The sequence below is a fragment of the Medicago truncatula genome, chromosome 1, assembly GCF_003473485.1.
Source record: "Medicago truncatula cultivar Jemalong A17 chromosome 1, MtrunA17r5.0-ANR, whole genome shotgun sequence".
NCBI classification, from domain to species: Eukaryota; Viridiplantae; Streptophyta; class Magnoliopsida; order Fabales; family Fabaceae; genus Medicago; species Medicago truncatula.
Genome location: NC_053042.1, coordinates 15,980,786 through 16,110,287, shown reverse-complemented (window position 1 = coordinate 16,110,287; position 129,502 = coordinate 15,980,786). Strand labels below are relative to the sequence as shown.

General features: G+C 31.8%; 10 protein-coding genes across 14 annotated transcripts; 5 read left to right on the top strand and 5 right to left on the bottom strand.

The window, feature by feature from the left end:
* Positions 1–3,503: 3,503 nt before the first annotated feature.
* Positions 3,504–6,902, bottom strand: LOC25482999 (protein NRT1/ PTR FAMILY 5.2). The gene is made up of 4 exons (XM_013611623.3): positions 6,747–6,902; positions 6,253–6,470; positions 5,052–5,617; positions 3,504–4,599 (listed from the first exon to the last, which is right to left on the bottom strand). The coding sequence occupies exons 1-4, from the start codon at positions 6,865–6,867 to the stop codon at positions 3,753–3,755; spliced, it is 1,752 nt and encodes a 583-aa protein (XP_013467077.1). The 5' UTR covers positions 6,868–6,902; the 3' UTR covers positions 3,504–3,752.
* A 15,020-nt stretch (positions 6,903–21,922) lies between these two features.
* On the bottom strand, positions 21,923–26,128 carry LOC25482998 (protein NRT1/ PTR FAMILY 5.2). The gene is made up of 4 exons (XM_013611622.3): positions 25,955–26,128; positions 24,337–24,554; positions 23,086–23,651; positions 21,923–22,763 (listed from the first exon to the last, which is right to left on the bottom strand). Exons 1-4 carry the CDS (start codon positions 26,067–26,069, stop codon positions 21,923–21,925), a joined length of 1,740 nt encoding a protein of 579 aa, XP_013467076.1. The 5' UTR covers positions 26,070–26,128.
* Positions 26,129–29,213: 3,085 nt separating this feature from the next.
* LOC25482996 (protein NRT1/ PTR FAMILY 5.2) lies at positions 29,214–34,203 on the bottom strand. Its single transcript, XM_013611620.3, has 4 exons — positions 34,005–34,203; positions 31,825–32,042; positions 30,772–31,337; positions 29,214–30,278 (listed from the first exon to the last, which is right to left on the bottom strand). Exons 1-4 carry the CDS (start codon positions 34,117–34,119, stop codon positions 29,396–29,398), a joined length of 1,782 nt encoding a protein of 593 aa, XP_013467074.1. The 5' UTR covers positions 34,120–34,203; the 3' UTR covers positions 29,214–29,395.
* A 4,852-nt stretch (positions 34,204–39,055) lies between these two features.
* On the bottom strand, positions 39,056–41,387 carry LOC25482995 (uncharacterized). 4 transcript variants are annotated; one of them, XR_003008106.2, is made up of 5 exons: positions 41,105–41,385; positions 40,506–40,644; positions 40,028–40,297; positions 39,481–39,571; positions 39,056–39,230 (listed from the first exon to the last, which is right to left on the bottom strand). XR_003008106.2 is itself a non-coding variant. In XM_013611619.3 (3 exons), exons 1-3 carry the CDS (start codon positions 41,358–41,360, stop codon positions 39,164–39,166), a joined length of 462 nt encoding a protein of 153 aa, XP_013467073.2. In that variant the 5' UTR covers positions 41,361–41,387; the 3' UTR covers positions 39,056–39,163. The 4 variants fall into 4 exon arrangements, 1 of the variants encoding a protein (XP_013467073.2); XR_005645748.1 differs by lacking the exon at positions 40,028–40,297 and having other exon boundaries at positions 40,506–40,589; positions 41,105–41,387; XR_003008105.2 differs by lacking the exon at positions 40,028–40,297 and having other exon boundaries at positions 41,105–41,376.
* Positions 41,388–49,537: 8,150 nt separating this feature from the next.
* Positions 49,538–53,661, top strand: LOC25482994 (cyanate hydratase-like). Its single transcript, XM_013611618.3, has 4 exons — positions 49,538–49,853; positions 50,496–50,567; positions 52,802–52,910; positions 53,310–53,661. The coding sequence occupies exons 1-4, from the start codon at positions 49,585–49,587 to the stop codon at positions 53,355–53,357; spliced, it is 498 nt and encodes a 165-aa protein (XP_013467072.1). The 5' UTR covers positions 49,538–49,584; the 3' UTR covers positions 53,358–53,661.
* Positions 53,662–59,480: 5,819 nt separating this feature from the next.
* LOC25482993 (telomere repeat-binding factor 2) lies at positions 59,481–60,435 on the top strand. The gene has a single exon (XM_013611617.3). It carries the CDS (start codon positions 59,839–59,841, stop codon positions 60,433–60,435), a length of 597 nt encoding a protein of 198 aa, XP_013467071.1. The 5' UTR covers positions 59,481–59,838.
* Positions 60,436–64,443: 4,008 nt separating this feature from the next.
* On the top strand, positions 64,444–67,988 carry LOC25482991 (multiple organellar RNA editing factor 2, chloroplastic). The gene is made up of 4 exons (XM_013611615.3): positions 64,444–64,895; positions 65,961–66,058; positions 66,154–66,219; positions 67,525–67,988. Exons 1-4 carry the CDS (start codon positions 64,549–64,551, stop codon positions 67,665–67,667), a joined length of 654 nt encoding a protein of 217 aa, XP_013467069.1. The 5' UTR covers positions 64,444–64,548; the 3' UTR covers positions 67,668–67,988.
* Positions 67,989–72,170: 4,182 nt separating this feature from the next.
* On the top strand, positions 72,171–83,816 carry LOC25482990 (uncharacterized). Of its 2 annotated transcripts, none has more exons than XM_013611613.3 (10): positions 72,171–72,352; positions 74,765–76,729; positions 76,818–76,955; positions 78,266–78,337; positions 80,003–80,044; positions 80,192–80,278; positions 81,541–81,648; positions 81,778–81,870; positions 82,397–82,476; positions 82,560–83,816. In XM_013611613.3, the coding sequence occupies exons 2-10, from the start codon at positions 74,765–74,767 to the stop codon at positions 83,302–83,304; spliced, it is 3,330 nt and encodes a 1,109-aa protein (XP_013467067.1). In that variant the 5' UTR covers positions 72,171–72,352; the 3' UTR covers positions 83,305–83,816. The 2 variants fall into 2 exon arrangements, with proteins under 2 accessions (XP_013467067.1, XP_013467066.1); XM_013611612.3 differs by having other exon boundaries at positions 72,172–72,352; positions 74,773–76,729.
* A 30,414-nt stretch (positions 83,817–114,230) lies between these two features.
* LOC25482987 (phosphate transporter PHO1) lies at positions 114,231–122,817 on the top strand. Its single transcript, XM_013611607.3, has 14 exons — positions 114,231–114,624; positions 115,993–116,305; positions 117,147–117,489; positions 118,464–118,512; positions 118,959–119,030; positions 119,360–119,489; positions 119,842–119,962; positions 120,342–120,591; positions 120,786–120,890; positions 121,032–121,076; positions 121,179–121,331; positions 121,422–121,700; positions 122,117–122,253; positions 122,377–122,817. The coding sequence occupies exons 1-14, from the start codon at positions 114,391–114,393 to the stop codon at positions 122,465–122,467; spliced, it is 2,322 nt and encodes a 773-aa protein (XP_013467061.1). The 5' UTR covers positions 114,231–114,390; the 3' UTR covers positions 122,468–122,817.
* Positions 122,818–123,132: 315 nt separating this feature from the next.
* LOC25482986 (KIN14B-interacting protein At4g14310) lies at positions 123,133–127,759 on the bottom strand. The gene is made up of 3 exons (XM_013611606.3): positions 126,395–127,759; positions 124,689–125,299; positions 123,133–123,889 (listed from the first exon to the last, which is right to left on the bottom strand). The coding sequence occupies exons 1-3, from the start codon at positions 127,661–127,663 to the stop codon at positions 123,328–123,330; spliced, it is 2,442 nt and encodes an 813-aa protein (XP_013467060.1). The 5' UTR covers positions 127,664–127,759; the 3' UTR covers positions 123,133–123,327.
* Positions 127,760–129,502: the final 1,743 nt, after the last annotated feature.

The window sequence follows — 129,502 nt, the reverse complement described above, 5'->3', positions numbered from 1 at the left end:
AACCATCACAAATGGTAGGAAAAAGCAAAGGTAGGACGGTTCGCTTTCAGCCACCAGTATGATTGAAGTTTAATTTTATCTAGTAATTGATTGAACGAGACCTCTTTTTGATGAAAGACCCGAGTGTTTCTTTCTATCCAAATCACCTACACACAAGAAAGCCATATGAGATTAAAAGTTGAGCGGTTGCTTTTGGAAAACCCGCCTAAGGTGCCAAATTGATACAAATGATCTAACACATGTTCAGGAAACACTATATGGAACCTAAGCCAGTGAGAAATACCATACCACAGTTTACCAAAAAAATCACAAGAGAAGAATAAGTGCTCTGCGTCTTCTAACATGCCACATCCGCCCACACAAACTTGAGCATTTGGTTGTATAATTTGTCTTTTAACTAAATTGTCTGTTGTTGGTAATCTATTAAGAAGCAGACGCCAAGCAAAGAGACTGACTTTTAAAGGCACTTCCTTATTGGTAAAATTGAAAAAATATTATTACAAAGTACGTTGTAATTGAGGTTCGAATGACGTCTCATTCACTTATATATGAGTTTTCAAATGATTGTTGCTATTTTGTGTATTAAAAAAAAAATAAAAAAAACAGAACCTCCTGCAGTGTACAAAATAAACTTTGTAGCTGAATACAAACGTTCCCTCCCCCCCCCAAGGCTAAAAGTAGATAAACGAGAATTAATTCCAATTCCCACATGATGAAAAAAAGTAAAATGTCTCGAGAAGAAAATGGTCTGATTTGACCGCTATACATTGCTAACATCAGGAAATAGAATAATTGGTATTCTCGAGTAACCGGCTGAGCCGCTAAAGTGGCTAAAGTAGTTATAAATCCCGTCAGTAAAATAGGTCCTATAGAGAGTCCATCTATTCCCAATCTCCAGTAAAAATCAAAAAAATTAATCCATTTATAATTCTCCGTCAGTTGAATCAGTGGATCATCCAATTGAAAATGATAACAAAATGCATAGGTTGTTAGAAGGAGATCGATTAAGCATATACAAATGCTATACCACTTAATTACCTTATTTCCCCTATGAGGGAATAAGAAAATTAAGGAACCTGCGGCTATTGGGAAAACTACAACTATTGTTAACCAAGGAAAATAATTCGTCATAAAAATAAGATACACTTGGGCCAAAAAAGCCCGTGCTAAAAAAAAATACAAAATATGTTTTTTAGCACGGGTTTTTGCCAGTAAAAAAACGTATCCGTGTGGTGTTTTTTGAAACGTATCAATAAGCTAGACTTATACTTCGAGTTGTTTCAGGCCCTAAATAAACCCGAACACTTATGAAATCCGTCGGACAAGCGGACTCACACCTCTTACAACCAACACAGTCCTCTGTTCTTGGGGCAGAAGCTATTTGCTTAGCTTTACATCCATCCCAAGGTATCATTTCTAATACATCTGTGGAACAAGCTCGGACACATTGAGTACATTCTATACTATAAATGAAGGAAAATAGCGACCAAATCCAATAGCTAAGGATGTATTTATTATGCAACTCTATCCACTCACAAATGACACCTCACCAAATCTATCGTCGGTTCTAAATTAAAATGCAATAAAGGAAAATAGCAAAACCAAATAAACCATAGGCTAGGAATAATATATGATTACAGTACGTAGTATGTAAATACTGAAACAGAACGTATCAACAGGAAATGGCGAGAAACGAAAACATATCGGAGGAAACATGAATTTGTTGGTGGTGGTGGATAAGTTCTTTGGGACTGTTTTTTCTTTTAATGAAATGTATATGGAGCTGGAGTTAAAATTATGACATTGATTAATGTGGTGTGTATACAGCGACGAAGCTCGCAAAAAATTTATGCAGGGGCCAACTATAAAGAAGATTTTTTTTAAAAACAAACATATTAAATTTAAGAATAAAATATATTTTTAGTCCTATAAATTATAATTTAGGGTTAAAAAAATTATTCAATTTTTGTCTTTGTTTTTAAATTTTTTTTTAAAAAAAAAAGTGTTTTTAGTCTTGAATTTAATCTCTAACAAAAAATTAAGGACTAAAATTAACAAATCTTAGTCTTTTCAAATGTAAATAAATAGGTTATTTGCAAGAAACTCATTGTACATTTAATTTGTCTATGACTATTGTCTTGATCATTTTTATTGTTGAAAAAGGTTTCTTTATTGTTGTTATTGAGACGGGAAGTATCAAACCAATACAAACATAGCTATAAAGTGTGTGGTGCTGGTGGGCTGAGAGCGTGTGGGCCTACAATTGTATTACTTTATTTGTTAAATAAACGAAATATTGTTATTATTTATTATTTATCTCTTTTGGGTGTTAATCTTTCGATTCTTATACAACATTATCAAATAATTTGAAGTTCGATCGGAAGTTAAATAAAGATAGAAAATATTATTTCATCTAAAATTAAACTTGGGGTAGTTAAATATATATTATTAGGGGTAGATAAATATAAAAATATACCTACTCGCTAAGAAAAATTTTTTTTTGGGGTAGAAGGGCTACCCCTCCCTTGTACTACCATCCACCCCTGTGTGTATATGTTGTTTGGGATTGAAAAGAATATGGACATATTAGCGCAGCTATGAATGCTTGTCACACAAGCAATAATAGAAGGCATTTTAAGGTTTTACAAGTTTTGTGATTTTGTAATTTAGAGAGAATGAGAAGAGAGAAAGATAATAGAATCGAGAAATGTAATTGTGTTATTGATTCTAATATGAATGTACAAGTGAATTGGCTTATATACAAGTCTATGATAAGTTGCTTGAAGTACAAGCAAAGTAATAAACCCTAACAACCATAAGCTAAATTCTAGGAAACATGTAACTAATCAAATAACAAACTAAAACTAATGTGATTAACCAACTAAACATGATTACATCAATAACAAACTTGAATTAACCACTAAAACTAACAAGACAAATTAATGTAAATATGAGTTTGATTAATTTTTATGAGTGATGAATTGTTGGCAAATTAGAAATTTGGTGTTGAAGATGAAGATTAAAGAAGGGAATACTTTTTAGGGTTTGATGTTTTAATTAAAATATTTTATGTCTATAAAATATGAGAAAAAGTTAAACAATTATATTTTGATATAATGCAATTTTTTTATTGTAAAAATGAGTCAAATGTTACTTAACCAATATATGTACGCCACATCATCAAAAATGTGCCCAAATCATCAAGAAAGTTTCTCCAAGGGTATTTTTCATTTTTTTTCAAGGACATCCAACCAAGCCATCAAATGTTACTTAACCAATATATGTACGCCACATCGTAAAAAATGTGCCAAATCATCAAAAAAGTAACTCCAATGGTATTTTTCATTTTTTTTTAAAGGACATCCGACCAAGCCATATTGGCACGGTCTATTTGCTTATTTCAACCTTTTTTTTTTTTATATTTAGTTAATAAATCTATTTGTTAAAAATATGTAGAAAAAGACAAAAAAAATATCACTTGATTGATAAATTTATTCTTTCTATTTTGATACTTTGAATATCTATAGTAACTACAAGATAATTTTGTCGACAACGAAAATTGTCAACCTTATTTTGATACTTTCAATATCTATAGTAACTACAAGATAATTTTGTCGACAACGAAAATTGTCAACCTAAGAGTCATAAAATTTTATTTTATTTTACATTTATATTTTGCCCCTTCGTAAAATTCCGTCTAACTCCGCCACTAATCAAAGATGTAGTATAATCTTCTCGTTTCTGATTTCCGATCAGTTGATACTACTTGCTTTCTTCTCTGTAAGTTTTGTTTCAAGAACTTTTAGAGAGTTAGAAACTTCAGCTCTTGACACATAGAACTTTGAAACAACCACAAAGAAGACAAAGTTCAAGACATTTAGTATGGCCAAAAATGCATAGTAGTAATCAAGATGAGAAGCATTCAAGTTATTCAAAATCCACCCTCGACCACCATGTTTCTCAGTGACATGTGAAACTGTTGAGAGAAGAAAAGTGCTGAGAAAACTACCAATTCCAGTAGTAGTTAAGGAATATGATGTTCCAAGACTCTTCATGCTTTCTGGTGCTTGATCATAGAAAAACTCCATTTTTGCACCCTCTAAAAGTGCTTCAGCCACTCCCATAAGTATAAATTGTGGTAGCAAAATGAATATGCTTAATGGAACTTCATGTTTTTTGGCCACACTAAGTCTATGTCTTTCAATCATGGATGCAACTGTCATTATCACTATGTGGATTATGAACCCTATGCTCATTCTTTGAAGAAGTGAAATACCTCTAGGATTCTTGGTCAACTTTTGCATAATCTTGACAATGAGTCTTTCATAGATTATGTAAGTGATAATCATGGTCAAAACTGTACATGCAGTTAAACTTGCTGGAGGAACTTTTAAGTTGCCAATGGATCTGTTAAGAGTAGTTCCTTGTTTTATGAAAAGGGTATTTATTTGAGCAATCATTGCACTTGGAATAAATGTGGCAACCCAAATAGGTATTAAGCTAAGGATTTGTTTGGTTTCCTCTACTTGTGTTATTGTGCATAACATCCATTCATTACTAGTACTTGAACCAGTGTCCACACATGCCTTGTTAAGGAACCTGCACATGTATACAAACAAGAATTAATATTTTAAAATAAGAGAAAAATAACAATACTTAGTCTAACACTCTCTTTCTATGAAGCACTAATACTAATACTAACACGAATACAGAGCACGACATTGACAGTAACACGTCGACACTGGTGGTAGTTTGCGAAAATGAATTAATTTAGTGTAATCAAGTATCAGGATATAAGACACGTCTTTGACCAAGCAAAATGGTACTTGTACTTTTTTGCTTATATTTATGTTTGTGTAGTAGTTTTTAACAGTCAGAATGAAATTCATGCAGGTCCCACTATTTTGAAAATGAACCCCATTTTAAAGTGATGTGACAAACATGAATTTCACTCGGTAAAAGAGATATATAGTGTTTGAAAGAGTGTTCGAGTGAGTGTTCCTTGTAAAATCAAATGATCAAAGTAAAAGTGAGTATGGTAGAATTTATACTTGAATGTTTGAGTGAGATCAATCCTGAATTTTCCTTTCTTTGTATACTCTTCCAAACTAAGCTCATATAATTCTTTAGGGTCATCAGGAACAACTGCATCAAATTTCCTTATAGCTGCCACAATGACCTTAGCCATGCTAATAAATGGACTCCCTTTAATCAATTTGTGTCTATAAAAAGGTGTGCCTGCCAAGAATGTGATGATTGATATTGCAAGTCCAAGAGTTGGAAGAGCATAACCAAGAGTCCAACCCACATTATCTTGAATGTACACTATAACTGTGAATGCAAATAGTGACCCAAAGACAATGCAAGACATCCACCAGTTGAAGAATGAGAGCTTAAGTGATTTTTCTTTAGGGTCAAAATCGTCAAACTGGTCAGCACCAATGGTTGAAATGTTGGGTTTGGTCCCACCTGTTCCCACTGCTATAATGTAGAGTGCAACATAGAACACAACTAGTGTTTGTGTGGAAGCTTCCTTGCATTTTGTAACATCCATTTCATGACATTTAGGTGGCTTTAGGCTTGGTAAGGAAACAGATAGTGTAAGTAGACACATACCCTGCCAATAATCAAAACAAATGAATTATTATAAGACCTTGATTACACTTAACTATGGATATTTTGGAAGTACAATATATTTTTAACAAGATATCTTTTAACAAATAAACACAAATCAAGAGTTGTGTCCTTGTACTCCCCATCCTCTCATTGTTATTTTTCAAAAGTGAAATTAGTTTATGATTTAGGTGATTCTCTAATTACAATTAGTTTTGTATTGAAATACCAGATATATCAAATATGCTTTATATTAAGAAAACTTGATATTTACCAAAAAGTCTTATATCCTAACAATAAAGGACTAACATGCACAAATATAGTGTAGATAGAATTTAGATGTGGATATATTTTTTTTACAAGATTATATACAGATATATAATAATAATAAAATAATAATTTCATAGTTTAACCTTTTTCTTTTAAAAATATAGTTATAACCTTTTTTTTCTTTATCACACCTTCTCCATTGGTTTAGGTGTTTCAATATATTTTGCTCATTGAAAAAACAAATTACATTCTTAGAAAGATTATATTTACCTCATCGTCGAACTATGGATTATAAAGATCATTTTCTTATAAAAACCGAAGGTTAACACAAAAAAAAAAAATTGAAATGTAATCAAGAGACATACATACCGATAAATAAATAAAGGCAGAAATGACAAAAGTCCAATAGCGACCAAGATGAGCATCAGCAATGTAAGCACCTAATATTGGAGTCATAAAAACAGTGCCAACCCAATTGTTGACATTGTTTGAAGAGATGACAGTGCCTTGGTGAAGCTTCTTTGTCAAATACACAAACAAATTTGATGATATTCCAAAATAAGCAATTCTTTCAAATATCCCATACACTGCAGTAGACATGAATTTATTCAAGCAAATTAACACTTCAGTTCAATGAGTAATGTGGTTTGAATAATAGTGTCAATTTATAAATGAATGCGACCAAGTTTGAATAATAATGTCTCTTATTTTTCATTGTAAAGATTATAAATAATCCACTTCAAATAATTCTATATAAAAATATTAGCTTAATATTTTATGCAGATAAGTGCATGCATGTGTGTCCGAATAACATTTTTCTAATGAAAATCATGACCATAAAGTGTGTGAGATAGAAATTTTACCAACAAGAAATGAGCAAGCTTTCCAACCACCTGTCTTGGATCTGAGAACAGAATTTCCTTTAAGATCAATAGTTCCATCTTTTGTGTACTCAATTCCAATCATGCCTTCTTCCATTGCCATAATATATTTTTTTAGGAGCCTCAACAAAGCAAATAAATTTTTGTGTTATCCATCAAATGAACTATACTAATTTATAGAGATGATTCCGTGTTCTAGGGGCCAAATAAATTTCATTCTATGGAATGTAGTCAACATCAATAATTTTTTCTAAAATATTGTTAAATAATCACTAAAAAATGTTTTCATCATAATAGAATAACTCTTTTTTACAAGGAATTAATATTTTTATTTCTTTTAAATAGACGAAACTCACATACACAAGTGGAGGAACTAAAGTTTGAAGCTCGATCACAACTTTCAGCCCAACATTTTCGACATTCTTGTCAAAGTATAGTAAAAATTAAAGAAGAAAGGAAGAGAAATGAAATTTGTAAAAAAAATTACTCATTTTGTTTCAAAATAAATGTTGGTTATGATTTTTACACATATATTAACAACTGTAATGGATAGAAGAAAGAGTTTGACAAAAAAAAAAAGTAATTTTACAATTTTAGTGAACTAAGAGTGAGAAGAACATCAATGAGAAGCGTAGACTTCCATCATTTACCACTCACTCATATAATTTATGGGAGCTTCTACGGTGCAGTCAGAAAATTGATTTTTTAAAAAAAATTAATTTTGATCTTAATGTTTAATTCATTTTTAAATTGTTGATTACTGATTAATGATCAATAGTAATTCATCTAGTAAAAATTGCAACTTCTTGGACTTACATGTATTATTTTGTCGTTGGAATTTTTAACATGCAAACAGAGTTAATGATATTATGTGATACTCTTAAGTGTTACACTTTATGGGGTGTTACGCTTAAAACAAGGTAGGATAAAATTAGATTAAGTGTAGTCTTGTTAATCTGATGAATTGATGATACTATGAGGACTGAACTTTTGATGCCATTGTACAAACAGTGAGGTGTTACTCACTATATTTTTTATGTTATAGTGTTAACTTCACCAAAAAAGTCATTCTCATGACTTCACCATAGAATTTTTCATAATTTGTACTTATTAGAAAAAGGGAAATATTGTACAAGTTATGTTATTGATTATTAGTATGTTTCTTATCTTACTATTATAAATGAAAGTGAAATATAATGTTGCTTTGAAAGTAAAGCATGTTGTATTAATTAAAGGATCTAATTGAAAAAAAAAATTGACGAAAAGAAAAATTGATATTATATTGAATACTGAAAATAAAATTCATTTTAATTTTTTTGATGAAAAAATATAAACAAGATCTACTTTAATTTATTTTTTTATTAAATTGACACCCATTGTAAAATAGAGAATTTGGATTTTATTTTTACAAAAAGTATAAATTATTTTCACAACACAAAAATATGGCTTAGGGGCATACTGGTAGTATTTTGAAATAAACTCCAAACTTGAGTCAACCTTGGAACACATTTTTGGCTTTGAGGAAAATTACAAATCAAGTCAAGTCTCTTTCTGTATTGCTAGTCATTCCCGGCATAGAAAAAATCGGAGCTGCCTAAAGATATATGAGGTGAGAACTGAGAGATACTTTAAGTCAATGGGGCAAATAGAAAAAAGCTTTACTAACTTCTAAGTGTACCTCTTAAATAATCCAAAATGTAGAAATTTTGTTTTCCCTCCTTTATTAATTATAAGATTCTTTTTAAACTTTCCTTTGTCTTTTAATATCAAACCATTTCTAAAACTTTTTGAAGTATTCATTTAAAAAAACGTATATTGTGTTTCTCTCATGCTATTCATAATTTTATGGATAAAATATGCAAAAGTAACATAATTTTTTATAACAATTATGTTTCCCAATACCATAGTTTTTGTTGAAGGTTTTTATATTAAGCGACGAACGAAATACTAAAGAAAACAATTTATAAATTTATAAAAAAAAATAAGTATTCGAATTTTTAGAGAAATATTTTTTAAGTTTTTTAACATGTGCCCTTAAAGTTCATGTTGATATTTCTCATTGAAATTTTTACGATGTGCAATATAGAATAAAACTTACTATAGGTGTAAATTTTAAAAGTTTCGGTTGTGTAGATGTGCAACCTAATTGATCATGTCGGACCTGGAATCTCTGGATGGTGGTCTTGAGTGGCCTTTAACTAATGGACCTTCGTCAACAACCTTCTTCTTGGACGAAGGAGGGTGGTACTTATAAAGACACTCAAAGGCTCAAGGCAGTAAGCGACGTGCATATATTAGTTAGTTTTAGGGTAAAATGTGTGTGTAAATGGACCAATGTTGCTAAGTTAATATTTATAGTGTAGGTTTTGAGTCTTGGCCCCATGAACCTTTACCGCAAGAACAACTGTAAGAAAATCACAAGAGATATCTCTCGATCTGTTTTGGATGACCCAAATTGTTCCAAGGGATCAATATATAGTGTGGTCAAAGGACATGTCCAATTCATGGTTCTTCTGGACTTATGATGACGGAAATGTGGAATTAACCTTGGTTTGGGCCTTTGCATAGACCAAAGACGTTGCCTCAAGCTATTAGTTGATGGAGTCAAGTAATAGCTTTCTTATAAAGCTTTCGATATATGAGGTGTGGCCTGTATAAGCGGACCAAGTATTGTTCTGGTCATCAAGCCTTTGACTTTGTGTTGTGATCTCGATATTGCTGGTCCGCGCGGTATGGGTCTATGAAATTGGCTTCCTTAAGAAGTCATGGCCTGTTTAAGAGACCGTACAAAATCAACTTACATATCCAAAGGAGATTTGGCTTGCATGATAGCTTGATTTTGTGCGCTATGTCCTGTGTATATTTCTCCAGATGTGATATATCATATTTACCCTTGTCGAAAAATCACTAAGTAAAATTGGGAACCCAGAGGAAATCCGAGCATATGATTTTGTTTTTGTATACTTAACATCCGCGTGGCAGAGCCTAATATGTATTCTTTTATTTTAAGATGTGAGATGGACGTTGAAGGATGGTGTGGTTTGATGATGATGTTTAGGTAGTGCTTGTTCCATGGTGACACAATATTTCACCAATCCATTATATGTGTGTCTCAAAAGGTCCGACCATTGATATCCTTTATTATAGCGTTGTGCTTCACGCAAGCAATGATACGATGTATTTTGAATTTTGAGGCACAAGCTAGTTAGGGAAAGGTTACGAATTGTTGGATGGTGATGGTTGATTTCCACTGTGAGATTTTGTCCTTTAATCTCCTGTATTTCCCCCTTCTCTTTCTATTTAAAGGGAGTCTCTCTCTTTCATTTTCTATTTCACTCAAACTCCTTTATGAGTTCCAATATTAATTTCTTCAAGAGTTTGTCTTCCTTTCCTCTCATTGACATTTTCTCACAAATATGTTTATCATGCAAGTTTGATCCTTTTAACTGTTCAAATGGTAAGTTTCTAGTCATGTGTTCCTTATGATTTTTCTGTTTTTCTTTTATGCATGGTTGTTTTTAGGATTAATGATATGGAATAGGTGTAACAGGATGATATTGGCTAGTTTATTATACGACATTTATGGGTTTTATGAGGGATAATGAATGTTCATCGTTCTAGGTAAAAGTGAGAACTAGTGACATGGAGAAAGAAAATAGGTAGGGTGTAACCTACGTCTCTCGTTTCACCAATCGTAGACATTATTTGATTCTTTCAAAGGGTCCGTCCACAAAGAACTTTAAATATCGTTACGTGGTAACCAAGTTGAGAACTTTGGCGGTCCACCAGAACATTTGTCGTCACATCCCGATCGGGGAGAAAATTCATGCATGGTGAAAGAGATATCCGAGATGTTCGATGTTAATTTAAGTTTCAGACATCTTGGTTCAACGATATTTTGTTGATACGAGGGGGATCCAGAAGGTTACGCAGAACTACCTCCTTTTCATCCAACTGGAATTTTAAAATGACCTAAAATATTTTTTGGAGACTTTTAAGCTGATTAATTCTGAGATCGGAAAGGAGGAACTCATGCAACTTTTATTAATTCTAAGGGTCTCTTAGGATGACGTAGTGTAGAGGAAGTAGGAGCTTTTCTAGGTACATCTTATCGTTTTACTTTTGTCTCTTTGGATGTCTCATCTTATGTCCTTTTTCCAGGAAGAAATTGGGCTTTAAGTTATATGAAGACCACGAAACATGAACCCCTTGTCTCGTCCTCTCGTCTTGTGGGAAGTAGTGGCAATCCAAACCTTATAGGGATGTCCTCTCTTATCCCTCATCCTTATCTTGTTAAAAAGTGAAAAGTTCCTCGTGAGGGGGCCTACTCAAGATGATTTAATCCATTTTTCTACTTAGTTTATGTCATTCTTAACGAATCCTCTTCCTTTCAGTCTGTCTAAGCTACGATTTCTGGTTAGCATGAATAATGTGAGTGTGATTACAGGGTTAGGGGTGCTCACCCGGATAATGAGATGGAAAAATGTGTCCCATATGCCGCTAAGTTGGTTGAATTCACTTTATTTTTAATCACAACGGCTTATCAGTTAAGCACTGATGAAGATAAGATGAACTCCAAGGACGCTAAACTTGAAACCCGATTTTGTATCATATATCTGCATACACTAGATAAGGGTAACTGATTGGACAATGTTATTGATGTGTTGATGATGAAAGGTCAATTTTCGTTATTCTTAGCATATTATTTAGTTATGATTCAAAATAGAGGAGTATTAGAACATTTATTTATGGTTTTCGGGATATTTTGCAATGTTTTCTATTTGTGAAAAGTCCTATGGGACTTTCAGCTCGATACTCTGCGAACTTGGTCCCCTTTTCCAAACTTTTTCTTAGCAAATATGTTTTCCTTTTTTTATATGCCCCCTTCACCTAGATTGCTTCTCTGTTTTCCCCTTCCCTAGCAGATAGTTCCAAGGTTATTGACAGACTTGGGTTGTTTCCAAGAAGTAGTCAAGTGGGATGTGAACCTCGTTCATGCAAATTTCTGTCCAAGAATCAATGGATATGAGCCTTAGGGCTTTGTATCACTTCATAACTTTTTTACGTAGTGTTAACACAAGCATCTTACACTTTAACAAACTGTGAACATCCCTAAAGGAGAGTAGGGCGTCGTCCGTTTCAGGGTAATCTTCGGGATCCAATGTTTTGTGAAATTTGGAAAGCTAACAACTTCTAGAGGGACCGAGGTATAAGCTAATTGTTTATCCTTATCAAGAAGGAGTTCCTTGGGATTACTTCCTCGTCATACATGCCATGTGACGAGGATGGTGAATGGTGACGGCTCTACACGAGGGATCCGTTGTTCCAACAAATTCCTATATGTGGTAAAGGAGAGGAAGGCATGCGGTTTTATCCTAAACCACGTCCCCCGTGGCCTCCCTTTCCCCCACAATATCCATTTCCCTGGTTTCCTATTCTCCCACCAGATATGAAAGGGGACCTTTGAAAGTATCAATCTTCTGAGGAATGTGAGGCATGGATCCCAGACTTAAGGGGGATTAGGATGGTTGAGTTTACCTCCTGAGGGATGCGTTCTGAAGGAGACCGTTGTTTTTGAGGCTCCCGAGTAATTAAACCTGGACTTGAACGGATTCGACATGGGCTAGGCGCTTGCCTTTGGTCACGATGAGTTCTGACTAATTTTTGAACACCGCGATCAAGTTACAAAGGCGATCATTCGTTGCTCTTCCCGCTTTCGGATTTGGGGTGGCGGGATTGGTCATGGAGTTCACCTGATTTGGTATTATGGACACAAGGATCGGACATAATGAAAAATTGGTGGGGGGTATCGCAGATGTTCTGGCGACTATTAGGAATGAGCGATGCGGTTGGAGCACCATCATGTTGTTAGGATTTCGCTGATCCGGAACATGTGGAAAGGGGGATGTTCTAGTTCCATCCCTCATATTGGTATTAGGGAAGGGGTGGTTGTGATTGGCTATTGAATGAAGGCATGTTTTATCCATGAATCTCGTTTGAAAAGGAATGGAAAGTTTAGTTTGAGTTTCAATTCCTAGTGATGTTGCCGTTAATCCCACCGGGCATGAGATCTCTTGATGGTGGTGTTGAATAGCCTTTGAGAGGAGAACCTTCATAAACAACCTTCTTCTTGGATGATGGGAGTGGTACATGTAACGACACTCTAACACTCAAGTCAGGCAGTTTTAGGTTAAAAGACATGCGTACCTAGACCAATGCTCCTAAGTTAGTATTTAGGCTTAATAGGTCATTTGGTCCCCTAATTAATTTCCAATTTTCATTTTGGTCCCATAAGTAATAAAACTCATGTTTTGGTCCCTTAATTGTATCTCCGTCAGTCAAATAAATCATCCACTGTTAAGTTTAACTTCAAATGTCTATGGTGGACCAATCTTAAGAGTGGTCCACCATAGATCCTATTAATCTTTTAATTTTAACCCTTTGATCTATTTTTACAAAAGAGGACGGTTGGATTTTGAAGGTCATAAAAAACTAATTGTTTTCCCTTTCTTCATCATCTTCATTTCTCTTCTTCATAATATTCATCATCACCTTCATCACCACTCATAAACAACCCAACAAAATATTCCAGAAACAAAAAATAAACATGAATATCATCATGATTTCATCACCAAAATTCATCAAATAGTTTTATTTTTCTTTTTCCATAAAAATTGCAGATCCATTCAAATGTAGCTTTCGCCATATGCAATGCACTGCTCCCCCTGTTTTGCAAACAGTAGACTCGAATTTGCAAAATTAAAAGAAAATAAATTAAACCATTTCAATAGATAAATTCGTAAATCCCAAACTATTGGTTTTATGTTTTTTATGTTAGTGTGATTTAGTTTTTTTTTATTAATTCTAACCATGCCTAATGTATAACATGCTTGAACATTCCCTGCTTTTGCACACAATTAGAGAAATCTCTGTGCAGATTCACACCAGTTTTTGGCTCTAATGGAGAAAGTTGTTGGAGAGGCTTTCGATAATACAAGAGAATTAAGTGCTAAACTTTTTAATCTCTTAGACATGTTCCACAAAAATCATCAAATTAATCAATGACTCTAACAGGAGAATCATCAAATTGAATGGGTCTGTAATTTCGATGGAGAAAGAAAAATAAAAGGAAGGTGATGATGAAGGTGAATCAATTTCTTGATTTTTTTTCTTCTGTAATTTCAAACTAGGTTTTGTGTTGTTTTTAGAATTGTAATTTCGATTTTGATTCTGCAATTTTGAATTGGGTATTGTGTTGTTGTTTCTCTATTGAATAAATGAGAACTGGATTTTGTGTTATTGTTTTGGGTTGATGTTATTAATCTGCAAGCGGGCTCTTTTTTTTTTTTTTTTTTGGGTTGTTATTGTAACGCCCACTTTCGTTTAATCGTTATTTAATTGAGTTTAGGCAATTATATTATAATTATATAGTATATGCATGATTTTGTTATGTTTTGGTGATTCACGATGAATTTAGTGATTTGATTGATGACGTGATAAGTTATGAGTTTTGGAGGATTTGATTATGATATGAGATTTATTTTATTGTTAAATGGAATAAAGATTTGAAAATAATATAAAATATTTAGTTGAGGGCTGTTTTGATATTTTAGATAGTTTTGGGGATGAAAGTGAAATAAGATAAGTAATTAGGAAGAGATATAAATAGGAGAAGACCTAATATTTTAGAAACTCATTGTACGTGAAAACTTTTGAAAAAGGGAGAAAAGCTTAGAAGGGAGAAGAGCATAGAGAGGGCTGCGATTTCTTCATAACCAGGTAAGGGTGAGACTAATAACTCAGTATTGTTAATTGAATGTGATTCTGATGATTAGTTAACAAGAATTAGGAGTGAATTGGAGAAAACGAAAACTAGGTCAAAACCTTAGAATTGATGATCAAACGGTGAGAATTGGTTTAATTGATGTAGAAAGTGTTCCTAGACCTTAGATAATGTTTAGGACAAACTTTGGAATCAAAAACAAGCTTAGAACCATGTGAAACGTCGAGTTTTTGTGAATTTAGGAAGTCTGGCCGTAGCGACATTCATCGCTCGCCACGGCGAGCTATGAATCTCGCCTCGCGAGTGATGAACATTCATCGCTCGCCTCGCGAACCCTGTTTCCTCGCCTCGCGAGTTGTGCAATGCAGCTCGCCATAGCGAGCGACCTTACTCGCCATAGCGAGCTAAGGCAGAGTGCATGTTAGATTTTGTGTTTCGACCTTTTTAGTTGGACCTTGAATGCCTTAGTGTGCCTGAACATACCTAGTAATGATTAGGAATGAATGTAGGGCAAGATTAGACCCAGAACAACTTTAGTTTGGGAATTGTTTAGTACTCGCCATGGCGAGCAAGAACCCTCGCCTCACGAGCACCTCCAGCCTTGAGTGTTATGAGTGTTTGTGCGATTTGTGTCGCACGTTTTGATCAAGAGCGAACCCCCTTATGATAATAAGACCTAATGATGACGTTAAATGCAGTCTGTAAGCTGTTTAAGATATGTTGATATTGATTGAGTATGATTAAGGTATTGTATATTTATGTAAGATTTGGAAGTTTAATTATGAAATAATTGATGTGCTATTGATATAATGATATCATCCTGTTATGTGACTTGATTATGCTGCTGCTGTTATTTAACTAAGTGCATTGTATGTATTTATATATGATGAAATGATGACGTTTAGCTCCAAATTGTTGGATGCATGTTGATATGTTGATTACGATGTTTTGTTCGTAAGAGTCCATGCATAGCATCTCATTGAGCTTAGTCCTCACCACGTTTATTAGGAGCTTTGTCCTCCGCACGATTATTAGGAGCTTTGTCCTCCGCACGATTAAAGTATATTAATACTTATGATGACGATTGGTACCACATGCATATAAGGAGTCTAAGAGCATTGTCACATTGTCATGTCCATAATGCTATGTTATTGATGACGATTGAATAAGTGAATACGTGATATTTGTTGAATATATGAATACGTGATACTTGTTATTTGAATATGCAAAGTTATCCAAGAATGATTATGATGTTAATGTTAATTATGATTCAAATTACTTTGATTAGCATTATTTTGTTATGAAATCTCACCCCTTCTGCTTGAAAATGTTGCCCTTCGTATGGGTAACTTGCAGGTGATCGTGCTTAGTGTGCAGTTGCTTATGTGAGTGGCCTTGCCTCACTGTGTCGTCTAGGTCGCTCTGATACGTAACGGGATGGGGTTTATGTTTATGCATGCTTCATTCTCTTACGTGACTAATATGTTATTTTTATAATGTTATGGATTATGATTATGAACTTTTGATGGGGCCTGCGTGCCAAAACGTTTTATGAATCATGATTATGATTTTCCGCTGCAATGTTTAAGATATTGGTTAAATTATTATTTAACTGTTTTGGATTATGTTTTATGTGATATCCCGTTGTTTATGATGCTTACTCTGATAAATGTTTTTAAGAATTTTTATGTTGGGAAAACGGGGTGTTACAGTTATGGATAGAAATCAATGGTGATGATGATGTTATTGTTGTTGATGATGGTTGATGTTTTTGAATTTTTCTGGAAAAATGATGAAGATGATGATGGTGTTGATGAATGTGATGTTGAATTTGATGAACAAGGGTGGTGAGAAGATGAAGAAAGAAAAAATTAATTAGTTGTTGTTGACTCACCATAAGATAAAATACATCCGCGTAATCCAACCGTTCTCTTTTGAAAAAATAGATCAAAGGGTTAAAATTAAAAATTAATAGACATTTGAAGTTAAACTTAACGGGGAAGGATTTATTTGACTGATGGAGATACAATCAAGGGACCAAAACATGAGTTTTATTACTTATGAGACCAAAATAAAAATTGGAAATTAATTAGAGGACCAAATAACCTATTAAGCCTAGTATTTATAATGTCGAGGACCATTGTAGGCTTGATCATTGTAAGTAGTCAACGAGAAAACATCAATCTAGCCTACACAACCTAGATGTTTCCTAGGGATCATTATTCCAGCGCAGTCAAGGGATGTGTCCATTTCACGTTCCTTATAGACCTAACTCCTATTGTCTTCTATATTTTATATCTCTCTCCTAGCTCTCTTATATTAACTTTAAGATTCATAAAAGCGGTTGTAAATTCACCTTATTTTGTTTGTGTTGTCCATTGTTAATAAACATTATATATGACAAATATATAAATTACTTTGCCCTTTTGCAGCTCAAATGGATGATATGTGTGTATGTTATTTAATCTTTGTTAATTTACCTGCTGCTATTATGTGTTTCTCCCTTTTGCATTTCCATGTATTTTTTTGTTGATTTTTATTGACCATAAGTCTTCTCTTTTTTCTTTTGTCGTGGCCTTAGTTTTCTTTTTTTTGTGACGTATTTTTTATGACGGCCTAAGTCTTCTACTTGTTTGGAAAGGGCCTAAGTCTTCTTCTGTTGACGATATTTTTATTATTTTTAAGGGGTATTTTTCATCTTTTAAAAATCAAAAAATTCCTTTCAAAAATAAAAAAACAAAAGAATTGTGGGAGTATTTCTTGAGGACCAAAATAAATACATTATCTTGTAAAAAAAAATAAAGAAATGTATTATGTATCAATGGTTATCGTTGTACGGCTAGATAGTTTGGCAAGTTTGTCTCCATTAATGCTAATAAAACAAATCAATTGACAAAATTCCACACAATAATACAGAAGAAGACTTTTTATGTATCTTAAGTTCCTTCCAAAAGTATTTCTCTTTCAATTGACAAATCTTCTTCTGTTCCGTGAACCAAAAGCATTTTCTACTAGTCTTGTGGAAAATTGACTTGGTTGACTGAGTTTTCTTGCGTAAGTAGCAATTTCCACTGTCTCACAAGTAGAAAATTCAAAAGCTTTCCGTGATATATTATAAACCAGACAAACACAATGCCCTTTGACAGAGGAGAACAATATCCCATACAAAGACCAATCTAGCTCCTATCTCTGCACAATATTGACTCACGAATTTGGTCCCTTTGTCAGGACAGTTTCTAAGATTTTGGTAGCCTAAGACGAACCTACAATTAATTTTAAATAAGGATTATATAAAAAATTTAAATTTTTAAAGTGTGAAAATAATTTGTTCGAAGAGGATAGTTTTTACTATGTTAATATATTATCCAACAAAAACATCAAAATTCATAACAAAAATTAAGTTTTCATTTAGTGGAATGTCGGAACACTCTCTTTTCAACACTCATTAACTTATTGGATAAAACCAATGTATGATCGATCACTTTAAGTGAAACTCATTTCCAAAGTGTGAGACCCGCTATGATTTAAGCAAATTAGAAAATGAGTGTTGAAAAGAGAGTGTTGCTATCATTACTCTTTTATTTAATATTCAAATGCTCATACAAAACAATTCTTACCAGCATTTCTAGATGCTAAGTCATTAATAATATGTCTACATCAATATGTTTTATCATATCAATACATAAAATGACTATATCATTCAATCTTTCTCGTGGCATTGACGACCTCAACTAGTTTTTCAATAACCGTAACTTTGAAAAACTTCTATAGAAAATGTGAGATTCAATTCCTAATACACACCTTTTGAATTAAAATGTCTTTGGTTTTAGCATCAAGAATATCCTAGTTTCTAAGATCATAGATATCTAAAGGAGGGATGAAGTAGTCATCGATGCCTAAATTGACATTTGAGGCATCAAGAATAATATCATGATCATTAATGAGATTGTCATCATTCAAATTTTCATTAGATTGTTCAAGATTATCTTCTTCTACTTCCATTATTACTTTAAGTCTCTTCTCCTTGTTTACTAACAAATTTAAGTTCTTCCTTTTGTGATTTTGTTAATTCTAACACTTTTTTCCCTTCCTTTTTTCATTATCATCACAATAAATTATAACTGGGTCAACAAAGAAATAAGTTCATCACTAACAACCACGTCTTCCTTTAGAATTTCAGTAATTTTTTTTAGCGTAATGAACCCTTAATTTTTTTTTTTTGTTGGGCCTAAATTTTGTACTTACTTTTTAGGGCCTAGGGCAGTCGTCCTCTTTGTCCTGTCTCAGATACGACCCTGCCCTTTGTTTGGCCACACTGGTAACTTTGTCCCCATATCTTTAGCTGTACAATATTAGTCTCATGTTTCAAAAAAAAAAATGCATAATTTTGATCAAATAATTTGATTACATAATGATATATTATTAGGCGCATGAAAGCGAATGACATAATTGATGAGAGTATTAAAAAATAAAATGTTAAATTGAGTAGTGGTCAAATATACATAGTTAAAAAAGTATCAATCAAAATGATAGGGGTTAAGAGTGAACAATTTATTATCACGTCATCAAAGTAGGGTTGTCAAAATCATGAATTAGTAAAAAAAAAAAAGAGATAATAGACCAATTTATTCTTCCAGTAGTATTATTTGTAGGCATAAATGTTGTTTTGATCCTCTTTGATAAAACCAAATTTTGATCGCGTTATTCTTCCAATTATTAATAAATGTAGTCAATTATTCTTCTAATTAAGAGTTGGCATTGAAAATGATGGAAATGGAAAAGAAACTTAGGAGGATGTTTCCGGTGACATAGTACTACTTGACTACTTTACCCAATCTTTTCAGTCATCGTCATATACTTGCTCACCGGAAACATCTTCCTAAATTTCTTTTCCATTTCCATCATTTTCAATGCCAACTCTTAATTAGAAGAATAATTGACTGCATTTATTAATATTTTCCACATATATATCCATCCATCCCTACCAGAGTCTACTGTCTAGTGAGTAAGTATATGACGATGACTGAAAAGACTGGATAAAGTAGTCAAGTAGTAGCTATAATTGAAAAATCAAAGTCCGATAAAGTCTTTTTGAGGAGGGTAAACTAGTCTCATCTCAATATATTATATCAACTCTAAATTAAATTTAATTAATGGACGCAGAGAGAATTTTTATGGTACATTAATGGACGTATTAAAATAAAACACAAAAGTTTAAGAAACATTTACAATTCAGAAGAGCAGATGGAAAAATAAAGCTTCTGGTCAATGCCTAAATATATGTAAGGACTAAGCCAACAACTATCATAACAAGTAAAATTAACATTTTTTTGCCTTCAATCGCCACTATGAGAGAAGATTAATTTTCTCCAATAGATGATACATCACGATATCCTTATTACTAAAGACGTTATTATTTCTCTCTTTTCAAATTACCTAAACACAAGAGAACCAAATCAAATGCATAATAGATCGTCGAGATTTTGAATTGCCCGATGATTGACCGGCTTGAACGAAGTGGTCTGAAACACAAAACGAGTAATTGATGATATACAAATCCAATTACAAACAAGTTTCCAAATAGAACCAAAAAAATTGCAGCCCAAGAAAAGATAATTAGCCGATTCAATATTGCTACAACCGCTTATATAAAGTTATGAATCAAGATGAATGATGACTCTTCTGACCAGACACGACCCATAGCAAGTGCAAGGCGAGCTACGACGCCGGACCTCATAATTATAGGAGCCTCAATTTTTTTTAATGTAGCATCCAAAGGTGTTAATATATACAATAAAATATGAAAATTCAATAGACACCCTGTAAATGCACTTGAGTTTTTGGTCTTTAGGTTCAATTCCGAGCATTTGTGTGAATTTGAACAAAATATAAAAGTCTCAATTATATAATCCATTAAATAATTAGTATTTTTTTCTATTGTTCTAGTTTAATCATGCATGCTAGTACTAATTTGCTACTATATTTTCTTGATATTAGTAACAGTTTATCACTATTTAGATAGCAAAAACACTTTTAAGCAACAATTAATGTACTTAAGATTCATTTTGCACTAAACAAAATGATGATTTTTTTTTAGTTTTTGGCGTTTCTTTTTACTATAAACTCAATTTTTAATATTAAAACAATTACTGGTTAGTAAAGTTCAAAGCAAGTTAGTTAGTTCCTCCAATACAAACTTTTACATAATATATAAGAATGACTATTTTAAGTGGCGGAGCTTTGTATGGGCCATGGTGGGACACGTCCCACCCGCCCAAAAACATTATTTTCTATAAGGAAATGACTAAAACACCACTTATTATTAAAGAAAAATACAAAGTTAAATGGCCCACCCTCTTCACTACTCAAGCATGGCCCTTCCCCTCAGGCTCTTCCAACGCACGCAATTTCCAACTTCAATTTACCTCTTCAACTCTTTTACAGTTGTTGTATGTCTATGACTTTGTTGATTTACTTTTTCACTGTCGTCATTGTTTCTTCGGACATCTTTCATTAACATTTTTAATTTGATTAATCTATTCTTGTTTACCTTAATTGCAAAGTGCAAACTAATTTCTTAACCTTTGGTAACGAGACAAAATAATAATATAATTAAGGATATAACGGAAGATAAATGCTTCAGCTAGCTCTTGATGTTTTCCCCTTTCTTTTTTGTTTTCCACTTATTTGAACATGATGAAGTATTATAAGAAAGTAAAAGCAAAGTGGCCAAATAATTTGGTATTTATAAAGTTTAAAAAATGACCTTTCATATATGCCGATAACTGATATTAAGGATAACATATGTTTTCAAAATGTTAGGACTAACTATATTACATTTCTTGTTGAAGACAGCTGATTAAAATAAAACTATAAAAGATAAAAAATAAAAAATAAAAGTTATATTGTACGTTATTGTTTATTTTAATGGCCCACCCGAGACTTTTTTTTACAGCTACGCCACCGACTTTTTTTGATGTTTTTTACAACTTAAATTTAAATAGATGATTACTATTGCTTAAAAAAATCTTGTTTTTTCATTGGAGGAGCCGTTTTTAATATTTAAACATGGCCTTCTAAGTAGTACTCTTAATCATGTAGTCTTTAATATTTGACTCCATTGAATATGAATAGCTAAGAATCTATGTAGTACTCTTAATCTGATTAGATATATATGATTTATGTTCTCAATATATATAATTTTAGTCTAAACCTGTTCTTAATGCTTTGTCAATGATGCAATTGTTCCACAATTAATCTTTTGATTTAGTCAAACCATAATATAGTTGGATGTTATACATTTAATTTAATGTTACAATACTTCACGAGAATCAATAAACTAATCTCTTGTAGTCACTTGTATGACACTAGTTTTCTACTTCAATTCTTCTGCAAGCACTTTTATGGAATCTGAAATTTCAGCTCTATATACATAATACTTTGTAACAATACAAAAGAAGATAAAGTTCAAGACATTTAGTATTGCCAAAAATGCATAGTAGTAATCAAGATGAGAAGCATTAAGATTATTCAAAATCCACCCTTTGTGACCATGTTCCTCAGTGATGTGTGAAACTGTTGATAGAAGAAAAGTACTTATAAAACTTCCAATACCTAAGCTAGTCAATGAATAAGAAGTGCCAAGACTCTTCATGCTTTCTGGAGCTTGATCATAGAAGAACTCAATTTTAGCAACCTCTATGAATGCTTCAGCTGTTCCCATAAGTATAAATTGTGGAAGCAAAATGAATATGCTCAATGGAACCAATCCTCCATTTTCAACTACTCCATGTTCTTTGGCTACACTAAGCCTATATCTTTCAGTGAAAGTTGCAACTACCATAATCATTATATGAATTATCATGCCTATGCCCATCCTTTGAAGTAGAGTAATTCCTCTAGGGTTTTTAGTCCATTTTTGCATAATCTTGACAAAGAAACGGTCATAAAGTATAACACTCATAAGCATTGATAGTGTCACAAATGTACCTAAACTTGCTGGTGGAATTTGGAAACTCCCAATGTCTCTATCAAGTGTTGTTCCTTGCTTCACAAAGAGTGTATTTATTTGAGCAACCATTGTACTAGGAATTAATGTTGTAGCTAAAATTGGGATCATTCTTAGCATTTGTTTGGTCTCCTCTACGTGTGTAACGGGACACAATTTCGCTGTACTAGTACTTGAATTAGTCTTGACACATGCCTTGTTGAGGAACCTGCATATATATATTTTTTTACACCAAAATTCAAATTATTAATTACAATGTGAATATAAGTCTGGCAAATTTGAGGCATTAGGATAAGAGGACTCTAGTAATCTGAAGTTTGGTCCTGAAGTATGTAAAGTCTAGTTAAGGATTGTTCCCGTCTAGATTCAAACTTGAGTTTTCATGAACGATTTCGTCCTTAACTAAAACTCCTTAAATATTTGAGTTCAATCAATTGGTTAATGACATATAAATATATTTATTTGCGAACAAAAAAATCCATATTTAAATCGAAATTAGGGTAGCGGAAAAATACTGAAGGAACTTATACCTCAATGTGGGAGTGGAATCAATTCTAACATTTCCTTTCTTTGCATACTCTTCCAAATCTAGCTCATAAAGTTCTTTAGGGTCACTAGGAATAGACACATTCCATTTCTTTATTGCAGCCACAATGACCTTAGCCATTTTAGTGAAGGGACTCCCTGCAGGTAATTTATGTCTATAGAATTGTGTGCCTGCCAAAAATGTTATGATAGATATTCCAAGTCCAAGAGTTGGAAGTGCATATCCAAGAGTCCAACCAACATTATCTTGTATGTAGACTAAGACAGAATTTGCAAGAAGAGTCCCAAAGACGATGCTGAACATCCACCAATTGAAGAATGAGAGTTTATGTTTCTTCTCTTTTGTGTCAAACTCATCAAATTGATCAGCACCAATAGTGGAAATGTTAGCCTTTGTTCCACCTGTTCCCACTGCTAGAGTGTAGAGTGCACCATAGAACACAACTAGCTGTAGTGTGGAAGCTTCCTTGCATTTTGTCACATCCATTTCATGACACTCAGGTGGTTTTAGGCTTGGAAGAGAAACTGATAGTGTAAGCATAGACATACCCTGCCAATTGCACATTTGAACCATTGCTCCAACATTAAAAATATTTCTATATTTAATTTATTTTTGGATAAGGCAAGAAGTAGATGAGACATCAAGGAGCCCAGAGACATCTCAATTAGGTTGGCACCCCATTGGGACTTATATCCTATGCTGTCTACTCCATATATATTATTAAAAAAGGAAAAATATATATACAAGAGGGAGGGACTAGGCCAAAACCCTCGAAACAATGCAAAGCGGAAAAAAACAACCGAAATCTTAGGGAAAGCGGTAATTAGACAAGCCAGATATATCCCTAGAGAAATCTAAAGACAACGATGGTGGTAATCTGTCAAACCAAACCGTACCACCAGTCAACTCATGCCCAAGAGAAGCCATCCGATCCGCACAACAGTTCCTTTCGCGATAAATATTTGATTTATTAAAATGAGCTTTTAATGTATAAGGTAACATTTCTCGTTTGATCTTTTATTGATATTTTTTATGTGTTAACCTTTCAGTTATTATGGGAAAGAGATTAAGTAATATGGAGTTTGACTAGAAGAGTAAAGTCTGACCAAGACTTATTATTCTAAAAATTGACTTTGAGTTTTAATATTTTAATATAACAATTAATTTGAGACAAAGAAAAATTATAAATTATACAATTATAATGATATAAAGCTGGTAATGAATTGAGATATACCAATAGATAGATGAAAGAGGCAGTGACAAAAGTCCAATAACGGCCAAGGTAGGTATCAGCAACATAAGCACCTAATATTGGAGTGATCCACATGGTGCCAGCCCAATTGGTGACATTGGTAGAAGAGGTCACAGTACCTTGATGAAGCTTATTTGTTAAATATAAGATCAAATTTGATGATATCCCATAATAAGCCATTCTCTCAAATACTTCATACACTACATCACAAATAAAGCAATATAATTCAATGTAATTTCATCAACAAAAACATATCATTCAATGTGTGGTCCAATGTTTTACATAAAATGAAAAAATGATTTAAGTTTGTACCTTGATGAAGTTAATACTCTCTTTATTTTAATTTTTTTGGGTCTATAAACAAAACGGCAAGCATCATTTGTAACCGAAACAGACAAATAAAGATGTTCAACTTAACCATATTAACGTTGTCCGTTGAGTTAGGTCTTACAAACCTCTCTTTATTCCTTTCTAATTGTCATGATTGCAATAAAAAAAATGTGTAACTATTTATTTGTTGCTTTTAAAAGTTGAATGTAACATTTATTATTTTATCAATATTACATTTAATTATTCACTGCATAGTGAGACACTGAGACGTTCTAAATGGCTAAACAAAGGAGATGTGAACTTAGGGTATTTTTCTAACTTTCTAGTGCAAGTGCTGTCCAAAAGCAATGGTTATAGACATGAGTTTATTTAAAAATATGGGTCAAAAGTGGTGATAAAAATATTTGGGTTAATAGTGTTTTTCACCCCTGTAATATATGTCATTTCTGGTTTTCGCCCCTATAAAATTTTCGGTTTGATTTGCACCCTCGTAAAATTTTTATTTTCCGGAAAACACCCCTAATAGGCCATTTTCAGAATTTTTTTTCAAGAAATTTTGGTTTTTGAATGGCCTATTAAGGGTGTTTTCCGGAAAATAAAATTTTTACGAGGGTGCAAATCAAACCGAAAATTTTATAGGGGCGAAAACCGAAAATGACATATATTACAGGGGTGAAAAACACTATTAACCCAAAATATTTAATGGACAAAAAGTTGATAATAGAATTTGGAGGACTATAAATCAAAATTTAAAAATTTTCAGGGACCAGAAACTTATTTGACTATTTTTTTTTTACCAAGAAAAACAGTAAACAAGCATTCTTGGTAGTGCATCTCTTTTTATACGCAAAGGTACTATATGGCCTACCTCTCCATCAAGAATTGACTCCTCCATTAATTTCGAAGCATTGTTGACTCCACCATTAATTTCGAAATATTGTAAACGAAATAATAAATTTTGACATATATTAATCATTTTCTTAAAAATTGTGCATGATTCAAGTGAAACACTTAAAAATGATACGAAAATGATACGCTGAGAGCAATAGAGTTCATAAAAATGTATCATGTCATATTTTAAGTTGAGGTGTTAAATTGAAGTGGTTTCTTTGCTTGGGGTGGTTTCTTTAATGGGAAGGATTAAATTCAGGGTACTATTTTACTTCATTGTTAACAAACCATTTTCAACAGCATTTATAATATTTGAACAAAATAAAAATTGAACAAACAAAAATGAGCATACATGAGAGAGCAAGAGAAAATGGCATACCAACAAAGAAGGAACAAGCTTTCCAACAACCAGTTTTAGATTTGAGAATAGGTTTCCCTTTAAGATCAACAGTTCCATCTTCTGTGAACTCACTCACTACCCTTCCCTCTTCCATGCTAACCTTTTTTGAGGGAGAACAAAATCAAGAGTAAGAACAAGTAATATTGCTTGTTTTTCTAGCTATAACTAACTAGTTCTCCCAAGCCAATTTGGACTCAGTTTTAAAGTGACCTGTCATGAGTGAAAGTAGGGCAAACATGGCTAATGATCCACAAATGGTGGAACCAAGTAGAAGAATACGTGTGAAATATCTCTACATAAATCATGTGGGATATGTGACATAAACAGAGTGGTTAGGGTTTTTTTTTTCAAAGAAAAAATTCGGTATCAAAGTCTATGAACCGACAATTTTTTTTTTTTTTTGAAGGAATGAACCGACTAATTTAAGAAGTTCAATTCTACCGTCCACTTATGGGGACCGTTTAAAACCAAAGCATAGCTCTCTATGGATTTAGCCCATTAAAATCAACACCTGCGAACATCGAACGTAAGATTTTAAGAGGAATACACTTCAAGGTATCAAGTCAACACCATCGAGCTATTTCAAATGTGTTAGACTATTCTTGAAGTAGAGGAATACGTGTGAAATATCCCAACAGAAATCTTGTTGGAAAATTACTGAAGATCCCCCATCTCTCTCTCGAGTTCATTCCCATTCTCCTTTCTGATATTCTCTTGTCAGTATTTGTTTATCTCTTTTTTAAGCAATTTATCATTATACTAAAATGGACTTGTTTCCATAACAAGCATGGTATTTTTCTGCACTTTGAAAGCTCTATAGTACTGTTTCATTTCATTTAATACAAAGAATTCCAATATATACTTGCATTACCATACATGACCATTAAAGAAATGCCATAGTCTTTATAAAATGTAGTATTGCTAACCAACTAGCTCTAACTGGTAACCGTCATGGACCACTTATCACTTATGCATAAAAAAAACTTAGAAAGCTATTTTATAACACGTTTTTAAAAAAATAAAAATATATAAAACACATGTTTTTTACTGGTTTTTTTATTTAAAAAAAGGTAACGATCTATCTCGTATGGTTTTCACTACTAAATTTATGCAAAACTCGTATAGTTATTTAAGCTCTGTTTGATCAAAATAGCGGATGACTGATAAACTGGCTGATAACTTGTAGCAAATGGTTGATAGCATATAGTTTATAGTTAATAGCTCATAGTTTATGGATGATGACTGATAACTACTTGAAATGTTTGGTAAAATTAACAGTTCAACTAACTGATAAATGTAAAATGATATTAAAAGACATTTTTAATTCATAATAAAGTTTATATGAGCTAATGTTTAAGTATTTTAAAATATAAATTTATTAATTTAATGTTTTTTTAGGGAGTTAATTTAATGTTATCATTAAATTAATTTTAATCCCTAAATATTAATTTATATATATTTTCATTTGTCTAAAAATATATATATAAACGGGATAGAGGATTGAGTTATACCTTTCACTTATAAAATTGTAATTACAATTTGTATTTTTTTATAATATTTTATAAATCTTTAATTAAAATAAAATTATTTAAATTCAATTAAACTATGCATAACTCAATTACAATAGTAACAATATTTGCTAAATTTTATTTGAATGTGATATAAAACAAACATTTTTCATTCCCATGTCATCATTTCACTTTCATGAAACTATAGCATCAAAAATAAAAATGATCAAGTTTTACTTTCAAAGATTTTGGGTTAAAATAGTTTGTTTGAAAGAATCAATAACATATAGCTTTATCCTTTCAAAAAAAAATATAGCTTTATAAATCTTAAGCGAAGAATATTATAACCTCGTCATGTCTAAATGGAAAAAAGAGGTTTAGCTCATGATGAGCTTAACCACCGAGATGAAGATGAAATAAAACATAAATGAAAAGTTAAATTGATAGATAATATAGAGTTAATAACAAATTACAATCAAACAAGGAATAAGGTGAGCTTGAAGCAACATCTAAGTAATCCTAACTCTAAATCACTAAGGGGGTGTTTGTTTCCTGGTTTAAAAAATTATTCCCAGGAACATGGAGGTTGGAATTATAGATTCCTATGTTTGTTACAAAGTTAAAAAATAATTCCCGGGAATAAAGAATTCCTAGGAAAAAAATAACTTCCACTTACCCATGATTTTATTCCCAAAGAAAGTGGACGGGAATAAAAGATTCCCATGTAAATGGTACTAAAATGGAAATAACTACCCATATACCCACTATCACAAACAATTCCCATGAATCTGACAATTATTTACCAAACACCATTTTCTAAAAATACTCAGGAATAAGATGCCCATTATTAATTCCCAGGAAAGATTAATCCCAGGAATGAAATTTTAAACCGTCAAACAAACGCCCCCTAAGAACTAGCACTCATGCTCATCTATGGAGAAGATGAGATGGAGTGAGAACTCCAGTGCTGCTAACCCTAGCTGCAACTTGACCACTCAATTCACAAGTGTAAAATTCTCTAGGCCTAAGTCATGAAAAGATAAAACCCAAAAAAGCTATAAATACCCACCTTGTGATAATTCTCGAGGCATGATCTAAACAGATACTAAACCCTAGTTTTCTATATTGTACTCACTACAAGTACACTACTAAGAATTGGCGCCAACTCATAAAAGTTACTCATAAAGCAATGATAATAAGGGTCCCATGAGTTCGTACTATTGTACGACCCTGGCTGGCGATCCGCTGCGCTACATATTCTTGTATATTGAGCGATGCATCTTCATACTCTACATTGTAGCTTCCTAGATCTCCGGTGCAATTTTTCACCTTATTCCATCAAACATGCAAAACAAGCACTACTAGGACTATGATTGGACCAAGATGTAGAACACCATTGTGTTGGTATGAGTCGGGAGAAAATTCTATGATTGGACCAAAAGTTGTTCAGCAGACTACCGAAAAGGTTAAGATGATTCAGGAAACTCCCAATGTAGGATGCTTGACATGACCGAAACAGTTTCATGATCGCATTGTCAAGCTTGGGATGCTAGACAGCTACCAACCTCCAGCATGCGAGGGGATATTAGCAATACATAGAGAAGAGGAAGATAAGACAAAGCGTGAAGCACAAGTTACATAGCTTGAAACTCAAGTCACATTTTAGTTAGTTGCATTTCACTTGTAATTTCATTTTCATTTAGCGCTCATTTAGTTAATTACAACAGTTATGATGGGTTGACACTGATCAAGTGTATATAAGCTTGTCACTTGTAAATTTTCTGTTACAATGAATTATAATTCGGTTTAGCACATTCAGTTCATCTTCTTCTTTCTCCATGTCATGAGTTTTGTTCAAATACATTTGGATGTTATACATTTAATGTTACAATACTACCCAAGAACCAATAAACTAATCTCTTGGAATCACTTGGTATGACACAACACTTGTCTTCTCCTTCAATTCTTCTGCAAGCACTTTTATGGAATCTGAAATTTCAGCTCTATATACATAATACTTCGTAACAATACAAAAGAAGATAAAGTTCAAGACATTTAGTATAGCCAAAAATGCATAGTAGTAATCAAGATGAGAAGCATTAAGATTATTCAAAATCCACCCTTTGTGACCATGTTCCTCAGTGATGTGTGAAACTGTTGATAGAAGAAAAGTACTAATAAAATTTCCAATGCCTAAGCTAGTCATTGAATAAGAAGTGCCCAAGCTCTTCATGCTTTCTGGAGCTTGATCATAGAAGAACTCAATTTTAGCAACCTCTAAAAATGCATCAGCTGTTCCCATAAGTAAAAATTGAGGGAGTAAAATGAATATGCTCAATGGAACTAATCCTCCATTTTCAACTACTCCATGTTCTTTGGCTACACTAAGCCTATATCTTTCAGTGAAAGTTGCAACTACCATAATCACTATATGAATTATGATTCCTATGCCCATCCTTTGAAGGAGAGTAATTCCTCTAGGGTTTTTAGTCCATCTTTGCATGATCTTTACAAAGAAACGATCATAGAGCACAACACTTATAAGCATTGATATTGTCACAAATGTACCTAAACTTGCTGGTGGAATTTTGAAACTCCCAATGCCTCTATCAAGTGTTGTTCCTTGTTTCACAAACAATGTATTTATTTGAGCAATCATTGTACTAGGAATTAATGTAGTAGCCATGATTGGGATCATTCTTATCATTTGTTTGGTCTCCTCTACATGTGTAACTGGGCACAATTTCGCTGTACTAGTACTTGAATTAGTCTTGACACATGCCTTGTTGAGGAATCTGCATACATATTTTTTTTTTTTATTTTATGATGAAAATTCAAATTATAACAATGTTAGTATAAGTTTAGGCAAATTTGCGACATTAACATTTACATACACATATATTATGCATTGTCTCTACCAACTGAGTTAAGCTCACGAGGACACACATCTCTCTAGTTGCAATTAACATGCCAAAACTCGACAAGAAAAGTCACAATTAAAAAATAAGTGATATTTATTTGCCATGTTGCATACAACACAAGACATACCGAATGACATGCATTTTCGTTTATTAAACCTCCAATTCCTAGGGAAAGGGGACTCGTTATGGACTGTTATAATCAAAATTCAAATTCGAGTTTTCCTGAATGATTTGTCCTTAATTTAAACTTAATAGTCAATGTTGTCCAATCACTTGGTTAATAACATATACATATATGTATTTGTGAAATAAAATAGTGTTTAAATCAAACATGAAGATAGCTAAGAAACTATGATGGAACTCATACCTCAATGTGGGAGTTGAATCAATTCTAACACTTCCTTTCTTTGCATACTCTTCCAAATCAAGTTCATATAGTTCTTTAGGGTCACTAGGAATAGGCACATTCCATTTCTTCATAGCAGCCACTATTACCTTAGCCATTTTAGTAAAGGGACTTCCTGTAGGTAATTTATGTCTATAGAATGGTGTGCCTGCCAAAAATATTATGATAGATATTGCAAGTCCAAGAGTTGGAAGTGCATACCCAAGAGTCCAACCAACATTATCTTGTATGTAGACTAAAACTGAATTTGCAAAAAGGGTTCCAATGAAGATGCTGAACATCCACCAGTTGAAGAATGAGAGTTTGTGTTTCTTCTCTTTTGTGTCAAACTCATCAAATTGATCAGCACCAATAGTGGAAATGTTAGGTTTTGTTCCACCTGTTCCCACTGCTAGAATGTAGAGTGCACCATAGAACACAACTAGCTGTAATGTAGAAGCTTCCTTGCATTTTGTCACATCCATTTCATGACACTCAGGTGGTTTTAGGCTTGGAAGAGAAACTGATAATGTAAGCATAGACATGCCCTGCCAATTTGAGGTCACATTTGAATCATTGGTCCAACATTAAAATAGGGTTATATTTAAAAAGGTTAATCGAGTAAATGGTCCTATAAATATTTAGAATTTTGTTTTTAGTCCTTACCAAATAAATTTCACTTTTTAGTCCTTGTGACATTTTCCTTTAGCATTTTAGGGACCAAAAATGTTGACAGAAAATTTTTACGGTGACTAAAAATGGTGAAGGAAAAGTTACTAAATAGGTCCTATTAATAACTCAATGTCATTGTATTTCAACAAAGTTTTTTTATTTGTGTACAATTTATTACGTATGGCCTAAGAAAATTAAAGAGAAAGAGGGTGCTTACATAGCCACCATTCTCTATAAGCACCAAACATTTTCTCTCCACAATAGATCAAATGCTTATTTATTCCGATGTTAATTAGGTGAAACATCCACCATTGTAGATGTTGAATAACCCTATTTAAAACTGGATAATAAATTAAGACATACCAATAGATAGATAAAGGAAGCAGTAACAAAGGTCCAATAACGGCCAAGGCAGGCGTCAGCAACATAAGCACCCAATATTGGAGTGATCCAAATGGTACCAACCCAATTGGTAACATTGGTAGAAGAAGTCACAGTACCTTGATGAAGCTTCTTTATTAAATATAAGATCAAATTTGATGATATTCCATAATAAGCCATTCTCTCAAATACCTCATACACTGCATCACAAATACATTTCACTGTCAACGATATGATTCAATGTGGTCCAGTAAAACATAATGGTTTTTGATTCCTTTTTCACAACTTATTAGATATTTTTAACAAATACCATAAAAATTGACTCCTCCTATTTTCTCAAAATTAACTTTTGGTCCTTCCATTTCTAAAGGGTTGTTGGTCCTTCCATTTCTATAAAAAAAATCTTAAACATTGTATAATTTATATTTTCCTTTATTTTTTTGGTACAATATATATCCGAACTTATAATTCTATATATACATATATGTAAAGGGGATACATATATACTTGTCATAAAATAAAATAAAGGGATACATAGTTTTGGGTGGCTTTTTTTCTTTTATTTCTATCATTTATTTAAACTATTTTATCTTATTTATAATATTATTTAAATTACTAATTAAAATATTGTTAAATCTAATTTAAATAAGAACAACTTCACCTCAATAGAAACAATATTGAATACTATAATAAAAGCTTGTTTTAATAGTATTCACCAAAAATATTTGATTATTGTATATGGCTATATGCCAAGAAGTGTGTATCTATACAATTAAGTGCAGTAGAAAAGTAGATAAACAGACACATTCCGCTAGTATTTATATATTCACGTATAAGGTAATTTTCAATTTATTAATAGCAAAAAGTGGACAAAGGTTTCACTCAAGTATTTCAATATAAAATGGGATTTATCTTTTTTTAATATTAGAATATTGAAATACAATGATATACAGTTATTGATAGATAATTAATGTATCTCGTTTAAAAAAATTGTGTGAAAAGTTGGACGGATTGAATAATATTTTTTAATAATAGATGGATTGAATTAGATACTACTATTAAAAAATTATAAATAAATTATGTGCACGCGTGAGATTCATTTAAGTATCAAGAAAATGAAAGTCTCTATTGTGAATATTCTTATGTAATAGTGTGTGTGATTCCTCGTGAGTTTATGTCAGTTGATAAGGACAATGTATAATATATGCGTCCCAGATTCAAACCTCAGCAAAAAAAAAAAAATTCATGTGTGAGAAAAGCCAGATAAACAAGAATTTATAAGGAATCATTATAGGGCCTCATTATAGTGGTATATTATGAATTCTTTCTTTCTTGGTTTGGTAGTACATCTCTTTATATGCCTAAGCAACTGCATGACCTACCTCTCCATCAAGAATTTACTCCTCTATTAATTTCGAACGAGGTCATAAAGTATAGCAACAAATCAAATCAAATCTCAACTGCATCATACAACTGTATGTATAATGAGATATCCAGGTCCTTTAATATAAACTGTGTAATCTAGCTATGAGATAGAGTCTCAAGTCGTGTTAACCTTGTTATTTTAGATAAAAATGAAGTTGAATTTTAGCATTGGATTTTATATACTTGATTATGCATTTTTCATACTTGAAGTTGAAAAGCTTTTCTTTTCTTCATCAAACATTAATATCTATTTTAATCAAACACCCAAACTTTTTTGAGTAGTATTCTCTCCCTCCATCTCATTATAAATGTTCTTTTTATGATATTTTTTTGCTCATATTATTTCTAAAATCCTCACTTTAGGGTATATACTTATAATTTTTAATACTGTTAACTTTTTCCAATAATATGCACACTTATTTAATTTATCTTAAGTCACCTAATTACTTCACTAGTTGTTTTTAATAAGAAAACTCTAGTAAATGAAATTCATTTATCATTAAAATCAACATAACTAATGACTTTCTTAAAATTGTACTAAATGATACAAATGGGTACATAAAAAAAGACGTTGGAAAACTCAAGTTCAATTTTGATGAATGATAAAAATACTAACATAACAACTAATTAATAACGACGGTTTAAAAAAACGTCGAATCGGAATCATTTTAACAACATTTATTATTTCAACAAACAAAAATGAGCATATATGAGAGAGCAAGAGGAAAATAGCATACCAACAAAGAATGAACAAGCTTTCCAACAACCAGTTTTGGATTTGAGAATAGGTTTCCCTTTAAGATCAACAGTTCCATCTTGTGTGAACTCACTCACTACCCTTCCCTCTTCCATGCTAACCTTGTTTAGGGAAAACAAAATCAAGAGCAAAAACAAGCAATATTGCTTGTTTTTCTAGCTAACTAACTAATTTTGAAGTGAGCATTAAAGAAATGCCACAATTTTATAGAATGTATTGCTAACTAAGTAGCTCTAACTGGTAACTGTCATGGGACCACTATTATTAATATTTATCACTTTTGGGGCACACCGCCAATTCTGGCAGATTTTTTTATTTTTTTAATTGGATCGTATCTATTTTAGTCATAAAAGTTTAGAAAACACTATATCAATATATTCTCTAAGGCATATTTTTAACACTTTTATTTTTTTTAAATCATGTAGCTCTTATGAAATTTATGTAGGACTAGTTAGTGGATTTTATTTAAATTGATCCATCAATCCTTTAAAAAGTAGTTTTGTTATGATAAACAGACAAAAATAATAACTTCTGTTTCAAAAAAAATTGTTAAATATCAAAATCAATGTTTATCAAAGTCCTTAACTATAGTAGGTCTTTAATTAAGATTTTAACCGACTTCGAGAATGTGTGAAAATTTTAATCGAATGCAAATCTTGTCCCTTTATACCATCAAAGCTAAAGCGAAACATAAGGGGTACTGTTTTTTTATTTAAACGGCTAAAATATATAATATATTGATACTCGCATCTACGTGCACAAGTTGTACATGAGAGCTAAAACCGAATTACACAAAGAAGTGGTACAAGCAATAACACCCTATTGCACATGGCCATATGGAATGGCAACTGAACCGAACTAAATAATAACCCTAACCCTGTCGGGACCAAATCAAACCCGCTTTCAAACCAACGAATCGGTGACCTCAGAGACCCCCAATCTTAAACTCGCAAACCCTCATGAACACCTTTCTCGCCTTACTATAATTATACACTAACAGCCCTAACCCAATTGAACCCTATCTCACTCTCAAATCGAACCTCTCAAGAATCCCCTTTTCATTCTTTCGTTTGTTGAAAGATGTTTACACTGAATGAGCTACCAATAATAGAAAAAAGATGAGAGAGAAAGGAGAGGAAAGGGAACCTAAACAAGTTATTCAACGAAGATGAATAAGGATGGAGGGAGGTAATGAGCAGACGGAGGCAGAAGGAGGAAAGAAGGATCCAGAGAACGAAAGGTCGATGTAACATTTCTAATGAAAGAGGTGGTGGAAAACAATTTACTACCGTGAGTAAGATTGCATCTTTCTTCTTCATTGAGTTTCCGGAATGTTGTGGTGCAAAATACATGTATGAAATCTTTAAAAAAAAAAATTGAGACATAGAGGAGATGGTGATACCAGCATAAAGGAATAAGAGGGGGGGAGCAAATACGGTTTCACAACATTGAAAATGAAAGATTGTTTGTGATGACTAAATTTGACAAGTGCATCAAACTATTTTCAAGTAATAAAGTAGTAAGTAAAATCGTCTCCGCAAGAATTGTCATTTCAACTAGCCAACAAGTTATAAATATTAAAACAGAAAATAAAAAGCAAATAAATTAAATAAAAAGAGTAAGTTGGGGGGAGTTTGCAAGTTTGATTTGATTGGAGAACTTAGTAAATGTTTTTTTATTGTAGAACTTAGTGTTGGTTAAGAATCCTCGAATTTCCTCTATTTCCTTGTTGGATTTAAGACAAGAGATTATCGATTACGATATAAGGGTTCTATTTAAGTGATAAGTTTGTGGGATTGATACGTCCCTTCAGCTGTCAAGTTTCACAAGTTGATCACAGTAAGGTTATACACACTCTGTATGTAGAGAGTCGTCAATCCTGCATGGTATATATGCTTACGTCAGGTTGTTAGAGTGGAATCTTACTCTTTCATAGGTAATTTTTTTTATTACATCTCTCGCAGGTAATTGAACATATTATGAAATTAAGATATGAAATTCATTTTTAAATAGTCACATGGCTTGATTGCAATTTTGCCTCCATAAGTTTCTCAATTTTGTGAATTTGGCCGCCTAATTTATTTTGTACAATTTTAGTCCATTTAGTCTCATATTCAACTTTTTTATGAGTTAGCGATTTTCCGTGATATGACATCATTGGCATTTGTCCAAGGTTGGAATTTAGCTAAACTAAAAAAAATGTCAACTCAACAAAAAAATAAATGCGGCTACAAAATCAAAAGTGGGCTCAATGTGGGGGCCAATATCACACCAAAAAAACTACGGCCTCAAAAAAAAAAAGTATAATTGAGAAATTAGAGGTGTTAAAAGTCCAATTTTGAGGCTATCAATTTTATATGTATAAGCCTACTCATATTTTATCCATTTTGGTAATTTTTTCAATATTTTAATTTTATTTTGTATTTTTCATTTTATAAAATTTGTGTGTTAGATTTCCGTTTTTATATTATATATACTAGCGTCCAGACGGGCACTCCCGTGCCCGTCTGTCCGCTCTTTCTACTGCGCTAACGCATGTAACTCATAAACAGTATGTTTTTGAACATCAATGTTGGTTTATTGTTTCTTGGTATATCCTGGAGAAAATTATTAGAATTAAAAGAATGATCAAACTTGATCAATAAAGAAGGATCAAATTTGATAAAAAATGTAAGATATGTAATTCATGCACTTCTATGAGATGAAGTTACTTAATATATACTTAGTTTTAAGATGCATACACATCTATCTATGGAGGATGTTTGATGAAGACATTAAATCTTTCCCATCGTTAAAACGATTTATAGAAATCATTACACATGTGCTCTATATTATTTCTCGAGCCATTTGAGTCTATCACACAATATAAAATTTAGAACATCTAAGCCAAACCAATAGAAGAAATAAAAACAAAACTTTGATAAGTATTGTAAAGGACGAAGACATTTTAAAAAGAGTGAAAGAATGTTTACACATTAGGCAAATCACCTTTTCATACTTTGCGATATATTTGATTGAAAAAGTCAATGTAACATAGCAAGGAGAACCTTAAGTAATATTTCATTCACGTAACCTCCTTTCCTATCCTAGGATTCCACTCTCTCTCTCTCTCTCTCTCTCTCTCTCTCTCTCTCTCTCTCTCTCTCTCTCTCTCTCTCTCTCTCTCTCTCTCTCTCTCTCTCTCTCTCTCTCCTCTCTCCTCTCTCTCTCTCTCTCTTCTCTCTCTCTCTCTCTCTCTCTCTCTCTCTCTCTCTCTCCCTCTCTCTCTCTCTCTCTCTCTCTCCTCTCTCTCTCTCTCTCTCTCTCTCTCTCTCTCTCTCTCTCTCTCTCTCTCTCTCTCTCTCTCTCTCTCTCTCTCTCTCTCTCTCTCTCTCTCTCTCTCTCTCTCTCTCTCTCTCTCTCTCTCTCTTCTCTCTCTCTCTCTCTCTCTCTCTCTCTCTCTCTCTCTCTCTCTCTCTCTCTCTCTCTCTCTCTCTCTCTCTCTCTCTCTCTCTCTCTCTCTCTCTCTCTCTCTCTCTCTCTCTCTCTCTCTCAGACACACACAAACGCGCAAACACACACGACACGACAATACAAAGGTTCTATTGACCTATCTCTCATATCATTGTTCGGTTTCTTAGCTACACAAACAACCAAGCATTTTCTCGATTCGTCAATTATTCAGTGAAATATTTAGAGGCATTTTTTTTTTTAAATAAAATCATTTGATTCTAATTAAGTTTGTCCAAGAATAATTCGGTTATTCAGTTCTATGATTAGTTTGGATTTTTTTTATTATATTGTTGTGCAAGACGGTAAAAAACATACATTTTGTAAGTAAACGTAGATAAAATTTTATGATCATCGCTTCAAGCGTAACAGTAATAATATAGTCTTATATGTATGATAACATGTCCAACCGTATAAACTTTGCAAGATACTAATTACTTCCATGTAATTGAATTTGAAGAAGTAGTTTTCTCAACTTATATCGTTAAATCAACTTAATCACCTAGCCTTTAATTCAAAATGATCAAAAAAATTTGAAAGAAAAATTTATTTAAATCAGCATCAGTCACTTAACTTCATAGAAGCAATTATGCGTAAATATTAAAAAAATTGAATTATGTGAGTCAGCCAATAGATTATGCACCTCTATCTACCAGTTTCGGTCCCTTTTCCATGTTCCTTGGTGACATCCATTTGCTGCCTTGACCCAATATGAGAATATCATCATGATACCATTTATAAGCAAAAAATAAATAAAATAACAAAAGATAAAATTACTAAATGTAGAAGGAAATAAAAAATTGGAATTTTTCAAATAGAAGAAAATTAAAAAATGTGTGAGAAAGACAAAAAAAAGAGTGAGAATAGGGGGGTTGCACCCTCAGCAAAGCCATCGTGAGTCTGGCAGTCCTTTTGCCGGCACCGTGTCGGTCACCTTACATTATGTATCCTTTCTTAGTGAAATGTATTTAATCTTTAGTTCCAATCTATAGGATAGATCTTTAATTTTGAGCCGGCTCATAGATGAAACACAAAATCAAAGAAAAGATGAGATATCAGGCAGAAAAGGTGAGATTATGAGGAATTTCTATGAAAAAGTGTAGATGAAAATTGTATTTCTGAATAAAGCCTTGTTTGTAATTGTTTTGGTAAAGTGTAGCGTAGCAGCGGTTGAGTTAGAAAGGCTTCAGTTTTTTTTTGTATCACTTGCAGGTTAAGTGTGATAGATAACTGTGTAAGGGCAATTTAGGATTTTTAAAAAAAGGCTACACCAAAGAAAAGTACTCCCTTTATTAATAGGTATAGATATGAGAGTAATTATTGATTTGTCTCAAAGATGAATTAGTGATATATAATTTATATAGCTTATATTTAGAATCTATAAGAACTATTGTGCCCGTCTGTCCGCTCTTTTTACTGAGCTAACGTGTGAGAGTATTATTCTCAAATTTTCATCCACAATTTTCTTCCCTTTTCGTATAGGACAAAAATAATAAATTGTGAAAGAGGGTGTAAGAGAGAGAGTAAAAACTCAATGTCGATATAAAAAAGAAAGATGAAGTTGTCACAATAATGCATATACAAATATCATTCCTCTAGCATAACGCATGGCTTACATAAAATAAAATGAATAAGAACATATTCACTCCTTCAACATTGTTCAACCTTTGCAATCACGTCACATTCATATCCTCCCATTTGAAAAACTCCATTGCACCTGTAAAAGGTAAGAAAAACAAAAATAAAAAGTAATGAGTGACCAAGAAGAAACTGAAAAGACATGACTTTTTAGTAGAGAGTACAACTTTTTTCCACCCTTCAAATATCCTTTTGTCCCCCTTCTTCTATCACTTTGGTGTTCCTCTTTTCCATTTGATTGTGTAAACTTTCATTATCATGTTTGTCTACTTATTATATTACAATAACATATGTTTACAAAAAAAAGGCATAGTTAAGTATAAACATACGTTAGCACAATAGAAAAAGGGGAGATTGTCCGTTTAAATGCTAGTGCATAGAATGAATGATCCAGTGGTGTCTTTTGCGCAACACAACATTCTGAAGAAGATAAATATATATTTTAAGTCCAAATAAAGAGTAAAATCAACAAAAAAAGTAAATTGTTCATCTCCTACTTTCAATTATAATCATGGATGATCATATTATAATCAAATGATAAATATAGTCTACTAAAATTGAAGTATCTTTTGCATGATCAACATATGATAATACAATTGTTTTTTTTTACCAAAGGAACTACTGCACATTTCTCAAATTATATATATTTTGTGAAGTACCCACTGGGCACACGTATTCTTGAGAAGCCAATATAGAATTAGAATCTATGTGATGAAGTGATTTAATTGTATAAGTCACATATATTGATTATTTTTTGTTAAAAAAAAAAAAACAAACAAAAAGTTGCAATGCAAATACTTGAACATAATATTCATTTTATAAATTCAAGTGATGAGAATTCAGAAATTGTATAAAGTCTAGGCATGAGAACTGTACTTTTTCCTCTAAACCATTAAATGCATACTTTTTCATCTGAACCATGAAATACTGAGAAAGAATCTTGTAACATCCACTACCTTCAACACCTTTCTCAAAAACTTGTTATAACCCAAATAACTTGTGTCACCATTAATACAAAACAAAAAATTACTCTTTCTCTACTAAACCTGTACACCCATCATCTCTCTATCTTTCTTGTCTTCTCATGTTTGTTCTATGTCTGTCTCTCTCTTTGCAATGGATGATTTCCCAATTTCTGTTGTCGCGCTATTGCACGAAGTGGTAGTCGCGATATTGTTGGAATTAATTAAAAAAAACAGAGAAATAAGTAAAAACCATATGGAGATAAAGAAACTGCTCAAATGAAACCATTGGACCAACAACACACAACATTATCCCCTTCACAAAAGTAATGGTAAAAAACTATATGCTAAAGGCATTCTCTAAAGTTATGAGTGGATTCCTATATAATTACCTTGTGTTTAGCAAAGTTAATGAATTCTCTGAAGTTAATCCTGCCACTTTTATCATCCCAATTTTTTTCAAGGAACATGCGATCCTGCCCATGGATGTAAATTCTCTTTCACTTTTCATACACAAATTTCTTACGAAGTCTACAAAAAGAAGAAATTAGTTTTGAAAGATTTGGAAGCAAAAGACGTTGAAAAATGACCGATATTGATACAATTATGATTATGTAACTGTAGTTGAATAAATTTTTTGTTGCTCTTCAACGAAAAGACGTGGTGATCAAACATCAAATAAGAGTGAGTGAATGATGAATCTATCATGTGTAAGAGGACGTTCACAGAAATAGAAAAATACAACCATAGAAGGATGAATTTCAACAATCTAGTAACTCACAATACAAAATGGTAAATATGTAATTATTTGGGCAAAACTAACAGTAGTGGTGATCAAACTATAAGACATTACCAAACTATAAGACATGTTCATAATTTCATTTTTTATCACACTCTCACTCTCCAAAAAAGGGGAAGAAGAAAATTAGATGTAGAAACATAATAACAAAGAGTTTAACCAAAAAAAAACAAACAAACTTCATTTTCTCACCATTGGCGCAACCTTCCCCTTTTTCTTTCATCATTTGTTGGTAGTGGTGAGAAGAAATATATGATATGACCTTAATTATCTCAGTGTCCCAGTGGTAACCGTAACCTCTACCGGTTCTTTCATCATCATGATTTCCATGCTTCAATTTCGCTTTATTCTTTGCTTCTCTGCGGTTAGTTTTGTATTTTTTGGGAAAGGATCGGTTAACATATTCTTCTAAGTAGTTATTGCAAACGTAAATTACTAAATTATGCATTCAGTTACTTTTTAAAATTGAAGAAATTGAAGGGTAATTTGGGAATAAAAAATATGCTACACCAAAATCATGTATTGCCTTTATTAATAGGTATAGAAGATATATAACATTAGGAGAAGAAGAAAGAACATCATGAATTTGTTTTAATTTATTTATTTTTATTATATTTTTATTTTTAAAATTAATTTTAATTTAAAAAAGGTCAAGAGGACATAAAAATTCCAACAATTTATTGAAATATCCTAGTAAGTGTGCCGCATCAACGTTATCAAAGGACACATCATTAGACTTAGGCCCCGTTTGGATAAACAGCTTATATAGATGCTTATAACATTATGGCTTATAACATTAGAGCTTACATCATAAGTTCTTATACTTGATAAGCTATTTATGTTTGGATATATACACAAAAAAGTACTTACATAAATTAAAGTGTTTTGATGTGACATTACATAAGCAATTATCGAAATTTTAAATATTTTTAATTTAACGAAAAAATCAAAAAATCGAACCACAATATCAAGATTTTTTTTGATAAAATTAATCAAGATGTAAAAAACAATATTATAATATATTAAGTATAATTATATATATAGTATTATCAATATTCGTCCTTAAAAAAAATATCAATATTCATAGAAGACAAAATTAACACTAGATAAGTATATAGTTACGTAACAAAAAAATATTCATATAAGAAAAAATATTAAAATTCAGTTTCATTTTGTTACGTAACAAAAAAATAATAAAAATCTTCCTTAAAAAAAACTTAGTTACGTGTGTTAATTTAGTAAGATAAGTATATAGCAATTTTGTTACTCATGCATTGTCAAAGATAACTAACATTATAATTAAAATATATGTTTTGAAAAAGTGGATCCAAAGAGAATTGAAGGAGGTTACATAAAATCATAAGCTCCTTGTTAAGCCGGAGGGTAAGCTGAAAATTTAGGCTTATTAAATTATGGCATAAGCAGCTTATGAAACTATGAAAGCTATTTTTATTTATTTACTCAAACACCTTTAAAAAGGCTTATGAAATTAGATAGGCCAACATAAACTCAAAATAAGTCAATCCAAACGAGACCTTAATAGTTAATTACTTCCACCATTTCTTATTATAGTTCCCGTCTGAAGTTTTTTTTCCTTTTAAATATAAGCCGCTATGTAATTTATTAGGTGTATGAATTAGGAGGACATGAAACCTAACCCTTTAAGTATTTAGCAAAATCTAAAGTTAGCTAAACTTAGCTTATTCTTGACAAAGTTCACCCTAATTGTAGGAGGCAAAGAAAAAAACCAAGATTGAGAGGGTAAAGTTAAGGCTATGTTTGCCAGATCAGCACATTAGTTGATTTCTCTATATACATGAGTAATACAAAATGTAAATGAATTTAACATTAAAGTTACACGTTAATACATAAAATGTATTTTTAAAACATCAACATACAAAATATACATATTAAAATAGATGTATGAAAAATCAGACGTGCTTGTAACAAGAGACTACTGTAATATGTTTTGGACCAAGTTGTCTAGTAGAATTAATAATTTTTTAAGGATCGTAGTGGAATTAATAATTGAAGAGTTTTTGATAATTTTCATTAAACCAAAGGGTTTTTGTGTCAAAAAAAATTAATTTAAGGGCTTTTATCTTTCTCTTGTTCAGAAATCAAAATAACTTTACTCTAATATGAATTCACTTATCTATAAACACCAGCTGAATAGACATACTCTCACGTGTCCGTCTTTCCGCTCTTTTTATGGCATTAATGCGTGTAGATTATCAATGATATTTTATAAAAAAAAAAAAAATTGCGTGTAAATTACAAACAATATTTTATATAAATTTTTTGATATAGATTAAAATTATAAGTACATATATTTGTGACTTTGAAATGTAACAAACTCAACAAACCATCTTTATCATTTTTAATGACAACAATAATATAACATCAACAAACCATATTTATCATGAGAACAATAATGTAACTGTTATGAAACTATTAGAATAAGAAAGAACAAGAACAAGATTAAAAGAACAAGATTAAAGAGAAGAAGAGAGAGTAGAGAGAGAAGAAAGAAGATTATATTATTCTCTTGTGATGTATAATTACGTTACATATGAGCTCTATTTATAGAGAAATACAATGACTTGGGGAGCAAGCACAATATGGCCCAATAAGCTAACAATATGATCCAATAACCCAATTGCTATATGGACATCCACTTGTAATATTCATAACACTCCCCCTTGGATGTTCATCTCGGATATGCCTCATTAAAACCTTACTAGAGAAAAACTCAGTGGGAAAAAATTCCAGTGAAGGAAAAAGAGTACAACATCCTTTTGTGTTATAATCTGCCTCGTTAAAAACCTTACCAGGAAAACCCAATGGGATAAAACCATGGTTAAGGGAAAAAGAGTGCAGAACACATCTTTGTCTCCCCCTCATAAAGACAATTATATATGAGACGAAGAAGTTTAAACAATCTTTTATGCTAGTTACTCAAAATCTTTACTTGACGGTGACTCTGTAGAAATATATGATATATCTCCATACTCTTCTCCAAATTAGCAGCTCTTGTGATATCTTCATATTGAGTTGTTGAAAGAACCTCCTTTTAAAATTAGAAAACCACAAGTTTCTTGTATGTGTGAAATCATAATCCTTAATAAAGAGCATTCTTCACTTCCTTGACGTAGTGCTAACATATTCAAATGATCGGATGATGTTGTTGTTTCTCTAAGATACAAATTGTATGTTTGACTTTGCTGCAATATCTGTATTTACTAATATTGACAAAAAAAAATACCACGATATATATATAATAAGCAAAATGTGTTCGTGTCCTCATCTGACCAATTCAAATTGTTCATGATTTTCTTGAGGACATGATCTTTACTCACATCAAGTGACATCACAGTCATTCTAGTACATAATCAATTAGATATGTCCATAAAAACATTTATATAACAAAATTTAGAATCTCTTCAGGAGTTCTAATATATATAATATTATAACAAATTCATTTCAAATCCTTAAAATGGACAAATGATGTCATATTTCCAATAGATTTGATAGTACGTTTCACTCAAATGAAATCATTCAAGTAGTTTCATATAATACAAATAAATTGTAGCACATTTTCATATAATTTGAGCCTTTCATGTGCTACTGAACTTAATCAAGTATGAAAAAGTTCTTGGATTCACTTCTGGTGAATATGTCTTTTAAAATAAATGGTAGACATTTACCAATTCACTTCAGGTGAACATATCAAACTCTGTATATATGTAATTTACCATACTAGTTCCTTTTTCGCGCAAAAAATCATATATAGTCATTTAACTTCACACCTTCAAGTGTGCGGACTACAAGTCCAAACAAAGTCTGCTTCATGAAGCGAGTTTGATTTCAGTAGAATTGTCTCTTTCCATTCTGTAGATATTTTCTTTATCTATAATCTTTAGTCGACTTTAACACATGATCCTCATTATTACTTATCACATAGCGCTATATTATATGCAAAAACACATCAACGTTGACTTCATTTCGGTTCCATCTCATTCCATTGAGATCTTGTATTCATGACATAATTTACCAATATTTTATAAGTTTCAGGTACCTGATTAGTTCTTCTGGAACTGAAAAATCAATTATGTCAGAAAACTCTTTTAGAGTTTCTATATCCTCGTTTTGGGTTATCTTTTCCTTTAAGCTCCTTTTCTTATTCAAAGCCTTTTATATTTGGAACCGATTGATCTATCATGCTTCAGGCATGATGAAGACTCATTTGCAATATTAGATTATCCGATATGGACATCTATTTCGATTGGAGCATACATTAGCAGCTAATAAGATTTGTTTACCTTTGCAAATGAGTTATATCTTGAGGATCAAGAAGAGACAATAATATTTCCTTTCAAATAATTTATTTGAACTTCAGGTTCACAATTTTTAGCTGCTTACCATCTCCCCCTAATATTGGGAAAATCAAACCATCAATTGATAATCAGCCTACTAGGCTGTAAACAAGTTGGCTCAATACAATTAAAGATATATATCAAATACATTTTCCTAATATTCTTTCAAGATTTATCAAAATGCATTATATTGGAGCAATTGTGACATACACAACACATCCAAAAATTCACTTGGATGAAAAATATCAGGTTGTTAACCTTAAATCAATGATAAATTAAGGGGAGAACTTACATATAGTAATGTTGTGGCTTGATGCATATCAATATCTCAATATACAAAATTATTGATTTCCAAAATTGAGTCTATAAGGCATGATCTCATAACCAAAACAGAGTATATAAGGTATGTTCTGATAAGTATCAATCATACAATTAACTTTAGACGTCTAAAGAATGGATCTTCCAGTCCATTTTATTAGCATATGCTTATTCAATATCAATTTCAATTGAAAAATGATACTTATCAAATTATTTCTGAATATTTCAGAAAATAAACTCTTAGTCAAATTTGTTGAGAAAATAATCTCACAAACTTCTGGTTGTGAATATACATGTGATCATTTAGTTGATGCATCAATTCAAATCAAATCATATAATATCCAAGTGATTCACATGATCAATGTATTAATTTAAATAACACCTTATATAGGTGAGAGACTCATTCTTTTAAATTGTCAACTCTATCTGGGAACTATTAACACACAATAGTTACTAGATTGAAGAATCTTCTGGCTCTTCAATATATATCCATTTTTTTTTTCAAATAATTTATGCATCATAATAGATCCGAGATAACCCAACCGGTCTTGCCATCGATTTGTAAACTTATGGTTTACAATAATATGTGCTTCCATTGCACTAATAATATAATATGTAAACTTCAGGTTTATAATAATATTTGATTCATTTGTTCTAATCCATTTGAAATTTGAAACATGATTTGTAAACTTATGGTTTACGATATTATGTGCTTCCATTGCACAAATAATATAATATGTAAACTTCATGTTTACAATAATATGTACTTCCATTGCACTAATATAAGTGTATTATAAATAAGAGACAAAATAAAATTTTCACTACACTTATTTTCTCCAAAGTATATCTCGTAATATAGAGATTTTTAACATTAAAATTTTATGAGAATGCAATCTCAATGTGTAATGTAACAATAAATTAGCTCTTTGGGAGCCTTCAATAATTTATTTATTTTGAAGTGCAATGCTAACATTGATTCCTTGCATCATAAATTATGAAATATACTTTTGGCTCCCCCAAAATGCATGATTGAAACCACATTATAGTAGAAAATTTAATAACAATAAATTCAACAATCATAATCATGCTATAAATCAAATATTCAATTTCAAATGAAATAAACTTGAATCTTATATATACGAGAGAAAAAATCATGTCAATATTGATTCACTACATGTGAATATAAATATTTACCCATATATTGTAGAATCAATATTTCTCAAAATTAAAGAATCAAACCTTTGTATAATGTACTACCAAATTGAATCACAAAAGTTGAGATTCATTATTAAAATACAACAAATCTTCCACAAATATATATCATAACCAATTATATAGCATTTCTTTATTTATTTATTTTATAACTAAATACAAAGTTTATACACAAAAATTATGTGAATCAATTTTAATTTCAAACTAGAAATTAAAAGGTAGGATATAAATGTTTTGCCAAATAAAAATATATTTTCACAACAAATAAATTCAATTAATCAAATTCAATTCGATGCTAACAACATATTTGCATTTGTTGTTACAATGATCAAATAACCATACTGAATAATTCAAAACAAATATTTGTATTCATGACATTTATGTGCATATCGATAATGGATCATAAATAAGTTTAAATCAAAATTCACAAAAAAATTTCCCAAATTACATGAAAGCACAACCATAAAAATAAAATATTTATTTGTCATCAAAAGAAAACATAAATATTGAATAGAACAAATAGATGTACATATCTCCTTATAAGAAACTTCAGTTTTTCAAAAGTATAGAAAATTTTCTACACCGAAAAAAAATATTTGGCCTTCTATAATTTAAAAAAGAGTCTATATGAGCCGAAATTCAAGAACTTAAAACATGATAATTTAGTTGCCAAACACAATTTTGGTGGTTGAGAAATTGAAATTGCCAAAATCGCATGGGATCAAAATTTTCTATCGTGAAGTCAATTTGCTTATAAAAATAATGATTTTATCCAATTTTTATTTCAAAACAAAAAAAATTGTGACAATCCACTAAAACAAAATACATGATTCTAATTGGTGTCTATCAATCAAATTGACAATTAATCCATAACAAACAAGAGTCATAAAGTCAGACAAAAAAAACAGAATTAGTTACATTATCTTTTTGAATTAGTTTCTTCTTATTTTGGAAAAGTAAAAATATATAGAATTTAGAAAATAATTTTTGGATCAAATTTACAAATAAAAGATAATTGATATAATTTGAATCCTTAATTTTTTAGTAAGAAAATAATTAGATCTTTAATTTAATATTATGTTTCAAATCAATAATAATAATAATATATATATATATATATATATATATTTGGAAATAATCTACAATTAAATGAAACAATCTCAATCAAATAGAGATTTTTAAAATTAAACCAAAAAGATAAATAATAATTTCAACTGAATCTTAAATCAATAAAACATGGAAATTTGGTGAAAAAATAAATAAAAAATACACACCAATTCACAAAAGAAAATGAGTTTTTTCAAGAACTTTTTCATGAACTACTCACAATCAAATCAATTATTTGTGCAATCCATGCATCACTATTGAATTCTTCAGGAATTCATGGAGAATAAAATTGGTTGATTTTTAAGTTTTTTGTACGATCCTTCATAGATGTATCACTACTGAATTCTTCAGGAATTCATGGAGGATAAAGATTTGATTTTTAAGTTCTTTAAGAACTATGCAATAAATTTAAACCATAAAATAATTATCCAAGCAATCCTTCCTTCATAGATTAACGTTTTTGAATTCTTCAGGAATTCAAAGAGAAAATATTAAGTTCTTTAGGAACTACGCTGTTGAATTCTTCAGGAATTCAAAGAGAATATATAATATTTAGTTCTTCAGGAACTACAGTTTTGAATTATTCATGAATTCACAAAGAATATTAGTGAGTTCTTCATGAACCACACTTTTGAATTCTTCCAAAATTCACATAGAATAATATTGACTTCTTCAGGAACCATATAATAGATCTCTTTGATTTTATAATACGAGATCAATCCTTATGCAATACTTCAGGAATGCATATGGAATAAATAAACACAATAATATAATACAATTCACATAATAGTGGTTCAATGTATCTCTAAGAAACTGATTCCAATTGATTGAATTATAATAGTATAGTCTATAATCATCGATATGAAAATTAAAACTTATTTTCATATAAATAGATTAAAAAGAATTACATACCTCAGTTGGTTAGAGTCTCGTGCTGATAACGTGTTATGAAACTATTAGAATAAGAAAGAACAAGAACAAGATTAAAAGAACAAGATTAAAGAGAAGAAGAGAGAGTAGAGAGAGAAGAAAGAAGATTATATTATTCTCTTGTGATGTATAATTACGTTACATATGAGCTCTATTTATAAAGAAATACAATGACTTGGGGAGCAAGCACAATATGGTCCAATAAACTAACAATATGATCCAATAACCCAATTGCTATATGGACATCCACTTGTAATATTCATAACAGTAACAAAAATTCTTTTTTTTTGAAGGACAAAATTCTTATTGTTATGTATTTTGAATTCCTATAATAATGTTATATAAAACCCCCTATTCTAAAACCCCCTATTCCTATAATAATGTCACTAAAAAATGCATTCTTTTGGAAATGTTAAATGAAATTTCAAATATTTTTATAGACTGTTTATTTAATTAAGGGTTAATGGTGCTTTACCCTTGTAATATAGGTCATTTTTTGTTTTTCCTCTGTAAAATATTTTTTTTGATTTAGCCCTGTAAAATATATTTTTTTGGAAATACCCCTCTAATAGGTCATAAAAAAACTCTTAGGAGGATATTCTAAAAAAAAATATATATATATTTTAGGAAAAACAAAAATGACATATATTATACATTAACCCTTTAATTAATCCTATATATGATATATGAATCAAGGAGACAAGGACCATATCAACAATCTAGACTAAGATGGCGCAGAACAAAGCAAACACAGTGTCACAGCTTCAATCTTTGAAGAACAAGAGTGGGAAGTCTTATAATCAGTTAGCTGAGGAAACAGGACTTACAAACGTTTATGTTGCTCAGCTTCTGAGAAGACAAGCTCATCTCAAACCTGAAACTGCCCCTAAATTAAAGGCAGCACTGCCCGAACTGCCCGAAGAACTTATCCATGAAATGATGAAACCACCTCTTAGGTCTTATGATCCTAATATCATTCAAGACCCCACTGTTTACAGGTTTACCCTCTTTTGTTTTTTAATTATTATTAGATTTAATTACCATATTTTGTTAATTGAAGACCTATGAAACACGGATACTGACACGAACACCGGACACATACATATAAATTGAAAATTAATTCTTCATGTGTAGCACCAAAACTTCATATTGAAGACGTGACTAGTGTCTGACACAGATACAAGTTAGTGTTGTGTCTAGTGTGCGTGTCTATGCCAATGCTTAGGAGCTTTCCTTTAGTTAATGTTAGGATCATTTTGGAAATTTTGTCAAAGACCAAATTTACTGAAATTACAATTAAAATGGTTTGTTTTTTATTTGCTTACTTGAGGTTATCTACTAGCATAAGCACTTTTGAGACTGTTTGGGAGAACTTACGGAAATAGCTTATGACATGTAGATAAGCTGTTTTTTTAGCCTATTTGCATAAGCTTTTTCTATGATAGCTCATGAAAACAGTTTGACTTAATTTTATCATTTGTTATAGAAATATTATTTACGTAAACACTTATATGATAAAACGTTTGATTAAGTTGTGGTGTAATGTGTTTTTGAGGATTTTATTGTTGGGAATATGTTATGCATAATGCATCATATGATATCAGCTACTGTTTTTTATGCTGATCCTGTATTTCATATAGGTTGAATGAAGCTGTTATGCATTTTGGGGAGAGCATCAAAGAAATAATCAACGAGGAGTTTGGTGATGGAATGTAAGTTTTTGTTTATATAATGCTGAATTTCTCCCACATGCTCAAATTAGATTTGTTTGGTTGTTTCTTTATATATACTTATGTTGAGAATGTCATGTGATTGTATCGTTTTCGCTTGATCATTCTGCTTTAAAGTTCATTCATTAGAAAAGGTATTAAGTATCAACTACGAAGATGTCTCCTTCTGAGTCGGTTGTTCCAGAGCTTATTCCACCACTTTGGACGGCATTTTCACATGCTGTTCCGCCTCTTCCTTGACTAGTCGCAACATGTTGTGACTGTTTTCTTCATCCACCACCTTTTCCCTCCATCTTTGGAGTTTGGACGATCTCCTTACCATCCAGGGTATCAAACAATCTGAAAGCAACTCCCTGCTTCATGCCCCGTTCGATTGCAATGCATGCAAGTCAAAATTAGGTCTCTAGAATCTATCCGTCCTGTAACTCCTTTACCCACTGTTTGAATCGTGAAACCCAACACTTCTCCACTTTCATTTTTTTTCTCTGGTGATCTTTCTCACTCAGAGTGGAGCAAACTCAATTCAATGAGGGCAACAATTCTGTTTATAACAGACTTGAACCTATTGCTTCATAGGTTCTGTCATCCAATTTTCTCATAAGAAATTGGTGGACTTTTTCTTCTTCCTTGTGTTTTTTCCATTTGAATGCAATATTACATTTGCAGCCAGGTATTTTTGCTCATAATTCTTCGCACACAGTTTTCAGCTTTCCATAATATGCGACCACCATCATCCGTCCGTGCATGTGTCCTGCCAAATCAGACTTCAGTTGTTGAATTCTAGGTCCATTCATGACCGAGAATCTATCTTTAATGTCCTCCCACAAATCTTGTACATTTTCCCTGTATGATATGGTGGATTGCAAGGTAGGCTCAACAGTGTTCAGCACCCACGACACCAACATAGACTGGACAGTCCATCATTCTTCAATTTCAGGGGAGTCTTCCTTCAGCATTGCGACCGTACCTTCCACAAACCCCCACTTTTTTCCTGTACGCAACGAAGTTCGCATGGCACGAGCCCATTCTCTGTTGTTTTCTCCTCAAAGCTGAACCTGTATGATCTAGTTCCCTAGGTTATCATTTGAGTTCAGATCGTAAGGAGATGGGGTTGTCCTTCCTTGATTTGGTTGCTCACCTTTAAGCAAGCCACATTTCTTTTCTCCTTTTTTTTTGGTCTTGCTGACTGTCTCCCATGTCTATGAACTTCTCCGCTTTCACTAGGATTTCTTTCTCAAACCCACGTATAGTCTGATACCATAAAGAAATCAGGCTGTGGAAGGGAACAAAGAGTCCCTAATTTTATCCTTATATCAGATTTGCAAAATTTAAGAGGAAAGATTATATACAATCATATCAAATTATTCCAGGCTAAACTATAGGAATCTCTCATTAGTTAGGCATAGAGAAATTGCATCTTCTATAGAATATATATGACTTGTTCATTTTTCATCATGTACTAAATATTCTTAATTCAAAAGTAAATCAAGTTTCATGTCATGTACTCTGATACCTTCAAAGGGAACCAACCATAGCTTGTTAATCCAAAGGAGGAAGACAATAGAGTTAGGGCTCAAGAGAGTTTTGACCTCAGTCAGAAAGAAAAAAATTAATTAGGAAGTAGACTGGTCAAATTGTGGGTTTGAAGGAGCCTTTTGTCATTTCCCTTCCTTGTGCTAAAATTTACTGAAGACATTCTGACTTTTCACTTTGGAAGATCCCAGAAACTTACCACTTGCATCAACTCTCTCTCTTACTGTCTTCACTTCCCAAACTGAATAATGATATTAGTGGATCATCATCACGTCTATCTACGATCATAGAATTTCTTAGGAAATGAATAGGTTATTTCAGGGTTGACATATAGTCGCTGTATAGTGCTAAATGAATTTTAACAAACCGCTATTGTTCCGAAATACGTGATTTTGTACAAAGTGCTATTAGACGATTTTAGCAGTCCCATAGCACTATAGCATAGCGGAATTTGAACAAACTGCTATTTTTTACAATCTGTGATTGACAACACTGGGTTATTTTATGCATACCAAATGAACATATTATGTTTCTAATCAACTGAAAGATACTTGTACTTTTGATGTTACAAGTAATAAAATAGAGCATGTTTAATAAGTAGCAAAATGTGTATATGTGTTTGGCTCTAAATATTAACTTCAAAGATTTTCCATCTGTTATTTATTTGTTGATTTTTTGTTTAGCATGTCAGCAATCGATTTCTACTGCTCAGTTGACAAAGTTCAAGGAGTCGATGGGAAAGATCGTGTGGTACTGACATTCGATGGGAAATATTTACCGCATTCAGAGCAGGTCAGTTGCTTATTTTTATTTTTCCATATGTCATTTTGTTGCACGGAACAATAATCAACAATCAGAATGAAAACAAAAAAAGTGATTGATAGAAAGGAAAACACTGTTAGGACTTGCTGCCAGTAGGTGGATGAAACATCAAATTGCTACTTTCATTCTACAAACATGTGGTTTATCTTATAAAAATAGTTGGATAGAAATATGGTGTTTGATTGAACATTATGACGCCGTTTGATCCACGCAGCCGTCCCCACTTAGTGGGATAAGGCTTTGTTGTTATTGTTGTTGATATGAGATTATGATCATATATTCATGCAACTATGATCTTAATCCTTGTAACTAGGAATTAGTCACCTAAATTTTATCTGATATGTCAAAAAAAATCTCCTATGTGAACAGAAAACGGAGCATATGGTTTCAAGAACAAGGCCACTGGAGAAACAGTGAGTATCACCAGGACCAACACCAAAATCCTTGTAACTATAATTACGGTGTTTTGTAATGCTGCAAGCTGTATTTGGTTACTGCTACTTTGGTATTGCCTATAGAAATAAAAATAAAACAATAAGGTTTAAAAAATTAGAAGTAGCCAACCATGCCATTTATAAACAATTGTTTATGGCTTTAGGATTTCATGGCACTTCTACTACCTTTGTGATTTTAATACAAGATACTTATGATGGTGAAAGCTTGTATTGTGCTTGGTTATGTTAAACCAAGATAATAAATATTCTTCAAGGTTTGAAGGTTTCATGGATTGAGGTCCACTCATACGTTCATGAGTACCTTCTATTTTTGTGAATTTACTAATGGATTTGTATGCAGTATTAAAAAAAATCATTGTTAATTGCTGATTTAGATGATATTTAAGAGGTGGCAAATTAGTTTTTTTTAAGAAACTAAGCAAAACTTTATTAAAGAAACAAACAACTCCTCAAGCACACCATAATGGATTACACTATTGCTTGAAGACAACATAATGGATTTAGCCTCCAATAGGGGTAATCAAAATCGAACAAGACATAGTGCGATTTCAACTATCAATATGTTTGAAGCTAAACCTTTTCTGCAAGTGTCTCGAGCTGATCTGACTTGTTTTGGAAAATCCTATTATTACGATCTTTCCAAACAACAAAAATCACCGAAATCCAGATAGTAGTAAACGCAATCCTTGAATTTTTGGAAAAACCTCCAAGACCGCGAAACTGATAAGAATGAGTGCAAATGTTGCCATTAAAACCCGAATCAATTCCTAACCATTTTGAAACCAAGAGCCAAATGCGACTGTATACATCACGCCGAAAGAACAAGTGATCTCTGTCTTCTAGTTCACCACACAGGGCCGCGCATGTAAGCTGTGTAGCATCAATAGCATCTCACCTATACAGATTATCCTTAGTAGGAAGTCTGTTCATGAAGAGGCGCCAAACAAAAAGATTCACCTTCAGAGGAACCGCTTTAAGCCACAAGACACTATCAAAACCTTCATTGAGGTTGGTATCACTTACTGTCAAAAAAGAGTATGATGATTTAACTGTGTAACACTGTGATGTATGGAGCTTCCACACCCACTTGTCGACCGTGCCAACCTGCAAAACACAAGAAGACACCCGCTCCACACACTCCAAGACCAGCCCCTCCTCCCACACAAGTAACCTCCTACGCCACTTCCACGCTTCACATGGACCCCCCACCCTAACTCAAACATCTCTGACATCGTAGCTAGTTATTGTCCGCAAGGTAGTAAAGTCTACCAAAAGATCTTGCTAGAGGACAATCATCCAGCCGCGGGTCCACCCAAAACAAAGTATCTCGACCATTCCCCACCCTCCGAATAATGTTATCTGTCAGCCAACCAGTATCGACAAGACCCTCTCATCCTGATAAGAGTTGTTTAAGGTTGTAGCCGGAAGAGATAGGGTTTAAATTCCAAATCATAGCTATAAATTGACAAAGATTTAATAATAATTTTTCTAGTAGAAATTGGTTCATCAAGATACAAAATCAAAATGATTGATTTTATTTATATATCAATTATGGATTAACAAAAATTAATTATTTTGAAATATTATTGATATAAATTATGATTAATTACTATTAAATATTAGTTAATTGATAAAGAGAAATGATATTTGAACATCCATTTTATGACAACTTTTGTGACAACTTTCTCTCTCATACTCACATTACTTTTTACTTTATCATTCTATTGTTTTGGTTTTCGTGCAAATACCAACTTTTTCTTTATAAATTATGGTTGTCCTAAAAGTTATCAACCAAATGGTTGTTCAAATAACACTCCTCATTGATAAATATGTATTTATCTTTTATTTTTTAATGGGTCGTGATGGGTTGGGCTATTTTGTTATATCCAATCAAAGATCCATGCCAAGAAATTTAGCTATTTAATCAGTGTCTCATTAAACGGTTAAGAATACGTCTCAAAACCTAGACAGGTGGTTGTATTGTCTTACTTTCTCACTACACTAGTAGTCTTTTTCAGTCAATTATATATCTCAGGTACACGTTTATCAATCGTTATTGCTAAATTTGATATAACTTCTATTTATATCTTTATTACTATGGTAATAATGGTAAATCCTTCAATCGATATAAGACTCGTGTGGATGCATATTTAGCTATTTGATCTTGATCTAGAGTTCTAGACATGGTAGGAATTGTTTTTCTTTTGTACAGAATTATAGGAATTGCTTGATATTGAACAATTCTTTTTTGTAGAATCGGAAAATCGTTACAAAAACTATACAATCTCGTACCATTTTTTTTAGGAACGTACCAAAATTATTTATAACGATTCTAAAGACTTTTCAAATTGTTATTGGTTGATTGTTTGTAAATGTTTTTCTTTAACGACAAACCCATATGGTTCTTGATTTATTCGAGTATGAAATTAGGTCTAGTTTTAGATAATTTCTCCATATATCTCTCAATTAAAAGTTCATGATTTATCGAATTGTAATGTCCGATCACACAAAACCTACATGATTGATTTTTGTTTTTCAATGGGATCGTAACTTTGGATCGGTTTATTTTAATGGTTGACCGATTTAATACACTCATGAAAATTGTTTTTTAGACATTTACCCATTGTTCACATGCATCTAAAATATCCCGCAGCAATTAATTATTCTTTTGTTTACAAAAGCAATTAATTATTCTTATTGAGCCATTAAGGAAATGTATTTATTTCATAATAAATTATTATTTTTTGGTACGATAATAAATTAATTTTCTGCTTTATTATTTTGAGATAAATTTGGGATTATTTTATACTCAAATTATTCTTATATTTGACTTGTCCAAGAATCCAGGAATATTTGATTTATTTTCATAATATATTCCTGATTTTTGGAATTTATATTTTTTTATTCGATAATTTAAAAAAACGTAATTATATGGTGTTAATTAGTCAGGGAATCATTTATTTTTAAATCATATATTTTCAAGATATGAGTCTAAAATATTCTTAGTAAAACCCTCATCATAACCGAAACACTATCTTAAGTTAAATTTTACTAGACTTTTGACCCGTGCATCGCACGGGTCCTATCAACCGTATAGAGACCAATAAATTATAAAAAAAATGTTAAGAACACTCTTTTTTTAACACTTTATCTAACATTCATTTTCCCATAAAATAAAATCATGTAAGTCTCACTACTTTGAGTGTGATCTATTTCTAAAGTGTGATACTATATGGATGAATTTCATTCAATAAAATAGTGGGTGTTAAAATGAGTGTTGTGTCAGAGTAAGTGTTAAATAGAGAGTTTCCATAACACTCTTCTATAATTTCATTGATGTTAAATAGGTGATAGAAACAAATTTATATTACCATTGAAAATAATACGATAACCACTAATAATTTGTGGGAATCAATTGTTGACAACATTAGTAGTCATTAATTATGAAAAATTTCTCTAAGACCTAGCTAAAATTACGTCTAAAAAACTGAATAGATATACAATATGAAGGCCTGCATTTGGTTCTTACCAAAACTTTCTCATTTGGGACGTGTACGTTAACGAATAAAAGTAATTGTTAAAAACACTACTCTTCAAATTATAGGCATATACTCCTTAAAAGTACAATTTTAAAGAAAAAGTTATATAACAAAGAAAGAGACAGCTATTTTATTAAAAGAACATAATCTCAATTATGTAAATCTAACTAATTTACCCATGAAAACTCTATTTAATCAATCATTTTAAAAAATAAAATCAGAACAAAGAACTGTCTGTCCAATGCACAGAACAATTATATTTTTGCAGTAATAATAATACTCAAAATATATAATGATGTTCAGATAAAAATGCATCATCCACTACCGTCACAATAGTTACATGAAGCTTGAATATATGACTATGATTATGAGACTATTTTCTTGCCATCAAATGATCAATCTTTTCTGACTTGCAGCATAATAAATAGCTTATTTATTGTCATTTTCTATTCATAGATGCTAAATTAAAGTATGTACCTATTAAAGCCAAAAAACTGAGTCAAGAAAAAACTAAACAGTATAAGTAATAATAATGAATTATTTGGTAAAAAAAAATAATGAATTATTTTTCTTAAAATTAATGTACAAAATATAGAAACAAATATTACACACAAATCAATAGCACGGAGAGACAGAAAATTGAATGAATAATCTCGATAACATAGGATCTTTCATAATCAAATATAAGATTTGTGTCAAACTCGATGACACAACTTCACATGTATTCTTATATCAAGGAACTCATCACCCTCAAGAAGCAAAATATGACTTAGAACATGTCATATGAAAACTTCCAACGAATTAAAAATTCAAAAAAGAATGACGTTGTTGTGTCAAATAACAAACTTAACAATTACAAAACATTTGAGTAAACAAAAAAAATATAAAAATTGTAGCAATAGAAGCATATTGATGAGCCAATTCCTTCACTTAAGTGGTTTTGAACTTGGTCGTCCAAATATTCCTTAATAGATAGATCTCTTTATGCTTTTGCTTTCATATGGAAAGCAAAGAAACTGTTGGGAGAATAGCCTTAACTGTCAATCATGCAATTAAAGCATGTCTGGTAGAATTGTTGTTGAAGCGCTCCAACAATACAAACCACCTTTAATACTTTTCAATAAACCTAACAATAATACTTCCTAAAGTTTTCCAAAACCAAGAATTAGACTTGATGATCTGCAATTTATAAGGCAATCAAATTTTCATGGTTGAGACAATAGGAATGACTTACCATCAACTTGATTAACAATTACAACTAAAGCTTGTGAGGTCGAAGTAGCTGCGTTCTGCACACCGCAACCAAGTATTTTCATTGTTTCCAGAAGCTAGTGATGATATAAACTCAGTTGCATTTGGCTCACAATGCATGCACGATTCACCAAAATATTAAAAAATATGAATCAAACATTGTAAAATCTGAAAGTGAGACCAATGAGTCAAATATATTTAAAATAAACCTCGAATACATGATAAAGTTTTCAACTTACTTTGCTACCAGCTTTAATATGCTAACTGGTTCCTTTACTCTCATCTGAAAGTGAAACCAATGAGTCAAATATATTTAATTTGATGAACAAATGAATCAAATACAAATAAAAAAAGGAAAACAAAGAGATGGTTTTACAACTATATATACAACCATACACATGGATTTGAGCTCAAACAAATTTTGATTCTCAAATTTCTCACTCTCAAAATCGACAACCAGAACAGCAAAAAAAAAAGAAAAAGAGTGAAAAGTGAAATACCTGAAGAGGGAAAAAACATGTCAAAGTATCACTTCTCATCAAAGTCTCACTCTCTACCATCTTCAATATATGATCTCAAATCTCGACATGCCACAATCCCTAAAATAAGAAAAAAACAATAACACATATTTCATAAATAAAAAATGAAACCCGTCAAAGTTAATAAAATTCATAAATCACAATAAAAAAACGAAAAAGATGAAAGAAATTGTGGAGGGACATTTTTGGGGAAATGAGTGGAAGGAGGAGGAAGAAGAAGATAATAGTAAAGGTAGAGTTGAAGTTGAAAGAGAGAATATTGATTTTAATGTGCTATCAGCCTTGGTAATACACAGTCGCACACTATATTCAGTTGAAGATGTAGAGAATAGGCTGCATGGGAATTTGATTAATGGAAAGTAGGTTTAACATTAATTCTATGGAAGATGGAAAAGTTTTTTTTTTTAAACGTGGGGCAATTAGTTGTAGTTTGAGAGAGAAATTTCAAATTCAAACACAGACATATATATATAGCACATGCAGATATGGGCATGGGAAAGAGCTGACGGTGGAAGCTATTAAATGCCATAATAAGATAACCATATTTACATGCATCGGCTGACTTCAAGATCTGTGGGAGGCAAATTTTGAATTTAAAATTAGAGTGATGATTAGGATAAGCACTTGGAAGAATTTAATGCTTGTAGGATGGAGGGAAAATACTAGGTTAAAATTAGGGTTACTAATAGCTTGACCAAACAAACTTTAGTAAGAAAGATTAGAGTGTCCCGATTGCCAATGATTATATGCTAAATTTTATCTATTCTTATGCCAAGTATAATAGAAACATTCTATCAATTTCTTCTTTAATTTTCGACCCTTTTCGTCCAATTCAGCTCAATTTTATGTCATCAGATAAATAACATGACCAATTGTGTGGTAGCTGCATATTTATGAGTTGATCTCTAGTAATATCCAATTGAAGTTAATTTAGCTATTCAGATTGCGGACTTGTTTTAATGGGTGCTCTAAAGCTTTTGTGTTGTTTATTATTGTAAAAATTAATTAACTAAAAAAGGTCTCTAATTTTGTTATTTTTAGTTTTCAAATAGCCTCGTTTCAAGTTTCACTTTAAGCCTCGAAATTTGTTGGACCGACGACCTTGCCTTTTTCAATGGGTGCTCCTAAGCAAAAATGGACCGGAGAAGAAGAGGCAGCTCTAAAAGCCGGAGTACTCAAACACGGAGCTGGAAAATGGCGCATCATACTTAAAGACCCAGAATTCAACATCATTTTGTGTAATCGCTCAAATGTAGACCTCAAGGACAAATGGAGGAACTTAACTATGACGACAACATCGAGATCAAGGAAGAAGACAGAAAACATTTTGTTTCTACCTCCACCTAAAGTTGAAAATAATAACCAAGATTCGAGTGGAATATCAAGACTGGATCATGGGATTGCGTCAACTTCAACAAAAATACGCGAGGAAACAAGAAATGATTCTCCAAAAGCAACCGAGAGAAATGATGATGTCAACTTCCTTTCAAAATACGAAGAAATCAATGAAGAGATTTTTAAAATGATGAAGGGTCTCACACCTGAACAGGCGGTAGAAGTAACTGCAAAAGCAATGGAGGAGGCAGAAGCTGCCCTGACTAAGGCTGATGAAGCAACTAAGGAGGCAGAGGTTGCTGAAGATGAAGCAGAGGCTGCACGATTGTTTGCAAAAGCAGAAATGAAGAAAGCACTAAAAATGCTCAAGATTTAATATTGATTTGTATAATTTAGGCCTCTGCATGGTTCACATGAGCAAAGCATTTATATTTGCTGTTTTTATAGGTTATTATATATATATATTTTTTTTTTATAGCAATATTATAGTCCCTTCCCTCCCGTCCTTATTATATGAAACAATTGAATTTTTAGGTTTATTGTATAAGTGATGTATCTAGTCTATATTTACAACAAGATACATTAATTACTCAATGAATCTAAAAAATCAAAAGTTTCTTATAATAAGGACCGGAGGGAGTATTAACATTTGGATGATAATTTAGGTTGTTATGTACTCCTAGAGCTGTCAATACGGGCCGGTCCGAAAAAAAAGGTAGGGCTTGGGCCTAAAAATGGCAGCCCGAATTTAAACAGGGCTTTTTGGCCCGGCCCGATAAAGTCCGAAGCCCGTTAGGGCCGGCCCTAAACGGGCCGGGCCGCCCGTTTCGTCTCTAAATAATAGTCGTTTAAGGTTGATGCACAGTTATTAAGAAAAATGATTAATTGTGTTGATTTTGATGGTAAAATTAATATCATTTACTAAAACACCCTTATTAATTGTAGTTAGTGGAGTAGTTAAGTTGGATGAAGTTCAATAAATAAGGGTATTAAATGCTGCATTGATATTCTAAAGTGACAATTATTTTGAGAGAAAAAAATAGATAAAAAGACAATTATTGTGAGACAGAGGGAGTATTTAATTACCGTGCATAATTTTGTCTTAGAAATTTGATCCAAGAAACATTTTTGTCACTAGTCATAAATAGTTTATTACTCCATCCGTTTCAAAATGAGTGTCACTTTAGCAAAAAAAAAAATTGTTTTAAAATGAATGTCACTTTATATTTCCAATACAACTTTAATTTTCTTCTTCCAACTTTACTCTCAATAAATACTCAAACTTTTCTCTCACATAATTTTCAATAGAACTTTAAGTTTATCTTTTTCTTATAAAGTACATGGTAGTTTATTTAAAGTGTTATGTCTAATGATTATTTAATTTTATTCCTTAATTTGTGTGCAATTGGCTAAAACAACACTTATTTTGAAATAGAGTGAGTACTATCTTTTTTTTTTGACAAAATAAAAGATATTCATTCATTCAAATTGAAAGAGTACATCGATATAATGCAAATTCGCTAAAAACAAGAAGGATGAATATGTGAGCCTGCTCACAACATCAATGTTAATAGCATAAAACGGCAACATACAATTGCCTACACATATGACTATTTTTAAATCTTCGGAATAACCATGTTTTTGGATCTGCAACGTGGATGACGCCAAAGTCATTGATTGAATCTGCACCGGATCGAAGCTGATCTGACAATCTGAACCAATCAAATACCTGAGAGAAACAACAAAACAAACAACGTCGCCCAAAGACGATGAACAACCAACGTCACACAAAGACGACGAAATCACAAAATAAAAAACGAAATAGATGTGAAAATCACTTATTTCAATAAAAGGGAAAGAGAAAAACGAGTTAGAAAGGGTACTATCTATTAACATTTTGTTACAATATTTTTAATGAAAGACATAGACAATCTGGCGAGGGTACATAATCAGCAGGGCTATCCCTTTGGCCTCGTCTCATGGTATGCTTGTTCCCATGAGTTATTGCAGTGGGGTTCGGGTTCCAACGCATGTTAGTGAAGAAAAGGCGAATGGTAGATAATGTTTTTTTTAGGGTTCTTGGAAAAAAATGCGATGAAAATCTTGATTTCTCGCAGAATTTACAACTCCTTGCGGTAATTTCATATGGGTTTTGATTTCAGCATTCAATAACAAGGAATTTGGACTAGGTTTAAAGGTCAAGTCAGTCAAAGGACAAATCAGTTTAGAAATTTCATGGATTAAGGTCCACTAATAAGTTTGTGAGTATCTTCTATTTTTGTGAATTTACTAATAGATTTGTGTAAGCAGAATAAAAAAAGTTCATTGTTGATAGTTGATTTGGATAATATTTAAGAGATGGCAACTTAGTGATAAATGTTGTTTGACATTGTAACAGTAAAAAATAGAGTTTAAAATTCAAAATTATAGCGTTATATAGGTTCTAAGCACGTCTCTTTTTATATAGGTTTCAAAAAATGAATCAAATGTTTTAGCATGATATCCGTGCATACGGATGGGTTAGCGTATTGCGCTCTTTTTTGGAAGCAAGTCGCAATTGCATAGAAATTATAAAAAATAGATCTCCGTAGGTATATGATTAAAAATATAGACCTATGTACAAAAAATTATTTATGCATTAAATATGAGTAAAAATATAGACATGTATATAAATTTTAAAAAAACCGGTCCCCGTATTTATTTTGGTGACCAAACTGAATTCTATAATACTTTGGGGATAGGCCAAACCCAATTAGAAAACAAACCTATAATTCTACCACTTTAGACCAATCTTTTTTGAAAGACTTTTAACCAATTTTGTTAAAGTTACTTTTAACTAAAATCAATATGACCCGCAAAATCAAACATATATCTTTAAGGACACTTCACGCTTGTTAAGACTTCCAATGTAGTGACGTCTACATTTCTTCAAAGGTATTAGCGGACCTTAAAGTTTAAGATGTGTCTTTTTAGCATCTTGCAATAGCAAATCACATAGTTTGTTGCAAGAATGAATCTAGAATGTCAATTTACAATCCAACAGCTACGAATGCATAATACAGATCTAAACCATTTCACACAATGTTGATTTCGACCCTTCAATTAAAATTGATGGTCAAAATCAATTATTATTGTATAAATGCAATAGTTTGAATATCCAACTTAACTAACATCCTAATTTAAAGATGTTATCTGACTCGAGAGATTAACCGTATCCACGATGTCTTTTTATCTCGAGAATTGTTGTTGACACATATGCATTGGCTGTGTCACACTAGTAATTTACTAAAATGCCCTTCGACAGTTAACTGCCGAATTATGGAACCGGCTGCAGTTAACTACCGAGGAAAACTGAAAACTTTGGTAGTCAACTGTTGAGGAAACCTCAAACCTGATTTTATTATTATTATTTTTTTTGATAAAAACCATAAATTATCAACGTTTTATGCATACGTGTGTGTGAAACTTAACCATTGACTTTTCTGCCTAATTAAACATTTCTTAATATATAAACAAAAACGTTTTGCTTATCAATGTTTTTTATTCGCAATTAAACATTTTCTTATATCACCACAAAAAAAAAAAAACACTTTCTTATATAGCAAATAAACATGTTAGGTGTACTTTAAATTTTAAAGAGGATATTTTTATTATATAAAGATGACACATGTGATATTATAATTGGTTTAAATAATAAAAGGTGACGATGTAACCAAAAAAAAATTGGTTAACATAGTATGTAAAATTATTGAGGAACGAAAGAATAGTTATGCTAAATTGAAAATATAAACGTGCTATCACATATTTTTTTATGTAAATCGAAACAAAAAAAATCAAATTGCCGTTCTATATGGACATTATTCACTTGCACGATCACCCAAATCTACAAACAACAATTAAAGAAATAAATAAATAAGGATTGCCTTGCATAATATTTGTGTACATTTTTATGGCATGGTGAAACAATTAATGTTCTTAGAATTAGAAGGTGACACATGTACTTTTGAAAAAAAATAAGGCATTTGTTTATAATAGAGATAGAGATATATTGTTCAAGATTAAGAATATTTTTTTATTACCTTTCAAAAAAAAGAATATTTTTTATTACCTTAAATAATGATAGACATCAATGAAATTAATTACAAATAAATACAAATATTCTCTTTTTAAAGAATTAAATTTAATTAAGGAAAAACTTAGATGTATTTCCTTATTTAATTTCAGACTCGAAATTTCTCGGCAGTTAACTGCCGAAGTTTTCCTCGACAGTTAATTACAGCTGATTTTCTAAAACTTCAGCGGTTAACTGCAGAAGAGAATTTGGGTAAATTACTCGGAACCAGCAGTTATCTTTTATCTCGGACAAACCTTATGTTTCGTTTAAAATAAATTTATCATCGCCACATTTTTTCACAATTCCAAAACCAAAACCCTGAAATCTCGTAAACCTCATCTTCTTCCTCCTCCGTACACGACGGTTACCATCACCATGGCAAAACTACTTTCTCTCTCTACCCTCCCTTCCTCTCTCCTCCTCCCTCCCAACCGCCTCCTCTCATCCTCCACCCGCCGCCCCTCTCAAGTAACTCCGTCCTCTTCCTTCCGCTTCACCACCGTCCAATGCCGAGTCAACCGTGCCGGAAACTCCACCTACTCCCCACTGAACTCAGGAAACTCGAACTTCAGCGAGCGTCCGCCTACGGATATGGCTCCGCTGTTTCCAGGGTGTGATTATGAACATTGGCTTATTGTTATGGATAAACCTGGTGGTGAAGGTGCTTCGAAACAGCAAATGATTGATTGCTATGTTCAAACTCTCGCTAAGGTTCTTGGAAGGTACTCTTTCACAAATATGTTTAAGTTATTTGATTTTGTTCTTAATGTTTTTGTCTTAATTTCATTTAGTTTGAAGAATTGAAAAAATTAATCTTTTTTATTTTGTGTTGTAATTAGTTTTGGTTAATTAGTTTTTTCCCTTCAATTTTGTTTGGATGGTTTAATTAGATTTATGTAAATGGGTGTGTTAGTTTAAGATAGAAAAAATGGAGGTTTTATTTTTGGAGTCAAGACTAGTTTTACTTACCAACATGCGGTTCTTCGAGTGACGAGTATTAAGGGATTCGAGCAACTTCAGCAAGTGATCGGGGGTTCAATCATTGACTTTTATGTATGGAGAAAACTTTGTTCAGATAGCGTCGCCAAGCTCTGGCGCGGTGGTCGTCTGCCTTCTGACACAGTGGAGTGCTCCGGACTGGAGTAGCGGTGATAACGGCTGCAATAGCTGGAGCTCACTGTGGAAGCGGAGCGGCTACTACATGTCTACATCCATGATTGGCCAAATGTGACTGCACCCTTATTTTTAGACTGTTACAAGATTAATTTGGGGTTTCGATGATGAATAAATAGATTTTCATGATGCTTAAACTTTGATTTGAGTTTTGATGTTTTGTTACTATAAGCTTTAGAAAGTGTTTGTTTCCTTGACTTTTGTTGGTATTTACCAGTATGTTTTGCTTAAGACTTGTGCTTTTACTTTTGATTATGAACTTCATGAATTAGATTTTCATGATGCTTACACTTTTATTAGTAGTGTATAATAATTCCTAAATATATCAAATAGCGTCCACTCCGCTATTTGGGATTGACAACTATGATTTGAAGTATGTTATGTGAAGTTTTTTTCTCCTTTTTCTGTGAAGTACTAAGATGAGTCTTGCATTTTTTTTCTGAGACTAGAATAGATGCGTACTCTAATTTTAAATTTTATAGGTTCTTTCCAGATGGTTTTAGCTTGTTGGGTTTTGTTATGTTTTTTTCCTGGAACCATGAAAGCGGTTTTTGATAATGGGGTTGTTGTTACTTGTTAGTTGTCTGAGTTGAATTTTTCTTATTGGTTTTCAGTGAGGAAGAAGCTAAGAAGAAGATTTACAATGTTTCCTGTGAGAGGTACTTTGGATTTGGATGTGAGATTGATGAGGAGACATCTAATAAGCTGGAAGGTCCGTAATGGAAGTGTTTGTGTTAGTTATTGTTTGTGGCTTTGTGCTTCTTTTTGTTGCATTTGTGTTTAATATATTTGTTTCTCTTTAAATAGGGTTGCCTGGAGTTCTGTTTGTTCTCCCAGATTCATATGTTGATCCTGAAAACAAAGACTATGGTGGTGAGAATCTTATGATGCCTTGGTTTAATTCTTGACCATTTGATTTGCTGTCCTTTTGACATTTATTTCATGCATAGCAACTGTTTTTCTTGCAGTACTAGGATAACGAGTTTGGTGATATATTTTTACCTGCCTAAGTTTTCTTGCTAGAATTGAAGTAAAAAACTATTAGGCAGACAATTCTCTATTGTTCCGCGATTCGTTATTTAGTGCAAAATATTGTCAAATAGTTGCTATATTAGCAGCCCTATATCAATGTTGCATAGCAGAACTTGAACAAGCCGCTATTTTCTGCAATTCGCTATTTGAGACACTGGTATAGTCTTTGTATTCTTAACTATATGTATGTGCATTGTCATTTGGTATGATCACAACAATTTCTGTCTACCAAGTAGATTTCAGCTTGTAATGTTGTTCACATCATTATCCGTTGAAAGCTACCCCATAACCATCAAATTGTAATGAGAAAGTTTTCCTTTTCTCTCCAGTCCATTTTGGCAAAGCTAATAGCTCATTCCGGGTAATGTCCAGCTTTGAATGTTAATGGACTGATAAATATTTTCCCTCCTATCTTGTTCTGTTGCCTCATCAAACCAGATAACATTCCTCTGCAATAAATCCGTAATTAGGCATATTCTTTTTTCTGTTTACGTGATTTCTTTCTACAAATGTAAAATTTCCCGGTTCAACATTATGTTCATGTTCGATGATGTTATTTGGGTTGTTCTGCTCTTCAATTCATACCTACTTGATTTTTCAGGTTTTCTTCATTTTCATTATCATTTAATAATACCCATGGCTTGCATTTTGTTGTAGATAAATAGATCTTGCATGATTATTACTCTTCCTATCTTTCTTCTATCGTCAGTAGCCGATATTAGCCAAGTTAATAACTCTTGCTGAGTAATGTTTACTTGTCTAGCTTTGAATGTTAACGGACTTTGCCTAAATTTTCTTTCTCTCCGCCCCTGATCTATTGCTTCATAAGTGGAATTGCTGCAGAATCATTGGATGTGATACACCTGTGACATGTACTCATAATCACTCCTTCATCAGGCCAATAGTGTTTGTTTGGTTTGATTAGTCAGAAGTCCGACACAATTATGTATCTGTAAACAGTCCAAACCTCATAATAGGTTATATATACTCTTCGCTGCTGATGTTATTTATATTTTGTTTCATTGCAACCGTACCATAGTTGAGTTCTGAATATATAAAGATTGATTCTTCTATTAGAAATGGTTTTGTTTTCCTGTTGCATGACTAAGGTTTTGATGATATCTCTATCCCTTTGTATTGGTGCAGCTGAATTATTTGTAAATGGAGAGATTGTCCAGAGGTCACCTGAAAGACAGAAAAGGGTGGAACCACAGCCACAGAGGCATCAGGACAGACCAAGATACAACGATAGAACAAGGTATGTCCGACGCAAAGAAAACACACGATGAAGTAGATTTTGATAACAAGAAAGGGACAAAGAGAAAGAGGGCCAGAGGGGGAGAGAGAGAGATATGCTTTGAAAGAGTGAAGGCTGCACTATTATAGTCCATCAGTCTCTGCATGCCTATAACGTAGTTGTTCAATGTTCTATTGGTAAATAGATATGTTTGTGGTTAAACCAATGAATGTAGACTTTATTATGCTATCCAATGTCTTGTTCTTTATCATTTTTCTTACAAAAAGTGAATAGCATAAAATATGTGTGTATGACTTGTTGTTTTTGTTGAGATATTAGTTATTGATTTATAGGATCGCAGTCCTATTTACAATTTGCATGATACCTCTCATTTATATAATACTTAACAGTCCTTGTTATCGGTAAGAGAGAATATTCAGATTCAAGTTGGACGGGTTGCAAATTGCCAGGAAAATTGATCTTCTTCCATTCAAAAAAATTTCATTCTCTTATCTTAACGGGAGTTAACTCATGCTTGGCATTTTTTTCAGCGAGTTAACTCACGTTGAAAAATGTCGAGCGTGAGTTAACTCCTCTTGAGGTAAGAGAATGATCAATTTTGAAGGGGAGAAGAGTAATTTTCATCAATAGGGACCCATTTGGGTCTTTAGTAAAAAAACCTACAAATCAACAAATAAAATATACAATACTAGACCATTGACCCATGCTAACGCACGGGTCATTTTAAGAAGTAAATATTCATGTAAAAATAAAACAATGTAGTTCGCTTGAATGTTAAAATTTTCGTGAATCAAAGCATAATGTCAATTACGATAGACTTTGTTATTGTTCCATAATTCTAAGACGCAGTTTATGTTACTTTAACATAACATATAATTTTAAAAGGGAAACTGAAGTTCGTTGACATGCAAATAGTTTCAATAAGTAAGAAAATGAATAGTACACAAAAAAGTCATACACATTACGGAAAACTTCTTTGTACACCACATTTGATGCAACATTGGTATAATCGCCGTCCTCGTCATTAATCAATATTTTTAAACCACCCCTCGAACAATACGTGTGAGTAAGATATGATGGTTGAACAATAAAGAGTATTACTTATCACGATAAGCACAAAATAGTGGAACAAAATTAGGAAATGCACAACATTTTAGGATAAAGATTAATATGAATAAAATGAAATTAATATTTTTGATGAGGCATTTTTTTTACTTCAGAATTGGCATGTAAATAGGGAGGGCGCATAACAAATGGATGCACTTGAAGTGGAATAAATTTAGGAAATGCCCAACATTTTAGGATAAAGATAAATACAAATAATATGAAAGTAATATTCTTGATGGGGCAGTATGTTTGACTTAATAATTGACTTGTAAATAGGGTTTAGGGGCGCAGAACAAATGATTAAGATAGTTGACTCGGGTGAAATGTAGTAGTTACTTGAATGAGAAGAATTAGGATTTTTAGTTTGTTTCCACCCAAAACATATTTTAGAGATGTGGATGAAATCTCTTATTTATTTGAATGAGAGAAATTAGGATTTTAGTTTGTTTCCACCAAAAAGTTACTTTAGAGATGTGGATGAAATCTCTTAGTTACTTGAATGAGAGAAATTAAGATTAGGATTTTAGTTTGTTTCCAGCTAAAAAATATTTTAGAGATGTGGATGACATCTTTAGTAGTTACTTGAATGAGAGAAATTAAGATTTTTAGTTTGTATCCACCCAAAACATATTTTAGAGATGTGGATGAAATCCCGTAATTATTTGAATGAGATAAATAAGGATTTTAGTTTGTTTCCACCAAAAAGTTACTTTAGAGATGTGGATGAAATTTCTTAGTTACTTGAATGAGAGAAATTAGGATTAGGATTTTAGTTTGATTCCACCCAAAACATATTTTAGAGATTAGGATTAGTAATTGCTAGTAATAATGTTACTAAAAGTGTCACCAAAAGGTAGTAATTGTTACTAATAATGTTACCAAAAGCTATGCTAATAAAATGCTTCAATAAGACAACAATGCTATTAAATATAGTTTGAGGAGCACAAACACAAATATATAAATCAAAAACCAAAGCAAGCAAGGCTAAATTATTTATGAAATTCAAGGGACATTTGCTAAATTCAAAGACAAAAAAAATAGATGCTTCCAAAACTCTAAGAAACTAAAACTTAAAATTCAAAGTGGAAAGGTGTTGCACAATTTATCTAAACATGGACTAATTGTAAATAACATCAAGGTATATGGTATCACGTGACCCAACCATCAGAGCACCCCCTTTGATCTTCACACCTACACGAAAGTTGCTTGCAAATTCATCTTGTCCAGAAGGAAATGCATAGGAGGATCAAAAACCGGGTAGGGGATACTCTTGTGAAACCTATCAGTCAACTGTATATCAAACTATCCGTCACCAACAAAAACCAAGGTAATCCAGGCACCAAGATCGATTCCGTAAAAGTCAAGAATCGCTTTCCGTCCCTTTGTGAGAAAAAATGCTCTGTTTACTTTGTCGACCAATACTTCAAACTTGTTGGACTTAGGATCAGTCAATATTGCATAGCGCCCAATTTGATCTCCAAAATCACCGCCAAACATGTTTGGCAAGCATACTGCACCCTAAAAAAATAACAAACAAAAACATCACAAACGTTGATAAAATAGAATGCAAATAATTAAGAATAGGTATATTTCGCAAAAAACACATACATCATCAATGTCATATTCAACGATATATGATATGTATTTCAGTCTCAGCTTGTTGATTGCTTTGTCAAGATCGGAAAGAGTGTTTTTCACCAACGGACCTACAAAATATTAAAAGGGATTGAAAGATTGATTTATACTATACAACAGCGAGGAATAAGAACAAAAGTCTATATATTTAGTATAAACCAGAGTGGAATGAAGATATGGTTACCAGTGAGGCAGTGGTATGACAGCAAAGTCTGAATGTTTATGGAAGCCATGTTGATTAAGAAATTTCGGTTTAAGAGAAAAGTATGGTTTTAGAAAGAGATTTCGGTTTAGGAGAAAGGATTAAAATATATTGGTGAGGGTTTGGAGGAGGGGAGTTAGGAGATATGGTTTATGGAAATCAATTAGATAGGTTTTAGGAGGAGTGAAGTTAGGAAATCATGGTTAGGGTTTGGAGGAGGGGAATTAGGAAATATGGTTAGGTTTTGAAGGAGAGAAAAGTTTCTAAAATATTAGGTTAAAATTAGGGAGGAGGGGAGTTATGAGATATGGTTTATGGAAATCAATTAGATAGGTTTTAGGAGGAGTGAAGTTAGGAAATCATAGTTAGGGTTTGGAGGAGGAGAATTAGGAAATATGGTTAGGTTTTGAAGGAGGGAAAATTTGCTAAAATATTAGGTTAAAATATTAGGTTAAAATTAGGGCAACAAAACTTTGTTTAGGAATAAGAAGATATCTTGCAATACTCAAATGGGTAACAAATTTTTTAATCTGGCAACAAATATAAAACAAGATTAAAAATATAAAAAAAAGTATTTGGTTTTTTTTGTTTTGTTTTTTGAGAAGGCTAAAAGATGATTTTCTTTTGATATGATAACCAATCACAAAAGAGACAAATTGATCTTTCACAAAAATGAAAAATTAATCCATTTGTGTTTAGATTAAAGGTGTTATCTCATATGTTTGCCTTCATGGGTTCTTATGGATAAGAATGACAATTATTGTACAGGTTGTTCATTTGTAAATTATAAATAATGTTGAGGAAGACGACCCTACATAGAAATTTAAATAAGTTACAAGATTAAAAATTTTATGAAATTATTATTAGGGTCATACACTTATATTGTCTCTTAATTTGGTAACATGAAGCATATGCAATATCATCATGATAGTGAAATGATGAACTGAATTAAAACATTGTACATCAACCTAAAAATTCTTAAAAAACATTTTTTTTACACTAGAAATCCAGTTTTTAAATGGAGGTTAAAGTTGGACTAAATTATTTTTCTAAGAGATTAAAAGTTATTTTTTAAAAATACATTTAGTTCCGACAAAATTTTTGAAACTCAGTTTGGTTACAATAAAAATATGCAACTTTTATTCCTTCACAAAATTAAATAGGGACATTTTTATTCAACCTCAATTTGATTTCTTTGTTAGCATCTAATCTACTCACTGTATTGACTTTATGTGATCAAATTAAAAGACAATATAATTTCTCGCAATAATTAAGAGTTCGATTACACAACTTTCAAAACAGTTTTGCTATATTTAATTTTTTAATTAAATGTTCATAATAAAAAATAGACAATTTAGTCGCTATTCAAAATTTATTCTTAGAAAATGTATGAACAATCATTGAAACATGTTTAACATAGTTGTTATGTGATTTCTAATTCTATACCGTCTCAAATTAATAGCTTTTGACTCTTTTTTTTTTTTGAGGGAACTCTTTTGTAATGGACTAAATTGTTCATTTTTATTTATTTATTTATTAATAACTTTTTTACATTCAAAGTGTAAATAAATTTTATTTTTTCAGAAATTTGAAAATTGTTTCTATTTTTTACACTGGCGGTGATAAAAATGTGTCTTTCACACCATTTTCTTTTCTACAAGTCTCTCCATTGAAACGAAGAGGTGAACTATTCTGCTCGCTCTACGCCGAAGCTCTTCTCATCTTCTTCGCCGCTGCTACCACCGTCACCATACTCCTCATTCTCTCTCCAGGTTCTCTCTCTCTCTCTCTCTCTGCAATGTTAGGTTTTTCTATTTCATCGATAAACTCAAGCACCTTAGGTTTAGGGTTTATAATTCGAAAGTATCACGCATTTTACATGAAAAACGAAAACCCTAGTTTAACAGTTTGAGGATTCAATTTAGCATATGAGTATAATAGTTTAGGTAATTCAATACAGAATTGTAAACAAATGATTCTGTAACTTCGATTTCTAAATGAAAACTACTAGCAGTTTGTCTGTGGTTGAAGAACATTGCAGATTGATTAAAAAAAGGATGAAATGATACTGAAGAAATTAGTGTTATACGTGATTTTTTTATGTTTTATTGTGAAGATGATGACGATAATAATTGTTTGGATATTAAGCTTATTTAGAGCTTATAGCACAAGAGCTTATCATACTATTTCTATAGCAAATGATAAAGTTAAGTTAAATTGTTTTCGTGTATAAGATATAAGCTGTTTTAGTTAACTATCTTGGAGAACTTATAAAAATGAGCTGAAAATAACTTATAAGCAATGTCATATGCTGATTTTATAAGTTCTCTCAAACAGTGTCGCAAAGATAAGATTAAACAAGCCATTACAAACATTCCCCAAGTCTATCCAGCAAGGGTCCTCTCTATTTTTTTGGCCCGATTTGGATTAACAACTTAATTAGGTGCTTAAGTACAAGCTATTTCTATAACAAAATATAAAATAAAGTTAAATTGTTTTCGTATAAGCTACAAGCTCTGCCAGAGAGCTTATGACAATAAGCTGAAAACAATTTATGGACATGTCATAAGGTGATTCCATAAGCTCAAAGAAATGCTCTCCCAAACACTCTTGTAAATGCTTAAGTAGATAATCTCAAATAAGCTAAGCAAATTCAGGCCCTTAGTATGCTAAACACTTCCCTCTCTTATGGTTCAACCTTGACAACTATATTTTTACCTATGTCTTCAACATCCTTACTCAACATAGACAATACCTAAGTGTGTTTCCGGCTTGAATTGGCAACATATGGACATTTGGTGAGAAACAACAATTTCCTGCCTCTCACTAAATATAGTAGTAAAATGTGTGCCAGGGTGGATGAACGTGGAAACAGGCCAAGAAAGAAAATAAATATTAAACTAGTTAAAGAAAAAAGCCTTGGAATAGCGTGGCATAATGTTTATTTGGAAGTAAAACAAAGTATATTAAATGTAAGTTCAACAGTAAATGCACTAGCACGATTAGAAGGTTTTAATAAAGGAGATCATACTATGCCACATGTCACAAATGTTAGATCTCTACTCTCTTGGGTCTAGCATACAAAGTGACGGAGAAAATTGGGGCAGTGTAAATCATAGGATTTAATTGGAGGAAATGGAGGAATGTTTCGCTTGTTATTTTAATGTACAACATAAGGCTTGCAATGCTGCTGCAAGTAGGAGTGCTTGACAGATAAAGATAGAGGAAGACTGATAATCTAAGTGAAACCATTAAAAGGATCTAAATTTAAATCATGTCGCTTGATCCATGTAACTTGTCTCCTCAGGTTGAAAAATCCTTGGCGGTTGTTGCATCGTTATTTATGCAAAGTACTAAATGAAGTGTTTTTCCCCTGAAGTTGAAAAATTTACACTTGTGCAATGTAAGTTTCTACTGTATGATTTCATTCATGCTGAGAAGCTCCACATTGGATGAGATATGTCATGAAAAATCAATTTATAAGTGGTGGACAGTCCTACAAGTCGGTTTTGTAGGGTTGAGTTGGGCCTAACCCATATTCTAAGACGGCTTCACAGCCTATCCATGATTGGATGTGCCACTCACTATCAGGCCACTCAGGTGACGGGTCACACTCCAGATGTTGAGTCCTAGGCATTAGGGATGTGTGTTGAGAAGACCCACGCCGGATGAGATATGACCTGGAAATGTGTTAAAAAGTGGTGGACCGTTCTCATCTTACAACCCGGTTTTGTAGGATTGAGTTAGACCAAACACAAATTTAAGAATTCACATGAAATTAACTTAAGTTAATTAATTGTCTATGTCTATTATGTTTTTTTACATCACTATTGACAAAGTTGTAATCTGGAATTTAGGTTTTCTAATCTCTTAGTTGCTAATTTGTATAACTTCCCTGAGAATGTAGCCATATGACGAACAAATGTTATCTATTGGATTCCTTTTGCTGTTAACCTTTTCTAAATGACATTTTCAGAAGTTGATGAACATATTCTTGAATGGGAACTTCTGTTTTGCATTTAGTTATATAAATTGCTGCATATCAAAACATATTTTGATCAATATCATTTTATTTGCACTGTCTCTTAGTTTCAAAAACTCAACATATATGTTCACCTATGTACACTTTAATCTCTTAGTATGTAAGTGATTAATTTCTGTTGTAATTTGTTACATCATACAAGATGAGCAGACCTGACTGTTTGAAGGAGAAGGACGAAAAAAGTAATTGGCGTTCTGTGGATAATCACGATGAAGATAGTGCAGCCCGCACAAGACCATTTAGTTTTGAAGATATTATGCTTAGAAGAAAAAACAAAGAGTTGCTTGAAAATGTAAAAGGTCCTGCTAAGGAAGTGTGGAATAAATTACCTGAAGGTTCTTTGGAGAAAATTGCTGATCGTATTGAGTCTCCAAGAATCTATAAACATCATAAGATTCCATCCTTTAAAATGGAGAAACATGCTTCAGAGGAATTAGTGAATGCAAGTTCTAGAAAGAAGGTTAAGAGCACCATCGTGACGAAAGATGATTTAATTGAAGGGAGAGATAGAACAAACAATATTTTAGAAACCAAATCAAGTGCTGGATTAAATAATAAAGGCTGGATAACTGAAGAAAAGACAAGAGAAGAGGGGCGTGGTCAGAATAAAGCTGAGAATAAGCATTCAAGAGATTCAGATAACAAGCATAGTTATGCAGTAAAAGATACATCAAAATCTGAAAGGAAAATAAATAAAAAGAACCACAATGAAGAGGAAGAGAATCATAATGAGCATTACACAGAAAGGAAGCACGGCAAAGATAGACATGATGGGGGGAAAATAAAAAGGTTGATGAGCAATGATTTTGAAGAAGTTCCTGAAAAGAAGCATCATAGAGACTCAGATAAGCATATCCATGCAGAGGGTAGAGAAAAATATGGAAGAGAAATCAATAAGGAACCAAGAGCAAAATATGAAAGAGAAATCAAGAGAAAATATCGAAATGATGATGAAACTCAGGACAGGAATGCAATGAGGAAACAAGATATTGCAAAGCATCATAACCCACACATTTATGAGAGGAAGAACAGGCAGGAAAAGGTGAAGCCACATTATGAAGAACCAACCATGAAGAGGAGACGGTCAAGAAGTCGGGAGCGTGAGGATAGAAGAAAGCCCCGTTCTCTTTCACCAAGGGCACACAGAAATACTTATCAAGATGGAGAGCGTAAAGACTTGTCCGTGCCTTCTCTGACTGATAGTTCTAGAAAAAAGCACTCTGATGATAAAAATAGAGTATCAACTAATGGTTCAAGTAGAAGATCAAGAAGTCATGAGCGGGAGGATAGAAGAAGGTCTACTTCTATTTCACCAAGGGCACACAGAAAAGCTTATCAAGATGGAGAACGTAAAGACTTGTCCATGCTTTCTCTGACAGATAGTTCTAGAAAAAAACACTCTGATGATAAAAATAGATTATCAACTAATGGTTCAAGTAGAAGGTCAAGAAGTCGGGAGCGTGAGGATAGAAGGAGGTCCCCCTCTTTTTCACCAAGGGCACATAGAAAGACTTATCAGGATGGAGAGCGCAAAAACTTGTCTATGCTTTCTCTGTCAGATAGTTCTAGAAAAAAGCATTCTGATGATAAAACTAGAGTATCAACTAATGATTCAAGTAGCCACCATCGACGATATCGACATAGTAGCCCTGCTAGTGGACTTGGTGGCTATTCACCAAGGAAGAGGAAAAGCGAAATTGATAAAAAGACACCTTCACCATCTAAGCATTCTCCAGAGAAGAAACGTCCTGGATGGGATCTTCCTCCTGTAGGGACAGATCCTACTCTAGCTCCTGTTTCTTCTGGTTTTGAATTATCAAATCATAGTGTGTTGTCCAGCATGCATGATTTGGCTGCTGCTACTTCTCTGAATCCATCCATCGTGAAGCCTCTACCAGTGTCATTTTTTAATGCAGTATCAACAGGGAAGAATGCCAATATTGATTCTGTCCAACTGACACAAGCTACCCGCCCTATGAGAAGGGTTTATCTTGAGAATTTACCAGCTTCTGCCTCTGAGAAAGTTGTGATGGATTGTTTCAATAACCTCTTGCTTTCTTCCGGTGTAAATCATATCCAACAAACTCGGCCATGTATCAGCTGCATTGTAAGTTTGTAGCACAAAATATGAAATTTAGTTTTTCCCCCAATGAACCAACGAGTTTGAATTGTTTGTTGCATATTTTCGCTTGCAGGTGCATAAAGATAGGGGCCAAGCGCTTGTGGAATTCCTTACAGCTGAGGATGCATCAGCTGCTCTTTCTTTTGATGGCAGTAAACTATTTGGCTCTACAGTGAAAATTAAACGTCCCAAAGACTATGTTGAATTTGCAGTAAGAATGAGAATCTAATATATCCCTTTATTCTTTTATCTATGTCTTATCTTATTGACACAATAACTATTAAAAGTATTTCATATTTTTCCCTTAAAATTCATTTTTATTTTTTTATAAATACTACATACTATTATTTTCACTACTAAAATTTAATTTTCTCAAAAAAACTTAGCAGGCATTCATAAGGAATTTTTGAATAAAATTGTCTGACGACTTACTTTTCTTATTTATTGGTGCAATAGTTTGGCAAATCGTTTATGATCTTAACTGGAAATCAGTTTGTATGTTGATGTAATGATGGTGGTGATGTTTCTATATGAAATTGCTGATTTTCACTTATCATTCTCATGGATTCCATTCTTCCGTGTTTTCTTGTTTATATATGTAGTTTCTTTAATTTATGATATGATCAATCTGCGATGTTGTTTTAAAATAGATAATTAATCATTTAATATGTACTTGTGGATTCTCCCGAATGATATTTTTATTATTGATGCGAAAAGAATTTGCCCCTATTAAAGGGAAATGAAATATATAAAGTTCTATCTGTTTGACTTAATTTCTATGTTTATGTAACATTAGTATGACTTCTTCTATCACAATTTAAACTACTCTATCATTGAACAATACCGACACAAACTTGTGAAGGGAAGGCTTAAAAATCTGGTTCATGAAGGCTTAAAAGGTTGCTGGAGCAATTATTAAGCCAAGACATAAAAGGAGGAGCTTTTGATGTATCATGGTTCATGAGTTGCAGAGACAATCTTGAAAATGTCCTCCATTATAACTTGGTGATACCTAAATTTTAAATCTAAGAAAGATACCGCGATCCATATATTTCATGAAGGAACTCATCAACAATAGGAGTATGGAACTTATCATGTTTAGTAAATTAGTAACAAATTAAGTCATTTTTATGATGGATAGGATATTGATTGTATGTACATGCGGAGCAGCTTCTGGAACGAATTAAAATTTCATAAATTTATAATACAGTGTTTACTGTCGTGGGGTGTGTGTGTGTGTGTTGGGGGGGGGGGGGGGGGGGGGTTGGAGGTCCTGGGTTCAAACCCGGATGAAGGAGTAAATATTAATCTAACAACTAATTGCTACATTCTTGTTTCACATGTTACTTTGTTGCTTACATTCTTTATCTTACAGTAAGGTTAATGTTAACTGGTCTCTCTTTTTATTCGATTACTTGAACTTATTTCAGGCTAATGCTATTTTGTAAGCTTTACAATTCTAAGGTATATTGTGGTTATCATCCATGAACAGGTTTTCAGACAATTGCTATTTTCATGCAGACTGATGAACCAGAGAGATCAGTGGAAGTTGCTGCCACAATAAGTGATGTTGTAGTTGATTCCCCATACAAGGTATGCCTGCAAAACTATCTTGAGTTGATAATTTTATATTTATAGGTGCAAGTGTTAAGCAACCGAATGTTGGGCATGTACCTTTCTCTTCTGTGACAGTCTTTCATTAATGGTTGAATTGCCGAACTCTTCATACTACACGGCTTAATCTTTTTGATATGCAGTGGAATGCAAAGTTTCACCACACTAAATGTGTGTTTGTGTATGAATACTGTAAAAGCTATATGCAAATAACATATTTGATTCAGTATATAGTGCCCAAACATCTTTTATATGTGATTCTATATAATTCTAAAATCGTTAAAAAGAGAAACACATAGATATATGAGAAAACCAGAGTCTGCAACTGGACAGGTATATTGCTTTTATATAGCATATACCAAGATTGACATAAAAGTTGTAAGATGCAAGGCATAAGAGCACCATTGTTCTAGTAACCATGAACACTACTCCCCGAGCCAGTTAGTCTGTGTGCACCTTCAGCTTGTTACAAATGTCATAAATCCACATACCTTCATCCCTTCTCATTATTCACCTCCTCTGCTGGCCCAGAGGCCCATTCCAACATATTACTGTGAGAAGGCAGTCTTTGGAGAATATTTTACCTCCATATTCGTCTCCCCTGTCGAATATCAATTTCTTTGTTCCTTGACCTTGCTCTTGTTTTTTCCAGTTGCTTCTATCCTCTTCTTGATCTTGCAGGTGACACATCCAAGAATGCCAAAAAAGTTCTTCATTTATTTTTCGATGCGACACTGGCTTTCCCTCGAAAAGCAGCAGGTCTGACCAATTGTTAGGAACCCGGGAATAGAACTGGAAAGTTGATAGAGAACAATATTTTGTTGAAAGAATGAGAATAGGAGAGAAGACTCTCCTGCAAGGATTTCCACTTCCACAATAGAGTCACCACTCTATTCATTCAATTGCTTACAACTGAGTTTTGTACCTCTCCTCTGTTGTCCACCCATTTATATTTGTAATCTTGTTTAACCAACCTAGAACCAACCATCCTTTTTAATCCTAACTACTTGTAACTACCCTTCATTCATAATCCTAACATGATTCGTCATTTATAAGTAACTAACAGACACGTAGTTATAATAACAGGAAAGGTAGTCGAAATCGAGATTTTCTCAAATCAGAGAGGGGAAATAAAATTGTAAATCATACTAAATCATACTAATCACCCGTCTTTAAAATGAATGTAACATTTTCTGATTTTTCATTGAGAATTAATCCTCATAAATTAGGGGACCATCTTGGTCAACAAGTTTTATTTCCTTTGTTGTGGTTATTTGCCAATGGGCTTACTGCAAACACTCTGTTCCTTCATTAACTACCTTCTTAGCTGTAATTAGGACTAGCATCAAAGTTTTAATTGTGGACTGTTTTGTTTAACTAAAGCAGTTTTTCTCGATAAACATGTTTTTAGGTTAAAATATCTCATTAGCCTGTTATGTTGACTTTTTCGGTTATTGTTTCCTTACTTCATAGCTTCAGCCTTCAACTGTATTCCGTGTTTTTACTTTTAACAAGGACACCCATTCATATTGTTTAATTTTTCTGATCTGGGTAGTCTTGCTAATTATAATCATGTGTCTTTTTCTCTATTTTTTTGGTTAATTAATTGTTTATCTGCTGATTGTGTCTTATTTGTTGTGGCAGATTTTCATTGGTGGAATTTCAAATCACATTTCTTCGGAGATGGTAATTATTAAGACATAAAAATTCCGTCATTTAAAAATTTAACCTTGAATATCCTTTAAGATTTATTTATTGTTCTTATAACTTCTCGTAAACAACTCAACTACCTTACCTTTTGTGTGACTAAGGCTTATTTTATCTCTTCTTTAGCTTATGGAGATTGCTGGTGTGTTTGGATTTTTGAAGGCTTACCACTTTGAGGCAAGGGTCAGCAATGGATCATGCGCTTTTGTTGAGGTAAGGTTGCGTTTCTTTCTTCCTTTTCTTCCAGTAATTTTGTATTATTTTCTACACCGCATGTACTGTTTAATACTGTCATCTTATTTTTATTTCAATAGTTTCTACACTGGGAGTACTATGATAGAATAGTTGTGTGTTATTTTCTTATTTTCTTTCTGCCTTTCAATTACTCGTCTTCTGTAAGTAACAGTCGTTAAGATGATATTTCATACATCTGTAGCCTAAGCCAACAGAACGGTCATAGAAAACTCAAATAAAAAACTAGACCATTCCTTTTTATTCAAGAAGACAAACTAGATAGTCAAGAATAACCAACATAAACTTCCGACTTTTGGTTGATTTATCATCTGTGCTGCCAACTTATTGTATGCTTACTTCTGTGTTACACATTTGAACCCACTGTTGAAATTATTTGGTGTTGTCCTTTCAGTTATACAGAGAGGAACGACAGATAATAGCACAATAAAATTATATTGATTTTTGTTTCCGAGTAATGTTCTGAAAATTAAAATACTAGTCCCTGTTTATTCTAATACTAGACTACTAATCTTAATTAAACAAGAGAAAATCGTGATATTGAAGCAAATATATTCTAATACTAGAATAATGATGTGATGAGATATGTTTAATATATTCTAACAATAGTAATTGAGAGGTTCTATGTAGAACTTTTCATAGGAATAACCCATTAGGTGCAAAGGAATTGACCCTTATAAAATGAGGAGTGCACCTTGGAGAAAAGTGTTAAAAATATTGATTGGGAAATCAAGTGAGTAGATTGTAAAAACTTTATTATTTGTTATTCGTGTGTGTATTTCATCACAATCTTGGTCATCAATTTTTCAAAATGAGGGGTGCACCTTGGATAGAGGTGTTATAACTTATAATCATTGATTGGAAAATCGAGTGTGTAAATTTTAACAACTTAATTATTGTTATTCATGTCTATGTATCACAATCTCTGTCGTCAATTTTTCTATCAACTATTATAACTATGTAATTTTCATTTAACATGCATTCTCACTTTAGAGCAGACAAATTCACTTGCAAGTTGCAAAAGTAAAACAACTTAATAAGATTGTGTTTAAAATTTTTGAATTTTGAATTTTCTTCAATTAGTTATCTAGTTTGAGCATTTCCGATGGCTATTTTTTATCTGTTTTGAGGTCTTCATAAAGCTATTATACTTTCTTTTCAACATTTTTCCAATTTGAAAAGCTATTATTCATTCTCTTCTTTTATTTCCCCCCTTTTGCTAGTATGTGGATCACTCTGTTACTATCAAAGCTTGTGCGGGTTTGAATGGTATGAACCTGGGAGGGGAAGTATTAACAGTTGTTCAGGCTATGCCTGATGCATCACCTGTGGTAAGTTCCCCACATGTTCATTTTTATTGTCTCTTTCCAATTCATGGTTGTGATTTCGTACCTTGATATGGCACTTGCTTTGGTGCATTAACTGAATATAGGCACTTTCTAAAATAAAAATATTTCCAGGAAAATGATAGTAAACCACCATCTTATGGCATTCCAGAGCATGCAGAGCCACTGCTCAGAGAGCCAACACAAGTACTGGAGATTAAAAATGTGGTATGAAGTTTTTTATTATTTATGAGGTTATGTTATGTTCTTGTTCAGTCTCAGTAGCATTCTTTCTAATCCCTTTCTACTATTTAAGTCTCTGTTAGCTTATTTTGCATGATACAAATCCAATCATGACTGTAGTGTTAAAGTTATAATTACAACAGAGAAATGTTAGCAAGACTCTATCTTTCGTCTTTCAATACACTATTGAAGAGTGATATTCATTTGAGTCCCACCACATTGAGAATGGGACACACGACTTCAGTGATGTTCACATGAATTTCTCTTTAACAATAGTATACTGAAATTGTGTTAATGGCATTCCTCAGTGTTCTTTAGTTTCAAGCAGAAATAATTGTAGCTGGATTCTGGTTGGATTTAGTATGAAAAAGGGCATTAGACTTGTACAAATTTTTATGAGCCTTTGCTTAATAGTTTCTGGTCAAGCATATGTTTCTTTTTTATATTGTCGTTAGTTAAATTGGATGTTTCAGTGATTACCTTTTGAGTTCTATTTGTTTGATATGAATAGTTCACAGTGGAGTCTCTATCATCTTTATCTGACACGGTAATCGAAGAAATTTTGGAGGATGTACGATTGGAATGTGCAAGGTAATTAAGAATTATACTATTTTTCTCCACAGTTTTCAAAATTTGTGAAGTTGTAAATATCATAAGTCTTTATTTTCTTGCAGATTTGGGACCGTTAAATCAATTCATGTGGCCAGGCATTGCAAGGACAATAATTTAGCAACCAAATCGGAAGAAGTTATAAAGAAAGTGGGTTCCGAAGAACCTACTCCAGACACACACACTGTTACTAATGATGCCGAATCTAGTTTCTCTGAAGAGGCTACTTACTCCAATTCTAAAGGAACAGGTGGAATGGAGTCCCATGGTGACAAAGTGCTAGAAGAAGACAAAGATAATGATGGTACTAGTGTTAATGTTGATAAAAATGCTGAAGTTTTTGATAATACCACATGTCAAGAGCATCTTGTGAGTGATTCAACAGTAATAGATGCTGGCAATGAAGATTTGCCTAGTAGTACCATTCAAGGATGTCCTGATCAGGGGAATACACCTAATGATGATCCAGAGTTACATGATAGCATGATTGCTAACGATATTGATGTTGAAAAGACAGTGATTGGCAATACGGACTCAGAAAACATGGTTTATCCACTTCAGGAAGGCTTTTCTGAATGTGATGCCAGTTTAGAATTAGTTGGTAACAGAAAGGACATTAAGGAAGAAGATGAGGAGGAAGATGATACTTATAATCATGTATTTGAAGAAGGTTCCGTTCTTGTTGAGTACGCAAGATCTGAAGCATGTCGATCTGCAGCTCATTGTATGCATAGACGTCTCTTTGACGGCAGATTGGTGTCAGTTCAGTATGTTGCTCTGAGTCTATACAGAGAAAGGTTTACAAAATGAGCAATTCAAATTGAGTGGCTACTCTTGGTTATACGAAGAACATAAAAAGTGTTATGTGATTGTGCAAGAACAGGTTAATTGGTCTGATTGGCTATATCAGCATGCTTCTTTCATGTAAGATCTGCGAGGAATGTTTTTTTTTTTAAAAATTGAATATTTAGAGAGGGAAAAAGCATGATTGATCAATGCCAATGTGATAAAAATGTAGTAGCATAATCAAGTTTGGAGCTGCAGATGACTTGTGAAGACTTGCACCTAATGTTTTGACTTCAGTTTCACTTTGGCTGGGTAGTCTCATCAGTTATACTAGTTGGAGATATTTGTTATGCAAGGTTTTGTTGCATTATGAACTAGTTGTATCATCAGGTAGTTTTAGATGTTACTTAAAAGGGCCATGTATTTTTTTTATAATATTTAGCCAAACGTATAGTCTTTAATTACTAACTTTTTATAATCGTTGATGTGACTTGATTTCTAATATTTTACCTCTCAATATATATTAGGAACGACTATGAGTGAGTTTTTGTTAAATTTACACCACTTTACATCAATTCAAACCGTAGACTTGAGTTCTGTATATTAAATGTACAAATTAGACATCATTTTAATGACCAATACCTTATAAAATATAAGTGAACGTTTCTTTTTCTTTTTTTGACATAAAAATATAAGTGAACGTTAAACTTTTGAGAAGTGAAAATTAATTATATATGATGATTGTTTACATGCGAATGTTTATTGAAACTTTAGTATACATATTCTTTTTTGTGGAAATTTAAAATTTAGTATACATAATTATCGTGTTAATAATATAGTACTATTTTAATGATTACATTTATTAATTTTTATTCTATAAATTTATTAAAAAATAACAAGTATTCAAGGTTTACTTTTTTTATTGTGAAAATTAAGATTTACTCTCAGAATAAATGATTCCCTGTCTTTGTTTGGATGTAAATTTGATATCCTCCGCATGTAATTGCGGATGCAGAGACTAATCTCTCGAGTATTGTAGAAATTAAATGGGCGGCAAATTCTTCCCAAGCGTTTTAACGTTGCTGAATGTCTAAGATTGAATTATAGTCCATAATTTTGTTTAAGTCAGAAGAGATCCGTGTCATCTCATCTAAACATTTTGAGTAATGAAGATAAAGATTCTTAAAGTGGTTAATGCTCAATTTCTTTGACCAGTGCTTTGTTTTATAAACATGAGTGGATGAGTAAGTTATTTACAACACTTTAGATATTTTCCACTGCAAAGCGGTGCTCCTCTTTCACCAAAATCAGTTCTTGAGGTTGAGGCTAGGAAATCTAGTATCAGGCACATAAATACTCCTTTTGCTTCGATTTGTGAGAATGTATTTTTCAATGTTGTCAATTTATGAAACATTATTGTTTCAGTCTCAGCATAAAATAGAATGGGGCATGTTGCAGATTATGGTGGTCTCATATTTTGCTCAGTCCACTCTTTCATATGTTGCAGTCAACCGCATGTCAATTTAGTGAATTAAGATATTAAATAAATCAGACTATTATTGAAAAGGGATAAATTTAGTGATTGATTTGGTTTGTAAAAAATGTCAAAAAGTGACAATTAAAAAGGAATGGAGTGAATAAAATTTGATATTTTAAAAAAAATTATATATTAGTAAAAAAAATATGGTGAAAGTAAATAAGATGAACGGTGCACATTATAAAAATACGACGTGTATTTAAGAATGAACGTTTGTATTAGTTACAATGTTTTATTTTTTCTAATTGATTTTCATCGTTTCCTATTTCTAACACACTAGAAATAAATGAATAAATAAATCAAAAGAACTCCTAGTTAATAAATAACAAAAATAAGATTTTGTTTTTATAATATTTTTTTTAAAATAAAAATCTAACCAAACACCACCTTTGCCCAAGACTGAACAACATTTTGATAACTTTGTGAATCTTAATTTGGTGATGGAAAATCATCAATATATATATATATATATATATATATATATATATATATATATATATATATATCATGATGAAAATCATAATGGTGTCAATTTCCAGTTAATGGTGACTTGGTAGCTCAGATTCATAATGAACCACTAAATCAAGTAGGAAAACTAAATTCTAGTTTCATATACAATTTGAGTAAAGGAAGAAGAACTGTATATTTTTATTCTTTCAAAGCTCTTCATAATGTGATACAGTGTCCCATTATATAAATATCGTTGACCTTTCCGTACAAATTATTTAATTATTATTTTTTTTTGAGAATTTTTTTATTATTGATCGGTGCAAATAAAATGTTTATAATTTTATATGATGTCATAATTTCAATGTTCACTATGAGCTTTATAGTGGAGCTTTAAATCAGTGTATTGACAGATTATAAGTTAGTTGATAATTTTCATGACATCACCCAATTTCACATCAAATTATTGGAGGAACTTTCCAAATCTTGAATATTTTAAATCACATATTTTATAGCCAAGAAATATTCATTTTTTTTCTTGGTTAATGCCTTAAGGGAGCAATGCATGTATTGGAATTTGGAGTTAGGTTAAGAGGTTTGATTATAATAATTCATTCATCAAATAAGAGTAAAATAGACCAAATATCTCTAGTACATTTTTCTCCTTTTATTTTTATTATTTTATATTTTATTACTTTCTTTAATTGGCCACTTTGGTTTGGCCTTAATGGTAATGTCCTTATCACTATTATATACAAACTCCACTCAAAAGATTGAATAACTTTGGCCTTTGCTCATTAGTCAAAAACATTAAATTAAATTCAATGTTTCCCACCCAAATGAGAGCCCTTCAATAATAAATTATGCATTATTCAACTTGGTTGATTCCACCTTGAATCCAGAAATTAAAACCTATATATCAATGATGAAACCTTTAGTAACAAATATATACATGGTCCTGTAACAAACATAAAAAACATATGGTCCTCATCCATGGATCCTATGAAGCATATTTTACAATTTTTATCCAATAATAAATGAGTACCGTGTGTGAAGTATAAAATTCCACTATAGTTTGTTTTGGAAGTATATTTGTTCACCCCTGTCCACATAAACATATTAGATAGGCCAAAAGATATCCAAAAATGTAGTTCATTGGTATGAGTTGAGACGTTAAATGAGTATAACGAAAGAGTTCTAGGGTTCAATCTCTATTCCTAAAAAAATCTCTCCTAAGAAATTCTCTCTACAACCTAACAATTTAACAACTAACATTTATAAAAAAGAAAAAAGATAAGCCTAAGATTATCTAGTTCTTATTTTATGTAACTCATCTTTATACTTTACAAAGTATATGGCCATTTATAAAATAAATAAAAAAACACTAGGAATGGTCCGGTGGTGTTTGCTTGGAATCTGAGAGTGTACTCATCCTAGATGGCAATTTAGAGAGAAAAGTAACAGGCAAAATCTTCATCTTAATAGGATTAAAAGGAATCAAAGAGGTACATCCCATTGATATTGATTCTAATTGTGTGCTTTTGCTCCCATGTTGCTTGGACAAGTAGACTAAAAAGTGTGAAACTGATTATTTCTCTCAAGTTGGCTTACTAAAACTGCCTATGAGGAATGTAATGGTGGAATATAAAATGTCATTTTCATTTGAAAAGTAGATAATTTTATGTGATGATAGTTATGAACACCTTAAGGACTTTAAGGGAAAGATATGGTTTTGTACTTATTGTAGTCATATATTCAGTCTTCAAACTATGCTCTTCAAGTATCAGCAGCCTCAATGTAGATGTACTTGGTCTTAGGGTAAAAAGTGACATATCTCTTGTTTGATTTTGAGTAAAGAGTCATTGTTTTATTACGATGATATTGTTACGAAATTTCCACAGCCGTTTAGCTATGATTAATATCCATCGGGGAATCTATGAGACGCACAAGATAAGTTCACCCCTCCTAACATGATTTTTTTTCCCATAAACATTAGTCAGGGATCGAACCCTTGACCATATGTTTAAGGGGTCCAAGCCCCTTACAACTTGAATCGATCCATGTTGGTAATAAAGAGTCATTTTAATCCCATCAAATTATATTAAAATTTATATATTAAAATTATAGTATCTGAATATTTGAAAATTTGCAAAAACATCCCTAAGTTTCTTTATTGGTAATTATATATATAGACCAAATTGATTAATGAAGACATGTTTTAAGACAAAACTAATCAATGAAAGACACATTTAAGGATTAAATTTACTATTGAAAACCACATTTTTGTAGTTTTGACACATTAAAAAGACTATTGTGGCACACATTTAATAATCAAAATGAATATTTACTAGCTAATTTTGGGTGGGGTTGGCAAGCTCAAAATATCATTTTCTAGTGGTCTCATAAATAATTACTTGCTCAAGTTCTTTCTATCCACGTAAGTATTATAAGAAAAAGACAAATAATTCAATCAAAGTAATAAATCTATTTATTTTCTTTTATATGTAAACAACTTTTTTGGTGTGAACCAAATATCTACGTGCATAACTTTAAAGATTAATTTTTTTAGTCGAATAAAATCGTATTGACTCTCCTTTAAATGGGGTATCCGAGGTTCGAACCTCGACCCTTGCATATAAAAAATATATATCCTTGTCAACTGAGCAATGCTCACGATGATTAATTTTAATTTAAAATAACAACAAAAGAAAAGAGAAGAGGTTGACACAATTTATTTGATTAAAGGGACTTGTTATATGACTAGCAAACTAATTGGTCGTCTAACTGCACATGCGAAGATAATGAAATTAATTAAGCAGTGCTTTGTTTAACAATTTGCATACATATGGATAGTAAGAACTTAGAGGTCAAAGAAATAAAATAGGAACTATTACCCATTCTTTTACAGCCAAGTTTTTGGGATAGCCTTGCTGTCTCCACTCTCCAAACTTAATACAAGGCTGTAGGCTAAAGGACTTTTGGGTGGGTGGGTGTGTAACAAAGAAGATATGAATCAAAATTCGATTGGAATCACTTAACTTTACCTATTATTTTCCTTGCCTTTTAGTGAAAACATAACATCTTTAATAAAAAAGATAGTAATAATTAACTATGAGGAATAGGAATTTTAAATGTAACATCCCTCTCTTCGTGATTCCACTATAGTTTAAGCATCTGTTAGAGAATTGTCTTATAACACCTAGAAATAAGTACTTATTTTTTTTTACAAACCTAGAAATAAGTATTAGTAATCTTGTATTGCACATTTGAATGTTTTTGCCGCGCTTTTGGATTTCGTTAATGACCTATGTGTGGCGGTAGTCATATCATTTCTTGAGTTGTACTCATCCAATCAATTTGATTGTTGAAAATTTAGAAATCTAATTCAATTAATTACAACTTTTATGCACATCCCAAATTATAATTCATCCATCATCCATGCTTAAATTAGTGATCAATCAAAACATTCCGTGCTGAATTTCCAGCTTAAAGTAGAGAAGACGATTGTTGGGTTTGGAACTTTATTTCAAGCAGACGTTTCTTTATTTGAGAGGAAGAAATCTATAAGGATTTTATGTATTTGATTAGTTTGGTTCAATTGACGCTCATGGATCCTTTTTTTGGTAAACTCAATTTACCTATATCTTTGCAAATCAAAATTTTCCCCCTCCTTTGATGATTCAAGGGGTAAGCTTCTTGTTAAGAATTAGGGGAGTTAAGATCCTTCAAAAGTTTTGGTTTTTTCTCGGCAATTGCTTCTTAACTGCCTTCCTACAAAAAAAAAAGATCATTTGAAGAGGCATGTGATTCAAGATGTTTTGGAGTTGCGTTGTTAAATGGATTGGTGTGGTTATCGTACTCCCAATGAAAGTTTCAACATTGCTTGAGATTTTCTCTTTCTTGGTCCGAAAAGAAAAAGGGGAGAAAGGGGCTTTGTTGGATTGTTGTATGACTCTTTGGTTAATTTGGAAGGCGCAAAATGAGAATTTTTTTTACCGGTAAGGCTATAAATCCTTTGGATGTGGTTGATGATATAAAAAGTGTATCGTGGAATTAATTTTTGGATAGAAGTTTTTATACTCGGTGTATGTTTTATGAATGGTTTTCTTTTCCTCTAGATTGTATGTTTTGGCGATTTCTTTGTTATTTTTTATTCCTTGTTTTTCGGTTATTTTAGGATGAGGGAGTACTACTTGTATTTTTTGTCGGTATTTGAATTTAGTGCGGCTTGTAGCCTTGTATTTATAATTTTCTTCAATAAGTCATCATGAACTTAACTCGGTTGATAGTGATAATACATAATATATGTAAGGTTTGGGGTTCAAACCCCGACTACCAAAAAAAATATGTATATTTTCCTTCAATAATTTTTTTTTTTTCTGTTAAAATAAATACATAGTTGCATGCACTAAACAATCTTGACAATTGAATTAAAATTGGACAACTAAAAGTTGTGTCACATGGTAAATGTAAAGAATCTATTTCCCACTATAAACATGATGTGGTTAAGAAATTTGATTTGAAGAAGTGAAAAGTGTATCCTTCAAGAAAGAAAGAGATACATTGTCCAAAATCTTCAATTTCAAAAAGTAAAGATTGCTCTCAAAATTTAGCAAAAGATTAACTCCCATATGAAATCATAACATCTTGTGATTTAGTATTTCCGTATTAATAATGAACACCATTTGTTTTCCCAAATCTAGCTAACACTATTGTTTCTTCACACACTTTTCCACCTCATCTTGAGCTATAGTTCTTGTTACCTCATGTAAATTATAAATTTAGTAGCGTGCAATTGTTATTAGATAATATTTTTGAGGCGTTGTTAATGTAAAATGTTTTAGATTGTCATTCAAATCATTATTTATATAACTTTTAAAGTTAGACATGATAAAAAAAAATTATATTTTTTTTGGTACAGCTGATATTTAAATTTTATAATGATCAAACATTGTGATTGATTGATTGACTGTAAAAATTATCTATATGAAGTAAATCTTTTTTTTACCTATACTAAATCACTTTTATTATTTATAAATGTTGTGAAAGTAACTTAAAATTGAAGAAATTGGAGTTCTGACGCTGTCTAATTCGGTGGCCGATTTTTGCCTGGTTTTGGAGCATTTTGGTACGTGAATTTTCGGCGCCCGAAGGTTCAAATTCGGCGACCGATGTGTCGTAACAGCATATTTTTTAAACGTATTTTTATGGGCCAGATTTGTTCCAGTTTTTTGAGGGGATACTTTTACTATAAATACAGACCTTGTAGCAGATGTAAACATTGGGATAGAGGGGGCTGAAAACTAGGGTTTGGGAGGCAGCACAAAAGTAGGGTTTGTATAAAGTTTGCTCTTGGCAACAAACACTAGGGTTGGGGTTGATTCACCTTGGGAAACACTATTAGGATTGAGTCTCTTGGTCACGGGAAGAGATTGAGACTTTGGGTAGAATTAGGCGGGAGACTTATTCTTGTAACCCATTGATATCTCTCTCGTAAAGCTACTCATCATTATAGTGGAACGGATGGCTGCTCTCTCCCCGAGACTAGGTCAGTTTTAGACTGAACTGTGTAAACAAATTTTGTTGTGTTCTCTCTTTCTTTTCTCTCGCTGTGTTATACTTTTGTTTGTGTTTATAACTTCGATACACTTTGTTTTGATTGCTTGATTATTATTTGCTTCACACATCAAATATTTTAGGTGTGATTTTCATCGAATTCAAAACAATAAATAAACAATGTAAGTTTTTCTTTTTTTTTACGTAGACAAAATGACAAACACTAGTATATCCACACATACAAAATGGAAGATTTTATGTTCGAATCCAAAACACCACATAAGATATCTGTTTAACAATGTTGGTATTACCGTTTATCTAGGCCCTACGGATATATACAATGTAAAGTTATTGTTATACGAAGTCTTCCACCATATAATTGTGTATTTAAAGATTAACATGCACGTTGACAACTTCAACTACGAGAAGAAGAAGAATTAAACTTTAAGCCACCACCGTATAGAAATAAATAAGATTTGTACTCAGATAGCACGCTTAAAAACATATTATTGAGACGTCAATTGTTAGATATCTCTTCTTTAGATAAAAAGGAATCATACTAGGAATACACTATAAAGTATGCGATAATCTATCATTAAATAATATATACTCTAAATCTAATGTAGGTATTTGGTGAGAATAAGCAGTCGCCCAATTTTGAACCTTAAGTCACTTTTACGGCTACATTTTACACATGTAGATTATGACAGTCTTGACTAATTTAGGGGCCAATATTATTGAGTAAGATCCTCTCCATTTTTACGGGGTTAAAATGCTCTCCATTTCTTAGATAAAATGGAAATATTCACTTTTATAGTTTTGAAATAAAAAAAAAAAAAATTGGGTAGTGGCTGGGGTTTGAACCCCGGACCTTGCATATTTTATGCATTGTTCCAACCAACTGAGTTAAGATCACGAGGACTTTGAAATAAATAAATAATATAAATGCACACATTTCTAGAATAAAAATAAAATTGAATATTTATACACCAAAACATTGGTAATGGAACAAATGGAGAGAATAAAAATTGAAGATCTTAACTCGTCTATGTACACCATTTTTATGAGTCCATCTTTGCTCCATTTAAGAAGGCTCCATTTACTCCTTTTCACTGTTTGGATGTGTGACATGTGGCAAAAATGAAAATCAAGTGATGGGATTAAAAGGGTTGGAAAAATCACTTGTTGAATCAAAAAAGGCAACGCGCTTTTCTTGTCTATCTCACACACGCACCTTCTTCTTCCTTCACTGTTTCTTCCTCAATCGCCGGCACCGCCACCCTTTCCGAATTCCGACCATAAATCAGCGGCTCCTTCCCCCTTCTGTTCCACGTTAACTCGGCCACTCACACTCAGACCCACATGTCGCGATTTTCACCGCCGTTGCCGCCGTTCTAATGCTCCAAAGTTCTTGTTTATTCCTCATCTTAATTGATTTCAATCCATGTTGTTTGTATTGATTTGAACTGACATAGATATTATATGATTATTAAATCCATGTTGTATCAACAGTTGTTATAAGAATATTATATTGTACCAGTCCCTGTTGTAATGATTCACAGTTAGTGAAAGAGTCAATACCTGTGAAAAAGAAGGGAGAGTGCGTCGCTGTTGTATAGACGGAAAGGGCGGCGGGGGCAGCGCCGACGAGATGGTGAGGGAGAAAGCAGGGAAATGGTGATGGTGAGAGGAAGAAGAAAGGTCGTGAGTGAAGAAACGCGCGTTGCCTTTTTTTTATTCAACAAGTGATTTTTCCAACCCTTTTAATCCCAGCACTTGATTTTCATTTTTGCCACATGTCACACATCCAAACAGTGAGCTATATTTGTTGGAAGATTATCCATATCTAAATCACATTGTAACTATGAAGTTTTGATGTTCTAGCCTTATGAAAAAATATATGGATCTTATCCATATATAGTAACTATTGTAAGTTCCATTAAAAATCACATTAAACTTTTATGTGTGGAGTAAAATTAGCAGCAACCAAAATCAAAAGAAACACGACAATATTTGTTCATCCCGTTTGGCCTAAATTTCTACCCTTTTTTTTTGAATTTCTTCTCATGGTCAACAGACTTGATGATTTATACCAACCCTAGTTTTTATCCTAAAATAAACCAACTTTTAATCTTTGATTTCCTAAGGATCCCCTCTTTTGGTAAACCCTAATCTGTCTCACTCTTAGCTCTTACTTAAAAATAAAAGAAGCACTATATATATGAATGAGCCTCCCTATACTTATTTTAAATTCTAAACAATGTGGGATTTCTTAAATATGTTTATTTTCAACCAACAGTAATATTAGTTAATTTAGTTAAATTTTCCTTCAACTTTGCACAATTTTGACATGTTTGGGAAGCCCGATAGATAATTATCGCATTGAACTTGGAACAAACACAAACCGACTTGAAGCTCTCTCAAGTATATGATATTCAATATTAATTGTTTATAATTCAACGAAGACTTGTAATCATACTTGACACACCAACAATCTTCACGTTAAGTGCAAGTTCATTCATTCATTCAAGATTGCTTCACATTGAACAAAAGCTTTCTCATCCATATTGACTTACACCATCGTTGACACTCAACATAACGAGACACATACTGAAGAAAAAAAAATAAAAAAAAACTTTTAGTACAAGAAGTCAATAACATTTGGTCAAATCTTCACATTAGATATATTGATCCTTCCACTTATATGGTGTTCAATCTGCTGATTCATTCAACCACGGGTATCACACATATATGATGTAATCAAGCTTTAGTTTATACATATAGGGCTCATGATTAGCTAGCTGCTATAATTTACGTGTCTAATTTTACAAAAATTGCACGTAGGGATCTACATCAAATGCATGAATATATTACGTGTACATTTAGAACAAAACACGTATTTGATTTATCATCTTTAATAATAAATAAACAAGTATCAAAGAAGATATGAGAAAAAGGAGATGGTTATATAAGTAAAAAAATCAAATGCCATCTCATCTAACCCACTTCCTTAATTGTCCAATTTTAGTTGTATAGGATAATACCATGCGATATGTTAGCCAATAACCATGCATATAGAAGAAATTAAATGAAACATGTGCTAATGACAAAGGAATATACATGATGGTATATATATTAAATTGAGAGAAAAGGGGAACGAAATGAGTTGCTAAGTGGGAAATGCAATGTATTGTTTTGATTAATAATAAAGTATATATACTTGATTTAAAATGTGGCTTATAGAAAGAGAACTTCTTTCTTATATTGCAATACAGATTGACAATGATCTGCTCCAATGTTGAAAGTGAGCACTAATTATATACTTAGGATAATTTAAAGTAAACTTCTTATCTTATAAAATTAATTAAGTGAGACAATATTTGCTAACATGACTCTGATGAAAGGATAGAGCCATCTTGTCATGGATGTATAGAGGGGGAAGAAAACAAGCCCAAGGGGTCAATTTTGTTGAAAAATATATAGACTTAGCTTTATTTGGTATGCTCCATATCAGCTCTAGGTTTAAGATTTCTTTGCACTAGAAATTAAATAATGTTTTGAAGTGGAAAAGGAAAAGAAAGGAATGAAAAATCTCTTTAAAATGTGTTTTTTAATTAAAAACAAAGAGAGTTAAAAATCATGAAAACTTTATTATTTTTTTAATTCCTTAAACAATATCCTTAAAACATTTGTTAATTAAACAATATCCTTAAAACAATACATATGTGATATGTTATTTGCATTTGTGTTTTGGGGCGGTGGATGTGGGGATGGTATAAGTGTCACATGGCCCGGTCCGTCCCTATACTAAAAAAACCAGGTTTTCCTGCACCCGCGTCTTATTGAATCGATTTTTCTCTGTTAAATTTGAGGCGGGTTTGTTTATTTGTGTCCCAAAATTGTGTTTCAAATACCATATCTGAAAAGAAAATAAAAGACAAAGATGTAGTTTTACTACAAGATGTTGAATATGATAGGGATTCAAATATATATATTATATAACATACTGATTTCCATAGAATGTTGTAGCCACTACTAGCCATCTATATTCTATAATATATGGTTGGCCAAAACCGTACAAATATAAAGGGAATATTAAGAGAAATGGAAACCCTAATCATTTTTTTAGAGGATTAAACCCTATTCATGAACCTTATCTATGTGAGCATAGGTCTTATCAATGATCATTATTCCAAAACAGAAGGACAATTTATATTGAAATTAAAATACAAAGAAGATTCTCCAATTACTCTATGGTTTGTATCCATAAATACACTGACATTTCCACAAGGACATTGACCTTACTTAAGTTAATGTTCTTAAACACACTGACATTTCCACAGTGCCCCCACCCACTAAGCAATTTTTCAGTCCCTAAGTAATGGGCAATTTTTGTCCTTAAACTTCACCTTCACCAAAGGCCATTTCTACACAATCCCATTAACACAAAGAAATGTATTTTTTTGGGGAAGATATGATATTGTCTTAGTGGAAACAAACATAATTTCAATCCAACGTCATCCACACTAAAAATAAGAAGTGTTAAATAAATTGTATCCACAATTACAGTCCCACTAAAACATCCTTTGTCTCTTGCACTGTACACAACAACTCTTCAATATTCCAAGACTCTCTTAAGTCTACTCTAAATTCTTATTTGTTGTTGGAAAATTTGGTGTATGAATGGTGAAGAATATGTACACGTTCATGGTTTCTATACATTGAGAGCTTGGTACCACTACTTGTTAAATGGGTTGGGTGGATTGATCCTCCAAAAAAAAAAAGTTACATGATATTTTCAATCCATTCCATTCTATTTTAGAATGGATTAGAAAGAAGAAGAAGAAGAAAAAACTAGTTGGAAGAGATCGATTAAGTAGGGAAAATCCACCAAAAAAATTAATTTTTAAAAAAACAATAATTAAATTTAACTTATTTTTGCAACATCATGCTAAATGAATCGATTCTTTGAGAAACCCTAACTCAAACACAATAAATGCAATCCGTTTTACCATCCCAATTTTGTGCCTTGCCATTTGAAGTTGTAAATTTTCAAAACGATTTAATCGATCATCACTTATAATTAATTTTTAGGTTGATGGTAGACTCCTACTGCTGGTGGATATCTTTTATGTTGCAAGGTAGCTTGTCATAGATTTATTTTTTAGCCTTTGAGTTTGGTCTTTTAAAACTCATATGATATGTTAGCCGGTTTAAAAGTGTACTTCGTAGGAACATATTTAAATAAGTAATCTGATATTTTCTTAAATAAATTGACGATTTAATAGACCAATGATATTTCTTTTACAACAACAAATTGATATTTATTCATTCAAATATCAAATACAACCACATATTCAACACTATTAAAAACATAAATGATGAATTTGTGAACAAACTCAGAATACCCAAATTAATAGTATCCAACGATAAAATGATCAAAACACCCAAGTTACCCCAATCCACACACCAACATACTCCAATGAGTCACAATATAGTAAAAATTATAATTCACTATAAATTTTATTATTAAATATAATATTATTTAAAAATAATAATTTTTGAGTAGTTTATATTAAAAAACAAATAGTATTTTTTATAGCTGTTTTTAAAACGATTAATTTTATGAAAAACAAGACAAATCAACTTTGTTACTTTTTTATAAATAAATAGATAAATCCCTAAAAAGTAATGTCTAAATTATTGAATATCAAAACCCAATTTTTAATAATCCCTTTGTTTCATAGAAATAAAGTAAAGGTTGTATCTAAATTATTGGAAAGCTGTATGTAAATAAATTGATTAGGAATATAATCATCATGATTTCCATTGTGCAACCATTTTTTTCAATTCAAAACTAGATGGAGTAACATCACAATAAAAAAAAAAGCCTATGTTAACTCAATAAAGTTAACTGCATTATACAAGTTTTGTCAAAAAAAGCAATAAAAAAATACCACTCAATATAATATCAAGCAAATCATAAGTTGTGGCTCTTGTGCTTGGTGAAAGATGAGCTAAGATGCAGAAGCAATAATTTGGGGTCCTTGGTTTTCTCGTATAACAAACTTAATTCAGAATATTCTTAGTACATACTTCCCAAACTATAAAGGTATTAACCCTTTTATGTTATATATCCACTAAGGACATAAATAAAAGTAATAACCAAGTTGTATTGGACTTGAACTAGAAAACTTGTAATGTACATTTGGGACATGGCAAAAAGTTATAAAGCTTCCACATTTGGATCTTGACACAAAGTGTTATAAATCTTTCAGATATAGATCTTGTTGAAGTTTTTGAGTTCATTTATTTAGTTTTAATTAAGGCTGACAATGAACCGAACCAACTCAATTAGAGTTTGTAATTCAATTCAATAATTGATTCGTCGAACTTGGTTCATGTACCAAATGAGCCGAACTTGAGCTGAAAATTAAGTTCGTCAACTAATTGAACCGAACTTAAGCTATATGTAGTTCGACTCTTTTGGTTCATGAGATGACTCGATTATATATATATATATATATATATAACACTTAAAAAATATTTTAAAATTTATATATAATTGATGTTACACCATTAGATAATGGATTATATATATAGTACTTTAAAAACTAAGACAAACACTTATCAATAATAGGATATAAATGAGCTACATTAAAATTGATAGACAAAGCTATGCACAATGTTGTTGTAGTTTTTAAGGTTTTCAAAACTAAAATAGTTCTGCATCGAAACATGCATGGAAAATGGAGGATACGATTATCTATAATAAGAGAAACACATGGTCAAAAATTACTAAGTGTAATAATAACTTCATCGAGTCCATTAAAAATTAGTATAAATTCCAATATATTTATGTGTCAAAAATTTAAATTCTTTGACTTTTGAGATACGTGGTTCAAGTGGCTTTACTCCTTTCCATGCCTAAAGTTATGCGCTTTGAACAAACGAATTGAACCTAATGAGTCGAACCAAACTGTTCGTGAACTTTAAACGAGCCGAACATGAGCTGAAAAAAAAGTTCGTGTCAAATTCGAACCGAGACTCGAATCGAGCCAATTCTTAACGAGTTGAGTCGAGCTCAAACAGATTTAATTCGACTCGAGTCATTTCTAGCCTAGTTTTAATGAATCATTGGAATCTTGGACATTGCAGAGGCACCATTTACATGCTTTTCGATTAGAGAACTTTTTTCTTTTTTACTCAACACAAAATACTACGATTGGATTATTGCAGATAATTTGTAGAATTTGATATTAGTAACTAGGTTGAATTTCCATTATCAAAACATCTTCAATTTGATTGATAATAATTTGATAATTTTAATCAATATGCTGTTTTCAATGGCAGAGTAGTAGTATTTTTTATTTTTATTTTTGTATTTTTATATATGAAATTTACGGTGAGGAGATCTTGTCTCGATTTGTCATCCTTGTTCGGTGTGGGTAGGGTAACAAGTAGAGGTGGGCAAAAAACCAAAAATTTGAACCAAACCAAAAAACTAAAATGCTAATCCGAACCAAACCAAAAAGAAAAAAAAATTGAACCATTGAACTAAAACGGTTCGGTTCAGTACAGTTCATGATTTATCAATTTGGTTTGGAACAGTTTTGTTTGGTTTTTTATATTTTTTTCGACAATATTAATAATAATAATTCAATTAAAAATAATTATTCGATTTGGAATAATAAATTTTGATTTTTTAAAAAATTAGTTATGTTTCAGTTTTGAACTATATAATCGAACCATTATAACAGTTCGGTCCGGTTTAGTTATTTTAAATTTAGCAAATAGTTTAGTTCGGTTCAGATTTCATTCTGAACCGAACCATACCCACCACTAGTAAAAAGGTAAGTATACGAGAGTATGGTATGAGCGAAAAGGTAAAACTCGTCCCCACCCTACCCCATTGCAATGCCTATACTACAAGAATGCATGGAAAACGTGTGGGGTAAATTCATACGCAAAACGCAAAAAAGCCTATGCAAAGTGAATTTTGCTGTGGAATTAGGCCCACGCAAAAAAAAAAAAAACAATAAAAAACCTTGCAAATGTTTGGTGCGGAATTATCCGCACCAAACTCCGATGTGCTTTTGCAAGGGACAAACATCCGCTGCAAAAGTCATTCTTCTTGTTGACTTTAACTGCCACTTGCTCCAATATATATATATATAGATTTTGCTAGAAGACACTTTCATAGAAGGTGTTTTTTAGCAAGTTATTTTATAAGCATTTGTTAAAAGACACCAACTAATTTTTATGAAGGTGTCTTTTAGCAAAGTTATAACTAAATCAATGTAAAAGAGTCAGTGTTGCTAGCATTCCTCAAGTGAAAATCACACTTTTGACACTCTCTTTTGGACACTCTCTCTAACACTCACTCTATTATTGGGTTAAATCAATGTGTCATACATTTTGGAAATAAAACCCGCATAAAGTGGTGGGACATGCATTGATTTTATCCAATAAAAGAGTGAGTGTTGCTAGCATTCCTCAAGTGAAAATCACACTTTGAGGTGTGGGTTGCTAAAAGACACCTTCATGGGTGGCTTCTAGCAAGATCATATACTATCTACGTACCTTTTTAACTATCACTTTTTGATATTTTACACAAACCAAGACACTCAATAAATGTTATTTTTTCTTATACAATAATTTATACTTTTACTATAATAGTCTTAGTCATTTAATATTTTATTTCATATATTTCTCTCTCCGTAATAAATAACTAAGGGTAATGTTGGTAAAACAACATTTATTGTTGCATTGAACTTTGAAAGTGACAGTTAAATAGGAACAAAATATTTCTCCAAAAATGACACTTAAAAAGGAACGGAGAGAGTATATATATATATATAGGGATTTGCTAGAACACACCCACTATTTTTTTATGTGGGAGTGTTTTAACAAGTTATAACTAAAAAGTTAATAAATGACGCTAGAACACACCTTTAAGATGTATGTTGCTATAATACACCTTCTAAAATAATAAGTGGGTGTACTGTAGCAAATCCTATATTATAATTACCTCACACAAAATTGTAGGAGAATTGCTGTTGACACATATGATAGGGCTGAAAAACACATATAAATGACGAAAATGCTCATGCGGCAGTTAACTACCGATGTTTGGAACCGGCTGCAGTTAACTCTCGTTCCTTCGGCAGTTAACTGCCAACGAAAAAATAAAAATAAAAATCTCCGTACTTAAGTGTCGAGCAACTCATCAATTTTTTATTCAAGTGTCAGAGGTTCTTTGAAGAAGTCATAAAGGTGGCATATGTTATTACTCCTGTACCCGTGGGGTTGGACCTATGACAGTTACTATGCTTCTAGTTAATACATTAGATTCTGCTAAACGTTTGCTTAATTTTACTTGATCTCTTCCTGTTGTTATTATAGAACTTTTTGTTGAAAAAAAAATTATGAGTTCTTCGACACTTAAGTGCCGAGATTTTTTTTTTTGTTTTTTCGTCGACAGTTAACTGTTGAAGGAACTTCAATAGTTAACTGTAGCCGGTTCCAAACTTCGATAGTTAAAAAGCATTTTCGTCTTTTACATATATTTTTCAGCTCAAAATTGCAGCATGATTATTTAATTAACTATTGAAGAATTTGAGTTATAGCCACAAATTGTTATAGGTTACAAAATCTGAACCATGAATTGTTTAAAACAGAGGGCAAATTGAAAGACAACTAGCGACTGTTGAAGAATAAATCGGAAAGAAACGAAACAAAGGAAAGGGTCTTTTTTTGTTATCAGGTGTGATCCTTCAATATTTTTGTTTTGTTCGGATAATATGAACCTTTGAATTAAAAAGATTTGACGGTTCAGATTTGATGTAAGTCAATTCACTTACACCTGATGTCAACGGATCCTATATATATATATATATATATATATATATATATATATGCATGAATATGTATGCATGTGTGCGCACGCGCATTTGCGTTGGTTTTTTTCCGCCGCAAATGCATAAGAAAAATTCAAGAAATATGTTTTTATAATAAAAATCAGACATATATATTTAATTTTATATTAATAAGAAACAAATGTAAAAAGGAAAATTTAATTATAAATGCCAACATAAAATATATAGGTTTAATAGCAGTTTTAAGCCCCTAACTTTTCCAAAGTTGTGATTTTGGTCCCCTAAGAAGAAAAAAAACTACAAAATCGCCCCCAAAGTTTTGCATATGTGGCGATTTTGGCCCTCAAGACCAATTTTGACTCGATCTACGTTAACGAGACACCCTAAGTGAGGTTCCACGTGTTATTTTTTTATTGTTTTTTTTTACCAAAAATTGGCTTTGGGGGCCAAAACTGCTCCAGTTGCAAAACTTAGGGGGCGGTTGTGTAGTTTTTTTTCTTAGCGAGGCGAAATCTGTTATTAAGTCAAATATATATAATAATTTCAAATTAATGTCATCAAATAAAATATTACAAAAAGATTTCGAAAAGTACAATTACAAATTAAAATGTCATTAATAATTAATGCTATAAAATAATATGTTAAAGTTGATAAAACAATTTTATAGTAAAGTAAATATTAAATAAATAAATATATTAACTTCTATTTTATAGTATAAGTATAGAAGTTGCATAGAGAAGAAGTATGGTAAGAATGAATGAAAGATGAAGACGTGAAAGAATATATATTTGGGGAAAAAATATGAATGTTGCATATTTGAGGCGGCCTAAGGTCCGATACAAAAACTAACCCAGAAATTAAAAAAAAAAAATTATATGCCATTTGTCGCGATCTTTGGACCGACGCAAAATCCAACGTAAAAAAAACATGATGTTGGGTCTTAGCAGCTGTCTCTCTACCGCAAAATACAAATTTTAAAATTGGCACCCATAATTTGTGTGGGCCAGAATTCGTTGTAAATACCGTTTTCCCGCCGCAAAATTCATATTTCAAAAAAAAATTTCCCCTTTAGATTAGCGTCGTCTTTTCTTTCCGTTGCAAAAGCTAAAATTCCACTGCAACTGTTTTTTATTTATTTTAAATAGAAAAACATTTGTGTGGGACTCAAATTAGCAGTAGATGGTTGCTGCTAAAACAATGAATTCTTGTAGTGCTAGTTAACATCATCAAAATACCAAAATAATATTTTGGGTTAAATAGTGTTAGTTAACATCATCAAAATAATATTTTGGGTTAAATAGTATTTGCTCTCTGCCATATGAGCAAGTTTGTTATATCCTCTATGAAAAAATGTTTGATACCAATCTTGTGAATTTGAAGATTTTTGGTTTTACACCTTCGGGAATTTTGATTGTACAAAATAGATGATGTGTCAGGAGGTAAACCAAATTTGCTCAAATTATAGAAGCCAGAAAGCAAGAGTACCTTAAGTTTTGAAATTTAATGTCACGGAGGTTCAAAACCAAAGAATCTTCAGATTACAAACTTGAAATCAAAAATTTTTTTTACATGGGGTAAACCAAAATCTATTCAAATGGTGGGGGTATAAACACCATTTAACATAATATTTTATTTGTTGATGCAAAACATTTTTTTTATGTTAGATCAATTATCTTTAAATCATTTAACATATTTTCACCAAGTGTTAGATGGTTTACAACTTCGCACATTCTTTCTGAGATTTTTTTGATCTTACTCCCATAAGTCTTTCATAACTTAGTTAAATTGGGAGCAGGGACGGACCTGCTTGAGGTTGGGCGTGGCAATATTAATACCTAACTTTCCCTTACCAATTCCAAAACACACTACACGTTTTCTTTCTTTTTCCCCCTTCTTTTTTCCATTTTTCCCTCACTTTCCTCACAACATCTCCTTCATGTTGGTTGTTTCTTGTTTCCCCAGTCCAGTACCACCACCAACCACCTCCAATTGGTAATTTAATTGAAATATTGATTTGTGATTTTAGGTTTTGGTACACTACTATTGAAATATTGATTTGTGATTTTAGGTTTTGGTACATTACTATTGAAACATTGATTTGTGGTTTTAGGTTTTGGTAAATTATTTTTGAAACTTATTAAAATTTATGTGGCTTTAGATTTTGAAATATTGAATCAAGATACTTTGAAATTGAAACATTGATTTTGTGGTTTTATGTTCATCCATTATCATTAGGCCTTAGTTTCATTTCACCGGGCATTAGGCTATGAGACGTAACTTTACCGTCTTATGAAAGCTACAAACTAGCACGCATAGTCAACTTAAACTAAGACAATAAAATAGAGGACAACAAATTATCGATAAAAAGGAAAAAATGTGTGAAATATATTGGGTTTTGTTCAGATAGGTTGATTTCATTTTTCAAAAATTCAGTATATACCCAAGCATTCAGTACAATTTCTTTTGGTTTATATTTCTTACTTACTCTTCAAAATAAATTTGACTGATATATAGTTTGTTGTTTAACCGAATCAGAATGAAGAAATTTTTTCCAGTAATGGTAATGAGTGTTACAAAGCCATTGACTTTGAAATATTGGAAACGGATCATTCCCGCAAAAAATAATTTGTTATTGAACAAATTAAAATTAGCCTCACATATAGTTTATGTTTGAGTCTGCCCCAGACTATGAGCAAGTATATTCGCTCATATATTTATTTATTTTTTTGGTTAAGTTTCCATAGGGTCATTCATACTTATTCCTTGTGATTGTTTAAGAAAAGGTGACCGGGTAATTTCTACTTCAATCTCCTCGTTATTGTTTTGTTCTTCCCATTCTTTATCTATCTCTTCAACGCTATCAGCAAGTGAACAACTCTTTTACCAGTTGCACAATCATTTTCAAAAGAATTAGCAAGATAATCAACAAATGAAATTGGACCATACCTAAAATCTTATGTTTGGAAGACTCTACACACACATGCACACAATCAACAAATCAAACTAAAAGAATAAGCAAAAATAGAAAGCATAAACAACTATAATTGAACACTAAATAAACTATCAAGAAAATAAATTTATTGAACACTAACCTTTACATAATCTTTCCACACTTCATAATTTTCAATCTAAATCATTTTTCTCTCTTCATCCCAACCAAATCCACTTCGATCAACCATATCATAAATTATTGCATAAATTAACCTTATGATCTTAGTTTCAAATTCAATTTATGAATTCGCCTTAGTTCCAAATCTAGGAAACTTTTTCACCAAATTTGTCTTGGTCATTTTTAAAGTGTCTGTCTTGAATTATCCATTGTCACATTTTTTTTACCTTTGTTCAAACCTTCAACCAGTATATCATATCATCTTCATTATCATATCAGTCTAGGATCTTTTTTTCTTTTATTACTTCTTGCATGTTAATATCATATTCCATTCCAATTGTATAACCAAACTTACAATTAATTTCAACAAAAACAACAAACATTCAAAAGTTCCAAAACATAAAGCAACAACAACAAATAATAGATTATATAAAATGAGCAAAGATTCCGTAAAATTAGTCTAACTCTTAGTGAAAATCACTAAGCACAGATGTTTCAATTTCCAAAGAAAACCAAAAAACATAATGCAACACCGAAAAATAAATAGTGTAATTCCTTTTGAAGTTACATCAAGTGCGAAAATGTTCCAATAAAAAATAAAAGTAACTCAATTAATAATAAAACAATCAATTCATATGTCTATCAAGACATTCATTCATTGTTCCGGTTTCTAAGCTTTTCCTTTAAACAACAAGCACACCATGAGTCACTTCCCCTCAATCATATGATGTGATATCTTTGCTATGTAGTAGGGCTTTCATATCTACATTTAATTGTATAAAAAATAGATAAAATAATATATTATTAAATTAATTAATAAATATTATGGTCTACCGATAGGTTGAGTTCATATTAGACAATCCTTAAAAACAAAGTCTAAGTTATAAAAATATTAACAAAATATTTTTCAAAATAGGCACTTTTTAGATAAAACCATATTTAAATTTCAAAATGTTGTTGTGAGGAAATTTTGAGAAGAGAAATAACATTTGCATAACAATAACAATTTTATGACAACATTCTTTTCCATGCTAACATTTTACTTTTACTCTCTTTCTTCATTTTTCCTCTTTATAGTTTTGACCAATAAAAAGAGAGAAAATATGTTGTCTTAAAAATTGTCACAAATATTATTTACAACTATCATTACTATTTTGAGAAGAGCGCCAACAAAGTATTGGAGTCCAATTTTTTGGTGAGATATTTTGGTTAGAAAAGATTACAAGCTGCAGACAAAAAGGACTTGATCTTAATTATAGGATAAGAAAAGATACACATATAACGTCAAAAAGATTGTTGTGAAGATTACCGTACAATATGTCTATCACACATTCGGCACTTGACAGAACATCACATGTATAATCTATAGAGTAGGATAAACAGATTGATTGAGTGTATGTATGTTATGTTCGACGGTGTCATGGTGACATAATTTTATTTGTTTTTTTTACCAATTTTTTTTTTTGTTAAAAAACATATTGTTTACATATAGTAGGATGTGCTACACTAACATTTTTATTTATGCAAAAGAAAGTTATGTATTAGCATTGCCTTAGCAATAATATAGAAGTTGTACAAGGATCATTCTTTAAAAAAAAAAAGTTGTACAAGGATCAAAACTTTAAAATATGTTCGGTCTTAGCAGCGGCCTCTCTACCGTAAAATTCAAATTTCAAAATTGGCGTCAAGAATTTGCGTAGGCCTGATTCCGACACAAAAGCCTTTTCTGATCAAATTTGCGGCAGTTTTTGTCCGCCACAAAATTTAGAATGTAAAATTGGTGCCCAAATTTGGTGTGGGCCTAAATCCACCCTTTTTTTTTGTCAGGTTTGAGGCCAATTTTCTGCCACAAAATTCAAATTTCAAATATTTTTCCTTGGAGTAGCGTTGGCTTTTCTTTATGCTGCAAAAGCTAAAATTCCGCCGCAGCTATTTTTCATTTATTTTAAATTGAAAAACATTTGTATGGGGTTATTTTCGCCGCAAATGCATAAATTGCCGCAACATATTTGTGTGGGACTCAAATCAGCAGTAAATAGTTGTTGCTAAAACAATGAATTCTTGTAGTGCTAGTTAACATCATCAAAACACCAAAATAAATATTTTGGGTTAAATAGTGTTTGATCCCTCCCATTTGAGCAAGTTTGGTTTATCCCCTATAAAGAAATGTTGGATACCAACCTTGTGATTTGAACATTAGTTGGTTTTACATCTTCGTGAATTTTGATTGTACAAAATAGATTATGTGTCAAGAGGTAAACTAAATTTGCTCAAATTATAGAAGTCAGAAGGCGAAAGTACCTTAAGTTTTGAAATTTGATGTCCAGAAGGTTCAAAATCAAAGAATTTTCAAATTACAAAGTTGGAATCCAAAAAAAAAAAATTACATGGGGGTAAACCAAAATCCATTCAAATGGTGGGGTATAGACACCATTTAACCTAATATTTTATTTGCTGATGCAAAACATTTTTGTTATGTAAGATCAATTTTCTCTAAATCAATGAACATATTTTCACCAAATGTTAGACGATTTACAACTTCACACATTCTTTCTGAGATTTTTTTGATCTTACTCCCATAAGTCTTTCATAACTTAGTTAAATTGAGAGCAAGGGCGGACCTACTTAAGGCTGGGTGTGGCAATAGTCACACCAACCTAGCCAAATTTTGATATTTTTAATCTAAAATACACCAAACCTAGCCAAATACAATATTAATACCCTAACTTTCCCTTACCAATTCCAAAACACACTACATGTTTTCTTTCTTTGTTTCCTTTCCTCTCATCACGGCCTCACCTCTCCCTCTCAGATTTCTTTCTTTTTCCATCACTTTCTTCACATCATCTCCTTCATGTTGGTTGTTTCTTGTTTCCCCAGTCCAGTACCACCATCAGCCACCTCCGAAAGGTAATTTAATTGAAATATTGATTTGTGGTTTTAGGTTTTGGTACACTACTATTTAAACATTGATTTGTGGTTTTAGGTTTTAGTACATTACTATTGAAACTTTGTAAAATTTACGTGGCTTTACGTTTTGAAATATTGAATCATGGTACTTTAAAAATAGAAACATTGATTTTGTGGTTTTATGTTCATCCATTGTCATTAGGCCTTAGTTTCATTTCACCGAGCATTAGGCTATGAGACGTAACTTTACCATCTTATGAAAACTACAAACTAGCACGCATAGTCAAGTTGAGCTAAGACAATAAAATAAAGGACAACAAATGATCGATAAAAAGGAAGAAATATGTGACATATATTGGGTTTTGTTCATATAGGTTAATTTCATTTTGACAAAAATCCAATATATACCCAAACACTCACTACAATTGGGTTTGGTTCATATTTCTCACTTACTCTTCAAAATATATTTGACTGGTATATTGTTTGTTGTTTAACTGAATCAAAATGAAGAAATTTTTTTCAGTAGTGGTAATGAGTGTGACAAAGCCATTGACTTTGAAATATTGGAAACGGATCCTTCCCGCAAAAAAATAATTGGTTATTGAATAAATAAAAATTAGCCACACTAATATTTTATGTTTGAGTCTTCCCTGGACTATGAGCAAGTATATTCGCTCATATATTTATTTTCTTTGGTAAAATTTCCATAGGTTCATTCTTTCTTATTGCTTGTGATTGTTTAAAAGAATATGATTGGGTAATTTCGACTTCAATATCCTCGTCATTGTTTTGCTCTTCCCATTCTTTATCTATCTCTTCAACATTACCTACAGGGGGAACACCTCTTTTACCAGTAGCACAATCATTTCCAAAAGAATGAGCAAGATAATCAACAAATGGAATTGGAGCATACCTAAAATCTTGTGTTTGAATGACTAAACACACACATGAACACAATCAACACTTCAAACTAAAAGAATAAGCAAAAAAAGAAAGCAGAAACAACTATAATTGAAAACTAAAAAAACTATCAAGAAAATAAACTTATTGAACACTAACTTTTGCATAATCCTTCCACACCTCATAATTTTCAATCTAAATAATTTTTCTCTTTTCATCCCAACCAAATCCAGTTTGATCAACCATATCATAAATTATTGCATAAATTAACATTAGGATCTTCGTTTCAAATTTAATTTATGAATTCACCTTATTTCCACATCTAGGAAACTTTTTCTCCAAATTTGTCTTGGTCATTTTTAAAGTGTGTGCTTTGAATTATCCATTGTCGCATTTTTTACCTTTGTTCAAGACTTCAATCAGTATATCATATCATCTTCATTATCATATGCAAATAAGTATATCGTATCATCTTCATTATCATATCATTGTCCAGGATCTTTTTTTCTTGTGTTACTTCTTGCATGTCAGTATCATATTCCATTCGAATTGTGTAACCAAACTTACAATTTATTTCAACAAAAACAACAAATATTCAAAAGTTCCAAAACATAAAGCAACAACAATAAATAATAGATTACATAAAATGAGCAAAGATTCCATAAAATTAGTCTAACTCCTAGTAAAAATCACAAAATACAGATGTTTCAATTTTCAAAGAAAATAGAGAAAAAAACATAATGCAACACCAAAAAATAAAGTGTAATTCCTTTTGAAATTACATCAAATGAGAAAATGTTCCAATAAAAAAATAAAAGTAAATCAATTAATAATAAAAGAGTCAATCTATATGTCTATCAAGCCATTCATTCATTGCCCATGTTTCTAAGCTTTCCCTTTAAGCAATAAGCACACAATGAGTCACTTCCCTCATTTATATTAATAGGATCATCATTTGTGATATCTTTGCTATGTAGTAGGGCTTTCGTATCTATGTTTAGTTGTTCTTCCATTAGGTTAGTATACATTTTTATTTTAATAAAATTATATAAAAAACAACAAACATATATAATATGAATTTGAACTTTGATTGAGCAGAAAGATTGACACCTAATTATAGCTGCCAAATAATGTATCATATTAAAGAGTTCTTTCTTATTATATGGTTTGTACTCATGTTTCCATTCACTCTAATGATAAGGGTACCAAATAAAGGAGCAATAATTCCTTCACTATTTACATACCGAACATACACAAGGTAATAGTGACCTATGATAAAACATAGTTGTAAAATAAATAATATAGTTATTACATATTATCATTATTAAATATAACATGATTATTCTAATATATTGAAACATGTAAATCATTCATCCTATAAATGGCATCCCACAATGCCCTCAAGTCTGACGTTGGTCCTCCCCATTCTGGCAACACATAAATGAACTTCATATCTCTAGAACATATAACTTGGACATTGGTCTGTGTCTGCGTGTGTCCCTTTCTGTTTCATCTATAGAAGACGACAAATATGATGTGGAGTCTGGATCCCTTAGGATCTATTGAGTCCGGGGGTCTTCCAAGTTTGATAAGGTCTTATGAGTTTGATGAGGTCTTCCAAGTATGATGATCTTCACAGAGTCTGATGATGTTAATCTTCAGCTTCTGAGAGGCGTCATTTTCTTTTGATCCAAGATGTTGACTTCTGGTTGACCTGTCTTCATATCTTCTACCACAGTCTTTTAAGCTTCTCTTGTGCTTCTGATATTGTTATACATGTTCAATACTTTGAATATATTATATGATCCTACACACCTGAACAAATATTAGCATGTCCAATTGTTCTTCAATACTTTATTATCATCAAAACCTTAGAGGAATTGTACAAACCAATTTTGTTCCAACACTTTGGACTTTGATGGGCTTGTGTGTCATAGATAAAGATAAGGCTCAATATAGAAGTCAATGTTGTGGTTCAGCCTCTGGACTGAGATCTTCTGTACTATGGATGTTCATGTCCAATCCAATCCAATGCAAACCGCAAAAACATAACCGAAAATCTAAAAACCAAACCAAACCGAAAACCAAAAACAAAATCACAATTTTAAATGGATTGGATTGGTTTTCGATTCCCTTTGTATAAATCGATCCAATCCAATCCAAACCGAAATATATATATATATATATATATATATATATATATATATATATATATATATATATATATAATATGATATTTTTATAAATGTTTCCTTAATTTACAATCTTGTAACTATTTTTTAGACTTGTTCTTTAATAATGTTGATTTTTTTTTTATTTCTTTTAAGAAATATTATTAATTTATGATTTTGTAACTATTTTACTTAACCAACTATTTTATTTTCTACTTATTCATCTTTTTCGTAACCTTAAATTTTTATGAAATGTCATAAAATAATATATTTTCCTAAGAGAAAATGAAAAATTATACAACAATGAAAACCAAAAACCAATCCAATCCAAACCGAATTTTTTTGGATTAGATTAGATTTTAAAACCAAACCAATTGGATGAATAAATAACAAAACCGAAGAATTGTAAGGATGATATTTCCTCCCATAATTGAACCAATCCAATCCGCGAACACCCCTACCATGTACCAGCATTGAGTCAAAGATTCGTTAATGATGCATCCAACGACTCTTCACTTAGAAAGGAAAGTTTATTTTGACTTATTGAAAGGAGTAATATTCATGAATAGCATCATTGATGGAAATGAATGACTAGTATGCTGCCTACTTTTAATCAAGGATATCTTAGCATTCAATCAGGAATTCAAAGACAAGAGATTCTCAAGCAATGATCGTCAAGCTTCAACTATATATAAAGGACCAAGTTTGTTTGAAGAAGGTTATGGAACTTGAGCAAATTCACGTACATACATACATAGTCTAACTTATTCATATACTATTGTAATTATATACATACTTGTTCATAGTATATACCTTGTCTAGAAACATTCAAAGAAAAATCATAAGAGATATACTTTAAATTATTGTGTTGCATATATAGTTAAAGAAATTAATTGAAAGTGCAACGGAATTAGACATAATCTCGCGTTGTAGGGTGAACCATGATAAATACTTTATGTCATCTCTTATCCCTTTTCTTTATTTTCCGTTGCTATATGTTTTCCATTATTCCATAAAGTGATTTAAAAGAGACCAAAATAATTCAACCCTCTCCCCTCCTTTTTGTGTTTTTATCACCTTTAGAGGATTGTTTGGTTGATGAACTTTGACTTTTTTGACGCTGACCACCGGATTATCTAGATACTGGTCTGGACCTTTAGCACATATGATTAGGGGTGGGCATGGTTTAGTTAATCCAAAAAACCGAACCGAAATTTTGAAATGGTTCGGGAAAATCGAACCGAACCATTTTAAGTTTGGAGCTAACCGAGCTGAACCAAAGTTATGGTTTGGTTAACCATTTGCTTACCTATTAACCATACCGAACCGAACCAAAACAAATATTTTTTATCCAATGAATAAAACGACTTTTATTATAAAAAATAACAAATTAAAATTAAAAGTTAGAATAGTTTATTTCTTCAAAAACAACTTATCTTATGCAAAACAGTTTATTTTAAAAAACAGCTTATTCAAAAAAACTTATTTTATGAAAAACAATTTATTACGATCTCTTTTTAAAAATAGCTTATTCAAAACTGCTTATTTAATGAAAACACCTTATTTTAAGAAACAGCTTATTCAAAACAACTTATTTTATGAAAATACCTTATTTTAAAAAAAACAGCTTATTCAAAACAGCTTATTTGATAAACAACTTATTTTATGAAAAACAACTTATTCAAAACAGCTTATTTTATGCAAAACACCTTATTTAAAAAACAGCTTATTTTATGAAAACAACTTATTTTTGAAAACAGCTTCTTTTATGAAAAACAGCTTACTCTAAAAAGCTTATTTTATTAAAAATAGCTTGATACGATCTCTTTTTAAAAACAACTTAATCAAAACAGTTTATTTTATGCAAAGCAACTTATTCAAAACAGATTATTTTATGCAAAACAACTTATTTTAAAAAATAGCTTATTTAAAATAGCTTATTTTATGCAAAACACCTTATTTTAAAAAACAGCTTATTTTATGAAAACAACTTATTTTAAAAAAAACATCTTATTTGAAAACAACTTATTTTATTCAAAACATGTTTTGAATAAGTTGTTTTTTGAAAATAAGCTGTTTTGAATAAGCTGTTTTTAAAATAAGGTGTTTTGTTTTTCAAATAAGCTGTTTTGAATAAGCTGTTTTTTTAAAATAAGTTGTTTTTTTTAAACTAAGCTGTTTTGAATAAGTTGTTTTCTAAAATAAGTGTTTTGCATAAAATAAGCTTTTTTGAATAAGTTGTTTTTTAAAATAAGCTATTTTGCATAAAATTAGCTGTTTTGAATAAGCTGTTTTTCAAATAAGCTGTTTTTTTTTTTAATAAGTTGTTTTCATAAAATAAGATGTTTTGAATAAGTTGTTTTTTTAAAAGAAGCTATTTTAAATAAGTTGCTTTTTTGGAAAGATCCAACAAAGAGTTCAAGTGGTTTCCTTAAAAAAAAAAAAAAACAGTTCAAGTGGTTTGGTTCGGTTCAAGATGGTTCGGTTATGGTTCAAAAACTGTTAATAAATTAACGGTTCGGTTCGGTTCATGGTTCTTTTTACCCACCCCTAAATATGATGGTTTAGCCGTTGACCAAAGACTTTGCTTCTTGATCAACTTGTCTTATGTTTGATGACCACTTGTTATTTCCTTGTTAGTTGTTGCTCATCTTCTTCTTGTCTTCAAGACGATCGACCTTTGGTTCATGTTATAATTATTTTCCTTTATAACCTGCACACGTGAGCATACGTTTAGTAGACAAATTATTCCTACATTATTAGTTATGTTATCATCAAAACATAATTAAGAGATATTATTTTTGAAACTACATGACCTAACAATCTACTTCGAAGAAATTAAAAAAAAAAAATCATGGATAAAAAAATACACACCAAAAAGCATAACTTATGATTTGTATCTTCCATCTTGTTGAATGAATTAATCTTTGTGTTTGAATCTCAACAAGGAGTAGTTGCCATTTAACAAGTTGATAAGGAGATTAATTGATAAGGAGAGGTTGGACTGACAACAACCCAATCATTTCTTTCAATCGATATTTAGTTACATGTCAATTGGGGATTAATGCTTTTACTCTTTAGAGTAACATTTTTACTACTATTTTTTTCTTGCTAACAAGTGTCCTTAGGACATTAGTTAGGGATGCAAAAATGGAAATAATTTATAAATTTTAAGTAGAAAAAGTTACTCCCTCCATTTCATAATGAGTGTCACTTTAGCAAAAAAAAATTGTTTCAAAATGAATGTCACTTTACATTTTCAATACAAATTTTTTTTTTCTCCCAACTTTACCCTTAATAAATACTCCAACTTTTCTCTTGCATAATTTTCAATCCAACTTAGTTTTGTCTTTTTCTTGGTCAATTCAGTAAAAGTGTTATGTCTAATGAATATTTCTTTACATTCCTTAATTTGTGTGCAATTGACTAAAACGACACTCATTTTAAAACAGAGGGAGTACATTTTAAAGTTTCAATGCATTCAATGCACCATTTCCAAGACAAAATTTCTTCTTTAATCTTTTTAACAAGTGCCCTAAGGTTAGAGCACTTGTTCGAATTTCCCAATTTTTTTTAATGAATTACGACTATTGTTTTTTATTAGAAAGATGGGTTTTGCTAACCGGTATTCTAAGGGTAATGGTTAAGGATATCAAAAATATAAAAAAAAATTATTAAAAACTTTTTGACTTTCATAGAATTAAGGCTTAATTACACTTTTGGTCCTCGTGTTTTGGCCTACTCACGAAACTGATCCTACCCTTTTAAAACAGAACAAAACGGTCCTTCAATTATCATTTTTGTTGCATTTTTCGTCCTACCCCCAATTTTATTCTCCAAAAACGCAGAGAAATGACAGTTTTAGACCTACCCCATTTTATGTTCAACCATGAAATAAACAAAGAATAAAGCATGTGGGTACGAAGAATCCACTTTATTCAACACACTAACCAAAAAAACCATAATTTCTAAGATATGTTTCAAGTTAGGGTTTTTTTTATTAGTGTGATAAATAGAATAGATTCTTTGTGCCCACATGTTTTATTCCTTGTTGATTTCATAGTTTAGCATAGGGGTAGGTCTAAAACCGCCTAAAACTGTCATTTCTCTGCATTTATGGAGTTTGAAAATATGAGGTAGGACGAAAAATGCAACAAAAATGATAATTGAAGTACCATTTTGTTCTGTTTTAAAAGGGCATGACCAGTTTCGTGAGTAGGCCAAAACACGAGGACCAAAAGTATAATTAAGCCTAGAATTAAACATTCCACTTTTCATCAATTTTCAATGCATAATTTCTATATTAATCTTCTTAACTAGTGCCCTAAGAGTTTTCTAAAAAGATTTATAATAAAAAAATGGAGGGAGTAATATTTCAATGCTTCATTTATTTCATCCTTCTCAAAAGGGTACAGTGAATTAAAGCATGCAATATGTAAAGCAAGCACCTGTAAATGTTGTCTATACGACTCATTCTCTTATAAAATCCCTTCATCACAATCTCACAACCTTGCACACCCCACATCCTATAACATATTCCTCTTTACATTCTTCTATCCACACCCCCCTACTTCACCTACTTTCTCTCAAAAAGAGAGAAATATGGTGAAATTTTCAAAGGAACTCGAAGCTCAACTAATACCAGAATGGAAAGATGCATTTGTAAACTACAAGATGCTAAAGAAACATATAAAGAAAATCAAACTCTCAAGAGTTCCTAAAAAAGAAGAACAAGCTCCCAAAGGAGACTTTGGTTACTCCATTTTCGATTCGATTCGGTTTGTGACTAATAAGTTGTTTTGTTCTTCAGACAATAACAAACCAAATATCATTCAGGTATGAAGTTTATTAGTTTTTGGGATCATTTCTTTTGTTGTTCTGTAACATGTTAGGGACATGTCTTAAGCTTTTGCATGCCATTATGATTTTTCTTTTGTTTTTGTATTGTAGTGTGTTTTTTCTTCTCTTTTTTTGTGTTTTAACCTTATTGCAACAAAAACAAATTTGAGAAAAGTTATATCGTTGTCAAGACAATGAAATGATAATGGTTTCCAACACTTTCTTCCATCTTTTGTATGATAGATAAATGACTGTGTGCACCAAATAATAGTATAAAGTTTCGGTTTTCATTTTGTCAAAAAAAATATAAGTATATGGTTTTTTGTAATTTTATTGCTATGTTCATATTATAACACAACCCTCTCTTTCATTCATGGCTTTAATAGCTGGCTAGTAATGTGCGATTTAGACACGTAACATATATTTCTTGCAAAGGATTTTATTTGAAATATATATATATATATATATATATATATATATATGTTAGCCACAATATACATCCGGTAGATGGGTGTAAAATGTGGGAATGTTGTAAATCTCGAGACACCGAGTTTAATTTGTGTTGATTAAAAACATAAGTTATTTATGATAAGTTTAGTGTATTCGATGGCACAAAATTCATGGTGAAATGACATTTAGAATGTGAAGAAATGAGACGCTTAGTGTATCAGATGGTAAAAAATTTATGGTGAAATGACATTTAAAATGTGAGGAAATGCGACATCTAGTGTATCAGATGACACAAAATTCATGGTGAAATGACATTTAGAATGTGAGGAAATGAGACGTTAAGAGAATAATAAAAAAATATATAAAAATATTGTACCGTATAGGTTAATCGTTCGAATAAATTAGGACTCGGAAAATGATGACATTTGACAACATTGATCAAATCATTGACCGAAATGATTAGGAAAGTTAAATACCTATTACTTAAGTTACCATATTTTGATACTAACTCCTTTTTTTTTCTACCAATCAAAAACACTAATTCATTTTCCTATAGTGAATAAAATATAATTCAAAAAGGAGTGGAGAGAGCAAGAACAGCAATAAGTATCCTTAAAGTTAGTTTAGTGGCCTCCTTTTCTAAAACCTCTTTTTCTACTTTTCTTTTTTGGGAGTTTCTCATTCTCTTACGAAAGCTAGCTAGTGAAAACGAGTTTGGCATTATTATTGGGACTAAGGGAAACATAATTTCACGCATACCATACCATATCACACGAAACAATTGTGCACCCTAACAAAAACAAATTAAAAAACATGAAACATGCATAATAATTAATCATGTTACCTTAAACAATAAAATTCAATTAACATATATGTATTATAAATATGAAAGCTAATTATGTTGTGTTATGCTAGGTGAGGAGGAAAATGATGGAGGATAGTGAAGAAGAAGTGTATGAAACAGAACTTGCACAATTGTTTTCAGAAGAGGATGAAGTGCATGTGTTTTTTGCAAGGCTAGATGAAGAGCTTAATAAGGTGAACCAATTCTATAGGAAACAAGAGAGTGAGTTTCTTGAGAGGCGTGATATGCTTAGCAAACAACTTCAGATCTTGCTTGATCTTAAACAACTTCTCACTGACCGGCGCCGGAAAAATAATCTGCCGCCGAGGAATTCCAATGCCGAGATTTTCTCTCGTTCTCCTGATCAAAGCTCAAATTATTCAGGTTACTTTTCTCTTGTTTTTTAAAAACCTCTGTAATTTTTTATGAATTCATTATGCATATTTCACATATATTAAGAAAAAAATTCTTGTATAGAAATATGTTCGAAAAATAAGTAATGTGATTTAACGTGTGCATGTATATTTCATATATCAATATTTTTAAATTTTCCTTTATGTAAATATATACGTCTGAACCCATTATAACACCTGGCTAGACTCTGCAACGAAGCAAATCAAAATTTTAAATTTTGTTAGGAGATGTATCTATATTTAATGTCTAACCACCTCAACAATCATGAGTAATAAGCTATGTATTACCTTTTTTTTCCTTTGTCCAAGTTTAAATCGGATTTCTTAAACTCTTTTAACTTTTAACTCAAATCAGTTGATTATGTGACAACTTATCATTGAATATATATATATATATAAAGAGAGAGAATGTTTACTATAAGAATGTTTACTATATATATGTATGTTGTATGTGTGTGTAAAAGATCTTTACACCAACTAAACTAATCATTTGTTTTTTTCCTTTAGTGTTTATTTTTTCATAAGTGTTGGTAAAACTATACAAAATTGGATCTATGGCATGCGCACAATAAATATATTTGTGGTCAATTCATATGTCACCTTTCTCCAAGTGCCTGTTGATTTAGTGCGACGTATGGAAATTGTATTTCTAAGCTCATGACAACAATCAACAATGTCAACATCAAACCACCTTGCAATAATATGCAATAATATTTTCATATATATATAATTCTCATCACGTGATATGGTTAATATTTTTTTCTACATATATAATTAACATGCAAAAACCGTTATGGATTTTCTTGTTACAGAAAGTTGTGAAGAATCAGATGAAACAAATTCAGAAACATCACAAATGGATGAAGTAATATCAACTTTAGCAAAAAATGGTGTGAATTTTGTTAATTCAGCTACAAGGGTGAAGACAAAAAAAGGAAAACCTAAAATGGCAATGAGAATTGATATTCCAGCAACTACACCAACAAAGGCTATAACTGCTGTTACTTCAATTTTGTGGGAGGATTTGGTGAATAGTCCTATAAAAGAAGGGTATGGAGAATTCATTAACAAGAGAAAAATTCAATATGCTGAAAAGATGATTAGAAGTGCTTTTGTTGAACTCTATAAAGGCCTTGGCCTTCTCAAAACTTACAGGTCATTATTTATTTAACTTCATATATTTATTTTTGTCGTATTATTTGAACATTAAAATACATATATGCATGTAACATCTTATATATTTATCTCTATCGCTCTTCTACTTTTTATCTTTTTTGGATGTAAATCGGGTATCCTCCGCGCGCAACTGCGGAGAATAATCTCTCGAGCATTGTGGGACCCAAATGGGCGGCAAACTCTCCCTAAGAGTTTCGTAATAGGTTGGATAGTTGGTGACTTGTGCAATATTAGCTGGGTATTAGTGGGTCAAGACGTTTCTATTTTTAGGGATCTAAAGCAAATGTGAACTCAATTGATCCAATCATGAGTATGCTACAAAAACAAAATATTAGTGTGAATGAATCCAAATCAGGGTATTTCTCATTTGGTTTAATCTTTTCTAATTTGAACTCTCTTCTATATTAGAAATGTTTCACAACTACTCATTTGTATGATAATATATAATTGGATGACTTTGGGAAAGAATTGATATTATCTATACTTTGAAAACTGTACTCAAATTTATTTTTCTAATCTTATTTGATAAAATTGATCAAAAGTCTATGAACCAATCACTGTGTTTTGTGATAAAATCGATCAATTCGAGTTACAAATATTTTGAATTCATATTGTTCAACATCTAAAATAAATCGATCAATAGTTACGCTCCAATCTAAAAAAAATAATCGAATTGTAACTCTCAAAAAAAATATTCAATCCGGATTCGATAGATCCGATGAGCATTTTAGCAATGTGATGGACCCATAATGCAACCTTCTAACAAGACTCGAGGACTGAAAAGGACTAGTGGGAACAGCCTTTAATAGCGTATTAATAACAAATTTCTATGTCACTGAATATTTTTCATTCCTCTACGTATTTTTATTTAATTCCTTTACCCAAATTACCATAAGTACTTATTTTTTTCATGACTGAGCAAATTTCTAACAACATTCTATTGTTTTTGGCAGCTCATTAAATATAGTGGCATTTTCAAAGATACTCAAAAAGTTTGACAAGGTATATATATATGGCTGCAAATATTTGCACCTCATTACACATGCAATATACATACATATGTACAAATAGGAATGTGTAAAAAAAGAGTACATGAGTCACGTTTTTTTGTGTTTCTTGGTCAATTACATTTTGGGTATTTACACAACTAAATCTTGCTTTGCCCAATATAGTTTGCATGAATAAAGAACAAATGAAAGTAACGTAAAACTCATGTTTTTTTTTCTATAATAATTCATCATGTTTCAAACTAACTCGCAATTGCATGTTTTGTCCCTCACGTGATGGTCGTGACATGTTTCATTTGTCCTTTTTTTGGTGTAATGTTTCATTTGTCTTGAACTAACACAAAGGTTATTTTATTTTTTAATGAAAAATATTAATTATTATTTTTGCTAGTTGATAAGTTGAATTCATAACCTAATGATCACTTTAACCCTATTGATCAGGTGGCATGCCAAACAGCTTCTGCAAGTTATTTGAAAACAGTGAAAAGATCACATTTCATTAGTTCAGATAAGGTATGCATGTATTTCATTTTATTTACTAAAAAATAAATTAAAGACGAGAAATAAGTTATGAAGCACATTAACGAACACGGACATCGGACATGACACGGACACTGACATGCCGACACTGCTAATAATTTAAGAAAATCACATGATTCAGTGTAACTATATATCGGTGTCGTGTCAGTCATGTCTGAAACCGAAACACGCCTAATCTAATAAGTGTCTGTGATTCACAGAAAGACACATTTGTATCCATAAGAGAGTGTATAATGATTATGTGATCTGTGATCATACAATAATTGGTGATTAATTGTAATATAATATTTTGATTATGAAAGGTTGTTAGACTAATGGATGAAGTGGAATCCATATTCACAAAGCACTTTGCTAGCAATGATAGAAAAAAGGCAATGAAGTTTTTAAAACCTCAAGTGCAGAAAGGTTCTCATATGGTCACCTTCTTTGTCGGTAATAACTTCCACTGTATCAAATATATGTCTATATTAATGAATTCGAATTAATTATTATAGCAATAAAAAAGTTTATATATTTGTTTTATTATCCTACTTGTATAAAAAAAAATATTATTGTCCCAAATCGGAATATTATTCTTGATCATATTATACTTCCTAACACCGAACTTTAAATTATCATGGTCGCGTTTTTCTGAGAATCATAAGATTAAAAAAAAATATTAAAGCATTTTATTTTCTATCTGATGTGATTGTCACATAGTGGCCACTAAGTGTGATAAACATAGTTTATTATTAATTCCATACATTAAACCTTAATTGATTTTTTAATTTTATTTTCTCTGCAGGGTTATGTACAGGTTGTTTTGTATCTTTGTTTTGCGTATATGCAATCTTGGCCCACTTGTGTGGTATATTCTCTCCTAACACAGAACCAGCTTATATGGAAGCAGTCTACCCTGTTTTCAGGTACAATATCTCATGGTCCTAGTTTTTAATATGAACAAAAATTATTGTGAGTGTAAAATTGTTTTACATTAAAAACCGATCACAGCTCGCGAACTGAATAAAGTGTAAAATTGTTTTACATTTACAACTGATCACAGCTCGTGAACAGAATAAAGAATCACCTAACTCGTTTATTTAAAAACAGTCAGACATGATGTGTTAAATTGAAGAGTTATGATTGAATAAAAGTGTAAAACAATTTTACACTATCACTACATATCCCTTAATATTTTTTTTTATTTTCAACTAAATTTATATTTTTTAAATCTTTTTTGTAAGTATAACCATTAAACTACACATAAATGTACTAATGAATGGTTACAATGATATTATTATGCAGTGTATTTGCATTGTTAAGTCTACACTTGTTCATGTATGGATGCAACCTTTACATGTGGAAGGCTACAAGAATCAATCACAATTTCATCTTTGAATTCTCACCAAGCACAGCATTAAAGCATAGAGATGCATTTCTTATGTGCACTGTATTCATGACTGCTGTGGTTGGGTCAATGGTTGTACACCTTCTTCTTAGGGCTGCAGGGTTTTTTCCTGGCAATGTTGATGCCATCCCTGGAATTCTTCTTCTGGTTAGTCTCAAAAATAAAACTAAACTAAAAATGGAACGAAAAAATATTATTATTTAATAAAGAGACGGACGCTACTAGTCCTTATACAAGAATTTCGAACTTCTTTGTGATTATAACGTCAAACTTTTATCTCTGGACCGACACTTCATGGACTATTCTGGTAAACCTTTGTTGATGCCGTTTATTTTTTGCAGTTTTTCATAGCTCTGCTCATTTGCCCGTTAGACATATTTTATCGCCCAACTCGCTTCTGCTTCATCCGTGTTATTCGTAACATAGTCTGCTCTCCATTTTATAAGGTAAATTTCATACATTTTTTTGACCAATTTGATTGATACATTGATAATGATATGTCATAGGTCATCATGTGTATAAAATTAAATTTTCATATCATTAAAAAAATTAAATTTTCATTGTTTGAATTAATATCATTCCTACAGGTTCTTCTAGTGGACTTTTTTATGGCTGATCAACTTACTAGCCAGGTAAAATCTTATGTTATATCCTTCAACAAGTTTATTATATTATTTTCTTTTGTTTAACATTATGCATTCTAATCAACATTTTTACTATGTCATGGTATACAGATACCATTGCTAAGGCATTTGGAGACAACAGGTTGTCACATTTTATCTCGAGTATTCAAAACACACCACCCTGAAACTTGTCATTCTGGAAGATTATACATGGAAATAACTTACATTATCTCATTTTTGCCATATTTTTGGCGCGCCCTTCAGGTATGCTTTTAATGTTGAATGCTAATTACTAAATTATCTATTAAATTTTGTTAATGCGACTAACTCATTTTATTTGAATGTATTTATTAGTGTATAAGAAGATGGTTTGATGACAATGATGTTGCACATTTGGCTAACATGGGGAAGTATGTTTCTGCAATGGTTGCGGCCGGGGCTAGAGTGACATATGGCAGGCAAGATAACAATATAATGTTTGTTATTGTGATAATCACTTCTGTGATGGCTACAATGTATCAATTGTATTGGGATTTTGTCAAGGATTGGGGGTTTCTTAATCCTAACTCCAGAAATGCATGGCTAAGAGATGATCTTGTTTTGAAGAATAAAAGCATATACTACATGTCTATGGTAATTTCTATTTACCTCTTTCTAATCTAAATATTGAAATTATTGTTAGAATTTGGCTTTGGAAATTGGCCGCCTGATTGAACGTATTTTAGAATGGGTTTAGCCATAAAAATGCGTAACTTCTTTATTCTCCCAACATTTGTCAAAACATTTGATTTGTCTAGATTATACAATCTAGACGTGTGTTTTTTGCATTGCCTGATTATGTAAACCGGACAAATCAAATGTTTTATAAATGTTCAGATAGGACAAGAAATCGCCTAAAAAATCGCGCAAAAACAACTGTATCTTTTTGGCCCTGCCCGATTAACCTGATTAAAATAATTGGGTCGGGTCGGATAGGTCAAAGCGTCGCTTTGTTTTGGTACAAAGTCAATTTTCACTTTAATTAATCAAAAATGGACATTGGATTGCAGGCATTAAATGTTGTTTTAAGAGTGACTTGGACAGAGACTGTCATGCATTTCAAAGTGGGGCCTGTTCAAACAAAGTTGTTAGAATTTCTGTTAGCTTCATTGGAGGTTATTAGAAGAGGGCATTGGAATTTCTACAGGTACTTTCTCAAACAATTTAGAACAGCTAACAGTAACTATTTTTTCAATAGTAAGAAAACATTAACATCATGATCATAAGAACCAGAGAACCTTTTTTATAAACTTCACTTGTTTGTGAACAGGTTGGAGAATGAGCATCTAAACAATGTTGGTCATTACAGAGCAGTGAAGACAGTTCCATTACCCTTTCGTGATGCAGATTCGGATAATTGAGGTGTTTGTCTCATGCATGTAAATATAGTCCTATAGACATGTTGAGAAAAAATGACTATCAATAGCTGAAAGTGATTACTGATTTGAAGTATAACCAATTGTGATGTAAAAGATGCGCATTGCAAATGGCATTTGTCCTAGAAATTATGACTTTGTATACAACTTTTGGTCTTGGATTTTATGTTCTAGATAAACCTTGTTGAAATGATTTTAAAAACTTAATAGAAGTTTGTATATGTAATGAAGATTGTAATTGTCAATTTGGTTGACAAATAAGTCAAAAATGGTCATTTGGTTATCTATCGACAACAACGATGAAGTATAGTAAATATAATTTTTGTTCTGAAACATATGCAATGTTTATTTGGTACAATAGTGTATTATATTGAGATTAAAAGACTGTTTAGAAAACTTTTATCATTAAGTTTTATATTTTGACTTACAAGTTTAATGGATTTATATCATCAAAAAATTAATTATAAACCTCACTAAGGTGTACACCAATAGAATTCCCAATTAACGTTCAAGTTTTACTTTTTCAAAGCATCTCTTGGCATCATGGCATGCTTTCAACAAGTTCACTTATGGACTCTAGTAGCAAAATTATGCTCTATAAAGGGTGGAGGAGAGAAAGTGCAGGCATATAATCAACAAGTTTCTGAGTATTAAACAAACATCCACACCAAACACACTTTTCTATCATAAAACAAAATATATAATCCTTAAACAGCATTGCAAGGAAGGGGTGAAGCATAAATTAACCCTTGACCCTTAAAAACCAAATTCCTGTTTTGCAATTGCAGAAGACTTGCACTTAATTACTAAAAATACAATAATTACTAAAAATACATTAATTAATTTCAAACTATTAGATGCCTCCACATAGCTGGTCGATCTCTTGATATCAAAAGAGAACGAGATCCCATATAATCAAAGGATGGCCAATATAAGTCATCAGGACCAACAACTTCCCTAAGATTCTGACCATTATTATTATTATTATTATTATTATCATAATTCATATTCAGAACCCTTGATGCATCATCATCTTTCATTGCGTCAAACACATATAGTCCTAAACCGCACACACCCATGACAAAGTCAGAATTACCCCAAACTTGTGAAACTGCTGCGTAATGTGAGTGTGCATTGGATTCTGGAAAAGTATAGGTGTTGAATAGTTCTTGTTTCCGCAACGAAAATTGTTGTATTAGCGATGATGACTGTCTTTTCCCCATTGTAGTGGAAGCGGTGCATCCAAAGAAGACAGAATCGCCGCGAGAGAAAATAGATTGTACATTGACACCACCATGTTTTGGTATCTTAAGACCAACACCGGATGGTTGGCGAAAGTCCAATATGTTGATAGAATCTGTGGTGCAGAACACACCATCGTTTCCTTCAGCTTCTGAGGAGCTTACTCTGCATCATAATCCAAAGGATGGTTAAAATGCATGAAAATGGAGCACTTGTGAAAATAGAATTTCATTTGTTTAATATATGCATGACAATTGAAGGTTTGGCTTGGTGGTTTTCTTAGTGAAAGATGATTAAAATAAGAATAATGCAAAACAGCAACATATATATAATTTTACTGAATAAAATTACGGTGTTTGAATCAAAATATAAGATCCAACTTAGTATGTTGTCAAAAAAAAAAAAATCAACTTAGGATGAAAAAATGTTCTGTTTTTAGTTCTTATCATTAATTCTAATCAAAAAAGTGTCACTTTATTTAATTATGTAATGGCAAGTTCTACTTGTCCACTGCGGATCACGACTTGAATATTGTCCAAAACACTAATGACAACAAACGTCACCATTCAAAAGTAGAAGCTCACGGTCATCTTTGTCCTTACTACAGAAACAGTGATCTGATGTCAGTTTGAGAGAAACAAGAGAAAACAAATGAGTGGCGTTTTGAGAGGCATATATATAAGCTTTCTCTTATTTTTGTCAAACTGAGTCGTCAAGGAGGATTGAGAACTTCTATTTCCAAGGCCAACGTCAGCCAATGTTGAAATTTCAAACGATTTTCAAATAGTATCAAATGGTCCACAACAGAACTTCCTAACGTGTATTATGAACCAGAATTGCTTTTACACAACTACATACAGGTTTATAAAGACAGAAAAATGATTTTCTTAATTAAAAATGACAGCAGACAAGAATACACTATAATAGTGAATATAAAGTGAAGCCAATGTTAAATCAAACTCACCTCTTTCGAACCCCTCCACCGAGCTCAGCATCGGTATTACTCACATGGAGAGCTGAAATTTTCTTACCACCAAAGGGAACAGAAACCAAAGCTTGAGGACTGAGTGAATTTACATCCCACAAAGTAATGGATTCAGCTTCAGCTACAACTACTTTTCCTCTATTTCTCCACTGCAAAGGACTAGAGTATTCCATAGCAACAACAGGCTTCTGAACCTCCCAACTCATGACTTGCTCTCCATCGCGAACATCGAAAACTTTCATACCTCTCTGTGAGCTACATGTAGAAATAATGAGAGGTCCACATGGTTTATACCACCATTGTCTAGCATCTGCTGATAAAAGGGTGGAACTAGTAGAATTTCTTCTGATGTTATTTGGTAAGGGTCGAAGTGCTGTTCTGGAGGAAGCTGTTCCATTGTCGAATTGGAAAGCTTTCACTTCTTTTGTGTAAAAATCCCAAGAACAAAAGCCGGATTCAATTGTGTTGCCTGCGGATGCAGCAACAACATATCTTCCGGAGCAACCATCTGAACCTTGAGCGCGAATTAGCCAGCAATCTCTCCATATGCTAGGTGAAGCTCCTGGAGGGGGAATATATACAGATTTTTCCTGAAAGCATGACCAATTTTCAGATGGAAAATGCATATTTAATCTTTCAGCAAGTATGAATACATTAATAAACTTTTGTGGAAAACACATAAACCATATTGCAAATCGGTTTAAGAAAGAAAAAAAACCAATTAAAATCTAAATAGGCAGCCTGGCATATATATGTACAGAGATGATAATCAAACTTGAGTAAATTCCAAGGTGCCCTTATAATCTTGACAAAGAGACATTAGATTAAGGGAACGTAGAAATTCCATATTCCATATTACATCCTGACATCCTCAAATGTCAATTTATATTAGTATTAATTAATATTAATCATTGAGCATTGAACAATCAATTATGTGCAAGTGTCAAACGAATAACTCGTCTCAATATTAATTTGGATGAAGTTCATATGTATCCTCAGATGAGGCAAGCTGGTACGAAACTCAACAGAGACCAATTATTTCTCTTTTTGCAGACTTAACATGGATGATTTCCCTTGCCTCAATATTTAGCATTTAACATGCAAATCAAAAGATCAACTGGATGACACTGAAGTTAATAACAGGGGTTGACAATTTAAAGATATTATAATTAATCATCCTGGAACTCGTAACTCATTTCAGAAAATATTTAGTGGTAATTGCTAAACACATTAGTCTTTTAAAATACCTCAGTTTTGTTAATCGTTCCTAAACTCTTCAAATATAAGTCATGCCATATTCTCTAAACATATGAATCGAAGTATGATCAAGAATACTCAGGAGCCAGGAAAAGATTTACCTACTATCAAGGATTAAATGCAAGAACATGTTCTTCTAGAAAATTTAGGCAATCTTAACCATTGGATAAAAATTGAATTTTCTATCGCCAATTTTAAGTGAATTTGATGAAAAATCAAATTATGCATAGTCCAATCTTCATGCGGTGTCGAGGATCGCTTAAATAAGCTAATGCAAAATTCAAGTCCAAAATTTGGTCTTTTATTCTTAATGATCACATAACATTAATTACCAGCATCAACAATAATCAAAATCATTCACAACGAAATCAAGGCCTGACCAAAATTAAATAAAAAGATATCAAAATATCAAAACAAGCATGCAATACCTCAGAATTGGCGATATCATAATAAGAACAAGTAGCATCATCATGAGCAAGCAGCACAGCCTCCCCTTCAGATACAAACCAACCAGCCGCAGCAATCTTGTTCCCTATCCCATTCAGCTTAAAATTAAAAGCTTCATCAGTTTCATCAGCAATAAACCCTTCTTCCTCTTGTGTGTTATTATTGTTCTCTTTCCCTTGATCATCGAACTCCTCAAGCTTCTCATCCGCCTCAAGCACCATATCAATATCACACTTTTGATTACTGCATGAACCACTCTTCCCTCTCTCAATCCCATCACAAGGATCGCCATGATTCGAAACTTTCCCACTCCCTTCTCCAAGTGTCGCCAAAAACTCCAAAGCTATTGAATTCTCATCAACAGATTTCAACACATTCTCTTCAATTTCCACCTTTTCCTTCACCGTCGAATCCTTAATCATTATCCTATCTCTAATCAACTTATGATGAGGAAACAACCTATCTTCAAGCTCATCACTGTTCAAACCTTTAACCAAACCACTCGCATTCATCGGCTTAATTTGCTTCGAATCCTCAACCCCATTAACACTAACAACACCAACTTTATGGTTATCATCTTCGGAAACAACAACTCGAACCATAGCTTTCTCAATCCCAGAAATCTTATCTTGAATATCAGAAAGTATAAATTTTGATTCATCAGGGTTATTCAAATCAAGCATCTCTTTAGTCTTCTTTATATCAGAAGCTATTCTCTTGACTTTCCCCTCTAAAAAAGCAAGCTTTTCATGAAGCTTACTCTGATACTTATTACTACTACTACCATCACTATTACCATTACTATTACTATTGCTATTCTCTTCAACCCTAACCCTAACCCTAGCAGAATTTGATAAAGTTCTAACCTTTTCAGCACTTTTGGGTCTCTCAGTTGATTTTCTAATCGGGTTAATGATTGATTTGGAATCTTTTCGATCAACGGAGACGCGGCGGGTTTGATTGAGATCTGAAGGGCTAGGACTTCTGCCTCTAGGGAGAGATGAGAAAGAAGAAGAGGATCTACGATCAGTACGAGGAATGGATCGGGTTAAGGGCTTTTGGGTTGGGTGAATGGGTCCACGAGAAGTGGATCTACGAGGGTTATTGTTTTCTTTTAAAGAAGAAGATGATGAAGTGTTGAGAGAAGGGAGCTTGCGTGAGGTGGTTAGAGGAGTGATGGATCTGGTGGTTGTGGTGGGTTTGGTGGTGGCGCCGTCGATGACGGCGGCACCGGAGCGACGAGTGGACATGGTGAGTGAGAAAAAAAGAGGTTTTATTTTTAGGATTGGAGTGAAGAAAAGGGTGTGATATTGTTTATGTGAAAGGGAAAGAAGAAGAAGGGACACGTGTGGGTGGTGTTGTTGTGTTTTGTGTGAGCGGGAAAGAGTGAAAATTTGAGTTTTGAAATTTTTCATCAAACCGGGAATACGATGTTGTTTCTTAGTCCAACCAGGTCAAATCATAATGTTGTTTCTTTTTTTGCTAAATTAATAAAAATAAAAAAAAATAAAATGTTATTTTATCTGTTGTAGATTTTTTGGATTGATTTGCGGTTTTATTTTGGATTTAAACAACCCTACTCCTCTCATGACAATCTTTAAGGATTCTATTCTAAATTAACTAATTTTTGAATAATTGATGTATTTGATCTATATTATAAATCAGATCATGAATTATTCAATTAATCTAAAAAAAGAATATTTATTTATATATGAAACCGGATGGAGTACTCATTTTGTTATTAAGGCCCCGTTTGGATTGAGTTTATTTTGAGCTTATGTAAATAAATAAGTTTTTATTTTAATTTATATGCTCTCACTAACGAAAATTGTATTTTCATAAACAGTTTTTTCATAAAATACATTAACAAACTTATAAATAATACATAAAAACTTATTTATTTGTATAAGTTGTTTTGTATAAGCTCTAAAATAAATTAATTCAAACGCTGATCATAAATTTTATATATATTTTACGTGAGAATATTACTAAATTTTATTTGGGTATAGTGTATTCAATATTAATTTTTGTGTTTCAAAATAAATTAGTACTAGTAGTAATTAAGGTTATATTGCTAAAAATCAACAAATGCATGTTGTATGTAAGGATCGGACACCTCACTTATTCATCTTTCAAAGTTAACAAATGTATCTAAAAAATTAAAATATCATTAATCTTTCAAAGTTATCCGCACTCATGTCATAGAGAGTAAACGGGGTAGTTAACTTTGGAGTTGGCTCCTCCTTGATAGAATAGTCAAGTTGCCTTAAGGCCAAAACAGGGTTGTAATTTATGCACCCCTGAATGCCCATAAGCAATATGTTGGAGAAGGTTCCACATCGGTAAATCACTTCATTAATTCATATATGTTCCGCTGTCGAGGATACCATAGGATGATCTTTTCATGAAGGTTCACCAACTTTTTAGCCCATTTTTTACCATCTTTCTTTTTCACATTATAATTCTTGAAATCAACTCTAGGACAAGGCATTTGACAACTGCTATGAAACATGTGATTAACAAGCCAAATATACAAAACAGGCAGACAACAATAGAACCTCTTGCCTTGCCTTAGAACTTGGGAACAGAATTCCTACCATTTTAAAGTCTCCTAAGGCCTCTTGAATTTTAATTCTTATTCTTCCCAAAGTCTCCACAAGACTTCAGATGTTCTTGATTTGCCAATTTGGATGATTTCTTTGTGAATTACTTCAAAAAATTAACCTAAAATTGCTATGTTTCGGGAAAACTAGAATTACATACTCAAATATAGAAAACATTACAAAAGTCTCGAAATCATAGGCAATCGTTCTAATACTCCTCCTTTTTGTAGCTAAAAATGACTAAAAAACATGCTAAGAATAACATAAGATAACCTGTCATCAAACACATATTTTGATAAATTGTTTGTTATGTTTTTTTTTACTTAAAATCAAATGTTACAATATTATATAATATCCCCTATGACGTGTGTAGGTACTAATACCGATGAAGGATTAAGATTATCCTTGTTTATGTTATGGAACAAATATAGAATATGCAATTTTTTGTGCGTTTAATTTTTCAAATATATATATGCTCCATTTTGA

Coding starts and splice junctions, on each gene's coding strand:
- LOC25482999 (XM_013611623.3), bottom strand. CDS start 6,867: ATGGCAATGGAAGAAGGCATGATTGGAATTGAGTACACAAAAGATGGA. Junction 5,618..6,252: donor CTGCCTTTATTTATTTATCG/GTATGTATGTCT, acceptor GATTATTGGCAG/GGTATGTGTCTACTTACACT. Junction 4,600..5,051: donor GATCTCACTCAAACATTCAA/GTATAAATTCTA, acceptor ATACATGTGCAG/GTTCCTTAACAAGGCATGTG.
- LOC25482998 (XM_013611622.3), bottom strand. CDS start 26,069: ATGGAAGAGGGAAGGGTAGTGAGTGAGTTCACAGAAGATGGAACTGTT. Junction 23,652..24,336: donor CCTCTTTCATCTATCTATTG/GTATATCTCAAT, acceptor TGCAATTGGCAG/GGTATGTCTATGCTTACACT. Junction 22,764..23,085: donor GATTCCACTCCCACATTGAG/GTATAAGTTCCT, acceptor ATATATATGCAG/GTTCCTCAACAAGGCATGTG.
- LOC25482996 (XM_013611620.3), bottom strand. CDS start 34,119: ATGGAAGAGGGAAGGGTAGTGAGTGAGTTCACACAAGATGGAACTGTT. Junction 31,338..31,824: donor CTTCCTTTATCTATCTATTG/GTATGTCTTAAT, acceptor TCAAATTGGCAG/GGCATGTCTATGCTTACATT. Junction 30,279..30,771: donor GATTCAACTCCCACATTGAG/GTATGAGTTCCA, acceptor ATATGTATGCAG/ATTCCTCAACAAGGCATGTG.
- LOC25482995 (XM_013611619.3), bottom strand. CDS start 41,360: ATGCATAATTTAGTAATTTACGTTTGCAATAACTACTTAGAAGAATAT. Junction 40,645..41,104: donor AGGGGAAGGTTGCGCCAATG/GTGAGAAAATGA, acceptor TTCTTTTTGTAG/ACTTCGTAAGAAATTTGTGT. Junction 39,231..40,505: donor TTAACTTTGCTAAACACAAG/GTAATTATATAG, acceptor TACCTTTTACAG/GTGCAATGGAGTTTTTCAAA.
- LOC25482994 (XM_013611618.3), top strand. CDS start 49,585: ATGGCGCAGAACAAAGCAAACACAGTGTCACAGCTTCAATCTTTGAAG. Junction 49,854..50,495: donor CAAGACCCCACTGTTTACAG/GTTTACCCTCTT, acceptor TATTTCATATAG/GTTGAATGAAGCTGTTATGC. Junction 50,568..52,801: donor GAGGAGTTTGGTGATGGAAT/GTAAGTTTTTGT, acceptor TTTTTTGTTTAG/CATGTCAGCAATCGATTTCT.
- LOC25482993 (XM_013611617.3), top strand. CDS start 59,839: ATGGGTGCTCCTAAGCAAAAATGGACCGGAGAAGAAGAGGCAGCTCTA.
- LOC25482991 (XM_013611615.3), top strand. CDS start 64,549: ATGGCAAAACTACTTTCTCTCTCTACCCTCCCTTCCTCTCTCCTCCTC. Junction 64,896..65,960: donor CTCGCTAAGGTTCTTGGAAG/GTACTCTTTCAC, acceptor ATTGGTTTTCAG/TGAGGAAGAAGCTAAGAAGA. Junction 66,059..66,153: donor GACATCTAATAAGCTGGAAG/GTCCGTAATGGA, acceptor CTCTTTAAATAG/GGTTGCCTGGAGTTCTGTTT.
- LOC25482990 (XM_013611613.3), top strand. CDS start 74,765: ATGAGCAGACCTGACTGTTTGAAGGAGAAGGACGAAAAAAGTAATTGG. Junction 76,956..78,265: donor AAGACTATGTTGAATTTGCA/GTAAGAATGAGA, acceptor ATTTTCATGCAG/ACTGATGAACCAGAGAGATC. Junction 78,338..80,002: donor TAGTTGATTCCCCATACAAG/GTATGCCTGCAA, acceptor TTGTTGTGGCAG/ATTTTCATTGGTGGAATTTC.
- LOC25482987 (XM_013611607.3), top strand. CDS start 114,391: ATGGTGAAATTTTCAAAGGAACTCGAAGCTCAACTAATACCAGAATGG. Junction 118,513..118,958: donor TACTCAAAAAGTTTGACAAG/GTATATATATAT, acceptor CCTATTGATCAG/GTGGCATGCCAAACAGCTTC. Junction 121,077..121,178: donor CTGATCAACTTACTAGCCAG/GTAAAATCTTAT, acceptor CATGGTATACAG/ATACCATTGCTAAGGCATTT.
- LOC25482986 (XM_013611606.3), bottom strand. CDS start 127,663: ATGTCCACTCGTCGCTCCGGTGCCGCCGTCATCGACGGCGCCACCACC. Junction 125,300..126,394: donor ATGATATCGCCAATTCTGAG/GTATTGCATGCT, acceptor TCATGCTTTCAG/GAAAAATCTGTATATATTCC. Junction 123,890..124,688: donor GGTGGAGGGGTTCGAAAGAG/GTGAGTTTGATT, acceptor ATTATGATGCAG/AGTAAGCTCCTCAGAAGCTG.